This window comes from Thermobia domestica, chromosome 6 (genome assembly GCF_964235325.1).
Source record: "Thermobia domestica chromosome 6, izTheDome1.hap1.1, whole genome shotgun sequence".
NCBI classification, from domain to species: Eukaryota; Metazoa; Arthropoda; class Insecta; order Zygentoma; family Lepismatidae; genus Thermobia; species Thermobia domestica.
Window position 1 is genome coordinate 199,366,783 of NC_137459.1, and position 144,179 is coordinate 199,510,961.

General features: G+C 36.2%; 1 protein-coding gene across 1 annotated transcript; it reads right to left on the minus strand.

Annotated features, from left to right (window-relative positions):
• Positions 1–396: 396 nt before the first annotated feature.
• nac (GDP-fucose transporter nac) lies at positions 397–115,059 on the minus strand. The gene is made up of 6 exons (XM_081762580.1): positions 114,898–115,059; positions 77,490–77,691; positions 66,414–66,552; positions 43,422–43,508; positions 30,286–30,578; positions 397–11,085 (listed from the first exon to the last, which is right to left on the minus strand). Exons 1-6 carry the CDS (start codon positions 114,972–114,974, stop codon positions 10,882–10,884), a joined length of 1,002 nt encoding a protein of 333 aa, XP_081618706.1. The 5' UTR covers positions 114,975–115,059; the 3' UTR covers positions 397–10,881.
• Positions 115,060–144,179: the final 29,120 nt, after the last annotated feature.

Here is a 144,179-nt window from a genome sequence, read left to right on the forward strand (position 1 = left end):
ACACAATTATCACAGACTTCGATTCTTCAAACCAAAGCACACAGCGAGCGCGCTTGCAACCAGTGAAGGCAGCCACCTTTGTTACAACTGTTGTTAGTGTTTGTGGTAGTGCTATTTGGTACTATGCACTACTTGAGTCAAAACTTGATCAATTTTGCCACGAAATGACACCAAAATCAGCTCAGTATATGGTTCGAATAAATTTATATGAATTTACGAAGTTGTAAATGTAAGGCTTCAAAGCCTTTTTTGAAGCATTCTGTACACAGTACAATATCATCACACTCACTTCACAGTTATAATACATCTATGTTAAAAAAAACAATAAAATAAGTTGTTAATAAAATTCCAAAAGTCTATTAACATTAGGCTTTTATTTTGAATTATACAAAACAATTGTTGAATATTTGATTTATATGACATTGAAGCAAAATATAATGGTCTGTTCAAGTCTTAAACCAATAAAAAATAATAATAAATGTTTATAGTTTAAGAAAGAGAAGTAGAACTTATCGGAGACAGCTATAGGAAGGGCGAACATACACAGAAAGAAAAGGAAAGAAGATGATAAACAAATCACAGCAAGTGAGATGTCAATACATATTTCGATAATGTTTAAGATGTTCTATAATTTTATTATATCAATTTTTAACTCCAGCGATTTAAACGGAGATAATATTTTTGTGTACAAGCCTTTAGATATGATGTTTTGAATAGATTAGAAAAAAAGATAAATCTACAGTAGGACACAAAGAGACGAGATCATTACTAATGTTGACCTAGACGTAACCCACGCTTCATTTCTGAAGTTATATTTGTTAGACACCTATTTTGTAGTTTATTTTACTCTAGCCAGTTCTTGCATTATTTTTGATTAGTATAAACTTATTATTATTTACTAAGTGGAATAAAATGTTGTACTCAGTAAAAATATGTATATCAGCGATGATTATTACTTAGAAAAACGGAATATGAACCTTCAACGGATAGAATTAAACTTCAAATATATTATCTTTGGTTCCCCTAGAAATGTTCTTGGATGATCTATTTGGGGCAATACACAATTAGTACAGAAATAATATTAACATTAAAATAAACTAACGTCGTATCTTCTCCCTACACTCTCTGAGATGCACAATGAGTTCTATGCATTGGGTTATAGATGTCGATATTCATTTATGTATTCTGTATAGATTTACGACTCGGTTAGGAGAGAAACATTATACAACGTTCTTACAGAACTTGGAATACCGAGAAAGCTAATTAGATTAATTAAGATATGTTTAAGTGAATCCCAAAGTAAAGTCCGGGTAGGAAAATTTTTGTCCACGAGCTTCCACGTCGAAAATGGCCTGAAACAAGGGGATGCGTTGTCGCCATTATTATTTAACTTTGTGCTGGAATACGCCATAAGGAAAATCAAAGATAGCAACCAGGGCCTAGAGTTGAACGGCATTCACCAGGTTATGGCATATGCTGATGATGTAAATTTAATAGGGGATGATAGGAGAACAGTAGAAATAAATGCAGAGATCTTATTAAACGCTTGCAGGGACATGGGTTTAGAAGTAAATGCAGAGAAAACTAAATACATGGAAGTGCGTCGGGACCTTAATACGGCAAATTGTGGAGGCGTTAAAATATTAAATAATGCTTTTGATAAAGTGGATACTTTCAAATATTTAGGATCAATATTAACAGACGAAAATCATATTCACGAAGAAATTAAATGTCGACTAAAAGCAGGGAATTCGTGTTACTATTCGGTTCAAAATCTCTTGTCGTCGCGAATTCTGTCGAGGAATTTGAAGCTTAAAATATATAAAACGATAATCATGCCTGTTGTTCTGTATGGTTGTGAAACATGGTCGCTTACTCTGAGGGAAGAACATAGACTGAAAGTATTTGAGAACAGGATCCTGAGAAGAATATTCGGACCCAAGAGGAACGAGAATGGGGAATGGCGGAAGCTTCATAACGAGGAACTACATAGTTTATACGGTTTACCCAACATTGTTAGGGTCGTCAAGTCTAGGAGGCTTAGGTGGGCAGGTCATGTAGCTAGAATGGAAGAAAGTAGAAACGCTTTCAAAGTCTTGACTGGTAGACCCATAGGAAAACGACCATTAGGAAGACCTAGGCGCAGATGGGAGGACAATATTAAGATGGATCTCGCAGAGATAGGAATACAAAGTAGAAACTGGATGCAATTAGCTAAGGATAGAAGTCAGTGGAGAGCTTTTGTGAACGCGGCACTGAACCTCCGGGTTCCATAGGCCATAGAGTTAGTTAGTTAGTTTAGTATAGATTTCATTGTGATTTATTTTATAACTTACCAAATAAGCCAAACGAAAAACAGAAACAGGAAAGCAAAATGCAGCTCAAAAGAAAGAAGGTATTTAGTTTTTCATGCACTATACACTATGTGGTCATTCGTCACCGGACACCCCTTAAAAATTGCTTAGGTCGTCTGTACACGTCATACAACCTATAAGAGGCGTTACTGGTTCAGCATATCAGCTACAGCAGTCAATATGGACAGACGACGCGAACTGAGTGAGGCGGAGAGATGATCATTGGATCTCATTCCCGTTTGGACATTCAATCCATGAGGTTTCCAACAAATTTCAGACACCCCGGTCTACAGTGGAACAAAGAGGGGTTTATGAAAAGCCGGTTCAGGCTTATTAAAGTGAAAATATTAACAAATCGTGACCGTCGATGCTTGACACATGTGCTGAAGTCAAACCGGAAAGATGGGCACAGTCCTTGGAGATGGGCACAGAAGTTTTGTCGGTTTCCAATAGTGCTGGAAGTCATCGTTCCGTTCGCTGGGAGATTACTGCACTTATTTTTCATGGTCGGGCAGCAGTTCACAAGCCACATATCACAACTCGCAATGCGAATGTCGTTTACAATGGTGCAAGGAATACTGGTCAATGGACTCTCGAACAATGGAAATCCGTCCTATGGAGTGATGAATCGTACAACCAGACGTGGCAATCCGATGGACGTGTATGGGTGTGGCGTATGTCCGGAGAACGCTATTTACAGGGCTGTATCGTACCCACAGTGAAATTCAGCAAGAGCAGTATCATGGTGTAATCTTACTTTTCGTGGTATAGTCTTGGTGTTCTTGTTTTAGTTCGGGGAAACATGAATGCCGAAGCTTACCAAACAATTCTAGACAATACCTGCGCTACTGACATTATGGGCACAATTCAGTATTGGCCCATACATATTTCAGCAAAACAATGCTCCACGTAATATGGCAGGCATTATAAACACGTAGTTCGAGAACATGAGTGTGGAAGAACTTGATTGGCCAACCCAAAGTCCAGATCTAAACCTTACTGAACACCTTTGGGATGAGTTGGAACGCCGCTTTACAAGCAGTTCATACGGTCCAAAAAATACCACTGAGCTGTTTGCCGCTTTAGACAATGAATGGGCCAAGATTTCCGTCGACACGTATCGTAAATTCGTGAAAAGTCTTCCAGAAAGGGTTGCGGACGTCATAGAGGCGAAAGGTGGCCCTGGAAGATATTGATATGGTGCCGAGGGATTGAATTAACATACTGGTATGGCTGAAGAATGGCAACATAGTGTATATTGATCTACAGTGTAACATGTAAATATTGGCCACAGCTGGTTCCATAGAAACTGCCTAATTTACAATACCAGCCACATCAAGAAAACTTGATTCATGATTTAACAACAAAATACCAAATTAAGCATTACACGCACATTTTACTATGCATCGCGCATAAAATTATTATTATCTTTTTTTTATCAAATAAATTTACTAATGAAGAGTATATAATTTTCCAAATTTTGATTATCATATTTACCTGAGTAGGATGATTGTTTTATTTTTTTATTTTATTTATTTATTTATTTTTTTTTTAATTTCGTCATTCGAAAATACTTACGTCAAGTCGTCTTACATTCGTAAATTACGGTTTGGTAGTTAGGGTCAATGTTTTTACGTTGAGCAATAGCTTATACCAAACGTCGAAATATATCACCATTGTTGTTTCAATTTTAAATATGATAAAACATGTTGTGAAAGTAAAAATGCATGTACAGTAAACTACTGTTTTATTATTATTATTATTATTATTATTGTAGTAGTAGTAGTAGTAAAGTATTTTAATGGTATTTATTCTTTTATTACCATAATTGGGGCAACCAATAATTGGTGTAAGTTTACAACAGGTACTTTTAACTTTTTGGGGTGTATCTTAAGATATTTTATATCAATAAAACAATTTGATTAGTCAGAATTTCTTAAAAATTAAGAAACTTATCAAGAAGTCTCTTTAAAATAGTAGTGGTCTTATAGTTGGGTAAATACGGCATACATATATAAAAGCTAGTAAAATTGGTCTGTCAAGTAAAAAGTTTTCGAGAATGAAAATTAATCACAGAATTCCACTTTTGAAGGTAATAGGATTACTTAATGACAAAGTAAATATTATCTCAACATAATATTTTCAACCGAAGAAATATAAATTAAGCGGATGGCTACTTGTGAAGGTTGTAATTTATAAACAGGGTGAAAGTTGTCCTAACTTTTGTACTAATTGTGTAATAAGAACTCCTTTATTGCATGCATTTGCATTGGCAATGGGTTCGTCAGGTTCATTTAAAAAATAATAAAAAAAGATAAATAAATAACAAGTGTACCTGTATAAATGGAAATACTGTATAAGTCGAGTATTCGCTCGTGATATTAATTACAGTTGCAGAATAGGGGTCAGAAGTAGAGCGCTTACATTTGGTGCAAGGGGTCCAAAGGAACTCACCAGCGGGGAGGGCTACGGTTGTTGGACTTTAGTGTAGTTTTTCAGTACCGATGCTACATGAAGCGTATACCTACAACATAAGGTTGAATCAGAATCACTTGTGTAACTGTGAATTGAACTAGAGTCTCCCACATTATAGATGAGAAAAAGCTAATCATTTAACCACAAGAAAGAGTCACGCTATACAAGAAGAAATGTAACTTGCATAGTTTGTCACACAAAGAAATCAAATATATTATCACGTCCCCACTAAACATCAACCAACCAATCAAATATATTATTGTTATATATATATATATATATATATATATATATATATATATATATAATGCTGTTTATGAAACTGCAACAAATGAGTCCAAACTTTCAGAATTTGAACGGCAGAGGCCGGTATACGAACGATTACAACTTCAGCATAACTATGTATACATGGGTCAAGCAGACCCCTCGCTTCGGTGCGTGTAGTAGTACCACAAGAAGATAGTTTACTCAGCACTCAGGTAGTGGAGCGTAGACAATCAAACAGGAAACCGGTGGGCAAGGGTAATTATACCTCATAGGGTGGCGAGCACCAACCAAGAGTAAGTTACTAAGAGAGAAGGAAATCGGCGACTTCCAGTCGAGAGGAGTGAACTAAATGAGTAAATTACTACAGGAGTAAATTTTTAATTTACTAGAGAAGTAAATTTATTTACTCCATAACTGGTGGAGAGAACCGTCAAGGAGTATGTTACTACATTAGTAACTTACGAAGTAAATAAGACCAAAATTTACTCCTAAGCAGTAGTAGGAGTAAAGTTAGAGAGTAAGATGTGTTCTTTGGTTTCTACGTGTTAAATATCGAATTCTATGGATTACCTGGACTACGAAAAATATACGGAGATGGAGGAAGAGGTCGACATCCCAAGAATGAGAGCTTTAAAGGACAGAAAGACCCATTTGCGATGTATAGCGATAATGATTTCAAAGAGCGGTTTGGGATTCGTAAAGAATCTTTTCAGTTGCTGCTTTGTATTCTAGAGACGTAACTGCAGCATAATTCTGATAGGAAGCGTGCTTTGTCTCCTAGGCTGCACCTTCTTTTATGAATTGCGTATCTTTTGCACTGGTACTTATCAAATCGTAGCAAGGGACCTCAACATCTATCGTAATACTGCTGGAAGAGATTTTAACAGTGTGATAGAGAGTTCAATTGCCTTAAAGTCACTGTGTGTGTTCATGCCACAGAACCAAGAAAATACATCAAGGTACAAAAGGGAATTCTATCGAACTGGTAGATTCCCAAATGTCATAGAGGCAATAGATTGTGTACATATACTCATACCTTGCCCTGGAGCACAAGCAGAACTATACAGAAATCACAACGATTTCTTTTCTATCAATTCACAAATCATTTGTGATGCCAATATGCAGGTTTTGACCGTGGTAAGCCGTTGGCCGTGTTCCACGAATGGTGCACGCATTTGGAACAATAGTAGAGTTTCTGCACAATTTGAAAATGGACAATATGATGAGTTGCTTGTTGGAGATGGTGGATATGCTCTCTCCAAGCATCTTATGACTTCTGAGCTTCGACTAGTGGTGGGCTCAAAAACAGGCTTTTCGGTTTTTAGGAAAAGCGAAACCGGTTTTTGAAAATTTTCAAAAAACGTTTTTCGGTTTTGTCCCAAAACCGGTTCGGTTTTCTTCAAAATCACTTCCTTTTTAAAAAAAAATTGTTCTATTTCAGACCAGAATAGTGTTTCTTTGTTCTCCGGAAACCGATTCCGTTTCCACAGAAATAGTTTTGTGTTTTCCAAAACTTTTCACCAAAACCAGTTTCGGTGAAAACCGAATCGGTTTTGAAGAAAACCGAAATCGGTTTCGATGAAAAACCGAAGCGGTTTGGGAGAATACCGAAATGTCAGTTTTTCGTATTTTCTAGAAACCGGTTTCCGGTTTTTATTTAGAAAAAACGGTTTTGCCCATCCCTAGTTTCGACCCCACACACGAATTGAAGGGTGCTACAATAGAGCCCATATTGCTACGAGTACCAGTAATAGAGCGTACATTCGGTGTTCCGAAGAAACGTTTCCAAATTCTCATTAAAATAATGCGTTATTTTTTTCTCAGTAAAACAAAACAAGTATGGGAATGTTGTTGTGGCTGCTGCAATTCTGCACAACTTTGGAATAGAAATTGGAGATTTGTTTCATCCTGATGCTATGGATGTGAATGACATCACCAAATACGCATTTCAGCCAGAAGCAGATGCTACAGGTCAAGCTGGCAAAAGATATATTACGCTTTGAAAAATACAAAAGGTATTACTATTACTTTGAAAAAGTCTCCTGTTCCCTCCACATACCATATCAATGATTCCCCTATCACACATTCTGCTAGTCACAATGATCTTTATGTCATCTTTGATTCAAAACTTACATTCTCTGACCACATCTCCTCAATACTTAAAAATTCAATGCGCATGTAGGGGCGCGGTGGCTCAGTGGTAGAGCGTTCACCTCCGGTGATTGGGGTGCCTGGTTTAATCCCAGCTCGCGCCGAGTGGACTTTGTGGTGGACAAACACAGTGCTCGCGAGTTTTCTCAGGGAACTCCCGTTTCCTCCCACTTTCTTCATTTCACTCATTTCTCATCATCACCGTCTCCTTTAGCCTAACCGCCATAAACGTAGGACGTAAAACTTAAAGATTTCATTTCATTTTTGAATGCGCATGTTGGGACTTCTTTATAGATTCACTGAACTACGCACTGTTTTATCATTAGCAACCTTTTATAAAACCTTAATAGCTCCCAAGATGGAATACTGTTCTCCCATATGGGCCATGACAGCACCTACACATCTCTCCAGACTTGATACTATTCTCAATTTCTTTATTGCTATAGTCCGTTTTCGTGTGCCTGCACTTCGAATATTATCTAAGAAGAAACTCTCGCGACATCTTAATAGCCAGACTCCGGAAGTACGCAGAATTATCTCTAACCTGAAATATATTCATAAAATAGTTAATGGAAACTTTAGATCGGAAATATTACTTCAGGAACTATCCTTGCGTGTCCCTTCCCGCATAACCCGGAATACCCACACATTCCATCTTGCTCGTCCTAGGTTGGCAATTATACAGAGGTCTCTTTTTTTTACAGAATGCCAAACTGTTATAATCAAGTAACAACTGATGTGGACATTTTTTCGAGGTATACGGTGTTTGATAGAGCAATTAAACGAGTTTTGACGGAATAATATTACATTTACTTTTTTTTTTTACACTGTTTTATGTTGTTGTTGTTATTGTTGTCTTCTTTTTTCTTTCTTTTGTTATTTTCCTGTGTAAAATGGCAAAGTTATGCTGTATCTGGGAATTTGTTCAATAAATAAATAAATAAATAAATACTTAAGTATTTCAATTGAAAATATACCTAATTTGTAAGAGAAGTAAGAAGTAAAGACTTTTTCTTCTTAAATGAATAAATAATGCACTGGATGGTCACTACTGCAGTGAAATGTGGCCCATTTTATTTATGTATAATTTTATAGTTATGTTTTTTTCTCTCTTTTCTTTCTTTCTTTTTTTCTTTGCAATTAGATGATTATTTTCATTTTATTTCCAAAATTAAATGTACTGATGTTGAAATAATAAACACAAATATTATGCTATATGTAAAACAAGAAAACAAGATATTAACCATTGTAAAAAAATATCAAGCAAATAAAATATGATTTATAATATAAAACATATTCATTTCAAAAAACAAATTTCTCGAGTACATTGCCTGAAGAATCGGAACCTGAAGTTTGCTCCATTTCATTCTTGAACTTATTCATAACTTGCATTTTAGGGTTATTTTTTCTTCCATGATTTCTCTTTGTCTTTCAATTAACATTTTTGTATTATATTCCCCTCGTATTAAATGCACTTTCAGTGAATGAAGCAGGTTTGCTTTTTCCAAAAACTTTCTGTTCTCCATTACAACCGCATTTTCTCTGCCTTTTCTCATGGGCACATCTTCTGATAAACTCCAGCTGCCGATAGGAAACGAAATGCACGTGCTAACAGGGTGCAAAAATGGGTTACTTCTTTAGTAAAAAGGAGTTACTAGTTTAGTTGCAACTAAAGAAGTAAATAGAAATTGAGCTCTCCAACAGTTACTAAAAGAGTATATTACTACGGAAGTAATTTACTAAAGTAGTCCAGACTAAAGAAGTAAGAGTTACTATAAGAGTAATTTATACTAGTTTGGTGCTCGCCACCCATAGTCTTTCAAGGGCGCAATATAAACAGACAATTGTGTTCAAAGGGACCTCATAGTGGGCCTACGAGAACACAACTTCTCGTACCTCGAAATTAGTACTCGTAAAAGTGAATGCCGCCATGACAGTCTTGCCTGTGTGAAAACATGGAAAGGAAAGTACCAAATGAACACTTCATAGCCACTTCTTTATCTTTGGTTCCTACTTCCCGCTTTTTATGTTATAAAGCATTAGCGAAAGCGCTTATATCGTACTTTTTGGTGATTCGTGGTAATTTTTCCCCTATTATCTAATATTTTGGTTTACATCCACGCTTCGGGAGTTCTTCGTTTAGTTAAAAAAAAAAAAAAAAAGTTACACACGTTCGGAGTTTTACAGCTTTAACTGTTCCATTATCATTTACTTTTTTTTTTTTTTTTTTTTTTCATTTCATAATTTCAGATTTTGATACAAATATTGAAAGCTCAAATAGGTCGGCCACTTATTGAATTTACTTAATTTGCAGGTTTTAATTTACATATAATGTATGGAAAATAAGTCAACTTTGTCTGTCTTTTTCTTTCCTTTCCTTTTTTTTCCGTTTAAACTAAAAGAGAGACAAATTAATGTGTTCGTTTAAGCTTGCGGATATGCATTTTATTTTGTTTTACTTTTATTTAAAAAAATGATGTTCTATTTACATGAAGAATTTGCCGAATTTGCGTATTTACCTCTCTTGAGAACAAACTAAGCAAACTTGAAAGTTTCTGAAGTGGCCAATATTGCATGTTTCCTGTATTATTCAGTATATCTGAAAACAGTTATCCAGCTTCCTTACTGCGATACTACAAAGACAACTAACCGATACCTGCACTGGGTCAGTATGCAGAATGAACAAGAGTTATAGTTACAAAGAAGTATACATATGAATGTTATTGTGTCCTAATGACTAGTATAAATAATATAATTTAGTTATATATTGCTTGCAGGAGGTACCGAATAATTCTGTTTTTTTATTATTTCATTCTTTGATGTTTCGAGTAACTGAAGGACAATCATCATTTTCACGCTCTGACTTTTCTTCAGGTAATAGTAACAACTGAAGTAGCTAAAGAGAAGTCAGAACCTGAATGTCATGGACCAGAGGAAGCTAATGTCAGTCATTTGGTGGAAGGTACACAGCAACCTGACGAAAAGTACGAAGAGCAGACATAGAAAACCTTTGTACAGAACCGGCTGCAAAAGTGAAGGGCGGAATGAACAAGAGTTGTAATTACAAAGTAAATATACATATAAACGTTACTGTGTCCTAATGACTAGTATAAACAATTTGTTATGGTTATACGTTGCTTACAGGTGGTACCAGTAATTCTCTGTCGTATTTTTCTTTCATTCTTCGATGTTTCATTTTTCTCGATAATGAAGCCCAAGAAACAACAACTACATTTTGGTTTGATCACCAATTAATAATTAAAAAGTACAACGAGAAAAGTTTACAAAGTATTCTTTTGGATTTTCTCTTTCCTATTAATGGAATGTAGGCAAATTACTGCGAATAAAGAAAATATTCAGAACATTTGTCCTTTCTTCATAATGTTCTTTTAGCACTAAGTTTCTACAAAGCAAAACTCTTGTATTACTTTATTGTTTTCGAAAATTTATCCATTTTTAAAACAGAGGCGAAAAAAGAAAGTGTAAGAAACTAATACCTCTGCATAACTCTATTTGTAAGTCTTGAATTCAGGCGACAAACTGACACTGTACATAATTATTATATAAAAATTACATAATAACAATAGTTAATACAATTTGTACAATAATAAAACATCACAGTTACGATAAACCATCACACGTCCATCCTCTGCTGTCTGTATGCTGCTTCCATTTCCAGCTGTTTGACACGTGTGTATGCAACACTGCCTCCAAGAACGAGCCAATTGGATAACCACCAGAGCCACGATTTGTACTCACTGTAGATAAAAGTTGCTAATACTGTTTGTGCACAGGCTTTGGCTGTTCCAGAAATATTGTGTGTCAACGGTGATGTTACCTACAAAGTTAGAAATACGGATAAGATTGCCAGGCTATTATACCCTAAGTTCAATACAAACAAGTATACAAAACGTAAAAACATGTTTAGATACCAATTCTTCATATTTATATATTTTCAAGTTAATCTTCTTGCCACGTTTGCACCTACTATAGGGGAACCAGCAAGAGAAGGTCTCTGACAGCTCGCAGTGACATTGCCACCACTCACGTGTCAAGGCTTTTTTCGCTGCACCTATAGTGGTAATTTAATTAATAGTGTAAGATAGAGTGACCGTGGTAGGCAATGCTAATACCGAAGTAAGGGCTGCATTGTCCCTACGCACGTGATAAACATCAGCGACCATCTCTTGTTGGCCCTGCTATACTAAACGTGAGTAATATTGGCACGTATTGCACATCAGTTTCCATGAAATTTGGCAGTTACATAGTAAACGTTAAGATAAGCTGAAGAACCCCTACTTTTCAGTTTCAGGGAAGCGTCATTCTGAAGTATTTTTCAGCCAGCACTGAAATCGACAGAACAATGTGCAACGAACTTTGTACATACATAGTACACAAAAGTACGCGAATCTGTGCAGTGTTTTCTGTGATATATATATCCAGGGTGGTCCATTTATCATGATATGACATTGTAACTTTTAAACCAATGAACAAACAACGCTGAAATTTTACAAAATGCAAATATCGGCAAGGGGACATTATTTGGCATAATATGTGATACCACAAATTAAGCAGTGTTGTTAATCCAACATAAAAGTGCATCTTTTCAAATGTAACTACATCAGTTTACTTCATATTTCAAATCTGCATGTTAAACGGAAACTTACAATCTTACATTTGCTACTCAGTATTGCAAACTGAGAACGGTACAGTATTACAAACATACATATTTTGATGTCCTCTATAGCAGTCATAACGCAAATGAGACAGACGGGACCATGCACATCCAAAGTACCTTAGTATCTAAAACTATGACGGATTTCGAATGACTACGAACAACGCTGCAATAGACTGAAAACTTAACATTTTCAGAAACCTTTATTTCGAAAAACAGGTTAGATAAGTGCCTTATCCTATTGCACATATGGTTTTCAATAGACGTAAAAGAATCACAATGTCATTTACAACAACTCGTCATCTCAAACCGTTCTGGAGATGCAGTAAAAACGATTAAAGTTTGAAATACTTAAAATTATATAATTTCGAGAACTTACTGTAATTACAGATACCAAAAAGTATTGTTGTAATGCTACAGAAGCAAATCAAATCAAACATTGTCTTAAAAATTTTTCACAAATATGCCATTTTAAGCAATGTATCAAATTTTACATTGTTTTAAATACTTCCCTAATAAAACATACAACTTTATGTTAGGTTGTCAACACTGTTAACTTTGTAGTAACACAGATTATGCCAATGTCCTCCTGCCGATTTTCCATTAATTTAAAGGTTACAATATATATAGAGTGGGAATCTTTCTAAACACAGTTTCTATTGAAGAATATCCAGAAAACTCAATAATAACCAATACTGGTCGAATGTCAAGAACATAAACAATATTACACTCTCACTATTTTAAATGAAAATTTTATATAAACAATACATGTGAAAGGTGACTTCCTCGTAGTCTCGAGGCTACTGCACTCGTTTTCAGTGCTCGTCTTTACAGGTTCAAACCTGCTAGAACAACGCTTTGGACAAAAACTCAGGTAGTGGTTCGGATCACACTAACAGGTCCCGTCCTCCACAACTTCGGCTTAACGTAGTAGCAGCCAATTCATCATTGTTTAGCATCCATGAATTATGAAATTTCATCAGATTGCCTTTGTAAACACCACGTCGTAACATACACATCTGGAATCATGAACACATTTCTATCTTGCACTACGTTGCATAGTTTCATGAGTAATGATATCAATTACCTCTGTGTGATGGTAGGGTTTGGATGGTTTCAAATCTTATGATTTGATGATTAGCAACGGATCATACAAGGATGATGTGAGACACATTGATAAAGAATAGTCACGTGGCACGGGTTTGGTCTATTTGTCCTAAATTATTCATTCATCGGTGACTGATATATTACACAGCTTGCTGGCCATATGCAGCACTTCTGATTAAATGCTCTCTCAAAATAATATCTCATATCATTGCAAGTTGTCTAGCATAGATCCGAGCAGCACCCTAGACAATTCCAATGAATGATCTGTTTGCTTCCGTATACAGAATATAAATCAGATATGATAAAGAAGTATATTCAAATCCAAGATCCTGCACTTACAAATACCAAGAATCTGTGAGAGGCTATACAAACGGCATATCCATATGAGATATGAACTTACAATTTAACGTAGGATACGAACCAAATAAGCCACGAGAGAACTAATATTTCATTTTTGCGTTTAAAATGAAAAAGAAAAAAAGTACAAATAAAAGTTGGAAGCTAACAAGTGAAACGAGGTTTTAAGAAGAAGGAAATAATATATTGAGAGCTGGAATCAATCGCGTAGTCTAGATATCGGAGAAGAAACGCAAAATAAGTGATGGTAAAGGCAAAATAGGATATATTGACCTATAAACATTAATTTTAAAGGTTCATAGAAAAAACATTGATACACGTGTAATGTTTATTGATCTACAAAATGGTTTTGACAAAATGAACTTAAAAGCTTTTTAAGGAGTACTAAAGAAGATTTGGTTCGAATGGAAGGACAGAGCCTTTTCTGAAACTTACACACAAATCAACAAGAGAACAGGGAAAGAACTGAGAGGAAAGCGCAACTGGAAGAGGAGTTAGACAGGGACATTACCTCCTAACAAAATGACTATATACTTAGAAGAAAGGACGAAGAAAGTACGTATATATAAACACGGCAGTACTATGGTAGGAGATTTAACAAGGTGTAGCGTTTAAATGAAGTGGATAGGGCGTTGGGTGAGAAGAAACTGCATTCTGAGTAGTAGTAGTAGTAGTAGTAGTAGTAGTAGTAGTAGTAGTAGTAGTAGTAGTAGTAGTAGTAGTAGTAGTAGTAGTAGTAGTAGTAATAATAATAATAATAATAATAATAATAATAATAATAATGATGATGATGATGATGATGATGATGATGATGATGATGATGATGATGATGATGATGATGATGATGATGATGATGATGATGATGATGATGATGATGATGATGATGATGATGATGATGATGATGATGATGATGATGATGATGATGATGATGATGATGATGATGATGATGATGATGATGATGATGATGATGATGATGATGATGATGATGATGATGATGATGATGATGATGATAATAATAATAATAATAATAATAATAATAATAATAATAAATGGGTGATATTAAACAAAACTATTGTTACATCAAGATGAACAGATTGGGAGAGGAAATAGTGCATGAAAATTTCTCAATTAGAGTAGTAAATGACACTTCTGTATCAACATGATATATTTCAGGTATGCAAAGTTTCATGAAAACTATCATGCATCATTTTTTTGACACTTTCTAGTTCAAGCTAGCAATAATCCAATTATCTTCCATATTGACTGAGTTAGGTTTTAGATTTACTTCATTACTTTTCCGATCGATCTTCTACATGCACGTGTGGTTCTGTGAATAATGAGACATATCTTCAATTATATATATATCAATTATTTCTGCCCGTTTCTATTATTCCAGACTTCTCTAGCTGTTCTAAATTTACATGCTTGGCATGTTCTCCAAATTCTTCTTACAACGTTAGACAACATTCACAACAGGGAGCATACATTCCTGGGTACTTTCTTTTATCCTATCTTCTTTTACGGTGTATAAAAAAAAAAAAGGACTAGTGGTTAGGCCCGCTGTACACCGTTGGTTAAAATCGTGCTTAATTAACAACTCTAATTGCATACGTTGCCCACCTTTTTACTTTGCCCACCAAACAACATGTTGTTACACAAATATTAATGTTTAAATCTAAATATGTTTAAGGCCCTTTTCCTATTTTGAAATAACTAAATTGAAACAATGTAGCTTTTAAAATGCAATTAAATCGTCACAAACTTTAAATTGGAAAATTGCCTCCACGCTAGTGACATCTATTAGCGTCGTCGCAGCAAGGCAAGGGATAGCGCTGGTAGCGACAAGTATTATCATGAACGTTTATTAGCAGCAATTAGTGTGACGAACCAAGACGATTATATTTTATAAATAAGATACCATTATCTTAATATTTAACAGTTAAGTAATATTATTCTTTTTCAACAAAGGGGTCAGTTTCATAAAACATCTACATTCAAAAATAGATTTTTAAATGTATTTAAATAATAATAATAATAATAATAATAATAATAATAATAATAATAATAATAATAATAATAAGACTTCCATAGTGCAGATGCTTAAGCGATTTTCTGTTAGTTTCCCTTGCTACTTCAGTGGTAATGTTTTGCTCTGTTAAAATTTTGAAGAGTTAATGTAATCCTTTTCTCTCCTTCTACTCTTTTTTCTGTGTACATTTTTTTTCTTTTCCCGCTAGCAGCTAAAAGTAATGAAGGATACTTAGCAGCTCTATTTACATTGAGAATATCTTCAGTATTTTACAGAGGTTAAAAATGTTAACTCTATCATATATATGTTCTTACTTTTTAACAACAGAAAATACATTTTTACCTATCTTAAGAAGCGAGCAGGGAGTGCAAAATCATTGTGTTTGTCATCACAACTCTTCCCAGGATGAAACAAGAATTATCTTTGAACACTGGGTGAAACACAAGCCAAGCAGCAGTAGCATTCCGAAGCTAGAATCATGTTTCTGGCAAGTACCGGAGGTTAAACCGTGTCACAAATTCCCTTAGCTAACAATTGTTTAATTTACTCTTTTACTTTAAAAGAACATTTAATACCATACCATATATACATAATTTTACAAAATGTTTTCTATGAGAAGTGCATAATAAAATATTTGCTTTACATTGTAACTCTACGACATGTAACGTATATTATACATCCGTTCCCTTTGTTTAAAATAAAGCTGAATATAAATTTTTCGAGGGAAAATATAGCGTAGAAGCTAGCACCACAAAACTGTAACACTTTTTTCCTTAAATTTTACAGTTATAGAGACCTGAAAAATGTTTATGACACCAGATGTTTATGACACTTTTTCGGAACCGTTTCACAATATTTACACATATTGTAATGCTAAAGCTTGCTTAGTAAAATTGGTGCTGAAATCACGTGACGATATGAAATATTGTTATTTCAACTCGAGACAGAAAGGGGAATGTAAGTACGTAGCTCATCCTTATGGCAAAGATATGATAGAATTTTAGTCTAGTAAATGAAGAGCTTAAACAGCCAATTAGAAATCGATAGATTAAAGAGGGAAGTCCTTACAAACTAATGGATGACTTATTTATCGAGTCTAATATCTGGAGATTATATGTAAGTAGTTTTAAAATTTAAACGGAAAGTAATATCGAAGACTGATTGTTAGCCAGATTTGAGCTTCATTTTCCAATGGTGTCGTTGGCCTTCGTAACTTACTTCAACTAAATATCTGAACAGTTTCTTTGACTGGTCAAGAATGACTGCTTGAGATAGTTATCTCGGAGGGTTCTGGTTCCTACTTTCTAAAAGGGAAGTTGATCTAGCATGAAGGGACTTCGTTTCTGCATAAGAAAGGAATATGTGTATCTATAAACGGTTATTTTTCCTGTTCGACGGAATGAGGAAATACTGATAAACTTTCTTAAGTGGAACTGTTAACAAGATGAAAGAATAATAAATAAATAAACTTATTTCAAGAAGTGACATCTATTATCGTGACTATTACCGAGAAATGGTAAACTAATTCTTAACACTTGGCACGTAACTTGTATTAGAGGGTTATTTGAACAACGAGTATTAAAATTTGCCAAACTACTTTCCTGGATACTTCATGTTTGAGGATACAGCACTATATACACACACTGGGCCTCAATTTCACGAAGGAAAATGTGATCAGTCAGAGGACAGATTGACAAGTGAGTAGCGTAGTAGTTAGCGCACCGGCATGGTAAGTCGAAGACCCGGATTTGATTCTTGTCAGCCCAGTCGCACTTTTTCAGTCTTTCAATTCCACTGAATTCACAACTACAGAGGAAATGGTATAAGAGTTAATCGGTTATTTCCTAAATTCTAATGTGTACGCAGATTCCTGCTGATTTCATCTTTCCTACGTACACTCGTCTTAACAGATATTAAACAATGTTGATCAGAGGCATCATTCATCTTGAACTCCCCTTCCAATTACACTTTCCTTTATTATTCCTTCCGTTCTCTAAGTTTTACTTGTTGATTCATATTTATGTTTCTGGTGATTTTGTGAGTGTTACCTTACTTAGCACTCCCATCAGAATTTTTCAGTTTACTTGGTCAAAAGTCTTTACTAGACTGATGAACATTACATACAGATTTTTTTTTTTTTTTTTTTTTTTTAAATCTTTCACCGAGTGGTCTTAATAAGCCATTTGCATTTTTTCTTCCCTTACCCTTCGTTTAACACAAATTGATCCTCTTCATCTTCTTGATTTGTTCTTCCATACAACCTTCTGGTAAGTATTCGAAATATAATTTTGGCTGCATGAGATGGTTTTCTAATTTCCGTCAATAGTATCAATACTGCCTCCTAGAAATCACTTTGCTACTCTTCTGTCTCGTATTTCGTTACAAAATCAGAACAATTCTTTTCCCCTTTCCCCGTATACACCTAAAATTAAAATTTGTACCTTTATCCCTCAGTTGCTTTTCCATCCGTTATCTCGTATATCGCTGTCTCAAAGTTGTCGAGGAATATTGTAAATCTTTGCCATCCTAGATTCCACTTTTCTTTCTTTGCTGTGGAATAGCTATTGAACGGATAAAAGTACTCCGACATATTTGTCATCAGCACTGGAATCGGTCGATGGATGTACACAGTTCAAACTAAAATGTACATAAACAGCAGATGTAAAACAAACTAATGTGTACTTTATCCTTTCTGGAGAATAAATAAATAAAGTTTGATGGGGTAGAGCTCCATTTAAGTATATTATCAGTTGAAGATAATACAGAACATATCTAATGTACGTTCATACATGATTTTAAAGAAATTGCATTCATAAGCGTTGTACGTAAAATACACAAACCTTTTTTTTTTTTTTTTTCCTGTGAAAATTCAGTTTGAGAGGGCAAACGTCCTAGTGCACACGCTATTTCAAGACAACTTGATCTTTGAATGGAAAAACAATTCCAAGTTCCAGACACAATCTTACACATGATATATGTTCCATACAAATTATACAACACACATGATAACGGTTAGTTCACCCTCTTTGCTGGAAGAAGTGAACCAGTGTTCTTGTAGCTCACGTGGTTTGGAACCCACATCAAACTATAGGCTCAGGTTTCGTATGGCATCTCTACTGAAAAGGGATGTTAAACTACTCACAGGTGGAAAAATTAGATTATTATCGTTTCCAGAAATGAATGGAAGTCATTCAGATTTACCGAACCACATATTTCAGATAGTTTCCCACAGCCTTCCAGTATTTTTACGTGCGCAACCTTTCACTCAAAAGATCTTCTCTGACGCCGAATACGTGTTCGATTGAGTGTATGTCGGGATGGTCATACAGCTGTCCATATGCAGTTCATGAAGCTCCGGTGACTTAGTGATAGAGCGTTCACCTCTCGTGCGTTGAGTCCATGGTCCGATTTCAGCTCACGCCAAGTGAGTTTCGTCTTCCTTGGTTCCACCATTATCATTCATCTCATCATCAGTGTCTCCCTTTGCCGTAGTGCACAACGTAGGACGTTAAACTCAATAAATAAAATACAAATCTGCTCATAACTTACTTGGACAACCTTTAAGTAGCGATATTTGGTATTTTCTACTATTATACTCCATCACTGAGGTTCATGAAGTGCTGCACATGGTCACCAGAACATGCAGCATATCTTCATCGGTCAATGACATTAGAAGGACAAGCGGATCCAACCCATTCCATGAGATCAATCCTCCATATCAGTATGTAATATCATCATTTTTAACGATTCATTGTTAATCATCAAGCGTTACAAGTCGCCGAGCTCACACCATCATTTCGAAATAACTGGCAATGTGACCCATTAGATACGCCAATATTGGGAGACCTGTAGGGCTTAATTCTTAAAGCTATTAAATTAGTAATATTTGTTCATATGCTTGTGATATTGTAAATATACGAGTGTATTTCTCGAACCTACAAGAATAAAATACTAGCCACAAGATCTGGACTAGTGTTACAAGAACGCGTGGCTTCCTTGACCAGTGATATTGTTTCACGGAACTCTAGTATGGCACAAGTAAATATCCACCAAAGATTGGAGATTTGTACAGCGTTCGTGTAGCTTCTGTGTAAATATTTAAGGAAAATAGCGTGAAACTGAATGCAAACTGTGGTCAAGTAACTGTACAGAAAAAAAAAATGTCCATTGATTTATCTAATACTGTTAATGAAGGAAGAAAAGTTCAGTCGACTCTACGAAAAAAATTAAAGTATACATTCCAAAGAAAGCGTTCAAGCAATATAACATTTTTATTTTTGAACATTTAATTTGCATTTGGGCTTTTCTCATCGCGCCTACCTATCTATTTTTAGTGCGTTTTATTACATGCTCTTTGATGTGGAGAAGTAACTTAAACTCAATCTAAGACGATTTGTTAAAATATTACTCTTTATTTCATGCTATGATAAATTACTGTGTAAAGTGTGTGCTAGATAATAGTATTAATATTTTTTAATGTAGGTTTGCTTAGTTTAGGCTAAATTTCCCGAATATATGAATAAATTTTGTATGCTTTAATTAGTCCATGGGCTGGCACGCCTGCAATAGTTTTGTTCATTCATTTACTTTATCTTTCTATGTCAAAGTACTACCAAAATAAATATCATTTTATTCTTTTATCACATTCAAAATATTTAATTTCAATTCTATTGCAATTATTTTCGAATGGATTTTAACTAGCACTACAGAAAATAGCCAAACCGTCAGCATTTCATATAGTGCTTGGTTTTCTACGTATTTGTTAGCTAACTTGTAGATTTGGTACGTGACTGGTGAAAACTGTTCTGCGTACAAGTTTTTATAAAACTTTGAAGAAACAGAAATTACAAGAACTTGTGAAATTTACACTCGCGGCTTGTAGCTTGTGAAGTGATAAGACTAGTAATTTTGAGAGAAAGGCTCCTCGTCGAAATATGTTTATTAGTGACTAGTAACATTGTGTTTCACATGATTGCTGAAGGCCTCTACTGGGTTAGTTGAGTGATTCCGAGTCATATTATTAGCTGTACTGTGGTTGATAATAGCATATATGCTTGGGTAATCTTGTTATACATAATGCTCATTACGTAGCTGTAGCTTTATTATGAGATAACAATATACACACAGGGTGAATCAAAAATTCTAAGCCACCCTTTTTTTCACTAAAACGGGTGAGATTTCAGTAGACTCAACTTCAACTGTATAAATCGTGTTAGAAGACCTATGGTTTACAGTACTTGCGGGTCATGGCCATCATATTGGATCGTCGTCGTCACATTTTGTAAACGGCAAGAGGGTCATGTGAATATATATATATATATAAAGATGAATTATTATTTTTATGTATGCCAAGCTAGAACCACTTTTAAGAGTTAGGAAACAAATATCAGTCGTTTACGCAAGAAAAATTTTCGTTTCTACAACTATACTTACAAAATTATACCAACTGTACAGTAGCAGGTCCAACTTGAGGTCAAGACAGAATCATCAACATCCCAAAAATTAACATATGAACAAAATAATTGTTTTAGCCGATAAACCTTCGTTTGAGCTGCAAAAAATTGTGTTTGTGCAAATACAAACAAAAAATTTTACCAACTTCAAAACAGAAGTTGCAGTTTGATATCAAGCCAGGACTATCCAAAAAAAAAAAAAAAAAAAAAATCAGTATTTGTACAAACTAACGGCCTTAATAAATAGATCCTTGGGGGCTGTATTTTCAAAAATAAGCTTTCGTTATAGGTACACCTGCATGCTTATACAGAGGTTCAGGTTCACTACTCAACGACATGACCAGTTTCATATGCTATAAAGGAGCTAACATAGATTATCTCCCGACATATTGAGAACTAGGTTTCAGCTGTATGTATATTAATATGTAAAAGTTACCCTCTTTTGAGGTTAACAACATAACCGTATGAGTAAAGGATATTTTCTGTTTTACCACAAGTTCTAGCCACATCATTTTTTTTTTTTAAAGTCCACACAAACTTACGGCTATGACAAATGTATAGGCTACAACTATGTTTCCTAACGTAGAGGTCACCCTCTTTGAGGTTTTTCTAATGAAAGTTTACGTTTGAACGTTAGTTTTCAGTTTCAATCAAAGCTGCACATATTTTTCAATTTATTTTTCTCAGTTCTTCCTCACACTTACATTTTTGTCATTAAAAATTTCTTCATTATTTAAATATGTGCAAAGTACATCCACTTTTCTTTTATAATGTTGCTTTTCTTTATTACAAATCGTATCGAAATGTAATTGATTTTAATCAAAGCTATTTTTTTTTTTTTTTTTTTACTTCAATTTTATCTCTCTCAATTTCTATATGAGTGCATATTAGAATACTTGTTTCCATCATTGCTGAAAATCCATACGATTTCATGTATAGATGGTAGACTCTTCTATAACAACTTTTCTGCTGATTTGCAAACAGCATATTTCTTCTCGTAAGAAAATTTTGCAATTCATCCGTTCAGGTGCCTTAGTTCTAGGTACTAAGAAAATCTTAAATATTTCACATGGTAACTATAACATTCCCTGTGATTTAATTACGTTTAGGAGTTCTTCAGAAAATTTTATATACCATCTCAAGAAATTGTCTCATGGACTGAAAAATCTTACAATACATACAAATATTCTTACTTCATGTACTTTTAACTCATATGTTTAGCCTACTTTATTTTACCCTACATGGTGACATTATATATATATATACTAGCATATATTACCCGCTTCGCTGGATTGAAATGACAATTTAAATGCACAACTCCGTATCTCATGTGTTTAATACCCATGAAATATGCTGTTTACGTTTTTAATGGCATCAATTTAAAGAGTATCGGAAAGATCATTGATCATCTCGGCGACCCCGAAAACCATGGACTCGATACTAATATTGATCATTTTCGATCATTTTATTATCTCCCCCTCTCTTAAGTTGCGGCTGAATTTGGTTTTAAACGGGATCGGAAGTGTCATCGTTCATCTCAGCGACCCCGGAAACTATGGATTTGACACTAATATGGGTTATTTTTGATCAGTTTTATGTATTTCCCTTTCCCTCTTCCCCCAAGGTGCGGAGCTGAATTTGGATTTAAACAGCATCAGAGGTGTTACTGTTCATCTCGGCGACCCCAAGAACTATAGAACAACACTAATATTGGTCATTTTCGATCATTTTTAAATATCTGTTCCTCATCCTGCTCCAATTTGCGGGGTTGAATTTGAATTTAAACGGAATCGAAAGTACCACTGTTCATCTAAGCGACCCAGAAAACTATAAATTTGACACTGATAGTGGCCATTTTCGATCATTTTTATATATGTATCTCTTTCTCCCCCTCCCCCAAGTGGCGGAGCTGATTTTGGATTTAAACCGGATCGGAAATGTCACTGTTCATCTGAATGATCCCGGAAACTATGGATTAGAAACTAATATTGGTCATTTTCGATCATTTTTAAATATTTATCCCCCTCTCCTACGTTATACCCTTCTCTGCCCAACTATCAGGCTGAACTTGGATTGAAACAGCATCAGAAGTGTCACTCTTTCTTTCATCGACCCCGAAAACTGGATTCAACACTAATATCGGTTATTTTTGATCATTTTTGAATTTCTCTCCCCCTCCTCTACGTTGCATCGTAAAAGTGAAGAGCCTAAAGTAACTCCTGCTGCTAAACTCACGTATTTTGAACATTTGATTGAGATCAGTCGAGTGGTTTAAGAGTGATGAAGTCACAAAGGCAGTCATTTTTATTTATTTTTTACACACACACACTCATATTATATCCCCCTCCTCCTCCCCTAGGTTAGCTCGTCAAAGTGAAACGATAAAAAACACCCAAGGCCCGACTCTAATATTAGTTGAAAATTTGATCGAGATTAATTGGATGGTTCAAAAGTTATTAGGTTTTATTAGTTTTTCTTTATACGTCCCCCCTCTCCTAGGATCTACCGTTAAAGTGAAATTACAAAAAAAATTTTCCAGATCCGAACCTCATGAATCTTGAAAATTTGATTGAGATCGGTCGGATAGTTCAAGACTTATTACGTTACAAAAATTTTCAGTCTTACATAAATTGATTTTTACTTATCTCCTCCTTTCCTTCCCTACGTTGCCCCGTCAAATTTAAATCGTAAGAACGATCCCAGTCTTGAACCTCATCTATGTTGAAAATTTGATCAAGATCGATCGAGTGGTTCAGGAGTTATTAAGTTTTATTTTTGTACCCCCTCCCCCAACCCTCAGTTCTACCCTCAAAGTGAATAGCCTAAAACAAGCCCAGCCTCGAACCTCATCCATGTTACAAATTTGATTGAGATCGATCGCGCGGTTGAGGAGATTTAGAGTCACAAACGTAGTGATTTTCAATTTTATATATATAGATTATATACTTACTAAAACACTACAAAAAAGCATTACACTTTTCTATATCTATACTGGGAACATAGATAAATGCAAATTGTAACTATGCTTTGATATAAAAATTATTGTATGTATATTTAATTTGAAATTTTATAAGTGAACGTCATTTTAACGAGAAAATACAGGGGGTATAATATCCATAAGTATATATCACAAATATACAAATATAAACAAGCTTCTGAACGAAAAATATAATCAAAATGCTAACTTTGAATATTATTTTAATATTGATAGCTCTGGAATGAAACTTCATTTCAAAATTGTTATAATTGTAGTTACAGTTACACAAACGAAAGTGTTTGCTGCAGGGGCGTCATTTCAGACTTCGCTTGGGGGGGGGGGGGGCAAGAGCACCACCGACATAAGACTTTCACGTTTTGTACTAGTATATTAGAAAACAATCGATTAAAGTATATGTATTCCTCAAACTCTTGGGGGGGGGGGGAATTGCCCCCTCCTGCCTTCCCTAAATGACGCCCCTGGTTTGCTGCACAATTCTGCTCAAATGTTTAGAATTATTTGTTTCTCACAAGGAAAGCTATCCAACTCCTCGACGAGTATCTCATTGAAACTTGTACAAGTGGAAGAACATATTGAAAGATAGAAATATGAATAAAGAAAAACAAAGCTTTCTTACAAGGCTGGCTAGAATATTTATTATTAAAAAAAATAAAATAAAATAAAATAAAAAACTAGAAAAGTAACTGTTTCAGAAGTATAGCACTTTCTTCCCCAGACTACACTCTACAATTCCAAACGAACACGTTTACCCGGCGGAGAAATGGGACACGCTGAAACCACAACGCAAAAATGGCTTTCTACAGTTATTATTATTGTTCTTAGTACTATTATTATTATTATTATTATTAGTAGTAGTAGTAGCAGGAGGAGGAGGAGGAGGAGGATTAGTATTATTAATATGAGCAGTATGTTGAGTAAAAATAATAATAATGAAAAAAAGACAACAGAGGTATTGTTGAGCCCGTTCAGTAACGAAGGACTTCGGCCCGTCTTGAATGTCCTCTAGCACTGCTATAAGGAATTTAGAATGCACAGACAACCATACCTCAGCCTGGATTCGAAGTCGGGACCCTTAAGTCGCTGGTTTGACGCCTAAACCCACACGAACACGAGGTCTGCAAGACGGAGGAATAGTATACGACAGAGTTTCTCAACCTGAGAGTCGCGCTGATAAGCGAAAAGAAATATAATTAGAATCTAATACCGGAAAATATTTTTTAAATAATTATTACAGTGTAACCTCTGCTAACGGACACCTCTATAAAGCGGACATCTCCCATAACGGACATATTTTGTAATTCCCAAACACTGTAATAGGAAAAAACATATTGGCAAGCCTCTCTAAAGCGGACACTCTCTAGTATGGACACGGACAGTCTTTTCTGTCTTTAATAGGTACTATTTACCTCCATATTACGGACACTTTCTTTAGAAACAAGTTGAAAATTACTGTAAAAATACATTTTTAGTAATTCATACATGTCACCAAGGAAGCATTTTGACAACATTTTGCTTCCTCAACTGTCTGCTCCGTAACCCACGAAGCGTCTCTGTTGAACAACACTCTCATGTCCTTTACTTGCACCCCATTCCCACCCAACCTGTTTTAGACACAAAAGTGATTGACAGTTGTCCCCTATTTGGGATGACACATTATTCTGCTGTCCCACTGGAATCTCTAATCAAGCAGAATACAAGTTCGGTAGTTTTTGCCCGCGGTTACGCATATTTCTAAAAAATAAATAAATAAAATAAAAATAAAAATAAAATAAAATAAAAAGACACTATTGAACTGCAATTAATCCACAAATTAAAGAACATACTGAAAACGTAGTAAGTAATGATAAATGCAAAGTGCAGAGAACTATAACATCTTATTTCCATGTTGTGCCTCGAACATAGAGTATTGGATGGCGGAGGATAATGCAGGTACAGTAACATTTTGGTAATAATCGTGAATACATGATTCATGCAAAAATATGTTTTCTAATTGCATATTACAATGCTTACTAATTTACGTAAGAAAATATTGAAACCTCTTTAAGGCGGACACCTCTCTATAGCGGACAATTTTTGATTCCCCACGCCTGTCCGCTTTAGAGAGGTTTCACTGTATTTTTAATTTTGTTCCGATAGACAATTTTTGTATACATACCGTCAAAAACAACAAAAAATTGGTCTACCAAACATTTTCAACAGCTGCAGTGTTGGTTAAAAATCAATTTAAATGAAAGAGGTACGATTCGATATTTGTAATATGAATGAACTAACCAAATATGGATTTAATCCATTCGGTTTTAGGGAAGTTACTGTATCCACTATATACTAGAAATGGATTCTACTATTATAGAAATACATGGATATTGTGAGATCTCCGGAATAGGTATATTAAAAATCCGAACACAAGCTTCTTACAAAACAGAAATTATAAGGGGGTCACTGGCAAGAGGATGTGATAAAATGGGGATAGTGATAGAAATTAGGTTAAGAGCCACTGGTATACGATTATTATTATTATTATTTCTTTGTCGTTTTCTTCGTCTTATTGCCGACCTCATGTTCGTGTTGGTTGAAGCGTCAAGCCAGTTACTCAAGGGTCCCGACTTCGAGTCCCGGCTGGGGTATGGCTGTTTGTGGATTTTAAAACCTTTATAGCAGTGCTAGAGGACACTCAAGACGGACCGAAGTCCTTCGTTACTGAACGAGCCCAACAATATAGCCTATTTGTTGTCTTCTCATTATTATTATTGTTAATAATAATAATAATAATAATAATAATAATCATCATCATCATCACCACCACCACCACCACCACCACCATCATCATCATCATCATCACCACCACCATCATCATCACCACCACCACCACCACCACCACCATCATCATCATCATCATCATCATCATCATCATCATCATCCTCCTCCTCCTCCTCCTCCTCCTCCTACTACTACTACTACTACTACTACTACTACTACTACTACTACTAATAATAATAATAAAATTAATAATAGTAGTAGTAATAGTCTTACTAACAACAATAGCAATTTTTGCGTTGTGGTTTCAGCGTGTCCTTTTTCTCCATCGAGTAACGTACCGTGTTCCATTTGACATTGATTCTCATCAATGACGTACTAAAGATCCCAATCACCACCGACTGTTATCATCCTGAGTTAGCAATATTTGTCTTCGTGAGAAAACAGGTATGACCAGACTACATAACTTTCAGGGGTTATGGGGGAACGATCATTCTACTTCCGGTTCAACGATGTTGCGAATCGTAAGATTAAGCATGTTTCCATCTTTCAATATGTCCTTTCACTTGTGCAAGTTTCAATGCGATATTCGTCGAGGAGTTGGATAGCTTTCCTTGTCAGTCTTTGAAAGTGGTGGTTCTATCTCAACATATACCGTTCCATCCACTCTAAATAGACCTATATGAGCCTCTGCGAGGTATGCTAGTACAGGCTTTATGATGCAGTAGCGTAGGTGGTGCACGTCGCAATTTTCTTCGGAGTAAGCAAATTATTTCAACTAACCCCGTCCAGAGGAGAGAGGTTGGGTGATCATTTAACGACGTTACGAGGCCCAATTTTGTGAAACACAACACTGGACATCAACCGTTAACGAACTTCTTATCCAGAGTGTAGTGGTCCCTTTTCCTGGGAGTAACGAGGGATGTGTTATATTCTGTGGGAAGGAAGAAAACATTGTGTTGAAGTAGTTCAAAGCACCGCGACAAAGTGAGGGTGGTATGGATAAACGTGTATCCAACGACACTGGTACCCAATACTCCACATTATACCACCACCTTCGAACCAATTTCTTTGGTTGCCTCTAAACATAAGGGTTTGTAATCCCAGTACCTATGGTTATGAAATTCACTTGGCAATTTACGTAAAAATACACATCGTGAGGAAACAAAATTACTTCTGCGATCGAGATATCCTCTTGGTGTTGGGTAACGCACAGTTACGGAAATCGACCTGTATATCTGGGTCATCATTTGCTAGTTTCTGATGTATTTACACCTTGCAAGGGTATCACTTCTGGTTTTACAGAATCCACACGATGGAAGCCAGACTGACATCACACACTAATCACAGATTCGCATACATCTCGTAGAAATATTGGTAAAAAATATCGGGGCGTCTTTTGCCGGTAGTTGTTTCGGGTGGCTGCTGCAGAGCTTATCCGTCACATTACCGTGGCACGAAACTTGACTATCAAAAATTCGATGTTTCCTAGCAAAATTGGAGCCCTTTCGGGATGTTTCTTGTTAAAGTTGGAAGCTATGACACGAAAGCCGCATTCTCCAGCGACCATGATCACTCCATCCTCTCTTACATTATCTTTAACTGTAAGTAACTTAAACCGTTAAGCTATTAACAAACAGATTAGAGCATTCCATTTATGAAAATGTTGTTTGATACTCCAAATAACCCTCTTGTCATTTACGAAATATGACGTTCATTCAATACTGACGATGGCAGCTACGACTACCAATTATAGTAAAACATACGCTCCCTTACATGATTTACACAGGTAACGTCTGATTTTCGTTTCGAAGAAGAAAAAGTGTCTTGGGACTTTTGAATCCCCTGCTACACATACATCTACACTATAGCAAATAGACATCCACAGGGCAACACAATTTCATGGGAACACCGAACGAATGCAAATGGTCAATCAGCATGACATAGGCAGTGGTGTAAGCATGTAGTACAACAATTGACACCATGGCGCGCGGACGTGGTTGTGAAGAACTGAAGAGTTTACCTTTGGTCGCATAACTGAGCACTGGGAGCGTGGTAGAACTCAGCGTACTAGCAGTGCTATGTTATATGTACTGTTAGCAACTATTAACAGGAATACAGTGCAGTTCAAACGAGACAGAAAGACATACATAGACCTAAGATCGGGTCGACCGGGAAAATCATCACGTCTAAAAATGCGATCGGCAGGAACACAAGACAAACCTACCAATGACATCGCAGCCAAGGTTCACAAATCAGCACGAACCATCCAGCGGTATTTGCATAGTAAATGTACTGACGAGTTGAAAGAAAAAGAAGTCTGTGCTTACAAAACCGCAAATGGCAAGGAAACAAAATAGGGACATTGCAACGTGCAACAAGCCACAATATTTGTGGAACCATGTTTCATTCTTAAAAGCTGAGTTACCATTGTTGGGCTGTGGTCGGCAGACCATGATTTTCCATAATTTAACCATCCTGTAGTGAAATGCAGCGAAAAGACGAATTATACCACTTGTTATAGGATGACACTGACTCGCTGGATACCTTGGCACAGTGTTGAAAGGAAACTTTATGTGCTGTTAAAGGAGATTCGACCAAGCACTAATCCAATCAGGAATGGGCATGTAGTAATGGTCACAGGATCCCGTCAGGGCAATTTAGAATCATCACATGGACTTTGGTAATTTACGGCAAATTATTGCGCCAGTTATCTGGTACTGTTTTTGTTTCGAATAGTTGAGTTAATTCAGGAACATGAGCAATCGCAACTGCAGAAGAATTTCGTTCAAACAAACAAATTTTGTGGTGCTATTGGAATAACATTTGATGAATTTTCACTTGTCCATTGCCTCATTTAAGTAAAAAAGTTGTCATTATGAAGTTATACTGGAGTTCTTTAAGTGGTTACCTCACTGATAGTTGTATGGAAGCTCGTTGGGCAATCCCGTATATTTGAGGATTTGGAAGTGCAGGAGAATTGTTGATCTAGCAAGGGACAATAGTGTGGCTGAACGGGTCTCAATTATGGGAAGATGTTATTTAAAAAAGTGACTGTACAGACGTGTTAACCTGGTGTTTGATTATAGCGATCGGGAAACCCCTTGATACTTACCCGATGCTGTGGTAATTTCCATCTGTACTTGTAAAGGAAGAATTGATGTAACAGATTTATCCTGTTCAGTATTTGAATAGCTCTTGAAAATAGCGTACATTCATCCATTTTTGATCAATTATATTGTTGTGTGTCGTGTACTTTGTATCTACTCCATGTTCACTTCGAGATTGCTGACGAGGAAAGACTTGTTTCATAGGCGAGAATAATTCCCATTTAGGCAGCAAACGGACAGTCATATTAGAATCGACGATCGTAAAATCTGTCTGTTACAGGTTTGAATCCCGCTCACTGCACAGATGGTAAGTATAGTCCTTTCAGAGCTTACTTCATAATCGTTATTCATTTCTCGCAGTATCCCAAAGAACAAGGCTGTGAGACGTAAAACTCAAATAAACAGAATAGTAAAGCTGAGTGAAGTCATGTGGAACACAATGTTGTTATGCCCCTAACCAACATCGGAAGAGAACGCACGGAGGGATACAGCATGAAGTTATTACCGTATCAAACTATAACATTTTATCAGCAAGGTATCATATTTTTTTCTTACCTGAATCTGCAGAGCAGTAGCGTATCCAATAGCCAGTCCACAGAAACCGCCGATGATCATTAACATCCAAAACTGAGAACCCTGTATACCATCATAATTAATTATTACCGGAATTTCCTTATTTATTGCTATAAGTGGAAGGAAAAGTACTGAAGAATATACATTAAGGAAGTACGATAACAGCCATATCTGGTTATCAACTACTGGCAATACTCGTTTTGTAAATATGGAATACAGTGACAAGCATAATGATCCAAGAACGCCAAACACTGTTCCTATCACAGACAATGAACCTGAAAGCAAAAATAAGTATTAAAACTGTATCTAGGCATCTATACAAAAAAAATCAAAGTCATTAATACAGATAAATACTATAGCCAACTCAAAATATATCATCGCCATGGGCAAGGTACAACTCAATGAATGAAGTGTGATCTGCCTTCTTAAGGCATACTTCGGTCTTCCTTTCTTTCTTAGCTCACTTAGGTTTAGATAAAATTATTTTCTTATCTTCAGATCTCTACGTCTCAGAAGTCCGTTTTAAATTTCGTTAAATTTAGAAAACAAATTCAGAAATCCACATATTTTACCCTAGTTAATTGAATAATATCTATGTTGACACAAACTGGACATATGAACAATTAGAATGTTTAATAATGAATTGTACAGTCATCGACAAAAGTAAACAGCAATTTTACATATATATATATACAGATGGTGATCAGAAAAATGGAAACACATGTAGTTGGCAACACGTTAGATGTATGGTTTGGCAGTGGTGTCGTGGCGCCCGCAGCGCCGGACAGCTGGTGGTGGTGTGTTACGTCGGTCTCCATACTACGTCAGGCGCAGTGGAACAGCAGTGTCCAGTGACTGCAGCAGACGGAGGTAGTGTAAAATGGGAGACCTCTCAGATTTTCAAAGAGGGCAAATTGTTGGTGCGGGGTTATGTGGAGTGAGTGTGACGGCAGTGGCTACTGTGTTAAGTGTGTCGCGTGGGACAGTGTCGAAGGTGATGACGGCCTACACAACACACGGGAAAACCACATCGGGGAAGCGGAACAGTTTGCGGAAGAAAATCATGAGTGACAGGTCACGCCGGGTATTAAAGCGCATTGTCACGCAGAACCGTCGTACCACTGCGGAGCAAGTGATGGAGGAACTTAATCAGCACTTCCCCCACCCTGTTTCGATAATCACAGTCCGCCGCGAATTACATGACATGAACTTACGGGGCCGTGTTGCACGGGCCAAACCGCTCATTAGGGACCATAACGCTTTCGCACGCCGCAAATGATGCCGCGATCATGCAACGTGGACCGTTGAGGACTGGAAACGTGTGATATGGTCGGATGAGTCATTCTTCACCCTATTCCCAACCATGGACCGTGTTTATGTGTGGAGAACGCCCAAAGAAGCTTATGATCTGCAGTATCTCCACCCAACTGTGAAACATAGCGGCGGCTCGGTGATGTTGTGGGACGCCATATCATGGTTTTCATTGGGCCCTGTGGTCACACTTAGCGGACGAATCACTGCTAACGATTATATCGCAATTTTAGGAGACCACTTGCATCCTATGGTCCGGATGTTGTTCCCGGACAATGACGCCATCTTCCAGGATGATAATGTACCCATTCACACAGCTGGTGTTTTGCAGCGTGGTTTGAGGAACATCAGGATGAAGTTCAACACCTCCCCTGGCCCGCCCAATCCTCAGATCTCAACATTATTGAACATCTGTGGTCCGTCTTGGAAACACGACTCCGGCGACGATTTCCACCTCCATCCTCTCTCACAGAACTGGCCGATGCCCTGCACGAGGAATGGTGTAAAATTCCACTTGCTACCATTCACGACCTCTCTGCCTCCATCCCATGTCGCATCAAGGCTGTTCTGAAGGCGAAAGGTGGCCCGACACCATATTAATCTGGTAAGTTGCAATTTCGTTCAGGTGTCTCCATTTTTCTGATCACCATCTGTATATATTACATAGGATAATCACCTTTGTTAACGTATGTAGAATCCATGTTTAGTAGTGACGAGTTCAGTCATACTTATTATAAGCGCAGAAATGAATATATTTAAGCTGTTAATCACTGTTTAGAGAGATCGCTAACCCTATAAAATGTCCCCTGCGTATTCGGATATGCTGGTGAAATTAATATATCAACCAAATCAAAATTTACTGCAATCGAGTAAGTGCATGGATATCTAAAACTAAACAAATAAAATGAAGTCCATAGCATCTAAATTAAATCTGAGGCAAGTGTTCATCCGATAAGGCAAATCACATGGACAACACAAAGACGAAGAAACAAGGTAGGATTCGTCTTTACTTGCTCCTTGGTATAAAATAACACAAATATGAAGTATTATAAACAGTGAGTGTAAATCAAGAATAAAACGTACGGTTCTGATGTAAGAGAGCAAGCAACCCGTAGAATGGTTTCTCGAAATTTTCAGCGTTTACCATAAATACATTTTATTATTAAGAAAAGAATTTGGGAACTGATAAACTACCTTCACATTTTATGTCACTTATTCCTTGTTTTAATTAATACTGATTTCATGGACTATCAAGATTTTGGTTCGCAACTACAGCTTTGGTTACAATAAATACAAAATAGCTTCATTTGACAAGGTATTTTAACACTTCGTTAAGTTTATTTATTTATTATTATTATTATTATTATTATTATTATTATTATTATTATTATTATTATTATTATTATTATTATTATTATTATTATTTCTTGATAATTTTTTATCCTATTTTTAAGTGCCAGACCAAAGTTAGGAAAGAGTCGAAAAGTAGATAATAAAAGGAATCTTCAAACATTAAAACCAGAACGACACGATACAAATACTAAAATTCGTGAGCCATGTCACTGCTCTATTTGAAGACAGTCAGACTAATTTATACGTGAAGCAGCGCCGGATTTCTGCCTAGGAAAACAAGGCAAGCTGACTTGGGCTTAAAAAAAATAATAAAAAACTAAAATAAATAAATTATCTAAACCCATAAAGATACTTTTATATACTGAAATGTGCATACACTGTAAAACAGTCTGTGGCTAAAGCAGAACTGCTAAAGACATGCTAGCATGCGATTTGGTTAGTGAACAGCTTATCATGAGATGGGTGTAGTGGCTGAGGTGCCTCAATCCGCCGCTGACATGAACTATGAGAAATGGATCTCTTCTACTTCTTTAACCCAGGTCTTCAAAACATTAAAATAGCATTCCTTTATACGTAGTATTTACTTTCAGTGAAATGAAATGAAGTACGTAGTTTTAACAACTAAAGGTTATGCATGACAAAAACTGACTAGAACTGCCTGATAATGAAGTAATGAGGGAAAAGATAATAAAATGGGAGGGAATGGATGAGTCAAAAGATAAATATACGAATAGTGGTTTCTCACTGCAGACAAGACGCCACAAACGAAACTAAAAACGGAATGGCCTCCATACTACTTCAATGCAATGTAACAATTTTTAAATTTTATATCACACTATATTGAAAATTTCGAGGAGGTAAAAATGTTGATACATAATTACCAGGGAAGCAAGAAAGTTCGTGCGCTTTTATACTATGGAAGAAAACTGTCAATTACAGGGTTTTAACGGTTTGTTTATTCGGCAAAATAGCCTCCATTTGCTTCTACAACCTTCTCCCAGCGCTCAACAAGCTTGTAAATGCCAGTTTTGTAGAATATTTGTTCCCGAGACTCGGAAAACTCAGCAACTGCATTTTTGACGTCTTCTTCAGTCTTGAACTGCCTGCCACGCATAAAGTTGTCTATGGCCAAGAATAAATGGCAATCCGAAGGGGCGACATCTGGGGAGTCGGGAGGATGAGATACAAGCTCCCAACCAAGTTCTGAGATTACTTCCAGCGCCTGTTTTGCGGTGTGAGGGCGCGCGTTGTCCTGGTTATAGAGCACACCTCTTTTGTTTACTAGTGCTGGCTGTTTCTGGGTCAGTTTAGTGGCTACCGTTCTCAGTTGTGATGAGTACACATCTTTGGTAATTGTCTTACCACGTTCCAAGAATTAGTAGTGCACGATACCGTTTGTAGTCCACCAAACACAGAGCAAAACCTTGTGTTGATGGATGTTCGGTTTTGCAGTCAAAGGCTTCGGATCATTCGGTGATAGCCAATGGTATGACCGTTTTTTATTGTCATACATGACCCACTTCTCGTCACAAGTTATTATACGGTCCAAAATTGGACAGATTTTGTGTCTCGTCAACAAAAATGAACAGATATTCAGTCTTAGAACTTGGCTCATAGCGGTCAGCTCGTGAGAGATCCACTGACCCAGTTTTCAGGTCTTCCCCAACTGATGCAGACTTATCCGAATAATTTTCCTGCTTACCTCGAATCGGTGAGCAAGTTCCTCGCATGTTTGACTGGAATCATCTTCAATAGAGGCCTTCAGGTGGTCCATATCCACTGATTTAGGCCTCCCAGAGCGAGGCTTATCTTGAAAGGTCTCGTCACCAGTTGAAAAGGTCTGGAACCATTTTTGTGCTGTACATTTACTTATTACACCCTCTCCGAGCGCAACACATATTTTTCTAGCTGCTTCTGCACCATTTGTCCCCAATTTAAACTCGTAAAGCAAACAAGCTCTAAAAACTCCATTTGACACTGACATGATCACGAGCGATTTTTACACACTACACTGACAAATGCGTTGTTATATTCACCGTGGCTGCTGCGTCAATGAATAAGCTTTCCCAAACAGTCAAAACTTTCATGCTACGGGACAGATGTCGCCGCAGCAGCCAAATGGAAGCAGAAGTGGTTCAAAAGCGCACGAACTTTCTTGCTTCCCTGGTACTTTCTTTTCTGTTTTTTTTTTTTTTTTAATTCCATTATTTTATTAATTTACTAGTTGAAATACCCATTCTTCGCACGGGGAGAATACGTTTATGGGAAATATTTGAATCTCCTTCCCTTTAAAATAATTATTTCAACAACAGTGTAATGATAAAAATACAGAAGATACTATAATTTTGGCATAAATATTGAAATACTCTACCTCCACAAAATACGCTTTGGTACGAATAAAAAACATCATATAGTAAACACAGTCTCATCAACTAGGATGGAGGAGGATATCTATTCCAGAGCCTAAGCTCCGAAACTAACCAAAAGTATTCAAGAATGATGATGTCTATGGACAGGAAGGGTCAGGAGAAGTGTTATAGTTCATTCAAATGTTCACGAAACCATATCTAAAGAGCTCCAGCAGTATGATTTGGCGCATTGCCATTTTGGAAAATTGAGAAATTGGGCAGAATCAATATCTGGACCAAAGAATGCACATCGCCATTTAAAATTCTACCCAACCACTAACAGTAATGTGTCCTATGAGCATAATCACCGCATTTACGCTATACCAGGAAATTGAGACCCACAGCATCACGGAGCCACAGTCACGTTCCACGATAGAGAGGAGACAGTTCGATGTTTGAACTTCTCTAGGCTTCTGCCATACCTAAATATTTTGTTGGAAATAAGGTGAAATATGGCTCATTGGAGGATATTACGAGTTTCTAATCATTGGCGGTCTTGCAAATCTTAACACAATTTTCTTTGAGCTACAGCGTTGCTGGTGATGACCAGCTCTTTGGAAATTGCAACTCGAATCCAGATGTTCAAGTTATAGAACTCGCATCGGATCGTGATTGTTGCAATAGGCTACTCCAGGTGTTCCGCAGTCGCATTTCCAACATTTGCTTTACAGTTCTTAGTAACAATCTTCAATACTCAGCAAGCCGTGTGACAGACTTTTCTGTCCACTATTGTTTCGCCATAAGCAATGTAGACCGTCACAACCTTGGGCACATTCTCGCGACATATCTAATACACAGATCATCTTAGATATATTTTCGTCAACTAACAGCGCGTCCACAATTTTGGACTCTCTGAATCTCGAGAGAAATGGTTCGTTTTGCATCACCACCGTCTGCACGCTTCAACACACGCCTTCGTTCTACCCTGTCTAGTACAGATAACCAGCTCACACACCAGGCCAGAGGTTGTTAAACATCTTCAGTGTTACCACATCACACATCTTACAGGTTGCCAACTGCAGGTGTTTCCATTATTTTTGTTGAAATATAAATGAAATCTTTCAGTTTATTTTTCCACTGAGATGAACAGTGACACTTCTGATGCCGTTTAAATTCAAATTCAGCGTCCAATAGTACTTCTGAGGGGGGAGAAATACTGACATTTAAAATAACTGAAAATGATCGATATTAGTGTCAAATTCATAGTTAGCGGAGCTGTTTAGATAAATAGTGACACTCCTGATACCATTTAAGTTCAAGCTCAGTCACCATTACCACATGGAAGGGTGGTGAAATGACATATAAGAGTATCGAAAACGACCGACATTCGTGTCGAATCATTAATTTTCAGCGTCGATAAGTTAATCGGTGGCACTCTTGATGCCGTTTAAGTCCAAGCTTAGTCCCCAGTAGGTCCAAGACCGCCTTAGTATTTCTACTGGACAGTAGGATTGGCATACATAAAATCGGTAAAAAGAATGATCGATGTCAGTGCCGAATCCGCAGTTTTCGTGGTTCCTAAGTTGATTGGTGACAGTTCCGATGTCTTTTACGTTGAAATTCAGTCTCGAGTAGGGATAAAATCCCCCAGCACACCTAGGAAGAGTGGAAGGGGTTAAAATATAAAATGACAGAAAACGACCGATATTTATGTCGAGTTCATATTTATAGTTGTCGCTGAGATCAACATGCACGACAGTACATGGCAGCCAAGTTCCGCGAAGAAAATGAAAACCGGCCTGCACTGCCGTAAGCATATTATACACGAACAAGAGTTTTGAGTAAAATCGCCGATTTCGAGGCTTTGTAAAAACGATTCTATTAAGGTAGAAACATGAAATTTAGAATTTAAGGAGATATCCGAGAGATGTACTAATATGCCAAATCTCACATTCCTACCTTCAAGCATATTCGAGTACTGGACCCCTAAAATATGCAGTTTTTAGGCTCAATGACTCACTCACCAAATTGATTAGGTACTTCCCAATGAGATAGAGACATGAAACTTTGCATAAAGGTACCCTATCACGACTTGATTATGGAAAAAGTCCGAAATCTAAGGAATGTGCTATGATAATTTTTTTATGGGCAAAAAAGTGTCCTTAGTCAGGAAAAAAATCGTTTTACTCATTCACTCATCAAATTGATTAGGTACTTCCCAATGAGATAGAAACGCGAAACTTTGCACAAAGGTACTTTATAATGACTTGGGTATGGAAAAGGTCCAACATTTGAGGAATGTGCTATGGGAGTTTTTATGGGCGAAAAACTGCCCTTAGTCAAACACAAATCGGTTCATTCTCTCACTCATCAAATTGATTAGGTACTTCCCAATGAGATATAGACGTGAAACTTCGAGTAGAACATCCTATAATGACTCGTGTACAGAAAAAGTCCGAAATGTGATTAAAGCACTATGGGAACTTTTTATGGGCGAGAAACTGTCTTTAGCCAAACGTAAATAGGTTCGTCCTCTCACTCATCAAATTGATTATGTGCTTTCCAATGAGATAGAAACGTGAAACTTTTCATAAAGGTACTTTATAATGGCTTAAGTGTGAACAAATTCCGAAATGTGAGGAATGTGCTATGGGAAATTTTTCTTGGGCGAAAAACCGTCCTTAGCAAAGCAGAAATCGGTTCACTCATTCACTCATCACATTGATTGGCTAGTTCCCAATGAGATAATGACGTGAAGCTGTGCATAAAGGTACCTTATAATGACTTGAGTGTGAAAGAAGACCGTAATGTGAGGAATGTGCTATGGGATTTTTTTTATGGGTGAAAAACTGTTTTTTGCCAAGCAGAAATCGGTTCATTCTTTCACTCGTCACATTGATTAAGTACTTGTTTATGAAATATTGACGTAAAAGTCTGTATATTGGTACCTTATAATGACATGAGTATGGAAAAAGTCCGAAATGTGACGAATGTGCTATGCAAAATGTTTTATAGGCGAAAAGTTGTCCGTAGCCATTAGGTACTTCCCAATGAGATGAAGATGTAAATGTCTACACGAAGGTAGCTTATAATGGCTTGAATATGAAAAATATCCGAAATTGAAGGTATGCGCTATGGAATTTTCTATGGGCGAAAAACTATTCTTACTCAGAGATCGGTTCATTTACTCCCTCATCATTGATTAGGTGCTTCCAAATGAGATAGAGAATTGAAACTCTGCATAATGGTATCTACCTTACGTAATGACTTGTGTAAGTAAAAGGTTCCACATTTAAGGAATGTACTATGGGAATTTTTATGAGCAAAAAACTGTCAATAGCCATTAGCTACTTCTTAATGAGATAAAGATGCGAAACTCTATTTTGTTATTGAACACATCATGTGCATAGTGATAATGTCAATCGTCCGAGTGATCGAATTGGTGCCATCTTCGCTGGTCTATTGACTACCTACCATGTGCGCCTTTGGTGTATGGGGTCCTGGGTTCGATTCCCGGTGGAAGAGCCTTTGGAATCTTAACTCTCCTCGATGTTTCTGTGTTCGTGTCCCTGTCGTTCTAGGTTATAAAAACGAGCTAAGGTCACTGAGAAAAATCCGTTATCCGAACAGCGGTATATTGTACAAATATATGGGATCTTTATGTTTACCACAGAAATCAATACTTAACATACGTTATCCATAAGCTACATACGTACTGCCCTCTTTCCCGCTTAAATGTTACACAATGTCGTTGCAGGATGTCTGACATCTAACAGTCTTCGGTACATTACGTACGTCAGCTATAAGTTACATACGGCCATCTGTATGTGAGATCCTGACCGCCTACATACAGTTATTTCGATCGTGCGGAAACTACGTTTATTCGGAACACTTATACGGAAAGTATGTTTAAAATATACTTTTTCAGTTATACGTTTAGGTACATTAAGTCCAAAAACTACAGGATTTACATATGTAACCTACGTTTTTACGTACGCCACATACATTTTTTCTCAGTGTGCGAGTAAAATAAGTGAAAGCTAGTAATAAGTAGTTTAGCAAGTTAATGAGGCACGTTCTGTGAATCAGTTAACTTTTAAAAACGTGGGCTAAGACACACACATAATGCCGTAATTTTCGTGGTTGGAAACCCAGACAAGGAAAGCCAATAGTTTTTTTTTTCTTTTTTCGGTGAAGATTTTTCCTTTATTGCAGTCATTGGTATTAAATAGATATTGAAATTAATTTGATAAGATAATGTAGAGGTAAGAATATTTAAAATTAATGAAGTTTTTGAAGAAATGAGAAATCCAATTGTCGAATTTATGTGAGACTAGCAACAAAAAGTAACCGATTTCGTAAATATATTGGTACCACGAGTTATATTATACTTACCACATTCGTTATGTAAAAATGTTTTTGATGCTTCGTGTCTATCTGTGAACAGTACGCGAATCTCTTACGTATCAGCCTTTTCATAAACAGTGAATTTCGTGCCTTTGCTCTTCATATTTCCTGAATTTGTCCTCCTGTGGGTTGGCCCCCACAACCTCGCCTTTGTTCGGTCTATTTCCTCACACCTCTTAAGCTCACAATTCCCGAATTTCAAGTTTCGTTTCCTATTTCAACTATCTAAAAGATAAGATTTTGTATGCCAGGAAAATGCCTATTTAAATAGCATGGGGATTTCTTCATCTCCATTTAGACTCCTTAAAAATTAAAAATATTCACTTTTAGCAATTTTCCTGTAGGTTAGTTCCGGGAGGCTACAATCGTGCCAAATTTCATCATTCTAATTCTGCCGGAACTGGCTAAACATTTTGGGGTGTAGAAGACGTCCAATATAAATAACAAGGAAAAGGTTTTTCTGTTCCCCATAAAACCACTCTAAAGTTGGAATTTTTTTTTTTTATTTTTACTGACTTACTTAGGTAATACTGACGAAAACGTTCTAGCATACAGAATTTCAAGTTTGTATTCCACTTTCAAGTACCTAAAATATGAGATTATAAGTTCATAAAAGGCCCATTTAAATAGCATGAGGAATTTCTTCATCTCCCCTTTAGACTCCCTAAAAGTTAAAAATATTCACTTTTGGCAATTTTTCTGTGGGTTAGTTCCGAAAAGCTACAATCACGTCCAATTTAATGATTGTAGCCCTACAGGAAGTGCCCTGTAATTTTGGGGTGTAAAATGTGTCCCATATAAATAATATGGGAAAGATTTTTCATTTCCTCATAAAACCACTCTAAAGCTGGAATTGTTTGTTTTTATTGATTTACTTAGGTAATACCAACTAAAACGTACAAGCATACCAAATTTCAATTTTTTAATCTAATTCCAAGTTCCTAAAACATGAGATTATAGGTCCAAAAAAAGACCCATTCAAATAACACGTGGAAATTCTTCATCCCCCTTCATCACGTCAACCGGAAGCACCCCTTTAATTTATGTCAGTTCAAGTACTTTTATATACAGTTAGGATATGTTGGTGCAAATATAATTAAGATTACAAGGTATTTGAAAGTTGTATCGTTGAAAGGAAAACCCGAGGCAGTATGAAACTGCGCAACATGTGCGTCATATAATGAACTTCGTAATTTCGCAATAATTAAGGGTAGAGAACGACTAGGTATGTTGGAACACCATCCATGTCTAGTGATGTAGCATCGAGTATTCAGCAACAAGGGTTTTGGAGCCCTGTTGATACTCTTCGTATTTAGGTAATAAAAAATGAGATGTTAGCGATCGTGATTTTGTAGTTCGGGTAAATGAATTAGAATCTCGTTTGGACATAACTCTCTGACAAATATTTAATAGGAGAAATCCTCCCCGCTGGTCTAGTGGCTAGCATATGTGCCTTTCTTGTACAGGGTCCTGGGTTCGATTCCCGGTGGGAGAGTCCTTGGGAACTAATGTTGCATGTGACTCCTTTAAAAATGTACAATTCTAAATTTAAGTCCAACAATATGCCACAATTGAGAATCCCAATATACGATATTGACATGGTGAACTACAAAAAGAAGTGAAATATGAACAAAAACACCAGAGGTGTAAAAAGTGCAGCCTAGTTCGTCAGTCTCAAAAAGTGTTGAGATGAGGATGGATGAGCCAAGTTTCTTGGCCACTGCATCTGAAACGAACATTAGAATTTGGCGCGTGGTATCAAGGAAAATTATGTTAATATCCCGGCCGTGAAACTAGGAACAGACATCTTAATGTATTCGAGCATGTTAGACACCTCGCGCCAAGTTCCAGTGTAGCAGAGGGTGGGAGGGAGGTGAACAATAAGATATCAAAAATGACTTGAGATTTCTGTAGAATTCATAGTTTTCGAGATCAGGAAAGCTTCTGACCCGTTTGAAATGACTGTTGGAAGATGGTGCATACCCACTCCAAGCTGAGTTTTTTAATCATATCGACGTAATCTGGCGGGATAGAATATTTCAATATTATTGCCAATAGTAGAGTATCTTGTGTATTTTTATCATTACACTTTCATTTAAATAAATATTACAGGAGAGATTCAAGTATTTTCCATAAACCTATTCTCCCCGTGAGAAGAACGAGCATTTCAGCTGGTATAATAATTCAAGTTTATTTGTTCACAATGGCATGCAACTTGTGTTAAATATAAGAAAAACTCGACATTTGTTCCACGTCAAAGATGCACAATATGAGTGCCTTTTGTAATTCGGCACACATCAATTAGATAGCCTAATTCTTGCCACACTCTTTCTAACACCCCAGAGTCAACAGAGGCAATTGCTATTTGAATGCGTACTTGAAGTTCACGTAAATTGTTCGGTAGGGGTGCCTGATACACTTGGTTTTAACACGAAAAAAAAAAAAAAAAAAGTATTCTTATGGTGAGGGGAGGAGGGACCGGCCGGCAAGAAAGCAGATCCTGATCCTTACGAGTAGTTTGCCCTATCCATTGATTTGGTAATCTGTTGAGTTTCCTTCTGACACCCCGGTGTCAATTTGGGAGTGTCCCATACTCCTAAAAAAAAAAAAAAAAAAAAAAAAAAAAAAAAAAAAAAAACCTCTTTCAACTGTGGGAAAAGGCACATTTGCAGCATATGAAGATAGGAAAGTTCGTTTACAGAGTTCTCCAAAAGCATAGAGCTACACACTTTCTTACGAGTGACTGCATAAAACACGTTCACCTAGGGGGAATTATGGATATGTTCTTCGTAACCATGGGGATTTTACAAAGCCCAGATTCTTACATTCTGTTTGCTTACTTTCCCCGAAAGATGGAAGGCAACATCATTACTAAGCACAACTGACTCAATAAAACTTCTCTTTCCGCAACGTTCTTCACCGCAGCGCAGAGCTCAAGTCTCTTCTCCTTATTAGTAGATTTAATCGCCTACAACAATTTCAATCAGTATGGGTGACATTTCAAATGTTTTCGCAGAATCTTCCAGTGTTGTCTGCTTGAAGTTCAATTCTTTCCTTGCACAAATCGATTATTTCTGTGGACTTCTGGCGAAAATCGAATGCACACGATCAACTGTTTGCTTATCAACTCCTGGCGGCTCGTTTATTTCCTCTTAAAGATGCACGCACTTTATTTAAATTGTGCCACTTCCGAATTGGATGCCAGTTTGGTTGATCTAACCCGAATTTCGCCCTAAAACTGCGTTAAACATTAACCATAGACTATTTTACATGAAATTCGAGAACACAAAATGCACTTTATCTTTGTTTCTTGCCACCATAATTTATTGTCGCCCTAGCGGCGGAATGAGTAACTAAAAATCAACTTTGACTGCCACTAAGACTTTTTGAGTTTTTCTTTCATTTAACGTAAGTTGCATGTCACTGTGAATAAATAAACATGAATTATTAACCTTTGAAATCATTAGGTTTATTTACAATAGCACTGTATATTAGATACAGTAAAGATTAATTTTACCTTATACCCGTAGAAGAACGAAAATTTCACCCACTTCTTTAACAAGCAGATATTTTTTTTTTTAAAGGGAGGGGAGGATCAGCAGCTAATAGTCTAATAATCGGCAGCAGTGTAAATTTTTTTCTTCTAAAGACTAAGTTATATAATACTACCCAACACTAAGGTAAGCAAACTAAAATTACCTGTAACATTCTCCTGATTAACACCCAACCAGAAACCTCCGACAATAATTGCACAGCACACTATACTCCGAAATGATGTTTTTTGTCCTAAAATAATAATAAGAACATTATAACTCAAAACATCTAACCAGAAAATGTAATATACCGTACTAGAAACTTTTGCGTCACACTTTATCAGGTAGGAAGTGCAAGAAATTGGAGGAAAGAAAGAAAAAAAGGCGAGAGGGAGAGAGACAAAAGAGCAGAATCAGAAAAGCCTCGCCATGATTGTTCCCAGTTAAGTACTGAATATCTGTATTATTGACGACCAATCCGTCTCGTAAGTTTTTACTTCCATCCACTAAAGTGTTTCTATTTCAACACAGGAATATTATCACGTGACTCTCGAAGCCAACATTGCGTGGATCCGATGCTCTACACTTACAATACTTTCAAATTTTCTTTTTCTTTTTTTTTTTTCCTATTTCCTCCTTTCTGTCTGACGAACAGCCTGTAAATGAGTATACACTAACTTAATTTTTAAATGTATATGTGTCACTGTTTCCAGCTAAAATCTGACGAGCAATTTATTATACGAGATTTCGCCACGTTGTGGGTCGTTCCACGACTAGGGACAAGTTTCATGTCCCGTGTTAAAATGTCCTTTTCTAAATAGAAATACGATTTTGTGTTTGTGGTCATAAGTAGCTAGTGTCACACTAATGTACTGTCAATACGTAACTTTGAATTATTTATTTTTATTTTTTTTTTTTAAAAATTGATTATTTTATTCGTAAATGTCACTACCATAACGTGTCCCTAGCAACAGGTACGTGAACAATTCATGGTATTTTCTGGTATATACACGTGCGAAAATGTATTTGTTTATTTCGCCGCCTAGAGAACTTGAGCCCATTTATATAAATAAATAACAGTATTTTCCTTTCCTTTTGTTTTGAGGTTACATTTTGGTGATGAAAGCTGTGTCCCTAGCTTTTAGTGTCAGTACCGTCACTACTTACGTTTTTGTTCTTAAATGCTTTGGCAATATTGCATCCGAAACAAATGCACAGCGTAATTCGTATCCCTTGCATGTGCGGGAGGCACATGGGATCCAACGCACAGCGGTCTGAAGATTTTTATCGTTGCTTTTGTCTACAAGTGAGTTATGTTTTCTCATTGTCATAACCATAACACAGTTTTATGTTATAAATATAATATATAATTGAATGATGTAACGTGTGTTTTGTAATCCTTATGGATCAGGTTCTTGGTGAATTCGTTTCGACTTCCCACCTATGCAAGGTTTTCTAGACATTTCTGTAATGCGAAGAAACGTCATTCCCATAACGGTCCTTACCGTTACGTCAAACGTTGTTACGGAAATGACTTGTTGTTTTGGTAGTGACAATCAGAAGGCTATGCTATATTTAAAATATGAAAAACAATACAAAACGTGCTGTACTGTTATTTTGCACGTAGATTTAACAAATAGAAATAATTCAGTTATCAGCTTGAATCATCAGTATTCATATTCGATTTTGATGATGATGACAAAAAACTTTTTACAATCTTGATTTTGTATTCAATTTTGAACCAAGAAAATGATATGTCATGCATGCAATATTTTGAAAATCAAAATTCAACATCAATGAATACGCATATTTTTTTCAAAATAAATTGCGAAAACACGTAAACTGTTACGGTATGTGCTGTAGAACTTTCTTTTTAATTTTCAGTTAAAAGTGTTAAAGATTTTTCGTATGTATTTATCTTAAAGATTTTTTTTATTTGTATCATTCCATTTGTATGTTTATTTATCTCACAGCAAAATGCGCTTGCCAAATGCATTCCAATTTACAGTTCAAAGCAGATAAATTGAAACTTTGTAGGGTGGTTCATACAAATAATCTACATGAATTTGCTTAAACTTTATGTTGTAATCCCAAAAACAATCCTGTTCATACCGAGAATGTTTGAAGTGCAAAAGCAAGTCGCTGAATATGACAATTCCAAATCCACAGAAGCAGACTTTTTGGTATTGTTGGAACAATAAAAAAGAAAAAAGAACGAAGTACAATACGAACGGCACATCCGAAATAATTATAGTACGAGTTACAGAAAAAAAAGGTAAGAGATTCGGTGATAGACAGCACGTGCGTATCAGTATTACTTAGTAAAGACACTTAGACACTTACACAGAAAGAATGCGTACTCTACGTTGATTTTTCTGAGAACTATCAGTGTGAGTGTTCTCAAGAAATACAGCAGATACATTTCGGTGCTTCTCTCACGACAAGCTGACATATTAGTTTCGCATGGACACGACTTAACTGATGCAAAAGCAACGTTCAATGTGTTAAATAGGTCTGAAACTTCAAACATTAAGTTCTTTTACATTGATACTTCTGCAATTTCGGCTGTTGATTCCTTAGTACCTAACAACTTGCCAAAAATACCAGATTTGATGAAAGTGCACCAAGCAGTCTCAAAGAGGAAGGGTTCTTTGAATGTAAGAATTATTTCCTGTTTCTGTAACTGATCAACAGTGTGCAATTGTTTCAGGCCCAAAAAAGTGGACATGACAAATCTGTAAAAGTTGTATTGTCAGAAAAAACGACATGAATAGTTTATGAATATTGTTAGAAATGAAGGTTATTTGAATACGGGAATACTTTCGTTTTTTAAAAACAGATCAGCAGTACAAAAAATAACATAAGTACATAATTATTTTTTCTGTTGATCTGAAACAATTGCATAGTGTTCATCTGCTTTATCAGCAGCAAACTATGTTTTTTTTTTTAAGTATTTTATGCGAACTGTATTATTCTCAAACTGATGGCAATATTCACACACTGTATTATTGTGTGTATTATTATTGTATTATATTGTGTCATTGCACTAGCAATAAGAACTTACTGTGTAGAGCATTAGTATTCATACGGGTTTTATGCAATGATATAAAACACAAATAAAATTTACTACAATATCTTTATATTTTGTTAGAAGAGTAAACAATGTTTGGCTAGTGAACAAATATACAATATGAGCTCCAAATTGTATTAGTGGGATTCACCATTTTTGAACCAGACCACTGATATAGAAGAATTATATTAATGTGTTAGTGTATTCTGTCAAATATATTGCAATAATTGCATCCTGTGTGTTATAAGTCATTTCCATTACATTTTTGTCGTTACCGTCACGATAATGTATTTTTGTTTCAATAAAGTACCAAAAATTACTAATACTTCTGTATTTTTATTGTAAAATATTTTTACACCTCCGTTTGTCAATTTGTAACATAATACTGCTTTTTCAACAGAGAAAATAAATAAAAAAACGAAAATTTGGAAACGTGTTACGGTAATGACAAATTAATCTAACGCGTTTGGAAACTTTGTCACGTACCTCAGAAAATATAAACGTTCCTGCGCTGCCATGCACAAGGTGACATTGCCACTTTATATATAGGGCATATTTAGGGAAAAAAGCATTGAACCCCAAAAAGATTTTTTTCAGATTTTGCACCTTCAAACTTACCTCTAATCGTGAAATGGCCCTTGTACACTATAGATTAAAATCGTACGTAATTAAAAGGATCAGGATTAGGAATTACATTTCTGGGCTTTCGGCAACTATGGCAGTTAGACCATCATGTATGAGGGATGACATCCCTCAGTGGTTACACTATCCGAGGAAAGGGAAGGAAGAAAGGATTGGGGAAGAAATGAATCGGCCTGGGACCTGCATGTTAGGTACTATCCCGACATTTGCCTGGTGGGAATGAGGAAAACCTCACTCAGGTTGGCTCGTAATTAAGAGCTCTAATTGTTTACATTTAACATATATTTTCTTTAGTTTGTCCACCAACAAACTCGCGGTTGCACAAATATTAATGCTCAAATCTACATATAGTTACAGCCCTTGTCTTAATACTAAACAGCAAAATATATTCATGTTCAGCATCACTAGTATCTATTTTGAAATAATTAGACCGAAACAACACAGTTTAAGTTGCAATTAAATCATCACAATATATTATTGTAGAAGTACACAAATATTAATGTTTAAATCTATATATGCTTAAGGCCCTTGTCCTATTTTGCAACAACTAAATTAAAACAATGCAGTTTTTAAGTTACAATTAAATCGTCAGAATAGTTTTAAATCTGAGAATTACTTGTATGCTAGCGACATTTATTGGTGTCACGCGGGCAGGCTTCCAGCGACAACTGTTAACTATTAGTGTGACTTAACTATTAGGAATTACTGTCATGCACTAACATGTTTCTTTTATTATAGTAAATATAGTAAGGGCTCGCCAACAAAGTGTAGAGAGAAAAAAACTAATACTGGAGTCGAAAATCTGTTCATATGTCACTGTAAGCAATATACTCTACGTTCGAAAAGTAGATACAGCTACACTTTCCAATACAAAGAAAAGTACGGGCCCTCGAACTGAACTTTCTCGCTCTTGCTTTTCGAATTGAATCATATCATGTAGTTATTACGAAAACGTTAATTTACGAAATATCAATAAAATTATAACAGGCTTTTTCGGAAAACACTTCGAAAAACAAACTACTCAACTGTGAACATTTTCATGAGAAATTATTCATCCCTTATTGTAGACTTGTTACCGAACTGTTTATTTACAAAATATGAACATTATTTAAATAGTTCTTAAGAGAATTGTTCGTAAAGAACACCTCCAAGAATAAAGTATCACTTCAGAACCTTTTCATGCAAAATGATTTATGCCGTATTGTACGATTCTAATGGCTTGCTTATTTATGAGATAGGAAGAAAATCAACTAAACAGGTTTTGGAAAACTGTAAAGATCTTGCGGACTTTTTTGTAATGCAAACTGATTCATGTCATACAGAATTGTTAATCAAGCAATTAATTAATTAATGAAACGACCACAAAACAGTTTTGAACAAATTATCCGAAGAATAATTCACCCACAAGAGTAAACTGCCCCTTGTGATATTTCCTAATGAGAAATGATTTATGCCAAAATGTCGGTATATTAATGGAACATTTATTTATTTTTCAAAAAAAAGTCGAGTCATTTTCGAGAAAATCGTCCAAGAAAAACTCAACCTCAGGAGAAACTATAATTTGTGAATTTTCAAATAAAACGATTTCTACCATATTGTACGCGTAGATTTCTTAATGGAAGGTTTATTTATGAAATATGAACAAAATTACGTAAGTCATTTTTGAGAACCCGTCCCCACTAAGAAAACTCACCGCAGGGGTCAAATGCCCGAAAGTAAAAAAGTTATTTATCTTGGTCTCCACTACAGAGAGAGATTCGTCAAGACAAATGTAAAATATTTCTGCTGGAACTGAAAAACTATTTTGCTGTACACGAAGAAATATGGACATTTCAGAAGCTAACATGAAGTTCACCAGAATTCTGATGGATACAGCTACGGAAGTAGGAAGTGTTGCGATGAAGAAGAATGAGAAGAGAATATCAGAAGAAGCACACAGTCAGACGAAGAAAACAATAGAAATGAAGGTTAATTGTAACAATATGACATCCAAAACAGAATATAATGGAACTTTGCAAGACAGTACGGAAATACTCGTATATTACAGAAGATATAAGAAAGGTCAACAGTAATCTAGTAAGGAAAACAATTGAAGACAACATGGTTCTTAAGAAGGCAAAGCAGAATCTTAGCAAGTGAAACGTGGCATTCAAGAAAGAGGACGGCACAGTCACTTAAACCAGCGACCGGATTCAACTACTCTACAGCAAGCAAAGATGAAGAGGAAATAAGACATACTGCCAGGACTGCAACAAGTTTTGTACGCTATAAGGAACATGGAAGGAGGAAAGACACCAGGAGAAAGGGAGTTGCATTAGAGATACTAAAGCAAGCTGCTGAAAAAGCACAAAAACACTAAATGTCCCAGAAGCAATAGAATTCCTGAAAAGTGGAAACAAGCCATGATCACACTGCTGTATAAGAAAGAACATAAAGATCTTCGCAAGTATAGACCTACGAATCTACTCCTTGCTCACAAATTGCTTACGGAAGTTTGACACTCAGATTAGAAAAACAGCTGGACCTCGGCCAACCAAGAGTACACGCTGAATTTAGAAGTGGTGACTGTGACGGGGACAAATAGCCACGCTGCTGACGTCCTCCTTACTCTCAATCAATCAATCAAGAAGTGGCTACGGGACAGTAGATCATATTCAGGTGGTGAGTGAAATGATGAGGAAGATCAAACAAGCATGAATTTCTTTTTTTTCCGACGTTCATTGGCTATCAAGAAGCTTCAGATTCGGTGAAGACATTGGTAGTTATTAATGCTTTTAAATCATGTGGTGTCAAAGACGCTTACATAAAAGTTAAACATAAAATCTATAAACAGCCAAATTGCAAAAGTACAACTGTTTTGGCTGTACAAAGACTGTAAGAATACAAAAGGGGCTATAACAAGATGATAATATTTCTCCCAATCTTTTTACAAACCTCTTGAGGTGTTTCGATTTCTCAACTGGAAGAATAAAGGGATAATTGTAAATATAGAACACCTGACCCACCATCGTTTTGCTGGTTACATCGTTCTCTTCGCAAACAACTCAAAACTGCAAGATATGATATAAAAGCTTAATTTGAAGCGCAGGGGAGTACAGTTGAAAATGAATATGGAAAAGACTAAGATAATCTTAACAACTTTGAAGGGAAGTCAAAGATTGAAGTAGAAAACACGGAAGTAGAAGAAGCGAATACCTTCGTCTATTTGGGACAGACGATATGCATGGGTGGTAACATTAATGAAAAAAATTAACACACGTATTAAGTTAGCCAGGAAAGAATTTCGAAAGGAACAGTTTTATATTGAAAGGTCATATGTCAATATGTCTAAGGCGTAAAATTTCCAATGAATGTATTCTGCATATTTTGACATATGTATCGGAGACGTGGACACTGCACTCGGATCAAAATCAGAAACGAATTGACATTTGAAGGAGCGCGCTGTATTCCGCTGAGGTGTTCGCTGTACTCTCTCCACTTCACTGGATGAACATTTCTGACCTTGTGTAACAAGACTACAATATTGTAATGTTGTTGTCCCTTTCTACAGGAACCCTCCACTTGTATCTACCACCACAATGTTTATGATTGGCCCCTCTCACGGTGATCTAAATAACCTCGTAACGTAGACCCTTCTTAACACAAATTTCCGCGTGGTTTTGAACTGTTAATTCGTTTCTAATTTTGATCAAAGCATAACAAAATCAGACATTTACTAACTACAGACTACCCAATGAAACACTTAGAGATGCATGTTAAGAAGCACCTATAACGATAGGAAAATAATCACATGAATCAGAAAGATGACCGGAGTGATGGATATTGTCATGAAAGCAAATGCATTGAACAGTGGGATGGACATATTGCAAGAAATGATGATTGATAATTAAAAACACAAAATTTCATTGATTGGATACCAAGAGACAAGAAACAACCTAGGAAACTTCATTATGCAAGCCAGCGTGACGAAATTACGAAGCACTGTGGAGTAACCTGGAAAAGATAGATGGCTGTGGACAATAGTTGGAGAGACCTTCATCCAGCAGTGGTTTGACAATGGTTGATTATATAGGGTGGACCCTTTATTCAGTGCCGTAACAATGGGCGGTGCAAGCGGTGCAACGCACCGGGGCCCCCAAGCCTAGGTAGCCCCGTCGAACCTATTAATTACTCAGTAGGCTACTAACTAACTCTATGGCCTATGGAACCCGGAGGTTCAATGCCGCGTTCACAAAAGCTCTCCATTGACTTCTATCCTTAGCCAACTGAATCAAGTTTCTACTTTGGATTCCTATGTCTGCGAGATCCATCTTAATATTGTCTCCTCCCATCTGCGCCTAGGTATTCCTAATGGTCGTTTTCCGGTTGGTCTTCCAGTCAAGACTTTGAAAGCGTTTCTACTTTCTTCCATCCTACCTACATGACCTGTCCACCTAAGCCTCCTAGACTTGATGATCCCAACAGTATTTGGTAAACCGTATAAATTATGTAGTTCCTCGTTATGAAGTTTCCACCATTTCCCATTCCCGTTCCTCTTGGGTCCGAATATTCGTCTCAGGATCTTGTTCTCAAATACTTTCAGTCTATGTTCTTCCCTCAGAGTAAGCGACCATGTTTTGCAACCATACAGAACAACAGGCATGATTATCGTTTTATATACTTTAAGTTTCAAATTGCTCGACAGAATTCGCGACAAGAGATGTTGAACTGAATAATAACACGAATTCCGTTTTTAGTCGACATTTAATTTCTTCGTTAATATGATTTTCGTCTGTTAATATGTATCCTAGATATTTGAAAGTATCCACTTTATCAAAAATATTTTTTAATATTTTAACGCATCCATAATTTACCGTATTACGGTCCCGACGCACTTCCGTGTATTTAGTTTTCTCTACATCTACTTCTAAGCCCATGTCCCTGTAAGTGTTTAATAAGATCTCTGCATTTCTTTCTATTGTTCTCCTATCATCCCGTATTAAATTTACATCATCAGCATATGCCATAACCTGGTGAACCCCCATTCAATTCTACCCCCTGGTTGCTATCTTTGATTTTCCTTAAAGCGTATTCCAGAACAAACTTGAATAATAATGGCGATAACGCATCTCCTTGTTTCAAGCCATTTTCGAAGTGAAAGCTCGTGGACAAAAATTTTCCTACCCGGACTTTACTTTGGGATTCATTTAAACATATCTTAATTAATCTAATTAGTTTTCTCGGTATTCCAAGTTCTGTACGAACGTTGTATAATGTTTCTCTCCTAACCAAGTCGTAAACCTTTCTAAAATCAATAAATAGTTGATGGGGTACCGGGATATTGTATTTCCACTTCTTTTCGAGTATTTAGCGAATGGTAAATATTTTGGTCGATAGTTGATCGATTTCGTCTAAACCCGCACTGATAATCTCCAATAATTTCATCTGCGTATGGGGAGAAGAATATTTGAAAGGATTTTATAGGATGTTGACAGAAGAGAAATGCCTCGATAATTATTACAGTCAGTTTTATCACCTTTCTTGTAAATTGGAACAATGATAGATTATTTCCCTCTTCTGGCAATTCTTTCTTGTTCCAGATAAGGAGAATGAGTTTGTGTATCTTGTTCCACTTTTCGCCTCCAGCTAAAATTAATTCAGCCGGAATTTCGTCTATACCCGGAGATTTGTGTTTCTTTAATTTCTTTATAGCGGTTTCTACTTCTATTCGGTTGGGTTCTGGAATATACGGTTCTGCGGTGTGTATCTCCTTTTCTCCACGCACATTAGTTTTTAGCTGCGTGTTCAGCAAATCGTCAAAGAAATCTTTCCATCTATTTAAGATGCTATCCGTATGAGTGAGAACTGTTCCATCAGCTTTCTTTAATATATAACCACGAGGTTGATAGCCTTTCTTAAATTCGTTGATTCTCTTATACATGTCCCGAATGTTTTTATTTTTACTATTATCTACAATTTCCTTAATTTTAGCTTTCAAAAAATCGCGTTTATTTGTTCTAAAAGTTTTGGAAGTTTCCCGCCTGATGTCTACGAAATATTGTGTAGTTATTTCATTCGGATTTTGTAGCCAACATAATTTTGCCTGTTTTCTCTTCTCTGCTAGTTTACTGCATTCCTGGTTGAACCATGGTTTGTTCCTACGTATATCCGCGTGTCCCAATTTTTCTTTTGCTGAAATTTTAATGTTATTTCTAACTTCAATCCAAGTATTCTCAACATTAGACCACTCCGTATCTTCTAAAGCCGAGAAGTAAGCACTCAGTAGGCTACTGAATTTATTATTAATTTTATTATTATTATTATTATTATTTTATTTTATTATTATTTTACTTTATTATTATTAATCTTATGTGCAAGAGAAAATCATTGTCAATTTTAATAATATTGTTTTCTGTTTTGGGGGCCCCAAGCCTACAGGCCTCGCTGAACACGTTTATTACTCAGTACTGAATACTTACATTGTTGTTCACTTTTTATGTATGAGAAAAAAATCATTGTCAATGTTAAAATTGCCATGAATTTTAGTACCATTTTTTGGGGGAGCCCCCAAGCCTATAGGGCCATTTCTTATGTATGAGAAATAATCATTGTGGTGAAATTCTAGATTACTAGTAATTTTTGTAAATATTTTTTTCGTTCTTGCAGTTTCCAAACCCAGGGGGTCCCGCTAAACCCATTTATTACTCCGTACTGATAACTTATATTCTGTTATTTATTTCTTATATTGAACTAATCATGAATTTATTTTTGAAGATGTTCGAAAATTTCATTTTTTTTTTTTTTTTTCAATAATCGTGGATATAACATTGGACATAAAAACTGATCGGGCTAGTGTCATTCTTCGCTACGTTCTTGTGAATTATGAAGGAGCGACATTAGAAATTAAAGAAAGTTTCGTAGGATTTTATGCATTAGATAAGCATGGTACCGAGAACTATAAACATCTTAATCAGCCACCAAATCCACATAAAACAGTGGAGAGGGTAGGGATATGATGGAGCATCAGTGATGAGAGAGGTTTATAGTGGTTTACAACCAAGAATTAGTAATACTACTCCAAACGCTCCGGACGTTCATTGCTGTGCGCATAGTCTGAATCTTGTTATTGTCGATGCTGCAAAAGTCTCCACATACGTTTACATTTTTTGGACGTTTTTCACGGTGTTTTCCCTTTTTTCTTTCTTTTTAGTTATAGTGCTTCTAGATGGTCACTTTTAGCTCTTGGTGATGAAATGGTTTCAAAATTAAAGAAGGAAACTAAAAAAAAAAAAAAAAAAAAAAAAAAAAAAATGTATAACTAGGTGGGAAACAGAACACACTGCTGTTAGCAGCATGAAAGGGAGAATTGCTGATGTTCAAAAGCTCCTTACTGTGATTTGTCTGACAAGTAAGAAACCTAATGAGTTGAGAGTATCTCAGTCATGAAAGAAGACAGAGACATTTGAATTTATGTTGATGCTAGTCATTTGAGAAAAGGATCTTAATGTCCATGTATGTGACTTCCAAAAGTTTGCAGTCTTCTGATATTGATCTGCAAATAGCAGAGAAAAATCTGAAGAATTCACTTCAGCAAATGAAAGATCTTCGAGGAGACTATGACGAACTTGTAAAATCCACAAAAGATCTGTGCTCGAAATTGAGTATTTCAGAAACGTTTCAAGAGAAACGCAAAAGGTTTGTCAAGAAATATTTTGATGAACTGACTACGGATAGTAGACTAGATGTATCGGAAGATACATTTCGTGTCACTGTATTTTATACTATTCTGGATTGTATTGTGTCACAACTTAATACCCGTTTCCACGGAATGACTGAAGTGCTCAATAGCTTTTCTTTTCTTACTCCAGTAACATTGTTGTCTGCATCTGTGGAAGACGTTCAGAAATCTGGATATAACTTTGCTACAAAGTACAGTAGTGATGTAAGCTCAGATTTTCCACAGTAAATACAGGTATTCAGAGATTATAATAGGGCTGAAATAGGTAACCCTCGAACAATTCGGGAAATAGCTTTATTCTTAGTGGAAAATGGGTATTTTGTGTCTTTTCCTGATGTGCTTACCGCATGTGTAATTTTTCTAACAATATCAGTAAGTGTGGCTTCTGTTGAACGCTCGTTCGCGAAATTAAAATCTTATAAAAACTACTTGAGAAGTAGTACCTCACAACAAAGGTTAACATATGTTGCTATATTAAATATAGAAAGAAAACGAATTTATGGCTGAACATAGACAAGATTGTTTCAGATTTTGCTGATGCTAAAGCTAGGAGAAAAAGCTCTTTGAAACGACATTAAATTTTTGTTCTATTTTATGGTATTGAATCCATTACAATAAGTTTATTTTGAAATTGTTTGAGCAGTTGTGCAACATCACTGATATCCCCGTTTTATTTCTTAACCATGAGATTCTTTTCTGTAAATAACATGTGTATAACTATGGTATACTATAACATTTTTTTTCTCTTAAGAAAATGTGATTAATACCTTTCTCATTTTGACTAATATTGAAAAGACGATACGATACTGTGCTTTTTAAAAGCTCTATAAACTTATCGTAAATTGTAAAATGCTGTAATATGTAAATATACTCTTTCTATCTTACGTTATTCCATTATTTAAGCTTACTTTGGAGGAAAGTATTTCTGTGTATGTGTGTGTAATATCGTGTTTGCTGCTTTTACTATTATATTGAAAAATACGTTCACTTGTGGGGCCCCCAAATATCCTCTTGTACCGGGGCCCCGAAGAGTTTTGTTACGGCACTGCCCGTATCTTCATATGCCCTTGTTGCTTTTAAACCAATATATACAAAACGCTACAATTTCGTACCATGCAAGTATCTAGAGGGAACTCGTTTGATATACTCTGTAATACAACCATATTAACAGTGTTGCCAACTCAACATAAAGTAATTTTTCTTTTCAAATGGTACTAAGTTACTTTTTTAAGTATTTCATATCTACTTGTTACACGAAAACTTATAATACCGCACTTGTTTGTAGCGTTGCAAACTAAGGATGCTACAGTATCACAAACATCAAGGAGCAACCAAATTTTAGGGAGTACTACAACACTAATGGAGCAAGTGATATGGATAGGGTAATGCACATCCAAAGTACTTTAGTGTTGAATACTGTGGTCATCATAGGACGTATTTCGAATAAGTAGAAACAAAGTTACGAAGAATTGGAAATGCGACTCTTTTTGAAAGTATTTAGATAAAATCACATCCAATTACATATGTGGTTCTGAATAGACATAAAGATCATAAAGCCGTTTACAGCAATTTGATACCTTAAACCGTTCTGGAGATATGAAAAAATTGATTAAATTAGTCAGATTGCTTAAAATGGAGTGTTTGTATGAACTTTTAAAAATAAGTTTTGAGTTACTTTGCTTCTATAACAATACTTTTTGGTAGGTGTAATTACAATAAGATCTACAATATATATATATATAGCAATGTTGCAAAATTTACCCGTATTCATTATATCTTCAGAATGGTTTGAGATATCAAATTGCTGCAAATGTTCTCTGCATCTATTTAAAGCCATCTAAGTGATTGTATGAGGCACTTATCTACGCAGTTTTTCAAAATAAAGACGGAGCCCGCGGTGGCTCAGTCATAGAGCGTTCACCTCTAGTGCGTGGGATTCCTGGTTCAATCCCACTTGCGCCAAGTGGGCTTTGTGATGGGCGAGCACCGTGTGCGTGGGTTCTCTCTCTTCATTCCACCATTTCATAAATTTCTCATCATCACCGTCTCCTTTAGCTGACACGGCATAACAATGGGACGTAAATCTCAAGATATTTCATTCTTTCGAAATAAAGACTTTTGAAAAAAGTCAAATTTTTAATCCCTTGTATCTGTTCCTATTCATTCGAAATCCGCCCTACCATGATCATAATATTAAACGCTAAAGTGCTTTGAATTTGCATGGCCCGTCCGTCACTTGCATTATTAGTGCTATAGAGGCCATCAAATGTTTGTGATACTATAGTGTCCTTAGTTTGTAACACTTAATATCGTATGTTTTTGTTTAACATGTAGATTTGAAATATATAATAATCTGACGTAATGCAAATGAAATATATATATATATATATCCTTATGTTGGAAAGGCAACGATGTTAATCTAGCTGTATTCCAGAGTATGTTAAACAATGTGTGTATGTGTTTGACAAAGGAATATCCACAAGCGTAAATGAAAACTTAATCAGTTATCAGAAAATGGTGGAAAGATAATCACACACACACCAGTGAAGTATAATCCGCATCTCAGGAGGTTGCAAGGCTACGGAATTCGGTCTTAGCGACCCTTCCAGCTGAGTTTTTCATCCATTCCCGGCAGTGAAGAACTTTTACAGGGTGGCCAGTCTTAATATCTAAATTTCCTTCTAGAATTCACAATTCAAGGAAACAAAAAGATGGAAGTGATAGAATAAATATTAAATGGTTAGAATATAATGACGTAATTACATAATTTCATAAAGGTAAAAAGTAGGCCTACTTTCAATTAACACAATAAACTGAATCCATTATATGAACTAGCTAATCCTTAATAGCCTGTGGTTTTCACTTTCTATTTACATGTTTAACCTCGCTAAGCTAATTTCGTTAAAAAAGAGGAAAGCCATATGTAAAGTCCTTTTTGTCTAAAGCTGGAGGTAACTCTTTTCGAAGTTATCTTTGTCGTTAGCTGAATTTACTTTCTTAAGCAAAGTTTGTTGACGTAATGTTTCTTAAACAAAGCAACGGATGTGGTGTTAGTTGTGTGCATTGTCCATTCTCAGCATGGCACTTGACACAATCTGTTTCACATTTATCACATGGCTACTGGTTCACATTTGTGAAGATTACTCTCATTTCACGATAATTTAGAACTTGTTTTAAGTCCTTCCAGTGAACTTTTTTTTAAGGTGTGTATCCATTCGTGCTTCAAGATAAAGGATTATCTTTAGTCACTTATTGACAAATCACCCATAAAAGGTATCCTACGATAGAGGAAAACTAAGAGTACTAACTGCAGCTTGATCGTTTCATTTGACCGAGATCTCGCTTTTATATTGGATGCCAAATACCCTAACTCTTCCTGTTTTATTTTTTCGTATCAGACAAATGCTGGGATCGGCACTTAGAAAAGCTCGAGCCACTTTCCTCCTCATTTTATGTCATAAAATGTAAGCAGGTATTTGGACTTGAGATAAAAGTATACGTGCAAGACGTCAACAAAGGAAACAATATGAAGTCTAGTCTAGTGGCATTTTGATGTTATGACATGTCCAACAATCGCAAGTTTTCTCACCTTTCTACATATGAACTTATACCTAAGAATGTTAATTAATAATAATGCCCACAGCTAAATCTACTATCCATAAAAGCATTATGACGCAATTTGAAATAGATGAATGCAAAATATTTTCTAAGAAACCTACAAAAAATAAGTATTTCTTTATCCCGGTCGTGTGGTAAGAAAGTTCTTTAGAGAACTCTCCCATTGCACTTATTAGACATAGCTGTCCGTCAGATCGTTGCACGGATTTCGCTCTACCGCAAGTTCCTCTGTTATTTTATACTCATGGCATTTCCCAGGCTCGTATCCAAGGGGGGTCTAGGGGAACCGGCCCCCTAAAATTTTACTGACCCCCCTAAAATTTTCACGGTAGGCTTGCGAATTAACTATAATATGGTTGGATCGGGGCCCCCTAACTTCTACCGCCCTCCCCCTACATTTTTGGGCTGGGTACCGGCCTGGCCTTTCCCTTTAGTTCTGATTTAGTCTAGAGTTGAAGAACTCTTTCGTTTTGTGCAAGCCGCAAATTGAAACAACACAACCTAAAAAAGATGAACTCGAAAAATTTTCCTAATTACTTTTCGTTAATCATAAACAAAGCACAACTTCATAATCGAAAAGAATAATGTATATTATATTTAAGATAAAGAGGCATATATTTAAGATGTGGTGACTGAAATTAAAGAAAGAATATTTTTATTGCTGCGGGTGGTTATAATGTAGGGGTAGTTGGGGCAAGTGGGGACAGTTTTTGCAACGTTCAACTTTCAACTACTGTACCAGTAATAGTTTTCGGATAATGAAACTGAAAGTATGGTCATATTAACTTTGGTTTGTACACTTGATAAGCATAGGGTCCATTTTGAAGCAATGTAAATACTTGTTCCGCAATAAAATGTTTATTAAAAATCAGTTACTATCCCCACTTACTCCGCTTTTTGGGATAAGTGGGGACAGAGTACCTGTTGTCTACTGCTAATAGGTCCAAGTTTCATATTTCTGCTGTAGTTCTAGCCAGAGATACAACATTTTGAAAATAGTGCTGTGGCAAATGTAGAAAAAAAAATAATGTCAATATTTCAAAAGTATGTTTTATTTTGTTCAGAAAACTCTGATATTAGCAATATTTGCTTGACATCATTTACTTATCCCAGAAACATTGAAATAATTAAAAATATAGTATTACAGTTTGCCCTGAGGCTTGATATTCGGTACTGGGAAAGTGGAGACAAACATGATAAGCTTTAAAGTTTAGTATTGTACGTAAAAAAGAGCTCCCGATGAGGCACGTCTCTGGATTATAACAACCAAATACTGAATACTAACAAATGTACTGCTGAATAACAGTTCTAAAAATGGACAAATAAGAATAAATATAGGCTACACCCTGAAGCATATGTAGATTCATAGGGCGTTGCCTTAAAAATGGAAAACGAAATTGCATGCCAATTTGTTCAAGGAACTTCATTTCATACACATTTTTGCTAACTGACTTTATGACTGCCAATATACCAATTTTTCACTTAATCAAAGTGAAGCATTGCCATTGCACTGTCTTCATCTTCGATGTATTATCGGAAATACCTGCATCTGTGTCCGTGTCCTCAACTACCCCACAGGTATAAAATTTGTGTCCCCACTTACCCCACAGGTATAAAATTTGTGTCCCACTTACCTCACTGTACAAAAATGTAGGGTAAGTGGGGACACTTCAATTGTGCATATACTGACAAGTATAGCACAGTACATTCAATTTTTATAAGTACATAAGCATATCTTCTTAACCGTACAATGTTCTCCCCAATTGTTTCTATGACAATTATCTCGGGACAGCCAAGGGCTGAAAGCTCTACGAAAGTTGATTGCATGCTAAAACATGGACCCATTTTCAGCTTAGGGTTATTCTTTTATACTCTTCATATTAGTTAAAACCACTCTACCAGACGAATGGCACTATGTCCACAGTCTTCAAATTTGGAGAAACTGTTTTCATACTTTTTACCAGATTTTTAGAAAACGCGCCTATCCCCACTTACCCCAACTACTCCTGTAATTGATTGTATTGTATTCCATTCTTAATCCTTCTTTGTTCATCCTTTAAAAGGTGAGCATTTTTAAAAAGTACTCTTAATTTGTAATTTATTTCCTATATCTGAATGTTAATAAACATATAGTTTGTAAGTTAAGGGGAATATATTTAGAGTATGAAGAGAATTATCATTTGATTGTTACAGTGGCGATCGGGGCGATTGCTCCCCCCCCCCCAGAAGAGGAAACATTTTAAAATTTTATATATAAATAAAACCCATCCCAGAGTTTGGAGCTCTTAAAAGTAGCTCCAAGTATTACACCCCCCCCCCCCCCCCCAGAAGTTCGTCCTGGATCCGCCCCTGGATTGTTACCTTTCTGTTTCTGCTCGAGTTTTTTAATTTCGCTTTTCACTAATCTTTCAGAATGAATCATTCCAGTTTGTTACTAAATTCTACTGCTTATTTGTATGCGTGATAAGTACTTTTATTAACATGTATATAATTTTAATGTGTGAAATTTGTTCAGATTCCGAGTCAAATCTGATCAAGTGCCCCTAAATTTGCCTTTATTAGCCAAGCATAACTGCAACTGAAAGGGATAATTTTGGGTCAAATCGCTCACGTTGGTAAGTTGTTGGATAGTTCTTTCATAACGGTAATTACAAGTATCTCGATACGATACTAAAAAAGAAAGGTGGTTTTATTTTGAATAACCATTGACAATTAGTTATTGAAATTTTGTTAACAAAACTAAAACTATTTTTAAAAAATGTTTGGAAAAACTTCCTTTAAAAACTGTAGGCAGCTGTTAGATCAACAAGATAAACATTTGTTGACAATTTTCTGTTTTGACCGATCAAAAGCAAACATTTGCATTCATGTTTCAACTACATACAATATTCCCAGTAACTACCCTTCAGTTTTGTATAAATTATCCCGATATTTGGATTTGCATCACTAATGTTCGTAAGTGCTGTAAGAAAGTTTTGGGAACTGTAAGAATAACAGCTAATTCCTTTAGATAATAAGCCATGATGATACTCTTCTTCAGGAAGAAAGCTACGAAATTAACAAACAGGTAATCACAGATAATGTCAAATTTTTAAGTTTAAAACTATTTAAAACTAAAATATGAGAAATATATAATAATAATAATAATAATAATAATAATAATAATAATAATAATAATAATAATAATAATAATAATAATAATAATAATAATAATAACAACAACAACTACTACTACTACAACTACAACTACTACTACTACTACTACTACTACTACTACTACTACTCCTATGGAACCCGGAGGTTCAATGCCGCGTTCACAAAAGCACTCCACTGACTTCTATCCTTAGCTAACTGCATCCAGTTTCTACTTTGTATAATAATAATAATAATAATAATAATAATATAATAATAATAATTAAGTTGTTCGAGTCGATAATGAATGCTAGCTGCAAGAAGTATTAATTCAATGATGATGCGAAGTAAATTGATTTATAATTTTATTTTCTAGCTATGGAAGTATCGAGACTGAAAAAAATGTCAAATGATTTGTATTTATTTTTTCAAACAATCTCTCCAGATTCTCTCTGTACTCTAATAAATTAAACTATAGCGAAATGAATAGCATATTTACTCTCAAATACAATATATTCATTGATAAGTTTTCAAACGCTTTTTCTTTTGGTCCTTTATTTCAAAGACTAACAGTAAGACGGAATTTCTCTGCTATTTAACTGCTGGCTAGCCATGTGTCAGGTATCACTGAAGCTTGATTTACAGCATCTCGTCCCTCCAAATGATCAGAAGGGAACATTTCTTTTGATTTCTACACAAACATGGCATTCACCATATACCTGGCAACTCTGAAAAAAAGTTTGCCTTTGCAGAATAATAAACTATCGTAGAAGTTTTCAGAGGGCAACAACTACACCCTCTGCTTCCCGCTTCCTCACCCCGCACTTGTATTCTTCTCTGAAGGGGACATTACACTATAAGCTCTTTCGCTAAATGCTTTATCAGCTGGGTAGGAACAAAGTAAAGTGAAAAGAAAGAACTGGAAGAATAGAGAAGTAGATTTGATAAAGTGAGATTTGAAGAACTGTGGTGCATTCAGCTCTCTCCTGCCGGAAACTAAACGCTTCCATAGGTACGTCCGCTAGCCACTAAACCAGACAAGAGTTTAGTGCAGGAAGATAAAATTAATTGGACAGACAGCGCAGAAATGCGATGGAACAATAAATGTAGAGAAAAAATACATGGAGAAAGGATTGAAAGATAAGAAAATATAAACTAATGTACAAATTAACAAACAAGGCCCCCAGATATAAGGCCTACAAAAAAAAAAAAAAAAAAAAAAGCCTGAAATATATTGGATCTTTTGATCCAAAAATAATAAATACATTAAAAATAACAAGTGTGAGATAATGCAAATGAAGGGAAAAAAATGTAAAAAGAAAAAAAAAAAATACTGAAACAAATAAAATGTATGAGAAACACAGTGAATTTTAAAAAAATCATCAGATAGGGGAGGGGGAACATGCAAAGGGAAAGAAATAAAGAAGAGAAAAAGAGCTAAAGAAGATATGATATGCGCCATGTTAGAGCAGAGTGCAGAGTCATGTGGTAAGTCTTATCAGGCTGTAAATAGACACACTGAGGAGAGCGAAGGAATAATAAATGAGAAAAAAATCATGATATAGGAAAAAAGGAATGAAAAATAATGAAATTAACAACATTAATAACTAAAACAAAAATATGAAAATATGTCAAAATATGAAAATATAGTAATAAATAAATAATGGTTGATAAGGTAGAATGAAAGCTAATGTAAATAATAATAATATATAAAATAGCAATAGTAGTAAAAGAAATTGGCAAAACTAAAAAAAAAAAAAATAAAAGGAAACTGAGTTAGCAGGCTCTGACTGCCTATGCCGCTTGACCACCCTCCCATTTGTTTATAACATTATGTTAAATTTAAATATTAAATCATTGTTAGAAAAAAAAAAAACTAATGAAAAGTACTGAACAGTACAGATGTTGGCTTTTCTTAATGGTTCGTATTACCACTACCAATAAACTCACAATGAAAGTTTAAAATATTATAGTTTTATTGCATGAGTCATAGTAACTTACCTATAAAAGTGATATTATTCTAGTCACCCTATTTATGAATTAAAGTTACAAAGTATAAGCTATATTTTGTTAACCGCAAGTTTTACATTTTACATTGTTAAAATGTATAAGGATAGGATACACATTTTAAATAAGAGAAGTAAGGAAATACACGCAAAATAGTATAAAATTGTGTATCAAAAATGTTTTGATACAATATTCAAGCATTAATAGTCTTTTGAATTAAATCGCTAATTTATTGAAGTCCTCATTTGATCTGGATATTTCAATTATCGCCAGATCTTTGTCTAGGTTTTCAGCGTCTATTATCATGTTATTCCGTCACACATATGAGGGATGACGTCCCTTGGCGATTACATTGTCCGGGGAATTGGGGAGGAAGAAAGGAATGGGAAAGGAAGAAAGCGGCCTGGGACCATTATATTACATATCATCCCGGCATTTGTCTGGTGTGAATGAGAAAAACCCAAGAAGAAAACTTCAATCAGGATGGCTGACCTCAAAAAGCTGATACACCTTTCAGACTGTGTATCCACACCGCGAATCGAAACTGGACTTGCTCGCTCCAAACGCGAGAGGGTTAGTGACTACACTACGCGAGACCACAAAGCACATTTCTTTCAAGTGCAATTAGCATTAGAGCGGAGAGTACCTCCTTGCTTAAATACGATCGTAAACGATTTTTCACGATTTTAACTTGGAAAAATCCCTCTTGCAAGTTATTAGTGTACTGGCAAGAGTAATTATATATTATTCTTCACAACTATTATTCTTCAATACACATTCTTAATACCAGTTTATTACCGTTTCCAATATTCTTTATTTTAATCATTTCAATTTCCAGTCTTGAGGGCTCCTTGACGACAATTGCCAGGTAGCCAGACTGGCCTAGGAGTGACTGTGGTGAGGTAGGGTACTACAGACCGTTAAGACTAGAGTGGCCGCCATGACAGGGTGTCTACCAAGCAAGCATAATCAAATTCCCTGACATTTTCTCTAACAAAATTATAATTTTCTCTGACTCTGTCATTCTTTTTATCTTAGTATAAATCATGAAAAATAACTTATATTAAAGCGAACTGTAAGTTTTCATCATTGTTTATATCCTCATACAATATCGTTCATTTACCTGTAATTTATGACTATTTTAGTGGCATTCCTTCACCCCTCACAGCCTGGGAAAGATTTTTCCCTGACAATGAAATTCCCTGACTTTCCCTGACCCTGCAAATTCCCTAACTGGTAGACACCCTGCATGAGAGTCCGAGAGAAGAATTTGAGTTTACTTACGTAGAAGGTGTAGTCAAATGTCTGTTGCGAATGGGTTATGTGTTTTGGGGCAGGTAGATAGGGAATTTCAACGCTCTAGGAGTATCGATGATTGTTGCTGAAAATCGTAAAGGAAGTAATGAGTTTCGTCGATATAGAAGATGACAATAGTGCATTAAAAGCGTAAATTAGATTGGAAGAATGGCAACTACCGGAATGATAGAAAACGTGTTAGCCTTATAGTGGAGTGTTGGAAGATCAAACTGGTATCGAATATCGAACAGGTTTTACATGTACATTCTGGAATTTCTTCAGTGGTAACATGAGGATCTTTCAATGAATCAATTTTCGTAATTAATGTGTGGGGGTTGAGGGTATTCGGTAAAGAATTTTAGGGCTAGTAGGGAAAAGTTTTCCGGAAAATAACTTTCATTTCACGTTAGTGAAATTTAAACGAAAGTGAGTTGAGATCATCTCGTTCCCAAATTATAAATTTCAGTGTAAAATAATCTTATATTTGTTTTTATTTCAAGCATTAGCTGCTTCAAAAACTTACTGAATCCTGTAATAAAATTACAATTTAGAGAAAGAGAGAGCAGTTTCTTTTTTGAATATAACATATCGACCAATTTCTTTGTTAGCAAAGTATACATAGTCTGTATTATACACTTTCTGAAGATCACCAGAAACTACAAAAAATCCATATAACATACAGCAGAGCCATGATTATCCGACCCTAAGTCCCGACTAACAGAGTTCCGGGTTAACCGAGGTGCTATATATATATTGGAGCAAACAGCTCACGTTTTAGCGTATAAGCAGAAGGCGAAGTGACGCGGAAATGGGTATAAATTTAAAAAAATAAGAAAAAAAGTTCAAAATAAATAGAGAAGGCTCGAACGCCCGACTCCGACCTCACTACCATAAAGCTTTATCACGCTCGGCTATCATGTCACTGTCGTATTTGGATAAGTTACTCATTCCTTCTCTAGTTTTTGTCCTTTACAAATTTTCACGTCCCCGCGCGTAGTAATGGAACAGCATCGCAACCATGTGTACTGCTGTCAACAAACATCTTCGAAACTTCAGGATTACTTTATGATGTAATCTGGAAAAATACTGTACTGTTTTTTTCTTTATTTTTTAATTTTCTGTGGTTAATAAGTTTATTTATTGTTTGCTTTTCAACTTACATTACAATGACTGAATGTGCTGTATAGCTATTAATATAGGTCTATTTAGTTATACTGTACCTTATACCTTTACTACTGTACGTACAGTACTGCCCTTCAATTAAGGAAGTTAGTATTATCTGAATTCGATTACCGAGTTTAGTCAGGTCTACATTGGCTCGGATATTCTTGGCTCTACTGTAATATAACAGAGAGAAATACTGTCATATATTGTTTTATACGAGTTAAAATGTGATTTCATGAAGTCGACAGAGATTCATAAAACTTTCTATAACACTTTCATACTAGAAGAAAACGTTATGAAGATACAAATACTAATATGCATCTGCTCAGCTACGGCTGGCCTGGATTATAATCAATAAGTTCCCATGCTGCTACAAATTTTGCTAAATAATGGCCATAAACATACGGCATACACCTCCTAAACTTATGCCTCCCTTCCTGAAATTGCGTGCTGTATTTATACTTAGAAATCTATTTATTCAAAACTTTAGCTTTTAGTTGATATCAACTTACCTAATAATAAGTAGGTAAAAATAACATTGAACACAGTAGTTAATGAACGTCCTACAGTATAAAATGCAACTCCAACATATTTCAAACATAAATTATTAAATGTTATCATCCCAATAAAAAGTATGCACAGTGGAATGACCTGAAAAGAAAGAAAGAATACATAAATTTAAGTTCTGGCTATAAGTCACAATAATTTACTATCGAGCTTTGAGGAACACTTAACTACAAATAACAAATAAATAAGAAAATGAAAGGATCACGTAATGATCTCAGAAAACTAAACACGAGGAACAAAATAGTGGAACTATTTCAAAAGTTCACGATATTGTCTAGCGATGAAAATACGAGAGGATATAAGAGATATGCCAAAGATAATACATTAGAAAAAAAGTCTCAGATAAACATGATTACTCCCTAATGGGATACTTTGAATACACAGTTTGTGATGACTATACCACTTGTATAAGGCAGCTAGATTGAAAAGAAAAAAGCCAAAGATGATCTATATTCTTTTCTATTTCTCGATGTGCTTAGGAACATGATACGCCAATGATATCGCTAATAGTAACTACATACTAAATAGAAACTACAAGAGAATCTTAAACATATACATATATGCTTTAGATTATAAAAAGTGTGTACCGGAGATATAGCACGTCAAAGTTGACCATGCGGAAGCCACTGACGAACGTCATATTAAACAATAAATAAATAAATCACAAAACCTTTAAACAAATAGATGATTTATTTTGTTTGTTTGTTTAAAAGTATAGTTATAATTACACAGTATAAACAAGTAAATATAGTCCTATGTTCAAAACCAACCTACACTAAACTAACTAACTCTGACCTATGGAACCCGGAGGTTCAATGCCGCGTTCACAAAAGCTCTCCACTGACTTCTATCCTTAGCCAATTGGATCGTTTCAACTTTGTATTCCTATTTCTGCGAGATCCATCTTAATATTGTCTCCTCCCATTTGCGCCTAGGTCTTCCTAATGGGAGTTTTCCGGTTGGTCTTCCAATTAACATTTTGAGAGCGTTCCTACTTTCTTCCATCCTGGCTACATGACCTTCCCACTTGAGCCTCCTAGATTTGATGACCGTAACAATGTTGGGTAAATCGTATAAATTATGTAGTTCCTCGTTATGAAGTTTCCGCCATTCCCCATTCCCGTTTCTCTTGGGTCCGAATATTCGTCTCAGGATCTTGTTCTCAAATACTTTCAATCTATGTTCTTCCTTCCGAGTAAGCGACCATGTTTCGCAACCATACAGAACGACAGGCATGATTATCGTTTTATATATTTTAAGCTTCAAATTCCTCGACAGAATTCGCGACAAGAGATTTTGAAACGAACAATAATAAGAATTCCCTGTTTTTAGTCGACATTTAATTTCTTCGTGAATATGGTTTTCGTCTGTTAATACTGATCCTAGATATTTGAAAGTATCCACTTTATCAAAAGTATTATTCGATATTTTAACGCATCCATTTGCCGTATTATGATCCCGACGGACTTCCATGTATTTAGTTTTCTCTGCATTTACTTCTAAACCCATGTCCCTGCAAGCGTTTAACCTCTACAGACCATTTTTTTACTGCACCAAAAAATTATTTCTGAATATTTTCTAGTTAATTATATGAATTTCGGTGTATTAAAAGCAATTTCTTATGAAAAAGCGCCATAGGAGCACAGGGAGGACAGGTGCTCATTTGAGTAGTTTTGGGGCGTACTATATATATTTATTCTAAATATAAAAATAAATAACATCATTCACGATTTATTCAGTGTAAGTATAATCACTTACGAGAATTTAGTTGAATTCACTGCATACCATAAACAACTTTTTGCAATTGTTAAATGAAATATCAAATGTTAATATCAAAAATATTGTTGTAGTGTTTTGAACAAAGTTAGAACAAAGTAGGCTATATTGTTGTGATGAATCTTAACAAAATAAGAAACAAAGAAAAATGTTTTCGTTGTGTATTTACCTTCAGTACATTATAAGATAAGCTGCTACTGTAATTATGAATCTTCAGTATGTCATTAGAACAGTCATGCATTTTATATACCTTTGTCATCCGTATTATTATTAGAGACACGATTTTGTGGTAAATAAGAATTCGTAATTTCGTTATTAAAATATGCGTAAAGCGGGATAAAATCGGTGAATAAAAATTGAATGTAAGAACACTATTTTCCTTGGCAATTACAGTTAGTTACCTTTTATTTCACCTTAATTTCCACTCATCAATCATCATGACATGAACTCATGCATGAGTATATTAAACAATATTTGTTTTTCTTTAAAAAAAAAAAAAATAGCACTAAGCATACTTATTGAACGGACGTATCATTTAAAAACGAATACAGAGAACATTAATAAAAAAAAAAATAACTTTAGTATTTACAGTTTACTTATGCAAATAACAGGTAAGAATTTCTTCAATGTTTTCTGGTGTTATATTTGTTCTTCATTACGAAGATTCTACTCTAATATTACAAAATTTACACATAACTATTTTTGACGTACTTCAAAAACGTAGTAATCATGATCTTTAAATTATTGTGCTCTATTGAAACATGTGATTTTGGGCATTGTACCGGTTGCTTTGCCGTTCAGAAGCACACGAGGCAAATGTGGAACCACAATCGTTGCAGCCAAGAAATAAACTGAGGGAGGGTTGCCATCAGACATTTGGCAGTTCCATATTTCATTGTGGTAGACAAATGACGACCTAATAGCGTTTACTGACGTTCAAGTATACAGAAGGGAGAAAAATGGTAATGAATAAACCGTAAAAGCGTCAAAAATTGTCACTTTTGCGTAAATTTAGTGGAATATCGAGTCTAGTTGCAAATTTCGTTAATTCGACAGAATTTCACGTCTAATCGCGAGCGTTATATGGGCTAACCACTGGTGAAAAAATATATATTTTAGGAACACAGCATTTTCATACAAAACTGATACATTTCGCGTTTTCGCGTGTCACCAGAAAATCATGTCTGTAATTATTATCTAACTCGCACGGATATGTTTCCATAACATATAACCTTGCAAACCCAGTGAATGGATTTACTTGCTGTGAAATGCAAGAAAACCATTTCTATTTTGCAAGCAAAGGAAACTTTATTTATTTATTTATTTATTTATTTAACAATCACCAGATACAGCTCCGAGGCCATTTTACACTGGATATCTAACAACAATAATAACAATGGAAAGGATTTGGGAAGGTATCGGCCAGGGCCTGTTTAGTAAATACCATCCCGGTATTTGCTTGGTAGGACTGAGGGAAACCCTGGAAAACCTCAGTCAGGATGGTCGGTAGCGGGATTCGAACCCACGACCTCCCGAATGCGAAGCCAACGCTCTACCACTTGAGCTACTTCGCTCGGTAACTTTGCACTTTATGCATCTAATTTTTGTTCTTTCTCTGCATTCTTCACGCCTACATCGATATTGTGATTTACCAGTAACATGCTCTCGCCAGTGATATACTGAATCATACCTTACATGGTATTGAGGCATAGGCATAACATTTTGTTTTCTCTTTTTTCACAGGAACTACATTACTGTTACTGTTACTTGGCCTCCCAACTTTGGGACTAAGTGTCACGCTTTCTGGGTCAGACGCTAATAGAGAATTAACAATGTCTGACCTAAACTCTAACAGAATAAAAACATTTTTTGGAGTACCTGCAAGGTTACAATCTCTTTTGTACAAAATCCAACTATTTACAACAGCAAAATCCAAGATATGAGTGTATACTTTTACAGTTCATTTCTTAGTCTCAGTGAAGATTCTGTAGTACGAAATCAATCTTGCAAATCTACACCCCCCCCCCCCCAATTTTCTAATTATAATGTTTTACTACAGAAGGCCTAGGTACATAAATATGAAGTTCTTTGCTACCTTTGGACTTGATCTTGTGGTAATTTACCAAAAGTAGTAGACAACAACAAGAGAACTCTTATTGTCTTTCCATTTAACTATCACATTGATATAATTCATACATGCTATGTTTCCATATCATGTCTCTTGTTGGTGCTTCATTTGAACCACAAAAAATGGGATCTAATTCCACGTTACTCGGCTGAGCATCATATTCTGATACAATACTGGCGCTGGTTTCATTCAATGTGAAGTCACTATTGCTGGCCACATTGTCGTGTGATATTGAAATGTCACTAGGCCATTTCCAAAATTTGTAGAGGATCATGCAGTACTTTTCTTTTATAAGGTCCTGAAATAAATTAAAAATAATTCCTTAGAATTTAAGTACTTACTGCTGAACATGAATTCATAAAGGACGTTACTTGAATTTACTCATAAGGACATGAAAAGTTTGTAAAATTTAAGCAAAGAAAGAGTGCAATTTAATATAGAAATATTTACAAATTATAGTAGCGATCACCTCTCCAGCAGTTAAAACTTTTAACACTACTTAATCGAAAAACAAGTTAAAAGCATAAATAGAAAAATGATAAAATCGATGTTATGGTTGGTAACGACAACTACGGCCTACGCCCGTAGCATAAATAGATATAATACTATTATGAAGAGACTATTACACTACAAGCCTATTTTATTACTTTATTTATATCTCAACTGCTTTTTACATACATTCTTGATCCAGCTTCTAGTGCATATTTGTTTCTAAATGCAACTAAAACAAAAGAAAACTTAAAATAGCTTTTGAAAGATAAAAGATATCTAGCAATGTGAAAAGTACTCAAATGAGTACAGGAAAATAATATGTATACGTAAGTCCCGAAGTACTCATCTGAGTACATGGTAATTTTTACTAAATTCTGAAATGTACAGAACGTTCTAACCTCAAATAATATTTTCATATCAAGGAGCTGCCATTAAACTACAAGAACATAATTTTTTATATCATGCCGAAGGTAAATAAACGAATATACTCACGTTTTTTGACAGGACCTTCAATCCTTTCCTCTCCTGCTGCAGCCACATTTCTGAATCTCACGCTGTATGCTCAATGCTGCCGTCTGATGGATCCAGAGTGCACCAAATGTGTTCTCGAATGAGTACTTGAGTAGCAAAACGTGTAAGAGAGCAATTGAAGTGAAACTACATATATTTACGTAGTATTAAAATGAATGTACTCAAATGAGCACTGGGGGATCGTAGAAGTTAATAAGACCTCTGCATTTCTTTCTATTGTTCTCCTATCATCCCGTATTAAATTTACATCATCAGCATATACCATAACCTGGTGAACCCCCATTCAATTCTACCCCCTGGTTGCTATCTTTGATTTTCCTTAAAGCGTATTCCAGAACAAACTTGAATAATAATGGCGATAACGCATCTCCTTGTTTCAAGCCATTCTCGACCAACCTTTATACAAAAATTAGAAAACATATATTTATATTATTATTATTATTATTATTATTATTATTATTATTATTATTATTTTTCCCTCGAAAGTACCTATCTCTGAAAGTATTACAAAAGTTGTAGATCGAAGAGTATCACACTTCCTGAAAACAAAAACACGCTACTTTGCCTCTGGATTTTGTAATCAAGTTTTGAAAATGTGAAAAGAATGTGCAACCAATGTGCAAATACATTTCCCGTACTAAAGATGAAGCAGAAAGATCTGCCCAACATTCAGTCAATCATTGTGATTTTGCAGAGGATTGGCCTATTATTCTACCAGAAGAAGTATAGGGTTACCATTGGCACAATGACGAAATATAAACTTTTACAGCAATGACCTATTGCAACAGTGAGAGAAAAGTTCGCAATTGTAAGTAATCACACATGATAGGATTCTTCTCAGTGTTTGCTAGTACTTTTGAAGATCAATAAAACCTTGGTGATAAACCAACCAGAATTAACATAATCTCAGATAAGGCTGCTAGTCATTTTAAAAACCACTTTCAACTCTATGAACTTTCAAATTTAGCAGCTCACTCTGAATACATCTTTAGTACAAGTGGACATGAAAAATGACAATGGAATTGGATTGGGGGTCTTGACACTAAACAACCTACTGAAGCCTGTAATACATGGCATTCACAGTGCTACCGACTCTGTCCGAACAAGTACACAATACACTACTACAATTAGATGTATATTTTTATGCACAAAAGAAGCAGATTTTCAGTCTTTTTAAAGCGAGTTGACAATTTCGCTCGCTGGTTCACCAACTAGCTGTAGCACGATCACTGCTATCCGGTATTCGTAATCACCCATTCCATTCTGCCTATAGGATTACGTGTAGAAATATATCCCCTCCTAGAGCAAAACTCACAATGAGTCATCGCACATTCCAGCGCCAAGTTCGTTCATTCTCCTCATAACGAACAGTATTTTGTGGCCTCTGAAACTCTGTAACAGTATGATAGCCAGACTAGGTACAATAATAAAACATTTTAATAATTCCAATTTGGTTTTCATAATTTTCTTTCCATAGCATTGAACGCATTGGTCCGAAAATGATTATTTTTAAAACTTTGTTACACAATTCAGAGGCTAAAAGGCTTGTTCTTCCTTTCAGGATATGTAGTACTCGGTGACCACCCTTTTCGTCCAAGTAGCTTCTTATTTCTAAAGGAAATTTGAAATAAAGATTTATTCAACAATTTTCATTTCGATAGAACAAATATAAGCTGAGATATTCTGAAAAAACATAAATGCCTGAAAACAAAATGGCCGCATCCGCTGCGTCAAAATGGGGTGTTGTAAAAAATTAGATTTTTTTGAGATTGTACAGTGCACATGCTGCATCACTTCGAATGGATTGACTAAGTACAAAATAGGGCACCGTTCTATGCTTTCATTAATAATCTTACAAAAATACAGTTTTAGCTTCCCAGAAATACAGTTGTAGCTTTGTTCGTTAAGGAATTCACCTCCTCCCGAAATAATGATAAACAACCCTTTGAAGAGCAAACTCCCTCTTCATTTGAGGACAACTTTACCTCAGCATGGTCATGTGAACCTTCTATTTGGTTTGAGACTTTGCAATGGATATCTTAAATGTACTGTATTGTACCAAGAAAATTAATATGAAAGCCAAAGTATATACTGTATTTGCATAAAAAATAACACTAAAATAAAAATACAAGAAAAATGAACAATTCTGTTTTGTCATACAACTTACTAGTTATGTAGAAACGTCTGCCGAAGTTACACACTATCAATAGTCTACGAATAGAAACCAAACTTGTGGTTAACCTGAAAACATACCTATATTCTACACAAAATATTGCAACTTTCATCTTATATTTGTCAATCACTTATCACAATGTTGCAGCCAAGAATGTGACTGTTTAAGTGTATTATTAATGGTAAAAAGAATATATTTCACATATGTTTATTTTTCTATTCTCAGTATTTGTTCCAAGAAACTTGACACACATTATTTTTAACTTTTCTAACACAAGGGTTTGAATACCTAATATTTCACTTACTCAAATTTAAACTTCATTAATTTTAGTTACCGGTACTTATTTTAAAACTATTTCATTCACAACATTAAAATTTTAGATGTCATGTTAACAGTTATTGCAGCAACATACTTCACATCCCAACCTTTCCCTCATTTCTGTTGTTCGTTCTGAAATCTAGGTAATTTTAAGTGGTAGCTGATGGCACAAAGATACCTGCGCACATCATCATCTGTAATTTCGAACGATTGTTTGTATTCTTGTGTGATTCGTCATATAATTCTTGTAGATAGAATTGCGAATATGTTGGTGACCACCACGCAACTGAATAATCATGATTTGTACGTCTCTTTGTTCCTTCTTGATATTTTCAAGGAATTTACATATTGTTGCATGATGAACGCTCACCATCTTCTGAAACTTTGAATGAAAGGCTTCAACGGCATTTGTGGTTCTTTCTTCGCCTTGAAGTGTGCTGTCACAAACATTCCACAATTCAGGGGGAAACGTAGAGGAACAAGTCCTCTTCTTCCTCTGGCAAGCCTTCCTCTAACGTAATTCGATCCCATGTAAGAAACGACATCATAAACTGAATCGCTCATATCTTCAGTGATACTATCAAAAACGTCTAACAAGTCATCCAATGGAATGAAGGGCAAAGCAAGTAGCATTCGCACTTCGCTTCTCACTCTTGGGTTTTGAGAGTCATTGTATTCCGGTACGAGTCCATGATTACAACATTGTCGCCAAATGGCTTGTATGAAATGGAATAAACATCCCTTGACCATTGTATCTGGAAACGTCTCTCATGCTGCGTTTATATCAGCGGTTTCGAAATCCATTAAGATTTTTGTTGCATGAAGGGGTATTCCATGTGCAATGCCATAGTTCTTGAGTACTTCGTAAATGCGTGAATATGTATCTTCAGTCTTTCTGACAGTGAGACAATATACGAATGGAAAACAATGGTCCATAAATATACCATGTATTGTAAAAAGCTGCAAAAACAGTCTAGGAACAGTTTTAAACGTACTGTCGCAAAGTATTCTATCACTTTGAGAGAGGAGCACAAAGTCATCATGGGTAAACCACATAAAGATTCGGTTTGGATCATCCAGTCCAGAATCAAACTGGAAGAAGATATTACCGACCTCACTAACTGTATATGATAAAACAATCTCACATAGCTGAAGGTTTTGGGGAAAACAATGATGGTTATGTCGCTTATGACGCCATACAAAATTCGTCAGTGTTTCTATCGGACATTTGTACAAGCACTTCTTAATCTTGAACCCCGACCAACGCATGCCTCACAATTCCTCGTGGGGGAACGTTAGGATGAGCTTCAGCATTCAGTTTCAAAGTTGATCTCACTTGACGGATTTTCGATTCTGTAAATGTCGTTCCACGAAAGTGATCATTTGTATCATCTTTAAGAAGTTCCAGCCTGTCATCGTCACAAGTAGTAATGCACCGAGCAAAACAAATTGATCTTTTCTCACAACGCCAATAGCGCTTGGTCTTGTCTTTGTTACACGAGTGAAAATGGTATATATGTAACCATTATGACTCAACAGCTTCTTATTTCTTGAAGAAACTAGAAACGCAGGCTCAGGCATAGAATGTCAATAAACACGTCGACTTTAACTGACTAAAGTGGAAGCACACTCCAACATAAGAACGTGAGACAACTTTACGTTTTCAATACAATTCAAACACAGCTATTGTCGACTGCTTAAATTTTAAACTTTGCTTAAAGTTAACGCGCAAATAATTTACTTCAGTCTAAACTAGAAAACTAAGTTTAATATTTCTAATTAACTAATGCAAAACTGGAGTGCAACGTTTAAGAATTATGTTAACATTCTACTCTTAAAATTAATAAATATGTTCTTCCATCTAGTGTTAATAAGTGCAACAAACCAGTCTTAATGGGAGAAAGTAAGATTTCTATAAAATTTTTGTGTTGAAAATGCAATGCGAAAGAATTTCTTGAAAAAAAAAGAACATTAGTAATAGAAGCACAAGTACAAACGAAAATGTGCAGCATTATGTTTCGAGGTTTAAAGGAGTAGGAGCACATACAAAGAAATTATGGATCTTGGTATAAAAATACAGTATTAAACTATTACTGAATAAGCATAATACTTATCTTTAACATACCAGTATATCTGCATATAATATTTTTACATTAATTTATAAGCACGAAACATCATTGACCGCAGAAATATACAAATCAAGTATTTTAATAATGCAGCAAAAATGTCAGATCTGTACTGCTATAGCAGTGTAGTAGGTATTTAGCTGAGTTAGTGTCTGATGAAGACAACGTTATGTTGTCGAAACCGTTACACTGTAATTTAGTTTTTAATAAACAAGTGTATATACTCTGGTCAGAAGTGTTTATTATTTCTTTAGTGAGTTCCAGAGTCGTGATGGATCGAGAAGGATAAATTATATTAAAATTTTTGTAAGATTACCCCTTAAGTTAAACTAAATTCGCAGAAAAGTCGGGATTTCGGGAGGTCCAGACCCCTAGAACTCACCTCCTGCATGTGTTCTTGCGTATAGCATACTTTACAGCTTTTGGAAAGAACTGCAAAACTTGGACGAGTAGGTATGTTCATAGGCACTGATTGTGACGTACTACTGCGGAAAGAATATTAGTTACAAATTTAAGTGATTTAGTCAATTCAAAGCATTGACTATTACTCAGTAATACTTTAGTAATATACGTTAGATATTTTGTTGTATAATCTTGCAAATTAGTACAATATAGACTTGGCCTCAGATATTGGAGTATATTCAAATAATTGATTATAAACAAATTGACAAAGAGTTTACTTTACAAAGAAAACTTATGTTCTGTTATTTTTTTTTTTTAAGCAACATCATAGACAGTTGAAAAAAAATCGTATGTTTCTGAGCCGTTTCCTATTAAACGGCCAAGACAGTTTCCCCTGAACCAGCAGATGATGTACAAACATGACGGTCATTGTTTTAAGCGCACGAGTAACAGACCAAAATTCAATATCGTAAATTTCGACTACTTAAAATCAACGCATGAGCGAAAGGAAATGTCTTCCGTAATAAGCTAGCTCCAAAGTATTTTATAGCACAATTAATAATAATAATAATAATAATAATAATAATAATAATAATAATAATAAGTGGAAATGCCCTTAATAGAGGACTAGTCATACTTTTATTTTGGATTCCAAAGCACCAAATCGGGTTTTTAAACCAGGCATTATATTTCAGCGGGATTCCAATCTCCAGCCACGAGCGCCAAAAGGGAGCAAGATAGTTATAAGGTTACGAGCAAGTTCGTATTTAACTTCCGTAGAAAACTGCGGACAAATTACTCTCAATACATGACAGTAAGGACAATCTGAGGATGAGGTGAGAAAAGTTGTTGAGAATAAGGGCTAGAACACATCGTGAAAAAGATCAAATGAAAATGAGCACTATTATTTCTATTGACTGAGTTAAAATTTAACGTTAAAAACTAACAGTGCTTGCTTCCTAGATTATTCAATTACCTCATTAATACAATCCGAATTTAAACGCAAGGAATGCTCAGGATCACTTATATCCATACAGTATTTAAAAAAAAAAGTAATATAAATCGAATGTCATACCTTTTTCATCTTGTTGAGATCCATAGGATTTCCAACAGGAAACTTGATAAAGGGAAACCATTTTGACAGAGTGCTCAGGGAGAAACAAATCACAGATGATACTATGCACTGAAACCATGTCACAAATAGAGGAGCATTTAAATTAACTGTCTGACTTCCAAGTAAAGTCTTGTTAATAAACACAGTGGAAATCGAAACCACCCTGCAACAGAAACAAAACATAATGTAAAGTGCTAGACACAACAAAAATGATTTTCAATTTTACATAAAATATATTTGAAAATCAAAACTCAAAAATTCAAGCACATTTCAGAATATTCAAAAAGTACAAATTCACGACGAAAGAGTACCTAGGTATATTACGTGGGTGATTCAGAAAGTAATGCCTCCAAGCCCACTACTTGGCCAATAGTGCCGCAAACATTCTGAACTGTTTATCATTAATGCACTGATATTTAAGCTATAGAATGTCACTTGTTTCACCTTCCTATCTCTTCTCGTTCTAGAGTAATGGAGCAATCCATAGCATCCAGTGATGACGTCCGGTTGAAACAGCGGGCTGACATTGAATTTCTGACTGCGGATTAGTGCGCCCAAGAACATTCGTCGCCGGTGACGGGTCGTGGATACACCATTACGACCCGGAAACGAAGTGTCAGTCGATGGAGTACCGCCACACGCCCTCTCCTCCGCTAAAAAAGATTCAAAGTTGTTGACATTCTGCTTCATCCTGCCTCTAGTCCGCATTTTGTGCCCTGCGACTTTTGGCTCTTACCCAAACTTAAGGATCACCTTAAAGGCCAACGCCAAAATTTTGATGCGGAGGTGGAAGCAGTAGTTCGACAATGGTGTCGCCAGCAGCCACCACAATTCTTCGCCGACTGCATGAAAAACATTGTTTCGCGTTGGCGCAAGTGGAGACTATGCGGAGTTTCCGTAATGGAGACTATGTTGAAAAACGATGCCACCACATATAGCTGACATTACAAGCTTTACACTGATACCTGTGTCAATGCTATATATCAAACACAAATAAAGGTATCAGCTTGGAGGTATTACTTTCTGAATCACCCTCGTAGACAGTCTAAAATGTATACTTCATTTTGGAGTAATTTTAGTATTTATCCGTGCTTCTACACGTAACACATTTCTTTAGTAATTAAATCTATATTACTACAGGCATTATCTATACTACCCCCTGAGGAACCCTGGCTGCATAGGCTTCACATATTTTATAGAGTTCCTTGGTGGCTAAGCGGTTAGCGTACGCGCCTTTGGCGTGGGAGACCCGGGTTCGAAACCCGGCGGGAGCTCATGTGGCTCGGATTCCATGTTAATCAGTAGGCCCCGTCTCATATAGCCTCGCTGCTGAAAGGGACGTTAAAATCAACTCAATATTTTATAGAATTGACGCACAGATGACACAGATTACGATATTCCATCCCTTTAGGACGGATGACGAAATCTATAGGACGGACACAGAGGAGGAAGAGAAGTTTTCTCCGAACCGCTGCACATAAAAGACAGAAAAACATCAAGTGCAAGTCATTTTGACACACAGAATAGAATACACTGATTGCACAAATTTCGAAAATTCTATCTCAAAAATGACGGGACATGAATTCAATATGGCGCATGAACGAGAAGAAGGGCATTTTTTTCTTTTCAAACATTTTGATATAAACGAACGAAACTTCGTATATAAAAGCTTTTAGAAATTCACAATTCGAATATTGCAGGAAGAAATTTCACCCCGAATGCGCGAGGGCAACAGGAATTTAAATACATGAATTATATGTTTCTTCTGAGTTATTAGATATAAAGTCAAGAAGAAAAAAAAAAAGTCACCTAAATCGTCCGAATGAAACCAACCACCAAAAAGTTTCAATTACTATTTCAAAACGTTGGTAACAATTACTCCTGCACCACTCAGGACTAAGTGGTGTGGAACGAATTATTGTTTTTCGTGCTCACATAAATAGTCTGCCGACGTTTATTTACTTCCAGTCTAGATATTGGTAATGGGAAAGCAAGTTATAAGTAAGCAAACCTAAGAAACATTATTTATGAGCTTACAATCATTATTTCAACAGGGTAGAAAATTTACCAAATCGTAGTTCGTCGAACAATGCATGTTTTAAGAAAGTACTAACGATGGCCAGAATTTATTTCTGAAACTGTTTGCAACTGTTTTTCACTCGGATGCTTTAGGTGATAGTTGAATTTTTACTATTATTATTATTATATGATATGCATGCTATTGTTACAGTAAGTAATAATTTCGCATGAGGGCTTTTCGATACACTAAACAAGGATATCTCATTAACTTGTAAGTATTCAATGCGACAGAATAGATGATAGAGAGAATTTTCTTTTGAATCTCTGAATTTAGGGTACAACTTTGGAGTGGGTATCCCGGAACTGATGCAAATAAGAATATACACACCAGATGCTAAATGGTTCCAAATTTTATTAACCTAATCTCTTACTGTAGGTAAAGAACAGACACTTTATCTAGCACAAAATATATCTACCAACGTTTCTGAAGTTGTTCTGGTGCATGCTCTCACGAACAGGACACAATTAAATTAGATTAAATTTTACACTTACAAATACCAACACAAGATCACACTAAAATAATTAAGTATTTCAAAGCAACGAAGAGTTTAAGCCAAAATGGCCTAATCCATATGTAGTGGTCCAAAAATGGTGAAAGTGGTTGCTGGACCATCTCCAAAAATTATAAAAAGTGGAGTGTGATGAACCTTGTGTATGAGAAGGTCAATAACACGAGGCACTTTTCCGGAGGTACAATTGTTCCTGAATGGTGGCCATCTTTGTTGTCGGCGGAGTGCCATTTTCTGCAGTTGCAAGCGTTTACAAAAACCACATTTACTCAGGACTTACTAATCAGAGGAATATGAAACAAAAACGAATGTGTACAGGAGAGACCAAGGTGCACGCAGAATATATAATCGTGCGCCCAAATGGAGATTCAAGGCTGCAAACTAATACATGAAATCACCAGAAAAAGTACAGAAAAGTGCACGTTTCAAGGGGCTGTATTTTGGAATGGCATAAACATACTGGTTCAGAATTTATGGTGTGAATACTAGGGCATGTACACATTCTTCAGAACCATTCACAGCTATGACACGACTGTTGCCACAGAGTTATGGGGGTTCGAAAGTTGGAGTTTGTCATTTTTATGGCATTTTTGGGGCTTAATATCTCAGGATGGTAAAAATTGCTGGTGCAGCCACAAAGCAGTTCTGTATCTTAATAACCTATTGCAAAAACACCATGACTGATATAACACAAGAATGTTAAGAAAGCACGTGCGTGGCAATGCCAAGTCGGTGCATGAATCACCTTTTACGTTATGATCGGATGGATATTCATTCTACTTTATCAGTTTGACGAAACAGGCAACAGGTGGCAGTGAAATCGCGGCCTAAATCGTTCACGTTGGAGTTACCCATCTGTATTGTTTTTGTTATCTATTCATTTACCCCCCAAATGTCAGTCAGTCGCTTGGAGTATCCGTCAGTCGTTTTGCTACAGTCACAGTGGAAGATTGTTGTGTTGTGCGCTGAAAATGACCTCTCAGTGTTCTGTGGGAAATGCAACTAATGAGGAATACCATAAATCTACACATGGTGTTTGTGCAAAGGAACTAAAGTATATTTCGGACTTGCAAACAAAGTCAGGAGCTGCTTCGTTTGCGAATTGGCTGTGAACCTGTGAGAGTGTGCAAGTACCATGAAATAAGATATTTAGAGCAATATAACCTTCTGTTCGGTCGTGTGTGTTATGACCCAATGAACATTATTTATAAGAAATCTAATTAAAAGGCACTTCGAAAGATTCTCGTTGAACACATGCTACAAGGAAAGAAGACTGGTGTTCAGTTAATACCAAGAAAAGCACTTTGTCCCAATTGTTGCTCCGCAGTGTTTGCGTTGAGTTGATTTTGAGTTTAACGTCCCGTTCAGCAGCGAGGCTATATGAGACGTGGACCTACTGATTAACGTGGAATCCGAACCACATGAGCTCCCGCCGGGAATCGAACCCGGGCCTCCCACGCCAAAGGCGCGTACGCTAACCGCTTAGCCACGGATGAGCTCCCCGCAGTGTTTGCATCCAGTACAAGTAACCTGGAAGATCAAAACAGAAACAGCGATATTGAATTTGTTCCTTTAACATCAGTCTTAGAAACTTTAGATTCAGCATGCTGTACGTTATTATTATTGCCACCGTAAGAAAAGTCTGTGGCGAGAACAGGAAACGTAAGCTTCACCGCAAAATGGACCAAGTGTCACAAGCGCTAAGAAGACAATTAGAACTTGCCTTCGAGGAAACTATTGAAGATGAAGACGATAGCGTACAAGTGTCCTCGGATTATGAAATCCTGATACGTCAATTAAAAGAGAAATATACCATTGCTACCAAGGAAGAAAAAGTAAAAAATATTAAGTTTGCTCCCAACAACATGGCCAGCTAAGAAGATTGCAACTGAATTTAATGTGTCAAAACGTCTTGTCAAGATTACTAGGAAACTGGTGAGTGAGCAGGGAATTGTACCAGATCTGGGGCACAAGAAAGATTGTAGACCAGTACGTGCAGGAATTGAGGGTTCAGAAACAGAAACGACTGTTATGTAACCTGAACGAGCTTTACCTGGCATTTAAACAGAATCATCCAGAATGCACAGATATTCACAGGACTAAGTTTTGTGCCATGAGACCCAAATGGTGCATTCTTGCCGGTGCTGCGGGTACTCATAGTGTCTGTGTATGTATGTACCACCAAAATATAAAGTTAATGATTGATGGGGCAAAACTAAACGTTGAATACAAAGATCTCCTTGAGTTACTCGTATGTGATATTAACAGCAATGCCTGCATGATGCAAACATGCGAACACTGTCCAGGAAAAGTTGCCCTTCTGTCGATGTTTGATGAAGCCATGGAAAGTGAAGTTTTCCCTGACATTACTCACTACAAGCAATGTGTTACAGTTGATAGGACTGAACTGATTACGGTAGTCAAACATGTGGACGAACTTTTTGAAACATTATGTGAGAAACTCGAGGATCTCAAAAAGCACCACTATATTTTCAAGGTTCAAGCACAATACCTAAAATACAAGAAAAACAGTGATTCTGAGTGTATAGTTTTGGCTGATTTTGCTGAAAACTATACATTCATCTTCCAAGATGCCATACAGTCCTATCATTGGGTAAATCAGCAAGCCACTCTGCATCCTTTTGTCTATTACTACCAACAAGGTGGAGAACGGAAGCACTCTTGTCTCTGCGTAATAAGTGATCATTTAGCGCATAATACTGTGGCAGTTCACGTGTTTCAGCAACATCTTATCAGTCACATTCGAAAACATTTACCACACGTAGCAAAAATTACATATTTTTCTGATGGTGCGTCCAGCCAGTACAGTCCGCGGCTTAGAAATTGTTACAAAAATTCTAAGTCCAAATTAATAATAAACTCTTGCTCCGTTTTCTTATGCAATCCAGAAATACATGTCTCGATCGATTAGTTATTTCTTGTCTTCAATCCAACTCCCTCCATCCTCCACCTCTCCTTGTCTAAAGCAGCGTGTGCGACGTAATACACTCTTTCCATTCAGACGAAAAAAACAGGAATCAAGTTTACAATGTTATATCTCTAAAACAGTCTTTTTCATTCGTTTGTTCTGAAATATCTTTAAAGAGCCTATTTTTAAAAAAAGTCACACAATCTTCCCATAGCTTCATTAATACCTTCAGTTTCATTCTTTCCCTTCTTTAAAGACTGCAAGCTAGTAAGATGCTCCCTAAGAAATCTATGGAAACTGCCAATAACGGCAGTAAGTTTTGTGCTTCCTAAAGTCTGTAATACACTCACAGAGCTCGAGGATATCTACTGACAGAAATGAATGTTATTCAATGATTCATTTAATTTCTTTTCAGTAATTGCAAGCAAATGTTCCAAGAGCATCATTTGGGCAGGACAGGAGGGTGTAATTTCCCCTCCCCTGAGCTTCATAAATACATATTGTTTGAGCAAATATATAGTAATACACTAATAAAAAAGTGAAAAATTTTTGTCGGCGCAGACCCCCCACGAATAAAATCTAAAATGACGCTGCTTTTAGCAACAAACCTATAGAGTTACGATAGCACATTGCTAGAGAGCTTACATTTGGTTTCAAGAGTCGAAGGTTTGATCTCAAGCCGTATGAGTTCCTGGACGACATTGAGAGAGACAGACAGAGAAAGAGATTGAAATATGGAAACAGAGAGGAATGATTTATATACACAGATTTAGAACTGGAGAAGAATGATCGGACAGCATTCGTATTATGACGAAAATTGTGATTTTGTGATACAGAAGAAGGGAAGGCTTCGAACTGCGAGGATCACATAGGCAGTTGTCGAAATAAGGTGGAGAACACTTTTGAGAGCATCAGATGATTACGAATGGAGAGAAAGATCTAGAGAACTGAGGAATTAAGAATTTAAAAAATCTGAAGCTTCCGAGATGGGTTTCGAACCGCGAACCTTGTAGTTATCGAACCATGACTTTATCCACTCTGCTACGGAGAACTCTGTACTCATGCACATGCGTTTCCTTTAGCTACGTTGAAAGCTAACTTAATGGAATATTCCAAAAGTTGACTTGGTGGATGCGCCGTTCTGATAGGATATAAACCTCTTGTAACTTAGTTACAATGTGCATAATGAAATTCTCCTTGTTCAGAACAGTTTTTAGGGCAGTAAAATTTGTTACTATTGTGTTAATTAGGTTACATTTGATAGAAACATCTGATAAAGTAGTGTCAAATCCTGTGCGTCATCGTCTATTAGGTGAATGGTTAATGTAAGTTACTCCTACGTGTATGGTCCGAGCTTCGAATCAAGACCATTCTTATTGATTATTTTCTTTGAGCTACGCTCACACTGTGCACTCCACAAATTCAATTTTGAAGTAATGTAGTCACAGCTAGTTTAATTCGAAATTATTTTCAAATATGATATTTGTTATTACATGCGTTTCTTTAACTTGCGATGTTTCAAACTTGATATTAAATCTTACAACCTTAATGTAACTCATTTCCTTACGGCATATCATGAATGTTTGCACAACGACGACAGGCAGGCGTTAATACAAAATTCAGTTCTTACTGTAATGTATGCATATATATTTAGAAAGTTTGACTCAGAAAAAAAACGTACAGTGCAACATTGACTCTTGGAGGAATTTCAAATGAATTTGCTATACGTATAAATTACCATCACAACAATCTACTGTGGGGGATAAGACACTGAAACCATTCCAGGGTGGGAAAAGGGTTATAAGTGAAGTTAAAAAAAAAAGTAATAGAATACAAAAAAATATTGGTGTCAAATTCATAGTTTTCTGGTTCGAAGAGATGAATAGTGGCTACCAGATGGCACTCTTCACTTGTTTGTAGCCTTGCATAAATGGAAAATCGTTTTAAAAGTATATTTTACATTCAAGTATGATTGTTAAAACAAAAAAGAAAAAAGCTTGTCCTTCAACATAATGTTTTATAATTATTTTCTACTGTATTTCTTATTTATAATAACATATTTTCTATATATGTTGTATTCTATGTTATACGTTTCTTAATTACATTTTACGTCTTACATTTGAAGAGGAACTTATGCCAAGTCAGAGCAGCAGGGACATACACAGAATGCAGGCCTTGGCAATCCAGAGCTCCTGCCCCACGAAATCACTACTTTTCTGTAAATTATATTTAATTTTAGAGATGATGATAGACATTTTAGTAAAACATGCCCTCAAGAAGCCTTGCTACGCCCCTGCAAAGCAGTGAAAATTTTAGAAAGTGAGCAGTTAGTAATGTTTCCCCAGAAGCTATATCTTCGATTTTTCCGAGTGTGATATCAGTATCTGTGCATTATCACTTTTCACCCGCAGTGTATTGAAACGTACTAAAAAGAAACTGTTCTGAATTCTTCACTGGTTCCCCCTATGACCTCATTCCAATAGGGTCAACCTTGGACATAACCACATCTGAAATATCACCTTTTATGTCAGAGATCACGAAAACTATCCATTCGACACAAATATAGGATATTTTCGATTCTTTTTGCCTGTCACTCTCCCATTGTCAACTCCATACCAACCAAGGTTTAATTTGGACTTACGCAGCATCCACAGTGTCACTATTCATCTTTGCACATTAATTCGACACTAATACCGTTCGTATTTGACGTCTTTTACATGTCATCTTCACCTTTTGGTAGGGATGGTTTCAGTGTCTCGCCCCCATAACTATGGAGAAATTTCAACCAACGTAAGTATAATTATAAATTACCATTTGAAAAATAAGTGTACATACAAGTGATCTTTATCGGAGAGGAATTCGTTCACTACTTTTTCGATATCAATGTATTGCCTTTTTTTAAGTAAGATCCTATACTCAAACACAAATCATGTCTTTCAAAGCTCTAATGGAAAACGAAACGAATCGTCGTATGCATGTTACGTTTTTGAGGAGAAAAGAGCAAAACATTGATTGCACAAACGTATAATGGTATCATTTGCATGCAAATTTATAACTTATAAAACGTGTTGGCTTGATAGATGAGGCGCTAGTGAACGGGTTTTCTGCTGGTTGTCCTACCTTCGAATCTCGTCCATTCTTGTTGCGTTTTTCTTTTAACTACACTGAGTTTGTGCATTCCAGATCTTCAAGCTTGAACCAAATTTAATACCAGTTAGTGAATTAAAAGTAGCTGGCATTATTTTCAAATACGAGACGTTATTACATGCTTTTCATTAGCTTACAGTACTCAACTTTGATATCAACTCTTCCATCCTTCATTTAACTCATTTCTTTTTTATTAGTGTATTACTATATATTTGCTCAAACAATATGTATTTATGAAGCTCAAGGGAGGGGAAATTATACCCTCCTGTACTGCCCAAATGACGCTCTTGGAACATTTGCTTGCAATTACTGGAAAGAAATTAAATGAATCATTGAATAACACTCATTTCTGTCTGTAGATATTCTCGAGCTCTGTGCGTGCATTACAGACTTTAAGAAGCACAAAACTTGCTGCCGTTATTGGCAATTTCCATAGATTTCTTAGGGAGCATCTTACTAGCTTGCAGTCTTTAAAGAAGGGAAAGAATGAAACTAAAGGTATTAATGAAGCTATGGGAAGATTGTATGACTTTTTTTAAAAATAGGCTCTTTAAAGATATTTCAGAACAAACGAATGAAAAAGGCTATTTTAGAGCTATAACATTGTAAACTTTGATTCCTGTTTTTTTTTTTCCGTCTGAATGGAAAGAGTGTACTACGTCACACGCACTGCTTTAGACAAGGAGAGGTGGAGGACGGAGGGAGTTGGATTGAAGACAAGAAATAATTAATCGATCGAGACATGTATTTCTGGATTGCATAAGAAAACGGGGCAAGAGTTTATTATTAATTTGGACTTAGAATTTTTGTAACAATTTCTAAGCCGCGGACTGTACAAGAACAAGAACAACTTTGTCAATCTGTGTCACCATCAAGCAGACTTTGGGCTCGAAGCCGAATGGCATTTCTTTGCTACGTCACACGGTAAAACTGCATGATGGTGTTGGTGTGGCGAAGAAAGAAGTTGCAAGGGCTAGTTTGCAGAGCCCAGTTACTGATCAGATCCTTATACCTTACGATATGTTTCAGTTTTGTTTATAACACATCAAGGGGATCACGTATGTCTTTGTTTCCACTGAAGTCGTGTTTCAACATGAAGATGGACTGAAAGAACGATTTGCGAGCTGTCAGTCCATTCCAGACACAAGAAGCTTCCATCGTTTTACCCCCATTTCTGAACATACCTTACGATGTTATGTTACAACAAGTGACGAATTTCAGGAGTTTCCTGTTGCCAAATGTGTGTCCGTAACACACTGAGAACTAATTCTGTTTTTCGTACTGCTTTGTTGCTCGGTCAGTACTAATAAACTGAATACCATCGTCACGCACGTGCTTTCTTAACATTGTCCGAACTTTGTTCTCCATGTAATATCAGTCATGATTTTTTTGTAATAGGTTATTAACATACAGAACTGATTTGTGGCTGCACCAGCAATTTTTAGCAGTTTGCCATCTCTGAGATATTAAGCCCCAAAAGTGCCATAAAAATGAAACTCCAACTTTCGAACATCCTAACTCTGTGGCAACAGTCGTATCATAGCTGTGAATGGTTCTGAAGAATGTGTACATGCCCTAGTATTCACACCATAAATTCTGAACTCGTTTTTGTTTCATGTTCCTCTGATTAGTAAGTCTGAGCAAATGTGGTTTTCGCAAACGCTTGCAACTGCAGAAAATGGCACTCCGCCGACAACAAAGATGGCCGCCATTCAGGAACAATTGTACCTTCGAAAACGTGCCTCGTGTTATTGACCTTCTCATACACAAGGTTCATCACACTCCACTTTTTATAATTTTTGGAGATGGTCGAGCAACCTGCTCTGGACTACTTCATATGGATTAGCCCAAGTAAGAAACTATTTGGGAAGGAAGTTGTCTTTAAAACAATGAAAAGCACATTTCTTGACACTTAGCATATTGTCAATCAGTGAAATACTGCAATAAAGAAATACTATTCAAAATAATGACCGTAAGAATAACAGTAGAATCCACTGTAATTTCTGATTGATTGAACGATCAGGGTTATACACTCGAAAACAAGCCGCTCAATTTCTTTCAAGACGAACAAGTGTAGCTGTGCTCGAAAGACAGATTATTAAAACACAAGGTAAGGAAAGCTACATATAACTTATAAATAACAACTGAGAGGGCAAAGCACCCCGAACATCTCAAAAATGTACACTACTATATGGCAACAACAATATTATGTCTACAAGTTATTTAACATTATTTAATACGTAAAATTGAGAACTCAACACAAAACTTACGTAACTAGTTTCGTAATATTCCGTTAAAACCGTGCCAATTACAAAAGTAGACCCCACCTCTAACCAAAGTAATAAACAGAACTAGGAATTTTAGGTATAGCATTTTGGCTTAAAAGGTGCAAACTCTTGGTTAAAAAGTACAAAAAAAAAAAAAAAAATCAAAATTAAAAAAAAAATAATAATTTAAATGTTGATACAAACAGTACTAAAAGAAATTACATCATATAAAGACTCAAAATTCACTGTGTAAGGAAGTTTACCTAAAATAAGTCCCAGAACATGTTATTACACCACAAGTCCATAAAACTGGTAAAACATATACCATTTAACTTTTTTTTTCAGTGAGGCTGCATCTTCGCTCACTAACGTTTGTGATTATATGGTTAGCATACATCCTTTCGGCGCGAGAGACCCGGGTTCTGTTGCCGGTGGGAGTTCAAGTGCTCTACATCCCATGTTAAACTGCAGGTCTACGTCCCATATACCGGTAGTCTTCCTGCTGAAAGGTACGCTAAATTCAACTCATCTGGTCACTAAGTAAACAGCTGTATGTACAAAAGCACTCAACAATACTCACTGGTCAATTCGATGTTGCCATCTATGTTTACTTCCTACTCAATAGCTTAGCCAGTTGGAATGCACTGAAGTACTGTGAAGCTGCACGCGTTCGATTTTCCTTGTTTAATTACGATAAGTGGGCCAAAATTACGATTAGGGTCAAAATTGATGTCCCTTACCAGGGTTGGCAAAAACCATGTTTTTTATTGAAAAAAAAACAGTGTTTTGGTTTGTATTTGTATTTGTATCACATATGGGCAGAAATACGGCGGGTTCCATAGGCCATAGAGTTAGTTAGTTAGTTATGGGCAGAAATAAGTTTGTTTCGCCTTGGTGTTATTATGCAACAATCGGGTTATGCTGGACGGGGTTACATACACTTAAAGCGGAATCCAAACCGCTTCTCGCTTACATCTGAGAGAAATTGTCTTCCATTTGAACTGGAAACCGGGACTAATTGGCCACAAGTGCGTTATGTATGCCGACTCACTCACGAAGTACTCCTGATAAAATTACGTTGTACTGATCTTTACATACTTGTTAATATAATTGTCAAGAGTCATTTCAGAAGGACAAAAAGATAAACAGTTGCATATGGGAAACCATTATACAGAATTTCATATGGACAATTTCAACATAGTGCAGAGTACAGAAGAACTAGAACTAATTTAGTCCAAGTTAGTTTACTACGACTTTTATTAGTCCAAATAATAATTAAAAAAAAAAAAAAAAAAAAAATTTGCATATCAGTAAGAAAAGTGAATAAAAATACGGACTAATTGAGTCCACTTTGGTTCTGACCCATTTATACATAAATAGATACGAAAGACACTTCTGATTTCAATAAATGCCTCTCATGGGGTTTGTATGACCCCACCCCTTTAAAAAAGTACAGCATTTCAATGTATTTTATCAATAGTAAACATTATTAAAACGAAACAATTATTAGTATTTTTCTTTCATTGCAATTGCATAACAATAAAAACAAACAATAAAAAACACAAAAGAAACATTCATAAACTTACACACCCACACACATTATATATATTAGTTGCTTTCGTAGTATAATCTCTTTGAGTAATGAATGGGGAATAATGTCTAAATATAATACGAATAATATACGGGAGTGAAACGTGATAACCCACAAATGTGTGTTCAAGATTTTACGAACACTTTTCGTTTTTTGGTTTAAACCAGTTTTTTTTTTTAAAAAGAACAACTGATTTAAACCAGCCAACCCTGCCCCTTACAAAAATCTCCTTTTCTAAATAGAAATATAATTTGCTTTTCGAGTACATAAGTAGCTAATGTCACACCAATTTACTGTCCATGCTAGAGGGGCGCGGTGGCTCAGTGGTAGAGCGTTCACCTCTGGCGCTTGGGGTCCCGGGTTCGATCCCAGCCCCCGCCAAGTGAACTTTGTGGTGGACAAACACCGTGCTCGTGGGTTTTCTCGGGGTTCTCCCGTTTCCTCCCACTTTCTTAATTCCACCATTTCACTCATCTCTCATCATCACCGTCTCCTTTAGCCTAACCGGCATAAGCGTGGGACGTAAAACTTAAAGATTTCATTTCATTTTTACTGTCCATGCTTAAGTTTGAGTTATTGATTTTTACTTTTTTTCAAAATTAATTCTTTTATTCGTAAATGTCACTACCCCGCAACATGTACGTGAACTTCATTATATTCTATAGTATTTACATATGGGGAAGTTTATTTGTTCCTTTACGTCTTTAGAGAACATGAACCCATTTATACAAATGCATAATTGCACTTTTCTTTTCTCTTCAGTTAAGATGACATTTTTGAGACAAAAGTGGTGCTTTAGCTTTTACTGTCACTACCGTTACTAGTTACCCATTCGTTCTTAAATGTCTTTGGTTTCGTAACATTGCATCCGAAACAGCGTGTCTTGTATTCTTTGCATGGCATCAGACGCATGGCGGTCTGAAGTATTTTACCGTTACAGATGAGTTACCGCCTTTGTCTACAGACGAGTTATGTTTTCTCATAGTCACGACCGTGACACAGAATTATGCTGAAGAAAATGTACAACTGAGACATTTAGCGTCTGTTTTGTAAATCTTTTAAACCAGTTTCTTCCTTCACTCGTTTCGACCTGCCACCTATCCAAAATTTTCTAGAATACGTTCACTACCATAGTGATTATTATCGTTGCGCGAAATTTTGTTACGTTCCTTAACGTTAGACTTACACAGACAGAATGTGTACTCCACGTTAATTTCTCCGAGAATTATTAGTGTAAATGTTCTGAAGATACACAGCAGATGCATTTTGGTGCTTCTCGCAAGCAGGTATCATTGCGTACATGTGTTACCTATGTATCTTCGCTCATATTTTGTATTATTATTCACTAACTGTATTAGTAGGGCCTTGGTACAGAAAGGGTGTAACACAAATAAAATTTCCTACTGTTTTTGTATTTTTTGTCACTTCATTATAGCATTTTTATGCCTAAACATTCTGGTACCTGAGAAAAGTAGAAAAATGTTTGCTTTTATAAATGCTATAATGAAGTTAATACAAAAATAGCAACTAATTTTATCCGTGGGTTACACCATTACTGCACCAACCTCTTATATCACTGTATTCTTTTAAATTTATTCCTGTAATTGCCATTAGCCATTACCGCCAAATTTACATCATTACCGTCACAATAATGTATTTTTTGCTTGAATAAACTACTAACAATTACTAATACTTTTAAGTTGTTATTGCAAAATATTTTTACAAGTTGGTTTGTCCATTTGTAACATAATACTGCCTTTTAAATAGGGAAAAATATAGAATAAAACAAAATTTGGAAAAGCGTTACGGTAATGGCACAGTAAATCTAAAGGGTTTGGAAACTTTGTCATGTATTTTAGAAAATATAAACGTTCTTCTGCTGCCCTGCACAAGGTACTCCCATGCGCAAAAAAAATTGCGCGTATACTGTAACTCACGATTTTTCGCAATTATTTCATTTTCCATATGTTTATGGGTAAAATTTTGTTATTAGTAAGTGGAGATAATAGAAAGCAATCCATCTAAGGAGATATTTCCAAAAAATATAATAAAATAATAAAAATATAAGCAAAAAACAAAATTATGTTCGGTTTTGTGTATACTGGCAATAATGTTTTCGAGGGAATTTTTGGAGTAGCACAGCACGATTGCAGAGGGAATAACAAGATTAGTAGGAGAAGACCTGAACCAAGGAATGGAAATTGGAGTAAAATATTGCATTTATTGGCTTAAATCTAGGGTGTAAATTGTCTGCCAAATATAAATTAGCTTCTGTAAGCAAGATGTTATGCGAAAATATATAAACAAAGAGAAAAACTGTTGTCTTAAGTTTGGAAGTGACATGCTCTATACCCATGAGCATTATTTCTTAAGAAAAAGATAGGCAACAAGAGAAAATCTGTGTGGTCAAGTGGGTAGTGTGACGGACTAGTAATTCTTATACTGTTTTGACACCAGATCGAATCCCATCCGGTCCTGTTCAATTTTTTTCTTTACAAAACATTGTAGAAAGTGTATAATTTTTATGTTGATAAAACTGAAACAATACAATTAGGAAATAACTTTTTGTTTCCTCTGATGACGTATTTATTTAGAATTAGTGTACTATTAGTAATACCGATTGCTTTCAGTTTATGGTGTTGTATAGCTTCCTTTATCATCCTCTTTTCTTGAAAAAAAAATATCTCCAATAAAGTATGAAAAATATATATAGTCAGAAACAGATATCTTAGTATCAAACGTGATTTATCGTGATGAAATGAATGTTTCCCGTTATTAAAAAAGAAAACTATAGAAAATCATTGAATTTGGTCTTAAGGTTTTTATTGTGCTATATGTATTCTTTATAAGACTATACTTTATAAGGCAAGATGAGCGATCATACCCTCAAATTTAGCTAGTGAGTGAAAGATGTTTTCGGCACAAATATTTTACAGGTTTAGGTGCATGAAACACCAATACGCCATGGTCTTGACCTTCTTTATTTCACATTATTATCCGACATATCATAGCACGTAAAAAGCAGCATCAATCGGCAAGAAGAACTGCAAGTTGTGGTCTTAGTCTGTTTTTGATGCTCCGGACTCGATCGCCTAGCACGCTCGTCTATACCTTGACTCATACGTCTATCATTCAGTGCAGGCACATATCCAGCTTTTCTTTTCGGAGGGGACCCGACACGAATCCTCGTAAGCACGTAATTCTAATGTTTCAAAAATATCAATAATAATAATAATAATAATAATAATAATAATAATAATAATAATAATAATAATAATGCAACAGTTCTGTATTTCTCTTAAACGTTTCTTACTTGTCATTTATGAACCGGTCAAACTTAATTCTAACTCACACGAAATCAAAAAATATTTTCTAGAGACATGTAAGGAAAACTGTCTGCTACGTATATCACATAACAAAAATAGCAAATGGCAATGAGTGTATCGTTCTAATACAGTAATGTTATAAACAGACCGGAAACGAAATTGTAATCCCATTTAAAAGTGTTCTTTAATTCCACCTGGTATCAATGGCATTACGGTATATTCTTACAAGTAACACTTCCCAAGTGTAACACTCCGATTTTTGAAAGTTGACGCCCGAAAGACAAAAACAAGTGGACCAAAGTGTACGAAATTGTGCACAGATATGGCAGACGTAAAATGAAGGAATACGTGTTTTGTATTTTCCTGGAAAAAACGGTTAGGTGGGACGCAGACCCCTCCAAACCTTTGATCATGAAATATCAAAAGTGCTAGTAACAATATGTCTGATGTGTGTAAAGGACGAAGAATTCCGATGACACTTTGTGTATGGACAATACGCAAAAACTAAACGAATGCCTGTTTCAGGGGACAAAATCCCCTATCCAAAATGATGAAAGTTGACGCCCGAAAGGCAAGAAGAAGTGAACCGAAATGAATGAAATTGTGCACAGATATTGTAGACGAAAAATGAGGGAGTATGGGTTCCGTATTTTCCTGAAAAAAAAAAAAAAAAAAAAAAAAAAAAAAAAAAAAAAAAAAAAAAAACACGTTTCGGTGGGACACAGACCCCTCCAAAACAATGTCAGAAGTGCTTAAAGGACATGAAGAATTGGAACGACACATTGTGTAGGGACAATACGCAAAAAAAAGGTTTATTTTCTGCGAAAAATTGGTTTTAGGGGGCAGAATTCCCCCCCCCCCCAAATTTTGAAATCGTGCACAGATATTCTAGACGTAAATTGAGGTAATTGTGTTTCGTATTTTCCTGGAAAAAAGCGATTGAGTGGGGCTCGGACCTTCTAAGCTGTTGATTAGGAAATATCAAAAGTGCAAATAAGTATGTATACGTCAGAAGTTCCTAAAGAGTATGGAGAATTGCAACGAAACTTTGTATAGGGACAATTTGCAAAACAATAAATGAAATGCATTTTAATTTGTATGAAAAAACAGTGTTGGGGCCTAGAGCCCCTCCAAAAAAAAGTTAATATTACCGTAAAAGTGCAGGAAGGAGTGGACCGAAGCAAATGAAATTGTGTGTAGATATTGTATAGACTGTATGTAAAATAAGGACTTTCGTGTTTTAAAGATGTCCCTATCAATTTTGGCACATCAACAGCAAACAGGAAATTAATCGACACGTGTTTTTGTTTATGCGGAAAAACATTGTAAGGGTTAAAGTTGCCTCGTGAAATACTACAAAATACGCTATACTGTTTGTGCTTGTTGTTGATCTGCCAAATTTGAAGAAATCTGATGGAGACACTTGTGAAACACGAGAGGCTTTATTTTTCATATCCAATATCTACAGACAATTTCATTCGCTTCGGTCTAATCCTTCCGACACTCAACGCCTCGGTCCACTCAAAAGTTTTTTTTCTCTTTTCAGGAAAATACGAAGCACGTGTTTCCTCATCTTACCTCTACAACATTTGTGAACAATTTCATTCAGTTCGGTACATTTTTTCTTGCCTTTCTTGCGTCAAATTTCAAAATTCATGGGGGGGGGGGGACCTTTTGTCCTCTAAAACCGTCTTTTCGCAGGAAATAAAAAAGCCGAATTTGTTTATTTTTTGCTTATTGTCCTAACACAAAGTTTTGTTCCAATTCTTCATGTAAATTTAGGCACTTCTGACATACTGTTATTAGCACTTTTGATATTTCATGATCAAAGGTTTGGAGGGATCTGTGCCCCACCTAACCGTTTTTTCCAGGAAAATACAAAACACGTATTCCCTAATTTTATGTCCGCAATATCTGTTCACAATTTCGTTCAATTTGGTCCACTTGTTTTTGCCTTTCGAGCGTCAACTTTCAAATTTTGGGTGAGGGCTTTTGCCTCCTAAAACCGTTTTTCAGCAAAAAAAAAAAAAAAAAAAAAAATAATAATAATAATAATAATAAATAAATAAAATAAAATAAAAAAATAAAAAAGCACTTATTTGTTTATTTTATGTATAGTATCTACCTGCCAAATTTTATCAAAATCGGAGTGTTACACTTGGGAAGTGTTACTTGTTAGAATTATAACAACAACGCATTGTCCACAGTTTGGACACTGACTCAAAGTAATCTGACATTAAAAAAAAAAAACCTCAAAAGGGAAAAAGTAGGTTTATTAAAAAGTGCTTGAGGTTTGGTAAGGGACAGCTTCCAGGACCTCACGCTGGATATCACTGAGTCAATGCATTATATTTGTTTCTTGCAAAGATGATAATTAGATGCGTAATGTGTAAAATTATATCATAGTTTGACTTTTTATAGGTCTTTCCTTAACACATCCATATTATCCGGCGTTCTGCCTGCCTGTTTTATGTCGGATAAGCGAAACTCTACTGTATTTTCAGATAGCATATAAGCATATAGCATATAAGTATTTTCAGATAGCACAGGAGCTAGAGGTCTGCACGGGCCGGAATTTTTAGAACGGACCCGGCCCGTCCCCTTTAATTTATAATCTATAGGCATTAGCGGATTAAGGGCAGAGCCAATGGAGCCCAGGGCCCCCAGCTCAGGGGGCTCTTTAAAATCCCTCTGTTTAATACTTACGCTCGCGGTATCGCTAGATTTAAGTCTTTGCATCAGCAGCATTTACCTGTTAATAATGAATGCAATTATTTAATTGTTAATAATGAATTTAACTAAACTAATTATTGTAAACTTGGAGCACATTCAAATATTACAGCATAGTTCTCGGTAGTTCCATAAGTAATTTCAGAGACCACGGTATTTCAGTGGTAGAGCGTTCACCTTTGGTGCATGGAGTCCTTGGTTCGATCTATGCTCGCGCCAAGTGTACCTTGTGCTGGACAAACACTGTGTGCGTGGGTTTTCTCGAGGTTCTCCCGTTTTATCCCACTTTTTTCATTCCACCATTTCATTCATTTCTTATCATCACTGTCTCTTTTAGCCTATCCGGCATAATCGTGGGACGTAAAACTTAAAAATTTCATTTCAAATCATTTCAATCAAAAAACAGTTGCAGGAAGTACCGGTATGTAACTTCGAATAAAACAAACTACTATATACAATTCTGAGTATATTATTCTTTTATGAAATTCTCGCGAACCTTATTTCTAAATTGAAGGGTAAGAAGACTAAATTCATTCTCTTATTATTATAGATCCATTTCAATTGAAGCAGTTGGAATAGTTGAAAAAAAAAAAAAAAAAAACATACCCTATATTCCAGTGTGCCACAATCGGTATAACGCGCCACACTGGTGTGTCCAGCAAAGTGAACAGTGTGACGCAAACTTTTTCCTATTATTTGCAAGAATATTTGTCGACTTCCTGTTATTTATTATTATTATTATTATTATTAACAATTTTTTCATGGATCAGCTGTCTGTATACGGTTAAGCAACCACAAGTATCACATTGAAGGAATGAGTGTAATTATTTACTTTAATAGTAATACAAAAGTCTATTTGCTTGTATATTCTACCGGTAATAACTGCATCCGTCTAGAAAGCTAGGACTAACAACAAAGGGATACCAAGTTGTGACCACACACCGCCCCAAATCGTGGGTGCCACAAGTTCTCTTCTACGCCTTAGAACAATAAGGGCTGTAGCGTTCAGGGAGAGAGAGAAACAACTTAATTCCATTGCAGTTATATGCTTATTAAATGTTAACTTATATTTATAAATTGTGTAAGTGATCGTATCGTTTTCTGTTTATTATTATTATTATTATTATTATTATTATTATTATTAATAATTCTTATTATTATACATTTCTTAATACGTTGATTGCCATGTGTATGGAATTCCATACACACGGCTGTCCTGTACAGTAGAGCGTGATTATTTTCCATACGCAAACAATGTAGATATTCCAAGTTTGTTGTGTTCGTTCTATAGGTGTGTATGTAATTAGATACATATGGCGTAGAAATCAAAATTTAATGTCCATGCCACGTATATGCAAAACCATACATAAAGACATTTATGAACAAAGACATTGAGTTTGAGTTTAACGTCTCGTTCAGCAACGAAGCTATATGAGACGTCGGCCTACTGATTAACGTGGACTCCGAACCACGTGAGCTCTCGCCAGGAATCGAAGCCGGGTCTTCCACGCCAAAGGCGCGTACGCTAACCACTAAAGAGCTTATGACTGAGACATTTATGAGCTAAAACAAAGGCGAAAACAAAGATGTGTGATGTGATTTTGAGTTTATCGTCCCTTTCAGCAGCGAGGCTATATGAGACGTGGACCTACTGATTAACGTGAAATCCGAACCACATGAGCTCCCGCCGGACGAAAACAAAGACCTTTGGAATTGACAATTGTTTGGACATTCCAGTCGAACCTACCCAATATTAACAACGTTTCTACGATAATTTCGTAACTTGTATTATTTCTTTTGTTGATTAGCTTGGTTAGGCTTATTTAAACACTTTCTTCTTTGCACCAACGTGTCACATCTCTTGGATGAAGATACACTAGCTCTCACTGGAAATCTAATCCAGAACCAATGCACTTGAACCATTTGACCACAACAAGGCACATTTAAAAAGAAGTTTCGATTTTGTTCGGAAAATTGTGATTAGGTGTAACATTTAAAAATATATTTAAGAAAGGGTACGGAGTAAACGCACTGTACTTTCTCGCTCGAATTTTTTACACTGACTTACGTTAGGCTGCAACTGTTATTGAAACATTTATTTGGGAAATTGCGAATAAAATAATGTTTTGGAAAACTTTGCTAGAAGAAACTTCAGGCCCAAAAGTAAAGTACCCATTGGTCATATTTCCGTTAGAAATAACTTGATCCATATATTAGAATTATAAAGGATATAATTGTATGTGAACTATAAGCAAAAGCGTCTGAGTAATTTCTGAGGAAATTATGCAAAAAGTCATCCCCAAGAATAAATTATCCCTTGTGGATCTTTTCAGTACAAACGAGCTATGCTATATTGTTAGTGTTTTCATAAAACATTTATTTATGAAATACGAACACAATCGCCTGAGTCGTTCTTGAGAAAATCGCAGGGTAAAACTTACTGTCAAAAGTAATATACCATTTCTAGATTTTCCGGATGAGGGAATTATACCATATAGCTAGGTTATTTATGTAACACGTATTTATAAAATATGAACAACAAACATCTCCTGAGTTGTTTTTAGGTAGGTCATCGGGAAAAGCTTACCCCCAAAGGTAAACTCTTCTATCTGTACTTTTGACAGTATATCGAGTAATTTTTAAGCAAATCATCGAGAAAAATTTCACTGTCAAAGTAAACTATCTCTTTTGGATTTTTCTTTTCGGAACAAGCGAGTTATACCATATTGTAAGATTATTACAGAAAATATTTTTACTGAAATTAGAACAAATTTGTCTCAGTTATTACTGAGACAATTGTCCAAAAAAAATCAACCCTTGAGAAAACCACTTCTTCTGTATGTTATCGGAATAAACTATTTATGCTCTATGTTAGTTTATTAATGAAATATTTCTTTACGAAATATGAACAAAATTGCCTGAGGCGTTAATGGGAAAACCATCGGGGGAAAGCTCACCCTAAGATTAAGCTACTCCTTCGAACGAGTTGTCATATTGTTAGGTAATTAATGATACGTTTATTTATGAAATGTGGTTGAGAAAATTGTGCACAAAGAACGCATACCATACAGTAAATTACACCATATATATTTTTTCAGAAAAATTATTCATATGTGGTGGAGATTTGTTAATAAAATATATATTTATCAAAAGTAAATATAATCGTCACAGCTTTTTTTTATTTGAGAAAATTGAATTATTTTAAATTTAAATCCTTCAGTAAATTACCCTTGCTTTTAGGTGTCGAAGGACATAAAATTCGAAAGATATTATGTTATTAAAACGTTATGTCTAGAATTCGGTGCAGATACATTGAACAGTATGGCCTCTATTTGAGTGCGTGTAAAAGCGTGATGAACCGAGAGACAAATAGATGGACAGACATCGAAAAATCATTTTTTTCGATATGTAGGAGCCATGTAACTTGAATTTATTGAAATCTAGTATTCGGTTTTTATAACTATCACCACACTTTCTTCCTTCGTCGCTCGAATGTGAAAACGAATAGGCCTACACCGACACGTACTGTGATAATTTGTAATCCCAAAAATTTAATTTGTTATGTTTAATGTGTGGTTACTCTAGAAAAAAAAAAGCTTATGCATGTTACATCATTTTATTATCAGTTTTTCATGCTACTGTATAATTCGGTACGATTATAGTTAATACTAGCAGCGTTCACCCCGCTTCGCTGCGGTCACCCCGGAACGCAATAAACTTTGTTACTTAGATAATTTTTACTTTTTCGCTTTCAAGTGATATGATAAAAACCATAGAAGATTGCACTAATGTTAACATTATATCGCCTGTCATTTATGTTAACCCGCCCCGCTTCGCTGCGGTCACCCCAACCCGCCCCGCTTCGCTGCGGTCATCCCGGAACGCAATAAACTTTGTTACTTAGATAATTTTTACTTTTTCGCTTTCAAGTGATTTATAGCGCCTGTCAGTTATGTTAACCCGCCGAGTCACAGGGTCATGCGGGTTGCATATAAATACGTTTATTTTTATACCTATGATGAACTAATAACAAAGGATTTGTACGTATGGACACCTGAATGGTCAATTATCTCAAGACACTGGTAATTGAAAATTAAAGTGATATGATAAAAACCATCTAGGGTCCACATCCTAACAACCCCCCAAAAATGAAAGAAATCGGTTCAGCCGTATTAGCGTGATGAGCGGACAAAGGATTTTTTGTACGTATTCACACCTGATTGGTCAATTATCTCAAGACACTGGTAATTGAAAATTAAAGTGATATGATAAAAACCATCTAGGGTCCAAATCCTAACAACCCCCCAAAAATGAAAGAAATCGGTTCAGCCGTATTAGCGTGATGAGCGGACAAAGGATTTTGTGCGTTCTCTTTTATATATATAGATGGTTGAAAAGCATGCATTTAGGTGACTAAAAACGTAAAAATTAAGTTGAAACAGAGAGAGAATTATGAAATGTGTGAATCGTAATGATCAACAATGCAACAATTAGATATACTTGCACGCGCTCGCGCTTTGGTGCAACAATGGTATTTCGGTCCCATAGTAATTCAATTGCAGTAAATGTTAACATTATAGCGCCTGTCATTTATGTTAACCCGCCCCGCTTCGCTGCGGTCACCCCAACCCGCCCCGCTTCGCTGCGGTCATCCCGGAACGCAATAAACTTTGTTACTTAGATAATTTTTACTTTTTCGCTTTCAAGTGATTTATAGCGCCTGTCAGTTATGTTAACCCGCCGAGTCACAGGGTCATGCGGGTTGCATATAAATACGTTTATTTTTATACCTATGATGAACTAATAACAAAGGATTTGTACGTATGGACACCTGAATGGTCAATTATCTCAAGACACTGGTAATTGAAAATTAAAGTGATATGATAAAAACCATCTAGGGTCCACATCCTAACAACCCCCCAAAAATGAAAGAAATCGGTTCAGCCGTATTAGCGTGATGAGCGGACAAAGGATTTTTTGTACGTATTGACACCTGATTGGTCAATTATCTCAAGACACTGTTAATTGAAAATTAAAGTGATATGATAAAAACCATCTAGGGTCCAAATCCTAACAACCCCCCAAAAATGAAAGAAATCGGTTCAGCCGTATTAGCGTGATGAGCGGACAAAGGATTTTGTGCGTTCTCTTTTATATATATAGATTCATGGCATCTTTTGGAAGCATTCGCGTTCCTCACAAAGAGAGCTGTAAAATTTAGTTTTGTTTAAAGAAAGCACTCTTGATTTTATTTTTCACACAGACTTGCATTCGTTGCACTTGTGGATATGAAACAAAAGGAGAGAGAGAGAGAGTCAATACTTTAAAAAGAAACACACACACAGAAACACTAGAACAGTTTTTTTGTTCATGACAACGAGCTATCGCTGTGACTGTGTTCCTCACGCTGTGTGTAAAGCTGCAGGTTGCTCTTGTTTTGTTTTTTCCTGTTCCTGACTCACAGACACTCGCAGTGAGTTGAAGCTGTGTAAAAGCGGAGAGGGAACGGTTAAGCATACCATACCATAAACTAAAAACAATCGCTATTAGTAATAAATAGTAAGCTAATTCTGAAAAAATACGTCATCAGAAAAACAAAAAGTTATTTCATTATTATATTATTTCGTTTCTTATTAACATAAAAATTATACACTTTCTACAATGTTTTGTAAAGAAAAAAAATTGAACAGGACCGGATGGGATTCGATCTGGTGTCAAAACAATATAAGAATTACTAGTCCGTCACTCTACCCACTTGACCACACAGATTTTCTTTTGTTGCCTATCTTTTTCTTAAGAAATAAATGCTCATGGGTATAGAGCATGTCACTTCCAAACTTAAGACAACAGTTTTTCTCTTTGTTTATATATTTTCGCATAACATCTTGCTTACAGAAGCTAATTTATATTTGGCAGACAATTTACACCCTAGATTTAAGCCAATAAATGCAATATTTTACTCCAATTTCCATTCCTTGGTTCAGGTCTTCTCCTACTAATCTTGTTATTCCCTCTGCAATCGTGCTGTGCTACTCCAAAAATTCCCTCGAAAACATTATTGCCAGTATTTACAAAACCGAACATAATTTTGTTTTTTGCTTATATTTTTATTATTTTATTATATTTTTTGGAAATATCTCCTTAGATGGATTGCTTTCTACTATCTCCACGTACTAATAACTGAATTTTACCAATAAACATATGGAAAATGAAATAATTGCGAAAAATTGTGAGTTACAGTATACGCGCAATATTTTTTGCGCATGGGAGTACATTTGTTACATTGTATGAGACATATTTACGAAAAAAAAAAAAAAAACAGAAACGAAAATCATTCAATATATATATATATACATATATATATATTAGATTTTGCAACCTTAAATTTCGACCCTAATCGTGAAAATGTTCAAGTATAAAATGTGGAATACGAACATTTAAATAAAAGAAAGTGCAAAAACTTAAATATCGTATTTACGCGTGGTATGTCCCCCCCCCCATTTCTGGAACGTTAAAATTAAAAAACTCGTGTAAGCAGCGCACATGAATTTTCTCAAAAAACGGTACAGTGTATTTTTCATCCTACTTTTAATCATTAAAATCGTTATACACAGAGAGAATCCAACAATACTGTGATTATTAACAGAAATCACTCCCGTGCCTAGCTTTCTTCGTCGCCGTCGTCTCCCGCGGAGCTGGAGCACATATCACCATCGGACTGAATAAAGTCTTCGCTCCCATCGCTGGCATTGGAAATGCAGCACTTTTTAAAGCTGCGGACGACAAGATTCTCTGGAATTGAATTCCATGCTTCAATAATCCATTCGCACAAAAGGCGAAGTGCAGGTTTCTTAATTCGGCCAGTTGGCGTAGTTTCGTGTACTGCAGTCGCCATCCATTAAGTGTACAGTCGCCGCAAGTGGTTCTTGAAAGGCCGGTTGAAGCATACATCCAAAGGTTGCAGTAGAGATGTACATCCACCGGGAACAACAACCAAATCTGTGTTCTCTTTCTGAAGACGTTTCTTAATCACATCAGTTAAGTGTCCACGAAAACCATCAAGAACCAACATAGAAGGCAAACGATGGAGAGCACTACGACGTCTCTCCCAAACACACTGCAGCCAGTCTACTACCAACTCCTTATCCATCCATCCTTTTTCCTGTGCTCTTACAATAATTCCGCTGGGAAAATTCATTCCTTTTGGCAGTGCTTTTTCTTTTGCAACACAACAAAGGGCGGGAGTTTCTTGCCATCAGCCAATATACAAAGCATAACAGTACAATACTGCTTCTCGTTACCGCTTGTTACAATGGAGGCTGTTCTTTGTCCCTTAATCGGCACAGTAACATCAAGTGGCATATCAAAAAACACAGGTGTTTGTTCCGCATTGCCGATTTGTTCTAATGAATAGGAATTTTCATTCCGAAGTCTGATAACGTGGCGCTGGAACTGGATCACTTTTTCCTCGTATGTCTCTCGCAAACGCTGAGCGATTGTTGTTTTCCGTTTGAGTGAGAGACCATGTCTTTTGAAAAAACGTTGTATCCATCCTCTGCTGGCTTTGAAGTCTTCTGGATTTATGCCCATTTCCCTGGAAATTTTAATGACTTTCAATTGGCACATTTCTGTTGACACTGCGTACCCAAATTGTCTTTTGCTCATTATAAAGTTACTCAACTGCTCTTCTAGGGCAGGGTATTTTGCCTTTTTACCTCGAAAAGCCATACGATCACGCGTACAGTTTTCAAGCTTGTTTTTATTTTTTCTCCAATCCCGAATGCTCGATTCAGATACACCATATTTTCTACCAACGACACGACTCCCATCAGCTTCAGCTTCTGTTTTTCTCCCGCTGTAAATGATCTTATCTTCCTCGCGGCACACATGTTTATGTTCTTAACAACAGCACGTAAAACCACACAAATCACAGACTTCCATGTATGATATATCAGTACTCACAAACGTAACACGGGGTACTTGAATTAATAGTACCTGCTTCATAGAATAACAAATACGACTGGGCTTCAAATACCACTAGTGCCATGAATTTACAAAAGGATGCCCGAGCGCCAAAAGTGGCCATAGTAAGAATTTCCAAGTACGCTGCAAGCTAGTCAATTGTCATCAGTTGCAATAGCCATCCATTGATCCTTATTGGAAATTAGTGCATGGTGGAAGACTTGGGCAATACATGGTAGTACATGTACGGTATTTTTGTGATCGGCCGATCATGTAGATGTAAGAGGAAAGATGAGCTGTAACTTTTCATTTTATATTAAAACTTTTCTACTCTTGTAAAATTACTCACACTATTCCAGTATTAGGTTAATAAAAACTCGCCGTGCTTTTAAATGCTTGGTGGCTCAGTCAATTCTACATTTTCTCGTGTATGCCGCGCACCGTTTTGCACAGAAAAGGTGCGCGGCATACACGAATAAATACCGGTACGGTACATTGACAAAAGGTGCACAAAGGTCGTTGCACGCAAAAGAGAAGCAATCAAAACACACTTAGGAGGGCTTACGTAGTTTTCTTTGCAATACAAACAATTTGGGCTTTTTAACAGGAAAAAAAATAATAATAATAATAATAAAGTATAGCACCTAGAATTTTTAGATCTAGAAATAAGGCAGAAATGACGCAAATCTCGCTAATCCCCAATTTCCAATCACGAAAGTACTGATTAACGATTTACAATACGGGAATCAATGGCATCTCTGGCACGTATTTTTTTTTCTTTTTTGGTGGGGGGGGGGGGTCATCAAAGAAAGTGATTTAAATGCTAGTACCTCAGCGGAATTTTAGATTATGTCACGTCAATTTTTATTTATTTATTTATTTATTTATTAAACAGATGTCCGTGATAGACTGAACAAAATCAAATAATCTCGCAGCTATTCATAATATATTGAACAATAAAATTTAATATATATATATATATATATATATATATATATATATATATATATATATATTAGGGATGGCCAAAATTTTCCGGAATCCGGATTCCGGAAATTTTGTTTTCCGGAATCGGAAAATTTACTTTCCGGAATTCGGAAAAATTCCGGATTTCGGAAAAATTCCGGAATTCAGAAAAATTCCGGAATTCGGAAAAATTCCGGATTTCGGAAAAATTCCGGAATTCAGAAAAATTCCGGAATTCAGAAAAAAATCCGGAATTCGGAAAAATTCCGGATTTCGGAAAAAATCCGACATTCGGAAAAAATCCGAATTTAGAAAAAATCGGAATTTTTCCGAGATCATGAATTTTTCCGATTTTACTTTCCGGATTCCGGAAAGTAAAAATTCTGGGATTGGCCATCCTTAGCTAGTAGCTGTTAAAAGAGAAACACAATAATGAATAGGCTATATATACTGTATTAATTTCTTGTAGTTGGATATGTCTTTATCATTTACGTAGACAATTGCTACTGCAGTTATTTACTACTTTATGAGAAAGGTCTTATTTTCACACACAAAAAAGTCGCCGGTATGTCTCAAACATTATCGCGTTCCCACCTGCAGCTGCTCCAAAGCACTGCAAACTACTTTTTAACCAGGCGAAAGGCAGTGAAGGAAAATAAATCTCAACAAATATTCTAATAACATTCGCTTATTGTCAACATACCTACAGTGAGCGCAGAAAGTGTTCGTACACCGTGCATACTTTATATTGAAAACAGCTAGCATGAGAACGGGAGGTGGAAAATATATATATAACCAGAATTAAGACTACACATTCATACATTTTATTCCTATATACAAGAGAAAGGCCAAACAAACACAATCACTGTTTTGTTCAGAAGAAAAGAGAGAATTCCTTTTTTGTAAACGCAAAAAGTCACCGTACACTTATGCTTGAATTAATGCTTATAAAGTATATTACGTTATTTAATATTTTGTGGGATTACCCTGTGCGTTAATGATTGTCTGTAGTCTTCGTGGCATTGATTTCACCTGTAGTAGTTCGTAGTTCTGTAGCTTCGAGACTGATTATGTCCCATTCTTCTTGAATAGCTTTTCTTAGGCCTTCTTTAGGAGACAAGCTGTGCCTTCTGATTCTTGTCTCCAGAACAGATCATAGATGTTCTATGGGGTTCATGTCTGGGGATTGGGGAGGTGTGCGAAGCTGTTTCAAGGTATTATAGAGTCAGGGGCGGATCCAGAGGGGGCGATCGGGGCAATCGCCCCCCATCACAAGAGGAAACTCTTATTTTATATATAAATAAACCCATCCATAACAAGTTTGGAGCTCTTAAAAGTAGCAGTATTACCGCCGACCGCCCCCCCCCCCCAGAAGTCCGTCCTGGATCCGCCCCTGGCAAACCTTGCAGACAGGCCTCGTTCGACAGTACAAACAATAATTGCGATGTATAATGTTTCTATCACTGTGCGAAACCATAAAAAAAAAATAATAAAATAATAATAATAATAATAAAAAGAACTGGAAGACCAAGAGTGTTGAGTGAACAAGTTAAAGGTTACATTATTAGGGAAAGAAAAAAGGTTCCAAAAAGTAGTGCTGTGCAATTGGCAACGGATCTGGAAACACGCGGTGTTAAAGTATCAGCCAGTACAGTGCGGAATATTTGCAGGGTATCATGGTCGGATAGCCAGGAAAATGTTTTGGGTGAACAAGACAAATCGTATAAAGAGACTAAAGTTTGAAAAAGAGTATAAAGATAAGGGATCAGGCTTCTTTCTGGAATAGGGTCATATTTTCGGACGAAAGTAAATTTAATTTTATCGAGTCCAATGGGAGGCGTATGGTATGGCGCAAGGTGAATACAGAGATGAATCCTCAAAATCTCATCCCTAAAGTAAGACACGGAGGAGGGTCCGTGCTCGTCTGGGGTTGTATGAGTGCCTCAGGAGTGGGTCGTCTCCACCTTATCGATGGAGTGATGATCCACAAAGTGTATATTAACATATTAAAGGAATATCTCCATACTAGTGCGCAGAAGATGGTTCTTGAAAACAATTTATTGTTCAGCAAGACAACGACTCCAAACATACAGCGGAAAATACTCGATTGTGGCTACTCTATACAGGGGCGGATCCAGGACGGACTTCTGGGGAAGGGGCGGTCGGCAGTAATACTGCTACTTTTAAGAGCTCCAAACTTGTTATGGATAGGTTTATTTATATATAAAATAAGAAAGTTTCCTCTTGTGGGGGGGGGGCGATGGCCCCGATCGCCCCCCTCTGGATCTGCCCCTGAGGTTTGCTTTCTCAAAGACTTACCCTTCTTATGCACTTTAATAATTACTTTTCTTGTCTCCTCATTTGTTTCTGTTCGGTTGCTTCCCATTTCGACAGCCCACCGTGCAGTTTTTTCACTCCTATTCACAACTAAACTCATTCTGTTACTCGTCATGCTATACAGAGGTGTATACTCAGGTGAATACTAGTGAACCCCAGTTGTGGTATCTTTGTTTCGTATTCGTACGTCAGGTGTACGATCACTTTTTGCGTCTACTCTATACATTTTCTACGGAATTTATTTACTTTCTGACCATTAAACTTGTCTTTGTGGTTCTTTATTGATATATTCATAAAGCTTAGTTTTCATTATTCATATTGTGTGTGTTATTACACTTCTTAAATTTTCTGTTTCTTTTTCGCAGGCATTCTCGTTTCAATAGCATAGGTGTACGAACACTTTCTGCGCTCATTGTATGTACAGTAAATACAAATTTATAATTTTTGACTTTACGAAGTATACAATGTAATTGTTCAATAATTAACATAAGCAGGCATTCATTAATTTATATTAATATAATAGTTAACAAAACTAATAAGCGGGTGATTGATGACTCAGTGGTAGAGTTTTCATCTATGGTATTCTAACCCAGGACATGTGGGTTTTCGATGGCTAATTTTGTGTTCGAAAATTTTCCCGGTGGTACTCTTGGTTCCCTTTCTTATATTTGTTCCATCATCACTCATTAACGAATTTAGTTTATCAAAACTCTATAGCCATATATTCATTCTGTCCGTCAGTGAAACAAACAGTCTCAAGAACTATCTGATGGATTACCAATCAATTTTGGCCATGATGTACAGAGTCAATAGTTAAGAATCGAGTTCCCTGATGAATGTAATATTCAAACCGGAAGCGGTACAAATCAACCATTTCCGGTTTTAACGTTAATCATTATATAGTAAATATGGTAATAGATAGCGAGAAGCGGTTTCCAGTAATCGACATATATAACATTCATGTAGATAGAATGTTACCCAGTTTGTGCATCTGCTGAAAATAATGAGCTTAGGTATTTAGAGAGCATTTTCCGCTTTAGAAAATGTGTGCTTGGTAAAGAATGTAGAGAATTAGCTGAGTCAGGCACGTAGCTAGAATATGGTAATAGGAAGGGGGGGAGGGGTATGTCACGAAATACTGTGGTTATTTACCAGGGGCTCAATCATTCTAAACTATTTTATTGGCAACATATATTGGTTCGTTTAGCCAAGATTTCTAATGGGGGCATGATATGAAATACTGTGGTTACACACCAGAGGCTCGATCAATCTAAATATTTTACTGACAACATACCCATATTGATTGGTTAGGACAATAAAATGAGGATATATTAGTAAGTATTTTAATAAGAAGCTATGAAGAAATCTCGAGTAAAAGAATATAAAAAAAGTATTGAAAAAGATATCGTCTTCCGAGGTCATTCGAACGGTGTCGAGAATTTTGCGTCTGGGAAATTTGCGCCCTACCTCAAGAACAGGGAAAATTGCGCCTGCGATGTACCTCCACCGGGAAGTTTGAGCCCTGCGAAATAAAAGAACCTATTGGAGCTTACGCATTTCCTCGGAGGGGCTGACATTACAGCATAAACAATCCTCCCCCCACAACCATGCCATTTGTGATTTATTTTCATTGTGGCTATATAAGGGGAGAATAAACTTCAATATAAGCCAAAAGAACACAACGGATCAACGCAATCACTGCTTCTTCCAGAGATGATTTTGGGGGAACACTGGCCTCCCCAGAGCTCTCAGAGTGCCCCCTCGGAGGAAACCAAAATAATACGTCTATAATATAATAATAAATAGAATAGCACCAGCAGTGACCCCCCTCCGGAATACTAAATGCCCGGCCCCCCGGAACATTTTTCCTGAAAGAACGACTGAACGCAATTGTGTGTTTGAAGTGTAATTCCAGCAATTAAACACACTGTACATAGTTTTCTTGATAATATTACTGAACTGATTTTACATTCACTTTACATTTTCTTTTCTATATTTTGTGTCCTGAAAAGCCAAACAACTCGCAAGGATTGTGAACAGAGATATCTGGGTAGAGCCAAACAGCCTTTTGTAGATTAAATTATACTCTTTGATTATATTAATAAATAATTATATATCAGTCATTTATACGTTTATTGTAAATTTTGTAGTATAATGAAAAACTGTATTTGTATGGATTGCCCTTTAGTGAACTAAAATTGTATTTTTTTTTCATTTGTTCGGAATATTATAACGGATGGAGTAACTCACTGAGACGATGAGAGGCAAGCCTAGTTCAAGTGCGAGTGGAAGTTACTTTACACAATACAATAATAAGTTGAATTGTAGGGCGCTAACATTCCAGTGCAAATATATAGCCGGCGCATTTTCCCCTCTTTTTGGGGTAGGGCGGAAACATCCCAGTGCAAATATATTGCGAGCGCATTTTTTCCTATTTTTGTGGTAGGGCGCAAATTTCCCGGGCGCAAAATTCTCGCATTCAAGGAAAATATAATGTCCGTGAAGTTGACAAGCCACTTATGTCAGACTCCAATTTTGACTTTAAACGTCGCTAGTGCTACGTTAGTGTTCGATAGTGACGCAAATCGTTAGTACTCCAACTGCATGCCAACACGCCCACTTCTAAGAATCATCTCAAAAATTAGGTTAACCGTTAGAGCAAGTAAGTGCTCATTGGTGCCATTAACGTTAAAGCCTCCATCGTACGGCCCTTTGAGTAATAATAACACCACGTTTTTTGCTAGTCTCAATGCGTCCCTATATTCTCGCGAACATTCTGACGTGCCCAAGTTAGTTACTTTTTTTTTTTGGGGGGGGGGCTATTGTTTATCTGTTATTGTTTATTGCTAGTCTGCAGAGTAGTCCTTACATTAATATGCCATTGTCCTTGATAATCATTGCGCATTTACAAGCAATTTGTTATTACTGTTAGAAGCTATTACTGCTATCAAAAAACAACAGATAAAATCTACTACTTAACGGTTCATATTTTTCTTTTACAGTACATAAACGATTAATAATAATAATAATAATAATAATAATAATAATAATAATAATAATAATAATCCAGCATAAAAGTTATCAATTGCATCACACTGGCAACAAGCGACGCATATTTTAACTTCATAAAAAATCGTTTCTCACGATTTTCTGGAAAACTACGTACCGGTATGATAACATCTTCATTATGTCAAGTTGTTTATCTCAGTGTGATATATGTATTATCTCTGGACAATATCACAGTAAAACAAAAATTAAATATTAGGTGTACATCGTACTTTTGGACTACATCTCATTAACCATGGGAAGATTGAGTAGTGTATACTTTAAGATGTAAGTTTCAGCTTAACTTGCATCATACATTCTTAGGATTACAAAAAGGAAATTTGTTCGTTTGCATTTGAACAAAATTCTTAGGATTACAAAAAGAAAAAATAATTTTTCCGAATTCCGGAATTTTTCCGAATTCCGGAATTTTTCTGAATTCCGGATTTTTTCCGAAATCCGGAATTTTTCCGAATTCCGGAATTTTTTCCGAAATCCGGAATTTTTCCGAAATCCAGAATTTTCCCGAATTCCGGATTTTTCCGAATTCCGGATTTTTTCTGAATTCCGGAATTGGCCATCCCTAATATATATATATATATATATATATATTCAACACGAAAAACCAAATTCACACATACAATGAGGACAGATGATAACATGATTGAACCTCTCCTGTGGCATTGTGCTTCTAGTCTTTGAATGCAGATCAAGCTCCATTCAGCTTCACATGAAGAAACTGGAAGCACAATCAAAATATACAATAAGTTTTCAGAGTTTTTAAACATAGCTCGAACTTCTGATTCCATTTTTCGTAGTACTTTGCAAGCATGACTGACACAAGACACCAGTCTTCTGCAGAAACATGTTCATCTCAAGATAAAATGACGCTACACCTATTTCCGGCTAATTTTCCAGTATGTCAGCCACACCTGATAACACCATACCTTCTAGTTGTTGAAGACGCATGAAATCCGACTGAGTAAATCTTGGTTCTAGGCCTTTCACAGCTGATTAATGATGGCATAATATTTTTTCCTATAATACGCATTGACCGGCATATCCATCTATTGGCCCTGTGTACTTCCTTAGTCCTCTCTTCCTTCTTGACAATGAAAAGGGGTTCAAATTATATTTTTCTACTTTCTCAGCTTCTTGCATTATTTTGTCAAAACATTCTTCGTTGTGTAGGTTCTGAATATCTTGTGAAACAATTTCAACACCTTTAATCAAGTCTGTTACAGTTTGTTTCCGACTTTGAATGACTTCTTCAGAACTTCCAGCATGCCAATTATTTTCTGTCCAAGTAATAGACTCAAAAGCGTTATGCCAGTTTCGAAATCTGCTAGAAGACCTGAAGCTCTTATAAGCTGTTTGTTGGTTTTAGAAATATCATGCAGAGTTTCTAGTATCTTACTTATTTAGAGCATGATACTTATCTAGAAATTCTCGTATCTGGTCACCCCTGTATAAATCTTGTAGGACAAAGTGGCTTTATTCTAGTGACACTACATATTGAACCTTCAGATTAAATTTAAGTACAGCAAAAAAATTTCCTTATGCTATAACTGATTGAGAAAACAAGACACGTAACTCATGAGCTCATTGCATTGCATTCATGAACTTCCAAATATTACCCTCAAGGACTATTACTCAACTAATGAAGGAGGATAAAAATATTAGGCCTGCATTGGCATTATGTTATAACCCAGTGATTCTTAACCTTCTTTTATTCACGGTCCCCTTTGAGACTATGATTGGAGGTTTGAACCTCTTTCCAAGAAATATTGAGGTAAGTCTTTACTTTGACTCCAACTGTGACTTTAATCGGTTCTTATAGGTTCAGTTACTTCCTGGAACTGTATGTGCGTGAGTCACTTGTTGGAACTGTTCGTGCCTTTGGTGTGACGTCTTAGTTCATATTTTTCCCACTAGGTGTCTGTGTAGTCATATGGTAGTTTGTTAGTGTGATGTCACATGCTATGTGATCTGTGGTCACATGTTCTGTGTGCATGTATGTGTGTGCTGCATGCGGGAAGCGCGTAATTGAATTGGTTGAATTGAGTTAGAGAAAACCTATCATAGTTGTGGTCTAAAGCTGAAGATATTTTCGACCTATTGTAAAAGTGGACGTTTATTGGTTTCTTGTTTGTAATAATAGCAAGTGTGCTCGGTTTAATAAAACGACGTGTGTGCGGAAAGGAACATTTTTGAGTAATGTTGAGTATTGCGCATGTGTTCTTGGTATCTTATTTTTTCGTGTGTGGAATCAGCAGTTATGAGTTCATTATTCATTAGTGTTCTCCTATGGCGAAATGGTGAGTGTTTTCTTTTTTTAATTCATAGTATTTTTATTCTTGATTTGTTTTGCATTTGAGTATTAGGCAAAGTATTTGGTTTGCTGCTGCTTGTCCTATTGTCTTGTTGAGATGTAATTTTTTTTTCTTTGTCATGCACTGATTTATGATTAGAGACGAGTTTTTTTTTTTTTTTTTTTTAATTTTTCCCTTCTTATCTTAGCTTTATAGAAGTGGTGTGATTATTTATTATTATTTTGGATGTTTTTATGGTACTTGAGCGGGGGGTTTGGGGGCCGGTGGCTCCCCCATTTAGATCTGAAAATTCATAGCCACCGCTTCACCTGAATTGATGTTTAGTAACATTGTGGCCCTTGTACTTATAGTATAATTCTTAACATCGTATAGTAACATTGTGGCCCTTGTACTTATAGTATAATTCTTAACATCGTACATTACTTTCACTGTGTTAGTAATCGTAATCGATTCATGTGATCCGGTTCCGGGAGCAGTTTAGGAATGATTCCTAAACCGCTCCCGGAATCGGATCACATGAATCGGTTGAAGTCACTGTTTGGCTCAAAGTAAAAATTTGCCAATATTGACTTAAATACTATATAAGTTTTCGTATACTATTTTACAGAAACATGATCGTGTCATACATAATAAATTACTACTTTGACATCTAATACTAATAATATTCAACCAACACTGTAGCCTAGAGCAACTTATGTATTATCTTCGATTCAGTTTGTTACCTTTCATCTTATCTTCACGGCCTCCCTGAGACATATCAAGAAGTCCGTTATAATCGTTTCACAGTCTGAATAATATATTCCAAATAAATATTATTATTTATATGTTATTCTGTCATTAGTAAATAAATTAAATTAGAATAAAATATTGAACATTTCGTACTTCAAAATATTGGGGGGCGCGTCCCCCTCGTCCCCCCGCCAGAGACGCCCGTGGGTGGAATGTATTACAGCACAATGAAAGACTATTGGATAAGTAGTTAACTTTTCCAGACATGCCTGGAAGGTAGTAGTGAAGAAACTAGACAACAAAAATGAACGTACAAGGTGTAGTCCTTCAAAAGAAAAGAACTGCGGAGTAACATGAAGGTACTTTACTTTCTCTTAGGAGACGTCACTTACCTGCAAAGGTAAAATGCGGTAACTCATGAAGGAAGAGCAATGTTGAAGGAAGTTATTTTACATAGGCGCTAAACATGAAAGTCATCTGTGAGCACTGAAATGTTTTCAACAAAATATTACAAAGCTTATTGTTGTGACCACTTAGCACAGACTGGTGTCTTTTTTGTATTTGCCTTCATTTATAGCACATTTGAAACGTTGCTAACGCAACTGCTCCCTATGCACGATTCCTGCGCGGCCACTAAGCTTCGCCCTACCCTGAACCGAAATAGTTACAAATCTAGCTTGTAGTCACTACTTAATACATGCTGGTGCATGCTTTTCAAGTTTGCCGGTTTTTTTCCCTTTCTTTCTTGCAATTTTATGCCAAGTGTTTGCATGAATATTATACGTCCGTTTGCAATTTCTGTGTATCATCCTTTTAAAGTTGGACAACCGTGTTTTAGGTAGTTTATATCGAATTTTCCGAACACATTATGTACACTCAGTGCCCTCCTAAAATTAAGATGCACCGGGTAATGAAACGCCGTCTATAAAATACGACTCTTGAGGGTCCTAGACTTCATTTTGTAAAGGGAGACATGTAACCAATTTTCAGTGGAATTGTCATAGTTAATCTGCACCACTCCACACACCGGCACCTTAAAAATGAATTTCCCCAAGAGCGAGAAGCGCCCGCTCGTGTACTGTAACACACTGTATAATTTGTTATCGCCCATCCCAGTATTAACAAACTAATTTTTGTATAATTAGCAATAGTCGCTAAAGGAACGAGAGCTTTTAAGGTATTAGAATAATTGTAATCATCTGACCGGACTTTCATTTGTTAATCTCTGTCAGAATGATGAGTAAAATGAGATGTTAATAAAATAAGGCTTTCAAATGCAGTGACTCCAGATTGTTCACCTGCACGAGAACTTTTATCACTACCGTAATCTAAACTAATTCAGCTTTGCACTTGAAGCAGTGCACTTGTATTCATGAAATAGCAAAAAGAAGGTCCATGATATTTACGTTCACCACCTACCAATAGAATGTAATAACTGCTGTGATGTGAATATACTTTGACAGTAAACTTTCACTTCCAAGGGACATATTTCTCATTTACAAGCATGCCAAGTATGCCACGAAATCTTCGTGACATTTACGTTTACAGATTTGTCGTCTTGTTTTGTCGGAGACCATTACCGGTGAAATAGGTAGGTGCACCAGCTCACTAGGCTTGTGTGCTACGAATATGAAAATTGTTAAAAGTGTACCTCACACGGAGGATATATGATTCAGGAACATGATTGAATAAAATACAGGACACAATTCGGAAGGAAGGACACAATCGGGAAAAAGGTCAAAGTCAGGAAAAGGTCAAAATCGGGAAAGAAGTTCAGACAGTGAAAGAGGGCTGAAAGCCAAGTTGAACAGGCCAAAAAGTTAGAGGAAAGCGTAAAATGAAAAAAGAACAAAGAGTAGAAAAAAGAAGGGGATGTATGTACGTGTAAATGTAAAAGAAAGTGTAAATGTAGCGTAGGTGTATAGGAGATCCCACTCAACTCTCTTCCTCACAGAGAACTACCACACACGAGTCACTCGCCGTTACAGCTACTGTCGAACTCCTTATGCTATTTATAGACGATCCAAGAAAACTTGAACAAGACCATTCAATACCTCAAATATACACGTTCAAAGGAGTATTGTTCAAGACACTTGAACAAGAGTCTCGAACGGACTCGAAACAACTTTTACACGATCTTAGAAGTATTGAATGTGTTTTATATTCTTGCTAATAGATGGCAGTCCAAAACAAGATACTGTAACTATGAAAACAAATTAAATCCAAACTGCGTATTGATTTAGTTCAGACCTGTGCATGAATAGCTATAATACTAGCATATTTTTCGTAACTTCCTGCAGGCATTTGTAATTTAATAGATTACTTATTTATTAAATAATTTAGAAAACACGCTAGCTATTTGCAGGTCAATTGATTTTGCAGCAATCCCATCGAATTTTCACTAAGTAGTTTCTCCCTTTTACATTAAATGCGAGTTAGGTTAGGTGACGTTAAAAAGTAAAGTGCTGCTTAGGTATAAAATCGTTCCCTATACTAAGCTTTTTTTTTTTAAAAAAAAAACTGTTTCTTCAAATGTCGTGCTGATGACAGAACCACACTCAGAAAGAAAAAAAACGAACTGTTTCCTAAAATTGTGTGTATCACGAGGCAATGACTGCCTTTTGATGTTATTTATGCTTTGGCATCGAAGACTGTTTAAGGAAAAGGCTGAAATCACAGAAAACGAAATGAAACAATGATAATATTTTTCAGCTAAAGGGCTTACCGCCCATATCTGCATCACACTTTCTTCACAAATATATCCCTGTTTTGGTACTGGTTAAGAATAACCCTTCAAACGAATAGTAATTTTACTGTTAAAATGTGAGTGTGTATGAAGGAGAATTATCTGAGATACCGACTGTGGAAACATGCCTGCATATTGTAGGAAACCAGTATTTTATGTTTAGAAGTTTAATGTTACCAGTATCAAATCATTACAAGATCTATAGTTCAGTTCAAATGAGTGAATACGATGTGAAGGGTTTGTTGCGCTATTCTAATTTATACATGATTCTTATTCTTGTACTATAATCTCCGTCGATGATGCGCCTGCTCCGTACGGACTACTCTCCCGTAGACCCCCTTCAATGCTCCTGCCCCGATTCTGTTAAATAGCATCTCGATTTTATTTATTTATTATTATTATTGCACAGCCTTGTGTGTAGCATATGTTAGGATGTACATTTGTACCTTACGGGAAAGTACTAGTAAAATTAATCTGCACACGTGAAAGCAACCTCTACCTTAAGAAATAACTTCTCAAATACTACGTGTGGATTTCGTGTTAAAATAACTAGATTACAGTAGGTTAACATGTAATCATTTCCAGGATACTTCAATTTTGCGAGCATACTATCAATCTCTACGCAATTATTTGATATTATAAAAGGTTAATAAAAGTACAAAACGTCTTATTAAATCAAGAAAAGTCAGTTATATATTTTTTATTTAATTGACTCTTCTTTCTTAATCTACGCCCGGTATTTTTGTATATTAAATTCTCAAATTAATACTTATACTTCTCATTGCCTCAAAATTTAACAAAAGTTACGGGCATGCAAGCATTATAACTTTATAAATCGTGAATATTATAAACAAAAATACTAACAATATCTTCCGGCGCAAGTATTAGCTTTGTTTATTATAATGTATACTTGGAATATCAGATAATTATGGAAAAGAGTAACGAAAAGATATTTATTCAACTAGAGCTCTGTCTCACGACGCCATCATACTTGTTTTGTATTTTCCTGCACTCAAACTCGAACGCTGATTGGCTATTGAATGCTCTTGAATTGGATTGTTTAGAACAGGACCGAAACGAAATTTCTTGAACGAAACTATTGAATTCAAGACAAAAATGACGTTAGTGCTGACGTCTTTTTCATCAAATAGTCTTGAATGGTCTTGAACAAGAGTCTTGTTCAAGCTTTCTTGGATCGTCTACAAGCAGATTTGCGGTCGTTTACAATCCTTACCACAAGAGTAACGACCCACTCGGGAGAGTAATACTCCCAGAAGTACGTTTTTCCGCGCGCTACTCTAGACAGCTGTTTTACGCGCTATCCTAGCCAGTTGTTTTAAGTTGGTCACAAAATTTATATCATGAAGTACAAGGGGAACAAAACGACCCTATATAATGAAGTACAAGGGCATTAGTACTGCTACTACTTATCTGCATAAAAATAAATAAATCACTTTTTTAAGTATTATTTTAATTTAATAAGTGTTATAAAAATGTAAAAAAAAAACTTTCCTCGGGCGGGGTTTGAACTCGCGCCAAAAGAGGATTTTATTACTAGCATATAGCGCTAGCCCACTCGGCCACTGAGGCCGACAACAGCAAACCTTTGTTGTATGCTATTTGAATGCAACGTGGCAAGAAGTGGATAACGCCAACCAATCAGAAATGTGTTTCTCGTTTCTACTTCCGGGAGCATTACTCTCCCGAGCTAGTCCTCAAGAGTAACAATATTCTCTACTCACTACCAGATGCTTTGCATCAGTTTGTTGTATGACTATTCCATAGATGGCAGAAGCATATAAGTCCTTGTTGAAAAGAGTTGAGTTGATTTTGAGTTTAACGTCCCGTTCAGCAGCGAGGCTATATGAGACGTGGACCTACTGATTAACGTGGAATCCGAACCACATGAGCTCCCGCCGGGAACCTTGTTGAAAAGAGTTCCATCTTGTGCGTAAAATAAGAACTTGAAGCTTCTTAGATAATCGGCAATTGTTTAGTATTGGGGGGCCAAGAGTGGCAAAAAATGGATGATTTACATTGATTTGATTTGATTTTCTTTTAGTTTAGCGTCCCTTTCAGCAGCAAGGCTATATGAGACGTTGATCTACTGATTACCGTGGAATCTGAACCACATGAGCTCCCGCCGGGAATCGAACCCGGGTCTCCCACGCCAAAGGCGCGTAGGCCTAGGCTAACCGCTTAGCCACGAAGGAGCTCAGGATGATTTGCAGGGGAAATGAGTTGATAGTGGTGTTCTTTAGTCAAGAAAGTATCGTGAATAGCAGTGGCGCCGGAAGTATTTTTTCAGCTGGGGGAGGGGGAAAACTGATTTTGAACTACTGTCTTAAAAATAGACGCGGGAATGTAACATATGTAAGATAATACGGATATATGTTCCTAATGTAAGTATAATTGGATTTGGATGTACAATAATAATAATAATAATAATAATAATAATAATAATAATAATAATAAAACAACTGTAAACAGTTTTGTGAGGGTAAAATTTCCATCTTCGAGAAGCATATTGGTTTACATCTTTCAGATTAGTTAATCCAGTGCCAGTTTTGTGCTGGATTTTGGTATGGCGCAGAAATTTTCCACTTCTTAAATCACAGATAAAAACAAATAAAATAGTAAAAATTGCACTACTTGCATAAAAATGGTTGTTTGTAACTACAAATTTTACGTTTTTATATAGGACATATTTTTAACTGTGTTGGAAATGCCCACACGGACATTATTCGGACAATTGTGTTCGCTTTTCTAATGTGCTCTGAATTTTTCTGTGGCCTTTTTCCAGTTCTTGAGCTCTATGACGAGAAAAGTAAAATCAGGTCCTTGCATCAGCATCTTACCAGTCAAATGATATGCTTTATAGAATCAAAACACAAAACGTAATCTCTGACTGTGTCATAATGTAACTAGGGAAAGTATGAAACCATTCCGCGCGACAAGATCGGCGAGCAGTTTCTGAAAAATTGAAACCTTTATGCGGCTGAGTTTTATTTTCTAAAACAGGAATTTCAAACTTTACCCCGTGATCCGTTAGTGTTGGAGGAATTTGTCGCAATTTTCCTGACGCTTTGCTAAATTTGCTGCTTGCAGATGCTCGTGGAATCTTGTACTTCAAGTAAGGCACATTGCAGAGAATTCTTAGATACATTTTGTTGTGAACTTTCTATACCAATGCTGGCACTGGTTGTTGGTGAAGTTTTTTTCATAAACCCAGGAAAACTTGTATTTTTCGAAACTTTCTTTGTTGATGATGTGTCAAAAGTTCTTTTTCGGTCAGATATAAAGTGAGGAACATATTTGTAACATATGCATTTCCTTGCATTCCTAAATAAGCAGCAAACGATTTAGTAACGCAAAGTTAATTCTTTTATTTCAATGTCAGAGAGTGTGAATGACCCTATGGCAGTAAAGGGCGAAACTGCACGTGAAGAGCCCCTAAAGAGGATTCACTTGAGTAGAGCATTGCACCTAGCTCACTACTCTATTGTGTTAGTGGGATGCACCTCAGAGCCGCCACTACACAATGCTCAATTAATCTATACACTGTTTATAATTTCCTCATTGAGTACAGGGCTGAGTACTGACCTTTGAGAATCAGATAAAAGACAGAGTGCAGGAGCTATGAAGTCAATATTAGATCATCAGAAGCAAGAGAGCAGCGTTAATGGTCACATAAAATTTTTTAAAAAAAATGAAAATAAAAAGAATATATTGTACTGCCAATAATACCGAAATGGTACACACTCTCTATTACTTTTTAAATATCTCCGTTACTATATTGCTCCTGTGTCAATACTTGGGTTCTAATTTTACTTCCTGTGCCCCGCTAGGAAGTGACAATACATACGGGAAACACTGAGAAGTCCTTCATACGATTTAGCTAAAAAAAAAAAAAAAAGAAAACAGAATATGGTACATCTAAAAATCAGTGTACTCACAAGTTCCAGAACCATGGGACAATTCAGGTATGAACCAGTCATTTGTATTTTGATATTATTTAATAGCAATATTTGAAGATAAAAAAATGGTATAATTCTTTCTGGATCACTTGAACATATTTCATTTTACACTTTTCCACTGTGCACAGGGATAATTACCAACCTTGTATATGTCTATACACACACACACACACACACACACACACACACACATATATATATATATATATATATATATATATATATATATATATATATATATATATATATATATATATATATGTATATATAGAAGTTTTACTTAATAAACTGTTTATCTAATTGATGTTGATATTAGTTTGTTAAGCGATTTTAGTACGGAGTTCGATTAACTAGGATTTCCACACAGTCTTAATATTTTTATGTCACTGTTCCGCAAAAGGAAAAGTCAAAGTTCACTAAAAACCACATATATTTTAAAGTCAGGATTATAGTCCCTTCTTAGTCCTCTGCAAACACCGTCTATTTGATACAAGATGTTTCTTAGAACTTTTAATTGTCTATGATGAACTAACAGCTTCGTTCTCTTTTACGTTAACTATTTTTTTTACTATGTGTGATCCGCCGAAGATGTGTTATGGTGCGTTTACACTTAGTCGATTTGCGTTCGATTCAGTTGAATTGACGTCACTTTCAACTTAATCGACCGTGTAAACGGAACTTCAACTTAATCGCTTGTTGATCGAAGGCGACTAATCGACTGGCAACTCAATTAAAAGACGTTCTATTTTCTGTGGTTGAAATAATTGAACACATCCATCAATCTGATTCGGCTTAGTTGCTTCGATTTAGTGGCAAATGCAGCGAGTCGATTTAGTCGTGCGACTAAATCGACTAAGTGTAAACGCCCCATTATGTGAAGCAACACATTATTCTCCCCAAAACCAAGGGAGCTGCATTGCCCTGAAAATGTCTGGTAGGCGTTCGTCTTCCAACTGCAAGCAAGGTTGAGCACCTTTTTTTTTAAAAAAAAAAAGAAAGAAAAATTCTTCAATTAACTCCGATAATACATACTGAACTTGTGAAAAAATAGCACTGGTTCGCCGTATTTCGTTTCTGTTTATCGTTTTTAACTTGCAGAAGCGGCAATTTAATATTTCAGAACACATACTGTTTTATATTTTTTCACACGAATTATCTTACTGTGTTCACCATTCTCTGGCTCAAGCACTTATCCCCTTCGAAGACTCTCTTTCTCCAGAATCCACCCTATTTTTTTAAAAGTTCAAAACAGGAGAAGTGCTTCGCCTCTCATGTCCACTCCAACCATTTTTTTTCCTTCTTCCAAAGAATTTGTCCAGAGCCGCTCCACAGCCAGATTCCACCCTCGCTTTCGATGGTCACTGTCCTTCAGGCTCTGTTAACTAATTTGGTTTCTGATGTGGTATATTTTTTTTTAAATAAAGCAAACACTTTCAAGTTCGTATGGATATGTAACATACTTCAATTTATGTTCCTATTCTCTTTCTTTTCCTTGACCATAATAATATCAAACACTGTTAAGTTTTACTATATAAATTAAAACAATATTAAAAATAATAACTACATAAAAGAAGAAAAAGGCTGGTTCGTACAAATCCCTTCTGCCTATCCTGTTACCTAGATCAACAACAACAACAAAAAAAACTCCGCTCTCTCAGCGTATATGTGTGTGTGTGTCTGCTCTGTTAGCAGTCTGTTAAAACAGAACCAAGAAAGTTTTCAAATATTTTCTGGACACATACAAGTAGCATAAAAAGTGAAAAATAGAATAATATACTAGCTATAAGGTATGGAGTCCCTATACGGTAATATACCTGACATCAATATTTATTGTTCAAAAATGTGAAAATTTTCCAACGTGCGGTAAGCACATGATTTTCTTCTGCACCGAACCCTGCTCCCCCTTCCGCCGAATTCGCATGAAGTTCTCACGAAGAGATTTTGTAGAAATAGCGAGATTAACCACTCTTGTCGTAGGGAGTCGCGTACAAGTTCCAACTTTAATTTCATTCGGAATAATTCCCAAGAATAATATTTTATATTTAATTCATACAAAATTAACCAATTACCTTAAACTTGTTCTATGATTACATAGTAAAAGAAAATACAAATTTAAATACAGGTATGCAAATAGAATAATTTTTGTATTAAAATATAAAAAAAAACTACTGAGTGCAGACTGCACTTCACAATTCCCCCCCCCCCTTGGAAATGTGAAAGGTGGTAACTACAACATTTCATATTTCCAGAGTACGTAAGAAGTGCTGACATTAGATATGAAATACATTACATAAATATTTCCTAATTATATATATATATATATATATATATATATATATATATATATATATATATATATATATATGTATATATGTATATATATATAGCGAACAATATATTGGAAAGTACTCCACTAATTTTTCTCTTCGTATAAATCTATTCTTTTGCAATACATTCTTCTGCTATTTATGTAGGTCAGCAGATGGAACGCAACTTCTGAATATTTCTGACTGGTGCGTTAATATTAGTGGCAATAGCCAACAGATGAACTCAGTTCTAGGACCTTTCCCGGTGTTGTATAGTCCATTACATGTATCACTTTCCCAGTATCTTTTCCAGTTTAATTTTTGAAGTAGATCCCGAGTATGTGTATTTTTCTTTTTGCAAAATAACACTTCTTTAGCCTTTGAGGTAACACAGAAATTTTGAATAAACATGAGTTATTTCGTTAGAATTTGTCATGCTAAGAACAGTTTTTTTTAGCAACTTTGTTCTTGTAATTTATATAAAATGAATAGAAGTCTTTTTGCTTTTGTAGGATGAACATCCGTTATCACTATTCAGTGCACATTATGTTTTATAAGCAGACTTGAAATCGAACAGTGCCTGGTGCTTTATTAAAGATTTTTTTTAAATTTCAATATCTTGGTGGGAGAGAGATCAGTGTTGCTATCTGCATTCTCTTCTATTTGTGGGATTGTTGCTTGGGTTCTCACCTCTTTCCGAAAGGGATACATTCGATTTGCCAGCTCAAATGTGGTTGGGTATATTTCATCATCCAACCTCAGCCTTGGAGATGCCGTATTTCTCACGGTCTTACTTTCATCCATGTAGGCTACTAAAAGTGACATGGGATTACGTCTTTTATCCGACGTTGATACATTTTCATACTCCCCTATAGGAACCCAGAGATTCTCAAAGTCCAAATCCCATTCGAAAGTACGCAACACTAAATCATCTGTCTCCATACTAATATCTCTAAACGATATTTCTACATCTTTTCTTCATCAAAATATTTCCGCTTAACAATATTCTCACAAGTGCTACAATTTTCAGATTCCTGTTCTGAAGTTATTTCAATTTCTTTAAGTACGGTTTCTCGATCATCAGTGTTTAGTTCTCCTTCTTCAGTACGCACACACTCGGGTTTTGCATCCGCAGCTTCAGCCAGAGTATTCATTAGTTCCATATACCTACCGTCTTCCCAAACGTATGCAGGAACATGTCATTGCCTTGAGGCAGGGTTCCCATGGCTTGTGGTGTCATAAAAATTATTTCCATTGTTGCTTTCTGTTGCACTACGCTCGTCATAGGCCTCAAGTACCTGTACTTGCTCTTCCCCCCTATATGTTGTTCTCGCAGGATTGGGGGATGACCTTGTACCACCTCTCCGTCCTCTATTATTTCGTGGTGTATCGTTACGGGAACTATTTCCTCGACCACGTGATGGAGGTACACTCACGTTTGCGTTGTCACGGCAAGGAGGGCTATTTCTTCCGTTCTCATGATCGTCTTGTCTCTAGTACGGAACTCTCTTTCGGAATCTCCTGTTATTCCGTCGAGGAGAATTCCTATCCCTCTTGCCAGTGGGGACTTCCGGTCTGTTATCTACTTCGACTTCTAGCATGTGTACACCTTTCCTATTGTTTCATAATAGTCTTTATCTCTTATGGAGGTTTGAAGTTCTTGAACCAGATTCAAAAGCTCTGTTATACTTTTTGGCCTTGAGGAGACAATTGATCTGAAAAGCCAGTTTGGAAGCTGGCGAGGAAGTACCTTCAACAATGTCTCAGGTAACATAGGAGGGGAAAGGATGCTATTTTTATGCAGCAGTTCCAGCAAATAATCAGAAGGAAGTTTGTGAATCCGCTGGTCGTAGTGGGAAGTTAATATGGTGGCACGGAGGTTAGCTAACCTCTCCTCACTCAAGTACGCGTCACGGAAGTGTTTCACGAACTCTTCATATGTTTGAATCTTCCCAGCTGTCACTAAAAACCATTGTGCTGCAGTATTCCTCAGACACTTAGATACAAGATTAAGCCGTAACTCATTCGGCACCCCAGTTAATTCAAAGTACCTCTCCAAGTCAATCAGGAAATTATGAGTCACCATTTCACTCTCGTTTCCGTGGTACGTGGGTAGGGTAAGACCCCGATGCAAAAAGCCTAGTGCAGTTGCCAACTGCATCCGGTTTGAGTGATCATTAGGACAATTCTGTGACGTTGACGGTTGCTCGCGTTCCAGTGCTTCCTGGGTGTTTCCGAGGTTTTTGCAGGTTGAGAACCCTCCAATTCGCGTCCAGAAGAGAGATGATGTGCAGAGGACGGCGAGTCAGCTCTATGTGAGCCAGGTGACATAGAGGCAATTCTCCCGTCCATTATCTCAGCTGTCTCACGCTGCATTGTCTCTTTCCACTGGGTTAGTTTTCCCTCCAGTTTCTTGCTCACACCATTTACCATCTCTTGCATTCTCTGAATGTTGCTGTTGCACTCAGAGCGAATCTCATCTAGAGGCATGTCTTGGAGGATTTCTCCCCTGATCCGCGCTATCTCCGAATTAAAGTTTAATTCGATGCGCTTCATTTTTTCATGAACTCTTATCACCGAACTTTCAACGTTCATAACTCTTTCAGTGACGCAACCAAGAGTCTGTTCAACCCGGTTTGAGACCTGCTCCAAACCTTCTGATAACTCTACATAATTTTCATCTACCTTATTTGCAACCTTTTCGGCATTGTCTTCTAACTGTCCTATTTTATTATTAATGTCACTGATCTGAGAACTCACCTCCTCCCTGGTACTTTCTAGTTTGTTTCGTAACTCGTTGGTATTTTGCTCTATTTTTTTCCACTAGCTGTCGTTCGCTCTGACCTAGTTGTTCCTTTACCTGGGCTAAACCTCGTTCTAAATTACTTAACTCTTGTTCCATTTTCTTTATCTGCAGTCGCGTTCTGACCATTTACTTTAGTGCTACTTGAAAATAAAAGTATTCTCCCCCCCAAACACTATGAGGTCTCATATACTAATTTTCCTAAAATTCTAACACACATAAATACAATACAAATTTCAAACACACTGAAACTAATATTATTCTGGGAATTATATTTCTTAAAAGGGACTTAACCAGACAAAATCCGTAAACTATTGATCGAAAAGTGTTTCCGTATGTTGTCCTATTTTCAACTAGTCAAACAAGTAAAATCTTGTGACTATTGAATTGCCTTTTACACTGGGCGCCAAACTTTTCCGGAATGAACCTATGGCAGTAAAGGGCGAAACTGCACGTGAAGAGCCCCTAAAGAGGATTCACTTGAGTAGAGCATTGCACCTAGCTCACTACTCTATTGTGTTAGTGGGATGCACCTCAGAGCTACCACTACACAATGCTCAATTAATCTATACACTGTTTATAATTTCCTCATTGAGTACAGGGCTGAGTACTGACCTTTGAGAATCAGATAAAAGACAGAGTGCAGGAGCTATGAAGTCAATATTAGATCATCAGAAGCAAGAGAGCAGCGTTAATGGTCACATAAATTTTTTTAAAAAAAATGAAAATAAAAAGAATATATTGTACTGCCAATAATACCGAAATGGTATACACTCTCTATTACTTTTTAAATATCTCCGTTACTATATTGCTCCTGTGTCAATACTTGGGTTCTAATTTTACTTCCTGTGCCCCGCTAGGAAGTGACAATACATACGGGAAACACTGAGAAGTCCTTCATACGATTTAGCTAAAAAAAAAAAAAAAACAGAATATGATACATCTAAAAATCAGTGTACTCACAAGTTCCAGAACCATGGGACAATTCAGGTATGAACCAGTCATTTGTATTTTGATATTATTTAATAGCAATATTTGAAGATAAAAAAATGGTATAATTCTTTCTGGATCACTTGAACATATTTCATTTTACACTTTTCCACTGTGCACAGGGATAATTACCAACCTTGTATATGTCTATACACACACACACACACACATATATATATATATATATATATATATATATATATATATATATATATATATATATATATATATATATATATATAGAAGTTTTACTTAATAAACTGTTTATCTAATTGATGTTGATATTAGTTTTTTAAGCGATTTTAGTACGGAGTTCGATTAACTAGGATTTCCACACAGTCTTGATATTTTTATGTCACTGTTCCGCAAAAGGAAAAGTCAAAGTTCACTAAAAACCACATATATTTTAAAGTCAGGATTATAGTCCCTTCTTAGTCCTCTGCAAACACCGTCTATTTGATACAAGATGTTTCTTAGAACTTTTAATTGTCTATGATGAACTAACAGCTTCGTTCTCTTTTACGTTAACTATTTTTTTTACTATGTGTGATCCGCCGAAGATGTGTTATGGTGCGTTTACACTTAGTCGATTTGCGTTCGATTCAGTTGAATTGACGTCACTTTCAACTTAATCGACCGTGTAAACGGGACTTCAACTTAATCGCTTGTTGATCGAAGGCGACTAATCGACTGGCAACTCAATTAAAAGACGTTCTATTTTCTGTGGTTGAAATAATTGAACACATCCATCAATCTGATTCGGCTTAGTTGCTTCGATTTAGTGGCAAATGCAGCGAGTCGATTTAGTCGTGCGACTAAATCGACTAAGTGTAAACGCCCCATTATGTGAAGCAACACATTATTCTCCCCAAAACCAAGGGAGCTGCATTGCCCTGAAAATGTCTGGTAGGCGTTCGTCTTCCAACTGCAAGCAAGGTTGAGCACCTTATTTTTTTTAAAAAAAAAAGAAAGAAAAATTCTTCAATTAACTCCGATAATACATACTGAACTTGTGAAAAAATAGCACTGGTTCGCCGTATTTCGTTTCTGTTTATCGTTTTTAACTTGCAGAAGCGGCAATTTAATATTTCAGAACACATACTGTTTTATATTTTTTCACACGAATTATCTTACTGTGTTCACCATTCTCTGGCTCAAGCACTTATCCCCTTCGAAGACTCTCTTTCTCCAGAATCCACCCTATTTTTTTAAAAGTTCAAAACAGGAGAAGTGCTCCGCCTCTCATGTCCACTCCAACCATTTTTTTCCCCTATTCCAAAGAATTTGTCCAGAGCCGCTCCACAGCCAGATTCCACCCTCGCTTTCGATGGTCACTGTCCTTCAGGCTCTGTTAACTAATTTGGTTTCTGATGTGGTATATTTTTTTTTAAATAAAGCAAACACTTTCAAGTTCGTATGGATATGTAACATACTTCAATTTATGTTCCTATTCTCTTTCTTTTCCTTGACCATAATAATATCAAACACTGTTAAGTTTTACTATATAAATTAAAATAATATTAAAAATAATAATTACATAAAAGAAGAAAAAGGCTGGTTCGTACAAATCCCTTCTGCCTATCCTGTTACCTAGATCAACAACAACAACAAAAAAAACTCCGCTCTCTCAGCGTATATGTGTGTGTGTGTCTGCTCTGTTAGCAGTCTGTTAAAACAGAACCAAGAAAGTTTTCAAATATTTTCTGGACACATACAAGTAGCATAAAAAGTGAAAAATAGAATAATATACTAGCTATAAGGTATGGAGTCCCTATACGGTAATATACCTGACATCAATATTTATTGTTCAAAAATGTGAAAATTTTCCAACGTGCGGTAAGCACATGATTTTCTTCTGCACCGAACCCTGCTCCCCCTTCCGCCGAATTCGCATGAAGTTCTCACGAAGAGATTTTGAAGAAATAGCGAGATTAACCACTCTTGTCGTAGGGAGTCGCGTACAAGTTCCAACTTTAATTTCATTCGGAATAATTCCCAAGAATAATATTTTATATTTAATTCATACAAAATTAACCAATTACCTTAAACTTGTTCTATGATTACATAGTAAAAGAAAATACAAATTTAAATACAGGTATGCAAATAGAATAATTTTTGTATTAAAATATAAAAAAAAACTACTGAGTGCAGACTGCACTTCACAATTCCCCCCCCCTTGGAAATGTGAAAGGTGGTAACTACAACATTTCATATTTCCAGAGTACGTAAGAAGTGCTGACATTAGATATGAAATACATTACATAAATATTTCCTAATTATATATATATATATATATATATATATATATATATATATATAGCGAACAATATATTGGAAAGTACTCCACTAATTTTTCTCTTCGTATAAATCTATTCTTTAGCAATACATTCTTCTGCTATTTATGTAGGTCAGCAGATGGAACGCAACTTCTGAATATTTCTGACTGGTGCGTTAATATTAGTGGCAATAGCCAACAGATGAACTCAGTTCTAGGACCTTTCCCGGTGTTGTATAGTCCATTACATGTATCACTTTCCCAGTATCTTTTCCAGTTTAATTTTTGAAGTAGATCCCGAGTATGTGTATTTTTCTTTTTGCAAAATAACACTTCTTTAGCCTTTGAGGTAACACAGAAATTTTGAATAAACATGAGTTATTTCGTTAGAATTTGTCATGCTAAGAACAGTTTTTTTAGCAACTTTGTTCTTGTAATTTATATAAATGAATAGAAGTCTTTTTGCTTTTGTAGGATGAACATCCGTTATCACTATTCAGTGCACATTATGTTTTACAAGCAGACTTGAAATCGAACAGTGCCTGGTGCTTTATTAAAGATTTTTTTTAAATTTCAATATCTTGGTGGAAGAGAGATCAGTGTTGCTATCTGCATTCTCTTCTATTTGTGGGATTGTTGCTTGGGTTCTCACCTCTTTCCGAAAGGGATACATTCGATTTGCCAGCTCAAATGTGGTTGGGTATATTTCATCATCCAACCTCAGCCTTGGAGATGCCGTATTTCTCACGGTCTTACTTTCATCCATGTAGGCTACTAAAAGTGACATGGGATTACGTCTTTTATCCGACGTTGATACATTTTCATACTCCCCTATAGGAACCCAGAGATTCTCAAAGTCCAAATCCCATTCGAAAGTACGCAACACTAAATCATCTGTCTCCATACTAATATCTCTAAACGATATTTCTACATCTTTTCTTCATCAAAATATTTCCGCTTAACAATATTCTCACAAGTGCTACAATTTTCAGATTCCTGTTCTGAAGTTATTTCAATTTCTTTAAGTACGGTTTCTCGATCATCAGTGTTTAGTTCTTCTTCAGTACGCACACACTCGGGTTTTGCATCCGCAGCTTCAGCCAGAGTATTCATTAGTTCCATATACCTACCGTCTTCCCAAACGTATGCAGGAACATGTCATTGCCTTGAGGCAGGGTTCCCATGGCTTGTGGTGTCATAAAAATTATTTCCATTGTTGCTTTCTGTTGCACTACGCTCGTCATAGGCCTCAAGTACCTGTACTTGCTCTTCCCCCCTATATGTTGTTCTCGCAGGATTGGGGGATGACCTTGTACCACCTCTCCGTCCTCTATTATTTCGTGGTGTATCGTTACGGGAACTATTTCCTCGACCACGTGATGGAGGTACACTCACGTTTGCGTTGTCACGGCAAGGAGGGCTATTTCTTCCGTTCTCATGATCGTCTTGTCTCTAGTACGGAACTCTCTTTCGGAATCTCCTGTTATTCCGTCGAGGAGAATTCCTATCCCTCTTGCCAGTGGGGACTTCCGGTCTGTTATCTACTTCGACTTCTAGCATGTGTACACCTTTCCTATTGTTTCATAATAGTCTTTATCTCTTATGGAGGTTTGAAGTTCTTGAACCAGATTCAAAAGCTCTGTTATACTTTTTGGCCTTGAGGAGACAATTGATCTGAAAAGCCAGTTTGGAAGCTGGCGAGGAAGTACCTTCAACAATGTCTCAGGTAACATAGGAGGGGAAAGGATGCTATTTTTATGCAGCAGTTCCAGCAAATAATCAGAAGGAAGTTTGTGAATCCGCTGGTCGTAGTGGGAAGTTAATATGGTGGCACGGAGGTTAGCTAACCTCTCCTCACTCAAGTACGCGTCACGGAAGTGTTTCACGAACTCTTCATATGTTTGAATCTTCCCAGCTGTCACTAAAAACCATTGTGCTGCAGTATTCCTCAGACACTTAGATACAAGATTAAGCCGTAACTCATTCGGCACCCCAGTTAATTCAAAGTACCTCTCCAAGTCAATCAGGAAATTATGAGTCACCATTTCACTCTCGTTTCCGTGGTACGTGGGTAGGGTAAGACCCCGATGCAAAAAGCCTAGTGCAGTTGCCAACTGCATCCGGTTTGAGTGATCATTAGGACAATTCTGTGACGTTGACGGTTGCTCGCGTTCCAGTGCTTCCTGGGTGTTTCCGAGGTTTTTGCAGGTTGAGAACCCTCCAATTCGCGTCCAGAAGAGAGATGATGTGCAGAGGACGGCGAGTCAGCTCTATGTGAGCCAGGTGACATAGAGGCAATTCTCCCGTCCATTATCTCAGCTGTCTCACGCTGCATTGTCTCTTTCCACTGGGTTAGTTTTCCCTCCAGTTTCTTGCACACACCATTTACCATCTCTTGCATTCTCTGAATGTTGCTGTTGCACTCAGAGCGAATCTCATCTAGAGGCATGTCTTGGAGGATTTCTCCCCTGATCCGCGCTATCTCCGAATTAAAGTTTAATTCGATGCGCTTCATTTTTTCATGAACTCTTATCACCGAACTTTCAACGTTCATAACTCTTTCAGTGACGCAACCAAGAGTCTGTTCAACCCGGTTTGAGACCTGCTCCAAACCTTCTGATAACTCTACATAATTTTCATCTACCTTATTTGCAACCTTTTCGGCATTGTCTTCTAACTGTCCTATTTTATTATTAATGTCACTGATCTGAGAACTCACATCCTCCCTGGTACTTTCTAGTTTGTTTCGTAACTCGTTGGTATTTTGCTCTATTTTTTTCCACTAGCTGTCGTTCGCTCTGACCTAGTTGTTCCTTTACCTGGGCTAAACCTCGTTCTAAATTACTTAACTCTTGTTCCATTTTCTTTATCTGCAGTCGCGTTCTGACCATTTACTTTAGTGCTACTTGAAAATAAAAGTATTCTCCCCCCCAAACACTATGATGTCTCATATACTAATTTTCCTAAAATTCTAACACACATAAATACAATACAAATTTCAAACACACTGAAACTAATATTATTCTGGGAATTATATTTCTTAAAAGGGACTTAACCAGACAAAATCCGTAAACTATTGATCGAAAAGTGTTTCCGTATGTTGTCCTATTTTCAACTAGTCAAACAAGTAAAATCTTGTGACTATTGAATTGCCTTTTACACTGGGCGCCAAACTTTTCCGGAATGAACCTATGGCAGTAAAGGGCGAAACTGCACGTGAAGAGCCCCTAAAGAGGATTCACTTGAGTAGAGCATTGCACCTAGCTCACTACTCTATTGTGTTAGTGGGATGCACCTCAGAGCCGCCACTACACAATGCTCAATTAATCTATACACTGTTTATAATTTCCTCATTGAGTACAGTGCTGAGTACTGACCTTTGAGAATCAGATAAAAGACAGAGTGCAGGAGCTATGAAGTCAATATTAGATCATCAGAAGCAAGAGAGCAGCGTTAATGGTCACATAAATTTTTTTAAAAAAAATGAAAATAAAAAGAATATATTGTACTGCCAATAATACCGAAATGGTACACACTCTCTATTACTTTTTAAATATCTCCGTTACTATATTGCTCCTGTGTCAATACTTGGGTTCTAATTTTACTTCCTGTGCCCCGCTAGGAAGTGACAATACATACGGGAAACACTGAGAAGTCCTTCATACGATTTAGCTAAAAAAAAAAAGAAAACAGAATATGGTACATCTAAAAATCAGTGTACTCACAAGTTCCAGAACCATGGGACAATTCAGGTATGAACCAGTCATTTGTATTTTGATATTATTTAATAGCAATATTTGAAGATAAAAAAATGGTATAATTCTTTCTGGATCACTTGAACATATTTCATTTTACACTTTTCCACTGTGCACAGGGATAGTTACCAACCTTGTATATGTCTATACACACACACACACACACACACACACACACACATATATATATATATATATATATATATATATATATATATATATATATATATATATATATATATATATATATATATATATATATAGAAGTTTTACTTAATAAACTGTTTATCTAATTGATGTTGATATTAGTTTGTTAAGCGATTTTAGTACGGAGTTCGATTAACTAGGATTTCCACACAGTCTTAATATTTTTATGTCACTGTTCCGCAAAAGGAAAAGTCAAAGTTCACTAAAAACCACATATATTTTAAAGTCAGGATTATAGTCCCTTCTTAGTCCTCTGCAAACACCGTCTATTTGATACAAGATGTTTCTTAGAACTTTTAATTGTCTATGATGAACTAACAGCTTCGTTCTCTTTTACGTTAACTATTTTTTTTACTATGTGTGATCCGCCGAAGATGTGTTATGGTGCGTTTACACTTAGTCGATTTGCGTTCGATTCAGTTGAATTGACGTCACTTTCAACTTAATCGACCGTGTAAACGGGACTTCAACTTAATCGCTTGTTGATCGAAGGCGACTAATCGACTGGCAACTGAATTAAAAGACGTTCTATTTTCTGTGGTTGAAATAATTGAACACATCCATCAATCTGATTCGGCTTAGTTGCTTCGATTTAGTGGCAAATGCAGCGAGTCGATTTAGTCGTGCGACTAAATCGACTAAGTGTAAACGCCCCATTATGTGAAGCAACACATTATTCTCCCCAAAACCAAGGGAGCTGCATTGCCCTGAAAATGTCTGGTAGGCGTTCGTCTTCCAACTGCAAGCAAGGTTGAGCACCTTTTTTTTTTTAAAAAAAAAAAGAAAGAAAAATTCTTCAATTAACTCCGATAATACACACTGAACTTGTGAAAAAATAGCACTGGTTCGCCGTATTTCGTTTCTGTTTATCGTTTTTAACTTGCAGAAGCGGCAATTTAATATTTCAGAACACATACTGTTTTATATTTTTTCACACGAATTATCTTACTGTGTTCACCATTCTCTGGCTCAAGCACTTATCCCCTTCGAAGACTCTCTTTCTCCAGAATCCACCCTATTTTTTTAAAAGTTCAAAACAGGAGAAGTGCTCCGCCTCTCATGTCCACTCCAACCGTTTTTTTTCTCCCCTTCTTCCAAAAAATTTGTCCAGAGCCGCTCCACAGCCAGATTCCACCCTCGCTTTCGATGGTCACTGTCCTTCAGGCTCTCTTAAGAGTCGGCAGGACTCAAGTGACCTTGACAAATCGAAGATATCAGCTTTTCTCAGTTTCTCTTCGCAGTACAAAGTGTTTCCTTATTTTGGCAACAGATGGGGTTGTTGCTGAAATGCCGTCAAAGCAAATGGCACCCCTCCTTTTCCTTGTTTTCCCCTGCATGTGGTCAAAGTTGGACAGCGCAGGAGGGGGGGTGGTTACGGCTGCAAATGAGACAGAAGAGTGAAATTCCTTGTTTTGGCTAAAAGAGAAACAGAACTGAAGAAAAATAAAAAGGGACCAACATGATATCAGCCCTCAGCCCCGTGTCTAGAGAGCCACTCATATCTACAACGATCACAAACATACCATAGAGAACTAAAGCACTTGTCGCTTGTCTCTTCCTCAAATGATTCTACCTATGGTAAATAACAGAATAGTGCGGGAAGAGGCTGATATAAAATGAAAAACCATGCCAATATTAAAAAAAAACACGGGAGAGTCGATATTCTAATTTATTTAGAGCCTTCGTGGTTTAAAAAAAAACTTGGAATTGAAAGGCAGAAAACCCAGGCAAAGATCTGAAATGTATTGACAATGTGACTCTTTTTTAGCGGAATCCATTTCCTTATTTTTTTTTAAAATATGACCACCGGATTTACCCTCTCACCTTCACATTCGATACCAGTGGCCGACAATCCTGAGTTTTTCCTATCACAACAGGAAAGGGCCGCAATGTTACATTCAGCCTTGGGGACCGGCTTAGAAGGACAGGAGGGAGCATATGTCCCGCTTGATGTTGGTTTTTATTTGGGGAAATAGACCACCTCATTAACAATATAATTAAAAGATGTCACCTTCTTCAGGAAGGTACACTCATGTCCAAAATTATTGTCGCATATCTATAAATATATTGTTGTAGGAATATAATTTGATAACGAATTCATCCGGTATTTCTTATAATGTTAGTATGTGTACAATCGGCAAAGGCATGTATGTGGCAAATTTCATGTCAAACGAGCAGTAAATAAGAACAATAAAACGAAAATAAAACTTCCGTGTCCATTTAGCAACATTTTGTTTTACTCATTCTAATTTTCGTATTTATAAATATTTTCCTATGAAATTTACCACATATACATTTCCCAATTGTACACATGGTATCAGTATTAAAAGTACCCAGCAAAATCATTATTACATTATACTCTTACAAGAAGACAGTTATAGATATGCGACAATCATTTTGGACATGAGTGTACAATGACGTAACAGGTGTTATTTCAAACATTGAATAAGTGTTCATATAAAATGAACTTATTTCCTAACGTCATAGAACTAAGAACTGTTGCAGAGCGACGTAAGTCCGGTGACAATACAACATTCCATTGTTACTTTCATACTTTGCAATATATCTATTTATTTTAAAAGTAAATTTTAATATGTTTTTATTTTTAACTTCTTTATCCTAAAATAAATAATAGTCTTTAACCAGCCCTGGTTTCCCTGATTGCATATCACTTTAGGATTTGGAAAATGTGTCCAACGAATAAAAATTGATAAAACACCTTATAAAGACATTCTATTGTTAATCAATTCGCAATAAAAAGTTAAAAATAATTTTGTTTATGCAAAACTAAATAAAAAGAATGGGGCGTGTCATTTTAAGAATTTATAAAGTAACATTAAGCCTATGTTAGAGTGCATCTCATTTTTTTTAAGTCATGCATAAACAAAATTGTTTTTTACTTTTAAGTGCGGCTTGATTAATGAAAGAATTTCTTTAAAATGTTTATTATTATCTTTCTTTATTATTGTTAATGTTTCCATCCTTGGCATAGGGTGTTCATTTTGGTAACGTACCGTATGATGCGTTTCTATACTACTAGGGTATATTAAAATTTACAGTGCCCGAGAATTATCTTGGCAGTGACGTCAGCGCTCTTAGTTGCAAGGCTATCAACTTACGCTACTCACAAATAGTACTTAGAAAGCTCACTGAACGCTTCGTACTTCACGTCGAAACTGCAGTGTAATAATATGCTGTTAGCAAACTATGGGAGAATTTAGATAACAATTGATTTGTATAATTCTAGTATATATGTGCATTGTTATGACAAAGAATGAAAAAAATAATATTACACTAACAATTATCAGAATATTTTAAAATGTACACAATAAATCACAACAATACAAGTAGAAATAGTTTACTCTTACCTTTAGTCTATCATTGGTGAGCAACCGAGGTCGTCTGAATCGTCGCTATAAATTACAGGCCCGTCTTCCCGATCACTGTCTGTTACAGAACTATCGGATTCTGAATGGCTTCCAACACTCACAATTAAATTGTCAATCCGTTCATCCATAAGACAGTCCTTTTCCCAGTAAAACTGTTCCCATTTTCGCGAGTTTTCAACAGCCTTCCTCCAGTCTTCTTTCGTTACTTGTTTGAAAGCTTCTTCAATAAGCTTCTCTACACTATGTTTGGTAAAAGTTTTGTTATTGACAGCGATGTATTTCTTCACGTTTGCCCATATTAATTCAATAGGGTTAAGGTCAGCATGGTATGGCGGTAGTCTTATTACTTTATGTCCTTTGCTTGTTGCAATTTCATCAATAACATATTTTACATGTTGAGGTTTGTTTTTCTTTATCAATTCATAAAGTTCAGCTTTCAAGAAATCCGGACTATGGGGTACATTATGAGCCTATAACCAGGACAACATTTCTGATTTTCTACTATTGGAAGTTGGAACTTTTTCAATTTGTTTGCTGTGAAATGGAGCATTGTCAAGAATGATCACTGAGTTTTCTGGTAAATTTGGAATGAGTTGCTCTTGAAACCACGAAAAAAAATTTATCGCCATTCATGTCACCATGATAATCTCCAGCACTTGATTTAGAGAAAAAGACCAGCTTTGCACCTTCTACAAACCCGTTTTCACTACCGGCATGGACGAGAATGAACCGAGGACCTTTTCCAGTCGGAACTAGTAACCCTCCACAGCCCTCCGAGTCTAACCAGACTTTCGGTACAGTATGATGCGTATGAACGAAACTTTCATCCAAGTACACAAATTGTCTTTGAGGTTCGTTTACGCACAATCTCCTCACTTCGCGTATATATTTATGTCGCCAAACGACAATATCGCTTCTTTCAAAAAGCAGATTTCTATTCCCAATAGAATGTTTTTTAAACCTAAAACCCAACTTGCGCAGTATTTGTCGTAATGCCCACTCAGAACCCTTGAAGTTAATGCTTTTCTTAAGTTCATACAATAATTTATTTACGGTCACGGCAATGCCTTCAGCATACATATTGTGAATTGTTCTACGAACTACTGCTTCGTCGAAAGAATCTAAATATGTTTGCCTTTACTGGGTATTTGGTCTTGCTTTACCGGGTGTCACGACGGGTTGTCCTGTATTTAGACTTTTCTCCTCTTTCACAATTCGCCACACGGATCTCTCACTGACACATGTTGCTCGGGAGGTTTCACGCACACTATCAGATTTATTATTGTTTGATGCAAAAAAGTTGTAAACATTAAAAACAATGTCTCTTGCATCACTATGAGATGCACTCTAACATAGGCTTAATGTTACTTTATAAATTCTTAAAATGACACGCACCATTCTTTTTATTTAGTTTTGCATAAACAAAATTATTTTTAACTTTTTAGTGCGAATTGATTAACAATAGAATGTCTTTAAAAGGTGATTCTGGTAATAGTTCATGTTGTTCATTCCCATCCAACACCACTCCATTTGCATCACTTGAAACTGATACATACTTCTCTGAACTTGAAATATTTGAATTAGGACCATCACTCACAGTCTCTGAAGCAAGTTTGGATCGTTTAGTCAGGAGACTCACAATTCGAAAAAGGAGATGAAACTAAATTTTCCGTAACTGCACGCTTTTTCGCAAAATATTTAATTATTGTACTTTGTGATTTAGACATTTTACCAAAGCATTAGAGCACACATTGTCATCACCCGCAAAGACTCACAGCAAAGGGAAAACTGATTATTACACTAAGAAGTAGAATTTAATTCAGCGAATGACCGTGTTGTTTTCAATTTTTTTAATTGGTAATTTTTTTCAAGGCGGTATAAGGTCTCAAAGAGCAAAGCCCCATTGTTGATGTGTTTTTGAATACTATATTTTTCTCTCTCGTTATACACGGTGTAGATTTCTGCTGCCAAACAGTATAGTACAATGTAGTTATAAAACGTTTTTATTTAAGATATATGCTTATAGCATGCAAAAATGTCTATGTAACAGAATAGCTTTTTGCATGGGAGCATGAGGAATGTATAGTTTATGGAGAAACAATATTGTTAGCAACCAAGACGAACGAGAGATAAACTTGTTCTGAAATCCTACAGTTTTTTCTCACATCCTCCAGCCCTTCCTCGATTTCTAGAAGGACTAGGCAGAAAATGGAAATTAAAAAAATTCACGGTCATTCTCTTGTAGAAGGTGAAAGAAAGTTTAGAGGAAGGAATAATTGGTACACTTTCTCCTCCCTGCTCTCTCTCTGCCAAGTATGTTTTCTTTATGTGTTATTGTCTCTGAAACACCATTCCAGACAAATGTTTTTCGGTAGAAAAGTTATAAACAAACCATCCCACTCTTGGACAAAGTGTGCAAGATACGGTACTCAGGTCAATGAACCTGCTTTGGAAATTTTCGTGCAATTTAGGTTACTGAGAAAGTATAGTTTATTCAACTATGCCGCCTTCTACTATGGATCGTGCCATAAATAAGTCATCATCATATGGGAAACACCGCTAGTTGTCCTTGCCTGACATCTGTTTCATATTCATATTAGCCAGTTGGAGCGATAAAGGGCTCGCACACTCCGCGGTGCGGGGGATCAGACTTGAGGGGGGCCCTACAATGTACGCTCAGCAAGGCAGCTTTTACTTGTCATTTATAATCTTAATGCATTTTGAAAGAGTTTTTACACAGCCTGTAATTAAGGCTCGCTTCGTTTGCAGTCACTGAGTGACGTGACTTAGTTGCGTCACTGCTTGTGAAAAGACAGGCAACCGGCAGCAGATACTAGAGACCTGCACGGGCCGGGCCTGGCCCGAGGCCCTAAGCCCGGCCCGGCCCGCGGGCCGGGCTTGGGCGGGCCGACTCTGTTATTTCTTTGGGCCGGGCCGGGCTTGGGCGGGCCGACACTGTTATTTCTTTGGGCCGGGCCGGGCTTGGGCTGGCCGACACTGATTTCTCTTCAGGTCGGGCTGGGCTGGGGCTGATCAATTGCAATTCTTTAATAATTATTGACTTTCGTTAAACGATAATTAGAATACAGCCAAACGTTAAAGAAGTGTGTCCGTGAAAAATGTTACAAAGAATGCAATAGCTATTTACAGTTTGTGTTGCTTAGCGGCTCCACTTTCACTATAGAGGATTGCAGGCATTATGCGGTAAATTGAGCTCTGACCTTGACGTTCACTGAACTCAAATTATAACAAGAAAGGGTGGGAATGTTTTGCCTGTCGCTAAACAATATTGCCATCTTCACTTTCCCACCCAACCAGGTACATTCTAGGAACGTGCCATTTAAGTTCCATATGTACCGTTTACGTACCTGGTACTTGAAAAATGTACATTTCATATGCATAGCACGTGTCGCTAGGTACGTGCCTTTCGAGGAATTTCTGACACTTGAAAGGTACTTTTACATGCTTCACTGGAATGTGAGGAATGTGAATGGCACATACCCCATGTACCATGGCATGGTTGTGCGTAAGTTGCTTCGTATTGCGACTAGGGTTGCCAATTTAGCCACTTTGTGACGAGATCTGGCCATTTTGAGAACGTCGTTAGTCACATAATTTCCAAAGAGCCAATAGTGGCTTTTTAGCCATATGCTTTTCACTTCTATAGCCACTTTCTGAGTTTAGCCACATTGTAATATATTGTGTGTGTCATTTTGCAATTTTCTGACGTTTGATGCGTTCTCGAGGTTGTAACATTCTAAACCCCACTGGCAGAATTGTCCTCATAAAATTAGCATTGATGGTTATATTGTGACGTTACACAGCAGAGAATTAGTTCAAAACCTGTACGTTAAAACTAGACGTTAAATAAAATTTTCGGGAAGACGTAAGTTTAAGTATAAACTAACTCCTTAAAGAAATTCAGCCTGATAATATAGAAATCCTTCAGGAAATGGTTATCCTTCCTTTTCCATTATTATTTGGCTATGAAACAAATGCCGGAGACATATACAACCGCTATATACAACAGTGTGGTGTTGGAATGTGTAATGATTAGGATGTGATGTTTTATTTTATTTTTTTGAAAGTTCAACACTTCCAATGTACCCGTAAAAATGTACTAAAGAAATAGTGCCCATGTTTTTTAAATATTCAATTAGAACTGGACAATCTACATGAAATTTGCAATCGATCAGTGAAAACGTCATCTTTCTAGAGCCTGTAACTTCTGAGATCTCATTGTCGAGAAACATATATGTGTATTTTAAAAGAGCTCCAAAGATGGCAGCACAATTCATTTGCATGTATTTCGGAGAAGGCTTACTAAAGGCAAAGGCCTTTGAACAATAATTTAAAAGGGTAAACTTTGTGAAAAATATTTATTTCAGTAATTTATTTAAACTACACTCTTTTAAAAATATTTGTCTTTGTTATAAACGTGAAATCACAAATAACCGTAAATCAAAGGTTTGAATGCTAAGATTATAGGTTAGAGCTCGGTCGCTCGTAAATGTTATTGTAGTATTTTAATAGATAGTTAAATTGCTACACAGATGCCGGAGGAGGGCATATATTTTCAGAGTTAGTTGCTTGGCTTTTTTTTTTTTTAAAGTGCAAGCTTCTAAATTCGAACGTAAAAATGAAGCGTTAAGGTTTTAGTATTTAAGTACTCGCACCCCCAGTTGCATAGCACTGCCCTAAGGAACATTACTGACATGCCTAGTACATTCCTGGCACATGCCAATGCCAAGTAAATGTGTCAAGTACATACACGGTACGTGATATACACATAATAGATACATTCCTCGGTATGTGTCATGCACGTACTTTTGGGCGGAAGTAACCTTATTCCTTACATGTGTATTTCACATGATTGCTCTATTCACGTACCTATCATGTACATTCCAATGTACCTCGAGGAACATTCTTTACACATGATCAGTATGTACTTGTGTTGGGTGGGTTATGCTAAAAATCAATTAAATTAGATTTTTGTTACAGGGAATGGAGTTTTTGTTCTCTCGATGACAGGCAAAGTTCTAGGAGGCAATGGTACCATTCGGGAGGGAAGCGTCAGGTTGTAAACCAGAGTTTAGTAAATGTTTCTGAGGTTAGATCAAATTTAGTACTAAATTTTGAGAAAGATTGGGGCTCGAGATAATTTTTTAAAAAAACTATCGGGCCGGGATCGGGCCAAAAACTTTAAAAATTTATCGGGCCCGGGCCGGGCTTGGGCCAAGAATTTTAAAAAACTTATCGGGCCGGGCCGGGCTCGGGCCGAAAATCTCCAAAACTTCTCGGGCCCGGGCTGGGCCGGGCCTAGGTACGTTCGGGCTGGATTGGGCTCGGGCCGAAAAATTCGGCCCGTGCAGGTCTCTAGCAGATACCGAGGCTTCTTGTTCTTTTCTGATTTCTTCCCCTTTTATTGACCAAGTTGTGAATGGTGTTGCCAGTACACATATAAATACATAGAACACGCAGAAACACACATATAGCCATTCATGGTTTGAGATTTCAGTGTCCACTCGGTGACTATCAGGTTCATATGGTTCGTAGAAGCATTTCCACCATCTCAAGTTATTCCACTTTGAAAAATGGCTGTTAATAGTAAGCAAGCACTTCTTATTTTGCTGCTGAAAAAGAAGAAACGTAGAGGGAAATAAAGAATGTCTGTGCATCCTAAATTAGATCTTCTGTATTTACTCTTGATTCTATTAATCTATTAATATGAATGTTTTCCATCTCGTCCAAGACAACTAAAAACGCGTGCACACCACAAAGAACAATACTGACGTTTGCACTGTTTGACAATTGGACTGTGCAGATTTTACGAAAATTTTTGAGTGCCCCTGATTTCCATCTACGGGGCTTCAGAGCTACTTTTATCACCTTGTTTTGACAAGAGAGGGACATGAACAGAGCCGTTCTTTCTTTCCATTATAGCCGTGTTGTTTGGCTTCTGTTCGGTGCCTTTATAAGGACACCCACCCCCTCTTGAGAGCATCGTATCTCGCTCTCTTTCTGGCATTTGCATACAACTCTCAACCATGACACCAATTCACACGACCATCTCTAGTCCCAGCAAACAGACAGAAAGAACCAACATAATATACCTAAATCAAAACAAAACTCAACGACAAAATAAAACATAACTTAAAATATATATTACTTGTATAGAGTATCAATTATTTCTAATATCTCCTTTGTCATCTGTCTGTATCTGGGAGACAAACTTACGGTTTCTACTGATAGTAGATCGACCAATGGCTGATGACTATTCGGAATCTAAATAAAGTTGAGTTAGTTTTTGGACGGATCCTTAAAGGTTGGCTGCTCCTGATAGAGAATGTCGCAATCTTCAATTATGGAGGCTGCTCGTTTTTTTTTTTTTTTTAAATCTTAACTAGATACAATTTATTTATTATCGTTTTTAAAGGAAATTAAGCCAGGTTGTTCCGACTTCTGGAACAATTTTTAGATATTTAGAACTAAATCATTAATTGAGTGAGTTCCATGGGTTCCGAAGACGCTGACATGAAGGGGAATATTTTAGGTTCCCCGGATGACAGTTGGCCTGAACCAGTTTGAATGAGATTCCTGAGGATTCACAGGACGGCTCTCTTTCTGCCAAGAGATTTGCCTTAGAGGAGGATTTGTATGAGAGCAATCCTGTCATTAGGACAATATATACATATGCATATTATTTCCATACATTTTTTTTAGGTATTGCAGCTCCAAACTCAACATAAAATTTATAATTAATTCCTCAATTTATATTCTTTTGCTAGACGCAGGTAATACTCTTCCATTTACCAATATTTTTGTTTATATATTTTTATTACTTAGAGTTCAACTTCATTTCAACACCTACGCTACTAGGCTACATGGGACGTAGATCTACAAACCACAGTACCTGCCACCGGAAATCGAACCCGACTCCTGCAATGTCAGCAAAGTTCTAAGCACTTAGCCACAAAGAATCCTACAATATATGTTTGGCTTTGTCAACTACATATTTCTGTCCTTTACTTCTTTCCTTAATGATTTAATAATAATAATAATAATAATAATAATAATAATAATAATAATAATAATAATAATAATAATAATAATAATAATACATAATTCTGGTAAAGACAATAAAGAGAATCCCGCCAATATTTTTTTTTCAAATTAGTATGAAAACCAAGAATGGTAGATATATACCACGTTTGGTTTTAGTACAGAGATTAGAGTCCAGATGGAATATTATTCTTGGGACGCAATTGATTACAGAAAACTGCTTCTCCCTACCTATTACCGTTTTTACCTTATAGTAATCAACGTTTAAACCGGAAGTAGTTGATTTATGCCATTTCTGGTTTGAATAGAGGGTTAAGAGAGGAGATAGTACATATTTTTGGAATGCTAAATTGATTACAAAACCACTTTTCGCTATCTATTACCGTTTTTATTCTATGGTGATTAGGGATGGTACCGAGACCGAGACGGACTTTTATATATCGAGACGAGACCGAGACCGAGACGGACTTTTAGATACCGAGACGAGACCGAGACCGAGACGGACCTCTATAAATCGAGACGAGACCGAGACGAGACCATGGTCAGTCTCGAAAGTCTCGCTCTTCGTCTCGAATATTGATAGTTATTTTGCCTTTCCTCATTTTTTTTTGCGTTGCTGTATGAGATAATATGGGAACGGTTGACTGATGTACAGTGTCGTATTTAGGGGGTAGGTATCGGGCTCAAGCCCGTCCCGAAATAAATTTGCAATCATTTTTTCGCATTCCACGTACAACACAAATCTTTGTTACCCGTTCCTCAAGCCTCTCCCGAAACAAAATCCACTGCTGTTGTATATAATCTTCTCTCTCTCTCTCTCTCTCTCTCTCTCTATATATATATATATATATATATATATATATATATATATATATAGGGTGGCCCATTTTAATCTTTCCACGGAAATACCTCGAAAACGGTTGAACATAAATGAACTGAACAAAAACTAAAATAAGAAACACCATGGGGCAGATCGAATGGCGATGTCATGGTGTCCCCCAGGGCCGCTCTTCAAGGGGGGCCGGGTCCCAACTTTAAAATCTTACATGGAAACATGGGACGAGTGACACCTTCGTTCGATAGGTCTTTTAAAATTAAAAGGCGATGTGGCAAAAGATTTTTCATATCGGTCACCGTATTCAAAACAGCCAGCATGAAAACGGTTGAACATAAATGAACCAAACAAAAATT

Excerpts from the sequence above, each read along its gene's own strand:
- nac (XM_081762580.1), bottom strand. The coding sequence starts at position 114,974 with ATGAGAAATATGTCCCTTGGAAGTGAAAGTTTACTGTCAAAGTATATT. Across the intron at positions 77,692-114,897 it reads GCAGTTATTACATTCTATTG|GGTGGTTTCGATTTCCACTG; the intron begins GTAGGTGGTGAA and ends TTTCTGTTGCAG. Across the intron at positions 43,509-66,413 it reads TTTTACCTACTTATTATTAG|GACAAAAAACATCATTTCGG; the intron begins GTAAGTTGATAT and ends TTATTATTTTAG.